Source organism: Bos javanicus, chromosome 23 (assembly GCF_032452875.1).
Source record: "Bos javanicus breed banteng chromosome 23, ARS-OSU_banteng_1.0, whole genome shotgun sequence".
Classification (NCBI taxonomy): domain Eukaryota; kingdom Metazoa; phylum Chordata; class Mammalia; order Artiodactyla; family Bovidae; genus Bos; species Bos javanicus.
The window spans coordinates 23,015,137-23,137,981 of record NC_083890.1 but is presented as its reverse complement, the minus strand read 5'-3'; the positions used below and the strand labels follow the sequence as shown (position 1 = coordinate 23,137,981).

Genomic DNA, 122,845 nt, shown 5'->3' with positions numbered 1-122,845 from the left:
ATGTGCCCTTTCCTCGTTTCCAGTTTAATTTTTATGTTGTCTTTCCCTCCCTTCCTCATCTCTCCTTCCTTTTTCCCTCCATCCAGTCTTCCTTCTACCCTCCCTGACTCCTTCCCCCACTTTCTTTCTCCCTTCTCTTCTCTACTTTAAACATTAACACCTTAAATTATACAAAATCTGTACAAATCTTCGGCTAGGAGCCTGACCGAAGATTTCCTTCTTTGCTCCCGAACCTAGTCTGGACATGGGCAGGCATTCTTCCTGATTTTGTTGTGTGGTGGGACTTGAAACGGGCTTTTACCTTCTCTTTCCAGACTTTCCAGAACTAAAACCAATCTCAGATCAATATTGTCCAAGATAAATATTATAGACTTGGAAATTCAAATTCTCTAGACAAAATTTATTAATGGGAATAGCTGTCTTTTCCCTTTCAAGTCAGTAATTCCTTTATCCTTTTTACTTAAAGATCATTCCAACCCAAATAAAAAGCACTTGGGAAAAAACTTAACTTTTTTTCTCTAAATGCTTTTAACACCTTTTAATCTCTTTTTTGTATATCATTGCTTAGTCTAAAATAAATAAACTCTAAAGCTTGAAACAAACAAAAAAGCCTGAGAAGGATACTTTTATATAAACAACTACTTAAAAATACCTAATACGTTGTTAGGGTAACTATTTTACATAGCCGTATATAGAGAATTTCAATTTTTCCGTGTGTAATTTTATTTTGTGGTACAATTGTGTATTTTAAAAATTAGAAATGTCTTGAAATATTTGTTTGAAATTTAAATTCTTCAGAAAAACGGAAATCTGGTTTATTAGGAATGAAGCATAAATTTTAAAATATGTACACATATACATATATCTAAGGGATACCCAAAGAAATACATAATTTATCATTAAAGTCCGAGTCAATTTTTCAACGTGGGCATTATTCAAAAAATCCTTGAAATTGCAAGGGAAATTTTTTTTAGGAAGCCTTCCGTAAGTCATTGAACGGGCAACAGCGCCCTCTGTCGGGGTTTTGTGTAAGCAAATTCTGCACGAAAGCATGATTTTTTTTTTCCCGAGAGATTTCTTTCGGTTCTTCAAAACCTGTTATTACTAAGGACATTTTAAAAGTTCAAGTCTTATCATATCTACTAATTTTAGAAATGATTTTTCCGCATCTAAAAATTCCAAATGCTTCAAGTATGTACAAATAAAAGCTCATTCTCTTCTAAGAAAAATTTCCTAACTTGAGCCAGCTTCTCTCTAACTTTCCATTGCATTTCGCTTTAACCTCCAATCACGTGATGCAGGAAAAGCTTCCCACGAGGACTCAATAAATGCAAAACAAAGGCAAAGGCAAAACAAACTCTGGTTTCGAAGGGAAGATAAACGACCCAATGTATGTATTTTCATCATCATTTCATTTTCCATTTCATCATGCCTTACACACACACACATATATATATATATTTGTTTTTGTTGCTTTTTCAAGGCTGGTACACCTTGAACCACCCCAGGTTCATATTTTCCGCTCTCACTTAAATGTATTTCCATTTTTAACAGCAGGAAGGACGGTTGATTATACTCCCCTTTCCTCAGTCTCAGAGAGAGGGACTATTTTCCGATAAATGTAGGAGCCATACATGGAAGTGAATGCTCTTAGCATGGAGCCCTCTGCTGGCGGTTTTCTAGTAGATTTCGAACCTTTTTTTTTTTTTTTTAATATCATCGAAAAATATTTTATTAAATCAACTATTCCCACTCTGATGTCTCACTTCTTTCTTCTAAAAATCTAATTAAGAATTGTCCAAATTTCTCCGACTTCCTTCCTTCCCCTATTTTCATAAACTCTCTCTCCCTGTAGCTCCCTGTGACTGCCTTTTCTTTTACACAATACGCTGTCGGCCTGGGTTTCCCTCTTCTGTCATTCCAAGCCACAAAGATAGTAAAATGGGGGAACACCAAGATTTAGGATTACCGTGTCACTTTAGGACCCGGATCCCTTTCATTTGGGTGTCGGAGTAAGCTATTTAATAGCGAGCGTACTGAGCTGTGTAATGGGAATGCATGTGAGAATTCGTTAGGATCACACATGGGAAGGAATCCATTCCATACTGTCACTTTGCAAAACAATTTAATTTCCCATCATCAATTCAAGACCCCGAACTGGGTGTAAAGAAAATGAAGGCTTTCATCAGCTGGGGATGTGCATAATTTCCTGCTTAGAAAGTAAGGGTGAGAACCCCAACCTAGATGTCCCGGCTATGTACATACTCAGCACTTTCTCCACACTGCTATGATGCTGTCTTTCTTCCTCCTACCCTTCTTTCCTTCCTTCCTCCCCAAATGAAGGAGACAATATTTTTGGACTATCACTTTTCTCCAGAGTTATTGTTGTCCTGGATTCATAAACAGGCAAAAGAAAGCAAGAAAAAGGAGCACTGACTGATTTTCACATACCCAAATACTACTTCAACCTCTTACCCATCAAAAAGCATAATCGCTCACCAAATCAGGCATTACAGGTACAAGTTTTATCCTGATAGTCTGACTCTAATTTGTTTTGTTTACCACATTTCTATCTGGAAGCTTTCTTGTAACCATATTTTGGAGGAATCTTGATTATATATTTTTAACATCAATTTGGAAAAATTACTGTTGAATGTGTGAAGCTACAGTTCAAGCTCCTGACCTTAGGTTTATAAGACTTTGCTACCGTGTAAGTGTCAGTGATCTGGATATGAGAGAGCAAAATAGGAGGGACTAATGTTTGCATTAAGGTTTTCTTTTTTTAAAATTAAACGCAGGTGGAATGACCTCTAGAATGATTCTTCATGATTATACAGATGGAGGCAAACAGTGGAAAGGAAACAGCTTTTCTTGCTTTAACCATAACGTTTAATCAGTGTCAATATTGTGAATTTCTAAAGTGATGTTTAAACTGAAATCACTTGTAAGGATGAAAATCACTGTGACGACAGAAACTTCTACCTTCTCTTGGACTTTGAGGAGCAGCAGTAATTTTATTGCCTATTTTGGATGTTCGGCCATCCTCAGGCTTTCAAAACTGTTTAATGTGGGGGGTGTGAAGTTGCAGAAAGGAACATTTTTCAAATTTCTATCTCCTGCAGATAAAGAGGTTAAGGAATGGAAGATAGGGTAGGGCTTGGAGTAAATGGTGCAAACAGCCAGAGAACAATTGTTTCCAACACCAGTGGATATTTCACATACAAAATGTGAGAGGTGCTCATTTTCCCTGGCGTGACCAATGCAGGGGGACAGGTATTTCCATCATTGTGAATATTTTCCATATTATTGCTTAAAGAAGGGGCAATCTCAAAGGGTGAGAACACTAAACATTTTGGTTTCAAAATGCAACCAATAGACCAATACACATCTGTGAGGAAAAATTTGCAAATAAAGACATGGAAAGATGTAGAGCAGAAATCTAACCTTTAAAGCATGAGTAAACACATACGATGTATAACATCAGAGCTGAAATGTCTCTTAAGTCCAAGGAACATTCAGGAGAAATTAACATTACATTGGAACTATTTCCTAAAACTCCCATTCATGAACTTTGAGAAAAATGGAGAATTACATGTATTCTATGACTTTTTATTTCTTTAAGCAGATTCTTTCACTTACCAGCTGTGTCATCTTGGGCAAGCCTTGGATCTTTCCATGCCTCAATTTTCTCATCTACAAAATTAGGTGAATTTAATGAATGATATCAAAGTTCTTTTTCCTTAGAAATGGATTTAATGAGATTTATAAAAGCAACTAATGGTAATTAATGAAAATTTTAAAACAAAAGTATTTCTTTCTGAACATGTTACAGCAAAATCTGAACTCTCTGGGACCATCTAGGGGAGAGTTTAAGATAACTGACCCTGATCTTTTGATAAATACTAGTCTCACACATGGGCTTCCCAGATGGTGCTAGTGGTAAAGAACCCATCTGTTCATCAATGCAGGAGACATAAAAGACATGAGTTTGATTCCTGGGTCGGGAAGATCCCCCAGAAGAGGATATGGCAACTCACTCCAGTATTCTTGCCTGAAGAATCCCATGGACAGAGGAACCTGGCGGTCTACAGTCCATAGGGTCGCAAAGAGTCAGACATGACTGAAGGGACTTAGCTCACATGCACAGAAGTTTTTAGGAAAATCATATTGGAAGAAAATGAAGAAAGGATAAGAATAAAACTTGAAGGAAGAGGGAATCATTTTGATAGTACCTAATAGGTGCTTTGAAAGAGATTAAGTGTCAAGTCTAGAAGAATGACATCCTAATATAGTCAAGAGTTTGCAGTTTCAATCTTGAAATTATGGTCAGTTACCTTTGAAAATCATTGGAGAAGGAAATGGCAACCTACTCCAGTGTTCTTGCCTGAAGAATCCCAGGGACGGGGGAGCCTGGTGGGCTGCCGTCTCTGGGCTCGCACAGAGTCAGACACGACTGAAGTGACTTAGCAGCAGCAGCAACCTTTGAAAATGTATGCAAAATGGGAAGAATGTGTAATAGCAGAGGCTGGAAAAAAACTTATTTTTCATAAAGAGGGGGAAAGAGGGGCTCTAGAAACTACAGGTGGGGAATCATGCTGTTGTTTCCACAGAAAAACGATAGTTTAGGTTGTCAGCATGGCTAGTCGTGTGCTCTGGAAGGACAAGAGGGCACCCCTAGGGGCCAGCATGGATTCTGGAAGAACGGATCCTTCCATGTGTTTGCACATCTTCTGCTATAGATTTACTAGACTGACACAGAGACATTTCAAAACTTTTCTCACTGACTCTCCAATCTGAGTTGAGTGATGCCATGCTGTGTGAAGGCATTTTGCCTTTAGACTAAGGACATGAGCTTTGGAGTGGGACAAACATTTGTGAATTTCAGATCCATCCTTTGCTCTCTTGGATATTAGAAAATTACATAACCTCTCTCAGCCATAATTTTCTTGTATGAAACCCTTGGAACATACCTCTATATATGAGACACATTCATTATATGAAACGTGCATAGCGATAATCTTTGCATGGGCATGGTTATGATGATTAAATAAGGTAATACTTTTGAAATGCTTATCATGGCCTCCAGCATAAGGAAATCAATTGATATGTTGTATATACCATTTTCACCCCAGATTTGCAGCTATTTGAATAATTCTCTCCCAAAGAGGTTGATTGACTAATAGAAACCAATTTGAGACAGTTGTTTCAATGATTTGCTATAGGACTCTTGTCCTTAGCCTTATCCTTTCTAATATTAAAAATTAGTGACTCAGAAGAATTAGAAGATGTGTTCATTAGAGTCAGTACCTTGCATTGCAGAATGAGAATTCAAAAATATTTTGACAGGCTAATACTTTGAAAAAAATCCTCAAGGGTATAATTTAACAAAGATAAAAATAAAAACGTAAGTGTAAAGGGGAGGATGAGAAATTGACAGAGGAAGACACGAAAATATGTACCGTATGGGGATTCTCTGGCAGTCCAGTGGTGAAGACGCCACACTTTCATTGACGCAGGCATGGGTTCAATCCCTGGTTGGGGAACTTAGATCTTGCAAGCCACAAAGCACAGCAACAATCACATAAGCATCTTGCCCAACAACATACTGAGACTGACAAACACAGAGAGTGAGTGAAGTCCCAGATTGCATTAGTAAAGATCACGGGTGATGTGCTTAAGACCTCATTTGTAAACCCAAATGTCCCTAAAAGAGAGCAACCAGATTAAAGAAAATCCTGGACATCATGTTGAGGGAGAAAGAGTTGAGAAGACTGGGATCCTTATCCTAGAAGAGAGAAAACTTAAGAGTTGTAAACCCTATCCTCCAGTATTTGGGGCTGGTTTTGGGGAAGATGTAGACTGAGGATGAAGTTGATATTTGTCTCTTTCATTCTTACATTGCCAGCATACAGCAAAGTGGTTCACCCAGACGTGCTCAAAGCATTTTAGGTGAAATCATGCCCTTTTCCTGTAAAGATACAGGATAAAGGTCAGTCCAGAGATGTTACCAGGAGAACTGATTAAACTCAACGTGAGAAAAATTTTTTCTAAAAATGTAAAGGACTGGAAAAGACAGCTTTGACTGTGGTGAACTGTCTGTGCCTTCAGGATGTAAGCTTAGCCTGGGCGACCTCTGTCAGGGATGGGGTAACACCAACTGTATAGAACTGGGTGGGAGGTGCTTAATGAAGCCAGAGTATTGTGATTCTGCTCCACGTGCTCAGCTTGACGTTCTATTGCAAGTCTAACGGATTACTCATCGTAAAGGACTGGCATTGAGAGGTATATGCGGAAGACCCTGTCTTTTCTGCATCTGTATGACTATCATCTGATTGAGGAATTGCGCACATCCACTCAGCTGGGTTTCCAGGTACTGTGTGTGCTACCCAATGTCTATTAGTAGAAATAATATCCTAATAATTATACTCAATAATATTATTGGTCTGTCAGTATCTGATTCTTTTGCTTCTGTCATTATCTGAATGATAATGATAATGACATTTTCTTTATTTAATTGGATTTCTGGGGGGTAGTTTTATAGAATTATAAAAAGAAATTTATTTAGGATATGGATGAAGGGCACTTAAGCTTTCATTTGTAATCATTTTTAAGGGACATTTATTTGACCCATAAAAGTAATAAATCCTTTGCCAAGGATTTAGCCAATGACCACACTCCAAACTGAATTCTCTTGGAGCCAGTTTCAAAACTCTTTTATTATTAAGAGATTATTTTGTTATTCTAAACAATGAACAGTAACTTTTATTTCTGGGTTCTTTTGGGTAGGCAAATCTTTTTGCTCCCATACTACAGTAATGCTGTATCAACTTAACTCATGAAAAGGTATATTAAATAAATAAATAAATAATTTTAAACAATGACAGCACCACAACAAAATCTTTAGACAGTTTAACAAGCACACGATAATGGAAAGTCTTTTTTTTTTTTTTTTTACTATTTTTATTTTCTATTTTATTCAACTTGTGTTGTTCAGTATTTTTATTTTCCATTTATCCAACTTGTGTTTTTCAGTTGCTAAGCTAAGCTCTTTGCAACCCTATGGACTGTAGCCTGCCAGGCTCCTCTGTCCACGGAATTTCCCAGGCAAAAATACTGGAGTGGGTCGCCATTTCCTTCTCTGGGGAATCTTCCTGACCCAGGGATTGAACCAGTCGTGTCCAACTCTCTGCAACCCCATGGACTATACAGTCCATGAAAATCTCCCGGCCAGAATACTGGAGTGGGAAGCCTATTCCTTCTCCAGGGGATCTTCCCGACCCAGGAATTGAACTGGGGTATCCTGCATTGCAGACGGATTCTTTACCAACTGAACTACCACGGAAGCCCCCTGCATTGGCAGGCAGGTTCTTTACCGCTGAGCCACTAGGGAAGCCCAGAAAAGTCATTCTTCTAAAATATGTCTTTAATTGCTTTCACCATTATTTATCAAGAAATTATGGAGTATATTCTTTTCCTGTTGTATGTAAAATGTTTTTATTAATGCCACCATCACAACCTAAACAAAGAGTGAGAAAATATTTTAAAGCCCAACTAAGTATGGACAGCATGTTTTTAATCATTTCTTTCTTACCAGTTTCCTTCAAAATTTTGGTCAATACATGAAATACAGAGTTTTCAGCTTGAAAACTATCTGGAAGCTTCGAAGGAATCAAAATGAAAACTTCCATTAGGTCATATTTTCAAATTTGAAGCCATGGGAGACGTGGGTTCGATCCCTGAGTTGGGAAGATCCCCTGGAGAAGGAAATGGCAACCCACTCCAGTACTCTTACCTAGAAAATTCCATGGATGGAGGAGCCTGGTGGGCTACAGTCCATGCTGTCAGGAAGAGTCGGACACGACTTAGCGACTTCATGATGCTTTTATGGGGCCCATCCTTTCAGTAAATATTTTTTAAGCATCTATTGTTTGCAGTGCTTTATACAGTTATAAAGATAAATCAGAGAAGGAAGTTAATTGGAAAGATTTTACTGTCTGGTAAAGGAAGTGAAATAAGATGAGAAGAGTTTGTGATTTTTGCGATGAAACTACATTAAGTGTTATTTTATTTTCTAATGTAAAGCCTTAAATAACATCACATTCTATCTAGAGTTTAGAAGCCCTAGTTCTGACAAATTTTGCTTTTCTTTCTAAGAGTTTTGTTTTAATATACAAAAACTGTGATTAGTGTTAGTAAATGAAACGCATTTGTGTGTATATGTGTGTGGGTTCAGTTCAGTTCAGTCGCTCAGTCGTGTCCAACTCTGCGACCTCATGAACTACAGCACACCAGGCTTCCCTGTCCATCACCAACTCCCAGATCTTGCTCAAACTCATGTCCATTGAGTTGGTGATGCCATCCAACCATCTCATCCTCTGTCATCCCCTTCTCCTCCTGCTTTCTATCTTTCCCAGCATTAGGGTCTTTTCCAATAAGTCAGTTCTTCGCATCAGGTGGCCAAAGTATTGGGAGTTTCAGCTTCAGCATCAGTCCTTCCAATGAATATTCAGGACTGATTTCCTTTAGGATTGATTGGTTTGATCTTGCAGTCCAAGGGACTCTCAAGAGTCTTCTTCAACACCACAGTTCAAAAGCATCAATTATTTGGTGCTCAGCTTTATGGTCCAACTCTCACATCCATACATAATTACTGGAAAAACCATAGCTTTGACTAGACAGACCTTTGTTGGCAAAGTAATGTTTCTGCTTTTTAATATTCTGTCTATGTTGGTCATAGTTTTTCTTCCAAGGAGCAAGCGTCTTTTAATTTCGTGGCTGCAGTCACCATCTGCAGTTATTATGGAGCCCAAGAAAATAAAGTCTGTCACTGTTTTCATTGTTTCCCCATCTATTTGCCATGAAGTGTGTGTGTAGGTGGGGTCTATTTGTTCCCTATCAGGCTCTGTGATCCCTGAGCTTTCATTTCTTAATAGGAAGAACTGTTCCATATTTTGCCAGTGGTGACTGTGTCCCATGAAGTCTCAGCCTGAGCACCCCAGGTCTTGTTTACACACTCAGTAGCAGAAGCCTGGGCTTCCCTGGGGACTCAGTAACGAAGCTACTTGCAATGCAGGAAACCCGGGTTTGATCCCTAGGTCTGGAAGGTCCTCTGGAGAAGGAAATGACTACCCACTCCAGTATTCTTGCCTGGAGAATCCCATGGACAGAGGAGCGTGGTGGGCTACTGTCCATGGGGTTGTAAAGAGTCAGGCACGACTGAACTACTAACACTAGCAGAAGTCTATCTTCAAGGTCACATCTCTTATCATCATCATAACTTTTGACACTTGGCCCAAGGAAAGCAAAGAGCTTTGGACTGTGAACTCAAGAGGAGGCTAGTCCTGGCCTGGACACCAGAGTACTCAGTACCTGGTCTTTTGACCTCCCTGGGCCTCAGAATCCAGGATAAGTATTCTGTGACTCAGTGTTGAATGACAGCTTGTGGAGAGAGCTAGGTCAGGCAGCAACTAGGCAGTTACATGGCGATGCTAAAGAGGATATGTTCCAGGATTAACATCTTTACCAGCTTTTCTGATTTTCACAAATCTTGAGTTCAAGTCTGACCTTGGTTTATTCTTAATCTGGTTTCATGGGACAACAGCTCCTTTTTAAAAAAAATTATTTATTTATTTTAATTAGAGGCTAATTACAATATTGTGGTAGTTTTTGCCGTACATGAACATGAATCAGTCATGGGTGTACATGTGTCCCCCAATCTTGAACCCCCCTCCCCACCCCATCCCTCTGGGTTATCCCAGAGCACCAGCTTTGACTGCCCTGCTACATGCATCAAACTTGCTGCTGCTGCTGAGTCACTTCATGTCCGACTCTGTGCAACCCCATAGATGGCAGCCCACCAGGATACCCTGTCCCTGGGATTCTCTAGGCAAGAACACTGGAGTGGGTTGCCATTTCCTTCTCCAAAGCATAAAAGTGAAAAGTGAAAGTGAAGTCGCTCAGTTGTGTCCGACCCTCAGCAACCCCATGGACTGCAGCCTTCCAGGCTCCTCCATCCATGGGATTTTCCAGGCAGGAGTACTAGAGTGAGGTGCCATTGCCTTCTCTGATCAAACTTGCACTGGTCATCTATTTTATATGTGGTAATATACATGTTTCAAAGCTATTCTCTCAAATCATCCCACCCTTTCCTTCTTCCACATAGTACAAAAGTCTGTTCTTTACATCTGTGTCTCTTTTGCTGCGTGGCATATACAGTCATTGTTACCGTCTTTCTAAATTCCATGTATCTATGTTAATACATTGTATTGGTGTTTCTCTTTCTGACTTACTTCATTCTGTATAATAGGCTCCAGTTTCATCCACCTCATTAGAACTGACTCAAATGCATTCTTTTTATAGTTGAGTCATATTCCATTGTGTATATATACCACAACTTCCTTATCCATTCGTCGGCCTGTGGACATTCTAAGTTGCTTCCATGTACTATTTGTGACAACAGCTCTTTTTAATCATTGGCTTTGATGTTATTTTTGAAAATACTTTTCATTTCAGCTCCAGTCATGAGGACAGTCGTAGAAAATGAGGAATACAATTTTAGATGTGACGATGTTGGCTGCAAAGCGACCTATTACCCAAAGGAATCCAAGAACAACAAAAATGAATTTGACTACAAAGAGAGGCCTCCAAGTCATATTTGATATGAAGGGAACCAATTTATCAGCTCTACCTTTTGAAATTAGGGTGTTTCAGAAATATTCTCCAAACATTACTTGGTGAATTTATTGTTTCCAGGCATAATTTTTTTCTTCAATAGTAAAAGGGAGTCATTACTTTTGGAATGACTATTATATTAATGTATTTCTAGCTCCTCCATCCATGGGATTTTCTAGGCAATAGTACTGGAGTGTGTTGCCATTTCCTTCTCCAGGGGATCTTCCCAACCCAGGGAGCGAACCCCAGTCTCCTGCGTTGCAGGAAGATGCTTTACCGTTTGAGCCACCAGGGAATCCTGTATTTCTAGTACCACACACTTACATTTGAGAATAAACTCAGTTGTTCCTGTGAAACGGTCCCATGACAGACACTTGGAAGGAATTAGCAATTTTTTGGTGTAACTTGGCAGAAAGACTCAAAGACTGATTGACCATCAATAAATTTGCCCTTTATTCTGCATTTATTTTCTTTGGGCTAATTAGATTGTACCTGTTTTGACAACTAACAATAGTAATGCCTTAACTGCTATTGTGAGCTCTTCTACTCTTAAAATCTCTTCACGGTAACTGAGGTATGGCTTCCTTTTCCCTAGTAACCTCCTATTAGTAAGTAATAGTTGCCACCTGTTGAGACCTTCTCCCGTCCCATGCCCTAAGCTAAGTACAGTAATTAGTTGAGTTCACTTAAACTTAAGATTCCGCAACTCCAATGCAGAATTTGATTCTTGCTCAGGGAACTGAGATCCCATGTGCCACATGGTGTGGCCATTAAAAACAAATAACAAAAAAACCCTAAATGTCCATGAGATACGTACTACTGGTCATCAGCATTTTAATTCAGTTCAGTTCAGTCGCTCAGTCATGTCCAGACTCATCAGCACTTAGGTGATGATAAGGATGGCTGATGCTTACTAGGTGCTTTTCTGTGCCAGGCAAAGTTCTAAGTGTATGTGTTATAGGTGTTATCCCATGTACTGTAGCAGCCACCAGACGATCTGGAGATGAGTAGAAATCAAAGCAGGAGTCCTTCATCCTTTGGGAATATGTATTTAATTGAGAAGCAGTGCATACGAGCCTGAAACCCACTTGTATATGGAAGTGTCTGACTCAGTCTAAAAGAGAAAAGGATAGAAGGGAAAGCTAGTACTAGTCAGAACATGATTTTAATCAGAAAGGATTTCTAGGAGAAGGTGAATACTCAGCTAAAACTTTGGGGAAGCAGAGGAGAAGGAAAAACATGAAGAGGAGGAATGGGAGTGCAGGAATTTTGAAAATCTAAAGATAGCTCCTCCCAACAGCAACTGAGAAATCCGTGGAAGATACTGGAATATGCCCTTGGTTGATGGATTGTTTTCCATGGTTATATCTGAAGGTGGAGTTCTGAAGCTAACGAAGTGACTCAAGATGAATCTAATTCAACTTGATCCTCATGACCTTGGGACCTGAAGTCTTTGTGTGTAAGCTGGACAGATGGCAGTCTGAGCTGCGAGGGGCTCCAGCAGAGGGACTGTGCCCTTCTCAGATGTAGAAATGGATGTCCATACCTCTACAGTGCATTCAATAGTTTATTTTTTCATCTAGCTAGCAATCTCATTCAGTGAGATGAAAAAAAAGGGAAAAAAATTATCAATTTTCCCAGGTGACCAGAAATGTGCATAGGATGCTGGCTAATAGGCTCACTGATGTAGTCAAATATTTTTGCTCAAAGGTGTATCTCACTCAAACATTATAAATGGGCTGATTTTTTAAAAGGAATAATAATACCACCCTTGTTTTAATAATGCTACTTCATTACATTAAAATAATATTGACTATTTTAGAGACACTGTAACAAAATCCTAAAGCCTAGGTATGAAATTTCATTATGTGGTTTATTAAAAATATGTTGAAAAAGAATCATATTGGTTAAAAAAATATAGTCCACTAATTTACCATAATATTCTGGTGGGGGGGCTACCTCTAGTTGAACTATCACAAGAAAGGCCCAGTTTTCATCTTTGTTACTTAAGGAAATCAGGAGGATTGGCCAGATTCAAGGATGCTCCTGGGTCTATGCAGGGACTTGTGTCATTAGGGAGTAGATTTTTGCAAAGCAAATCTGGCTCTATTTGCAAAGCAAATCTGGCTCTATTTTTACTTACTGGTTTATTTGTTTTCAACTTTTTGATTTTTTTTTCCAGTGGTTCTCATTTGCCTCTTCCCTGGATCATTGCTTTTGTAATCTTCAAAAGCAAGTTGTTATGTCCTTGACATTTCCTATCTACAAGATTTGAAGTTAGGAATAAATTATACTAAAGTCATATTTTAAAAGTTTTTGTATAAAGAGGATTTGTAATTAAAATCAAACATTTCAGATTAATCCCTGATACAAAATGGAGCAAATAAAATGAGTGAAATATGGTGAAGGAAGATAAGTAGCAAAAACTGATAAAGGAAATGTTTCTTTTTGTTAACATTTGGCTTAGGGTTCATATGGCTCTGCAAATTTGAATTTTGGCATAATTTGTTGTTAGACAATGGGAAAAATATAGCTTTCATTTTCTATGCAAATAATAGCAATGTTATACTTTAAGCATTCATGGGAAAAGATAAATTCATTCAAACAAATATTTTAAAATCTTTTTTTTTTTTTTGTATCTTTTAATACAAGTGAAGGGCTTCCCCAATGGCTCAGAGGGTAAAGAATACACCTGCAATGCAGGAGACACAGCAGCTGCGGGTTGGTTCCCTGGATCAGGAAGATCCCCTGGAGGAGGAAATGGCAACCCACTCTTAGTATTCTTGCCTGGAAGATCCCATGGACAGAGGAGCGTGGCAGGCTACAGTCTAAAGGATTGTGAAATGTCAGTCATGACTGAGTGACTCAGCACAAGATATAAGTGAAAATGTCTATACCAACTCGAGGAATTGGACAAAAAAATAACACAATAAGCAATTTTCTTTTTTTTCAAATTCCGAAACATCAGATGGGAACTAAATATTCCCTTCAACTTTCCAGGCTATGGGTCTACATATGTACATACAAAGAAATAGTGAGAACATAATTGGTTAGATACAAAGGATGGAGAGATGGTGGGAGCCTTGAAACCTATATGTGATTACAAGTGGGAAAAAAAAGTTGTCTTTGTAGCACTCACCCGTTTCTTGCAAACTCTCCAGATTGTGAAGTAAATAAGATGGTAGAACTCAGTCCTTGTGATTTAATGTCACCTGATTCATCCTGCAATTGTGACAGATAGGCAAGGGTAGAATGCAAGTGAAGACATTTTGCTTGAATGTTTTGCCTCAGACAGTAAAGAATCTGCCTGCAATGCAGGAGACCCTGGTTTGATCCCTGGGTCGGGAAGATCCAGGAGTAGGAAATGGTAACCTGCTCCAGTATTTTTGTCTGGAAAAATCCCATGGACAGAGGAGCCTGGAGGGCTACAGTCCATGGGGTCGAAAAGAGTCAGATAGGACTGAATGACTAAGCACAGCTCGGCACAGAAATCACGTGTTCTCACTGCATCCTATTAGAAGGTGATTGATGTCAGCCTGTGCCATGATTGGTGCTATCAACGTTGATCAATTGGCTCAAATGGTGTCTGCCACATGTCTCCACTGTAAAGTTATTTTTTCCCTTATCAGGAAGGGACACTGGACACATGCAATTTGAGAGATATATGACAAAATAACTGCTCATGTAATAAAAGAGGGAGAAACTGTTCCATATTAAAGGAGATTAAAGAGATAAGACAGCTGAATGGGGTGCATAATCTGATATTTTCTTTCACTTTAAAAGACGTTATTGGTATAATTGGTGAAATCTAAATAAGATTGTAGATTATAAATAGTATCTTAGCAATATTAAATTCCTGATTTTGCAAATTGTGTTATGGCTTTGTAAGTGAATACTTTTCCCTACTAATATATAAAATGGAAAACTAATAAAATCTTACTGCATAGCACAGGTAACACTACTCAGTACTCTGTAATGGCTGATAAGGGAAGAGAATTTTAAGAAAGAGTGGATATATGTCTGTGTATAACTGATTCATTTTGCTATACAGCAGAAACAAACGCAATGTGGTAAATCTACTATACTCCATTAAAAATTTAAACAATCTTAACAATTAAGAAAACTAAAAATTTTTTGAAAAGAAAAAAAGAAAGAAAACTTAATGAAAAAAGAGAATACCATCACACTTAGGAAACACACTGAAGTTTTCCAGGATAAAGCAGCGTTATGTCTGCTGCTTGTTCTCAGATGGATATACAAAAAGCAAATGAACTAGATGGTTAGTATTTGGAGAATATGGTGAAGTGTATATTAACATACCCATCAGCAATCAATAAGGCAGAAGAAAAAGCCCAGTTTTGGCAGCTGGTCCTTGTTTTGATTTCTTGTCTAACCCTGGGAAAAATCCTGGGGCATCTTAGTTTTTAACTACCGTAACCATCACTCTCACTATTTTCCACCTCGGTCTGTTCTCATTTGTAAAGACTTCATATTCGTGTTCTAATGCATTTCTAGACTTTCTATTCACTTTCTTACTTTACAACCTTAATGAGTTCAGTTTTGCTAGGAGTAAACTTTGCTGAGAGGCTGTCTTTTCCAGCCTCTGAAGGTCATATATGTATATGACCAGTGAACTAAACATGCAGTGAAATTTCAGGATGGATGCTCAAAGAAAGATTAGGCTGGAAGAGTACTTTTAGTCTTTTCTGTCTTCCTCAATTCTCTTGCCTGCTATGGGGGTATGGTGGCGGTCATCTTGGACCATGAATTGAATCTTAAAAATGGAAACCAGCACTTGAATGGTGGATTTGAAGGATAGAAGGAGCTTGGGCCATTGATGACTGGCGTCACCACACCAGCCCTGGGAGGCTTACTTCTGGATTCCTTTTATCAAAGAGAGAAGTAATTTTTATCTTACTTAAGGCATTGATATTTTGGATTTTCTGTTAAACCTTTTCCTGATTAACCATGTTACTGTGAGATTCTCAATAAGACAGTTTCTCCAGGCACTTACTTTGTAAAGATATCAAACTTAAGTTAATCTTAAGTCTTTCAAGCTTGGCAGGCCTGATGGAATGAGTACATGGCCAAAGATCAAGCTGTTCTTTAGGTTTATTTATTGAGGGAGATTGAGTCAAGACATGCTATACCTTTGGTTCTTCCCAAAGAGCTGCAGGTGGAGGACCCAGAAGTATAGTGATTTTAGTTTTCTTCTTGTGCAGAAGGGATGCATATATTTCTCCTCTCCTCCCAAGACTCCAGAAGTTCACTAGGTCTGGAAAGGGGAGGCTTCTGATCCCTGGGAGAGGCTGACAATGTATGCCTATTCTTGAGGGAAACTTACAGTAGACTCAGTATGTAGCTCAGACCTTCCTAAGACAGTGCTATCAACATCTCCCTTTCATGTTTGAGACTTCCACTGTATTGTATCAAACCCTCTGTCTGGACTTTAAGACTTCCAAAATATTTCTCCATGCCCTTTATCTGGTTGTTTCTCTCAGTCCTTATCAACCAGTTTCCATAATTGTACATCAATTACATCATTCCAATTCCCATCATTCCAATTCCCATATCTGACTTTTGTTACTCTCTGCCGAATTTTAACATTATATAAGAATCAATCCAAGTTTCACCTTCTCCTTGAATCGTCCCTCAATAGTTAATGCTCCTTGCTATCTCCAACTGCGGCTACAGTCGGCAGCACACAGGTTAGTAACTGATTATTATATGTCTCATGGCATAGCTTTCTCCTTGCACAAGATTAACACCTGCTTGAGGGTAGACAATACAGCTTATCCCTTAGTGAGTGCCATAATTGCCTCTTCTCTTCTTTTGTGTACATGGCTTTCTGTATCCTTGCTCTTTTTTTTTTTTAATTTTTTAAGTGTCTTTTAAAATTTTTTTTTTAATTTGGCTGCTCCACACAGTTTGTGAGATCTTAGCTCCCCAACCAAGTACTCAACCCATGTGCCCTGAGATGGAAGTGCAGAGTCCTAGCCACTGAACCAAAAGGAATTCCCTCCTTGCTGTTTTCAATTTCAAAACACCCAAATGAGGTATATAAAAGGTATTTTAAAAAATAATTATTTAATAGGAAGAAAAGCCATAAGGCTAAGAAAAGTGAAATGGTTAATGGAAAATAAATTAGACAATAAACATTAGAACCCAAATTTTGTTTTCTAGATCTTCCTCATCCATTAGGTAACACAAGTTAGAATATATGCTCCATGAAGGCAGGGACATAAGTTTGCTTTATTTGCTGATATATCCCCAGTGCCTAGAAGAGTGTCTGGAACACAGTAGGTCCTCAGTAAACATTTACTGATTAACTGATGGGAGCTTTTGAGCCTAGATAATCATTTGCTCTTTATTTAAAGACCACAGACAAATAAGTGTTGGTCAGAATGTGGAGGAAAGGGAACTCTCCTGCACTAATGGTAGGAATAAAAATTGGGGCAGCCGCTATGGAAAACAGTATGGAGTTTCCTTCAAAAATTAAAAATAGAGCTACCATATGATCTGGCAATGCCACTTCTGGGTATTACCTGAAGAAAATAAAAACACTAGTTTGAAAATATATACGCATTCTTGTGTTTATTACAGCATTGTTTATAATTGACAAGATATGAAAGCAATCAATAGGTGCTTATCAATAGATGAATGGATAAAGAAGATGTAATATATATATATACCTATATATATATATACACAATAGAATATTATTCAGCCATAAAAAAAGAATGAAATCTTGCCATTTGTGATAACATGGATGGAGCTGAGGGTGTTATGAAACAAGTCAGACGGACAAAGACAAAAACTGATTTCACTTTAATGTGGAATCTAAAAAACAAAATAAATAAACAAAAAGAAACAGACTTATAGACACAGAGAAGAAAAATGGTAACTGCTGGAGATCAGGGGATGTGGGGGAGAGAAAAAAAGGTGAAGGGGATTAAGAGGCATAAACTTGCATGTATGTAAGTCATGGGGATATAATGTACATGATAGGGAATACAGTCAATAATATTGTAAGAGCTTTAAATGGTGACAGATGGTAACTAGACTTATGGTGGTAAACATCTCTCTCATAACATATATAAATATCAAATCACTATGTTGTACACCTGAAACTAATATAACATTTGTACTTGAATTTTAAAAAAAGACCATAGACATATAAGCTCTTTTCCCATATCTTCAAGACAGTGTCAGAATGTCATGTATTTTATGGCAGGAAGCAAATAAAAATACAAGGTCTATTTCCATCAAGTAAATATAAATATATGAAACACCTATTTTTCTTATGTTCTTAATTAGCTGATAGAATGAGTCTTCAAAATCCAGGTTAGTAAAATTGCTGCTTTTTTGGATTTGTAAAACAAGTACTATTTTTAAGACATTAAAAAAGATCATTTGTTTAAAATAAAAAAGGAGACATAATTTATTTTAAGAAATGAAGAATTCTTAAATGTGACTTTATTGCCATATAAATTTGTACTATATTTTCAGGGGTAGTGATTTAGAGTATTGTTTTCAAAATAGAGATAACCACACGCAGCTGGAGTGTACTGATTAGTACCATGGAAACTAACCTGAAGTTAAGTGGAAATTCCCTCAAATTTTCCAGCTTAGAGTCATAAAAGCCTGTTTCACCAGGGGGTTTATGAATGAACCATATAATTTCGTGGTTCACAAGTAAGGTCTTTTCATGATACCTTCCCATCTGTTACTTACGTATGCAGGTTGGAGTTGCAGACACATGAGGAAAGACTTGAAGGATAACACTTTGATCCCTGGGAGGAAATGCTTCACCTGGTTAAAGCAACCAAGAAGGGCAAACATTCTTACAGGGGAGGACATTATAAAATGGTTAATGGAATAATCTGGGCTGAAGACATGCCTGCTGAAGGGAAATGAAAGGTATCTACCCTGAAACCACTGGACCAGCAGGGGAGGTCACCTCACTGCCCAAGAGGCTCTGAGAATCAAGAATGACAGCCTAATCCATCTCTACTGTGGTCCCGGACCTTATGTTCTTTCTAAATTATGACTTAAGAGAATGAATTGATTTTCTCTTTGCATTTTGGACACATGGATTCTTATAATAGATAACAAGGAGGCTGGTCTGGATCTGTGTAAGTCATGGGATTGCCCTAATAGTTAGAGGTTAGCGCTGGAGGTAAAAAAAAAAAAAAAATCCTCACCTTCATAGCTGCTCTGGTTATAAACATCAATTCAGTTAGGTCCAAGAAGGGGAATCTATCCTATGGCTCTAACTAACCTGGTTATGGATAAAAGAGGGGAAAGGAGCTGGAGAAGCAATGGTACATGTAAAGACAAGGGTATTTCTCTCTCCCCTCAATGCTCTATAGGGGCTCCAGTTTCTCTCAGCTGGTCACCTGTTTATGGGTCTCCACCCTCAAAATGGAGGGTCTAAGAAAGGTGATTTTTCAGTTTTCTTCTTCTTTTTTCTTTTTCTTTTTTGAATATCAAGCTGCTTTATACACTTCAGTTACAACAAGTTTAAAAAAAGTTAAAACAAGAAGCAAGATCTCCATTCTAACACAAATTTGTAGCAGTTCTATTTTTCTGAGCTGAAACTACAGTTCCAACAGTGGTTTTGGATTTTTTTGTTTTTAATTTCTTTATTTTAATTGGAGACTAATTACTTTACATCATTTTTCTTCTAATGCTGCGTTCTGCAGGAAGATCCTGCAGTAAACTCAATGAGTGACCCATTGCTTTTAGAAACTGAAATACTGCCAGGTAGTCCATAAGGACCAAGTCATTAAATGACAAAATACCAGCAACAGTTTTTTTTTTCAGCACTTGCTGGGTGCCAGGACTCATGCTTCACACTCTGTATGCACTGTCCCACGTTCTCCCCTAAATTCAGCAAGTTGAGTTTCTTTACTTTCATTTTATGAATGAGAAAAATTCAATGCAGAGAAGATATTTCATGACTCACTAACTCCATGATTGAAGTCAGTGAAAGTTACTTAATACTTTCTGTGCCTGAGTTTCATCATGGGTAAAATTGGCACCCCTCTCCCGGGTCTCTTAAACATGGTATATACTATGCAAGTATTTGCTCTAACAGATATTCAGTGCTTTGTTAGAACTGAGATAAAATTCCAAGTTTGTCTGAGTCTGAAACCTATGCCTGTTCGCAGCGTGATGATGAGAATACCATCCTTGAGTCAATATTTCTGTCCAAACATGACCCCAGTGAGTCACGGAGGCATCATTCAGAAGTGAGTGTCAGCAATACCTGGCAAGGGAGGATACCAGCATGTTCCTAAACTGCTGCTACTGCTAAGTCGCTTCAGTCGTGTCCGACTCTGTGCGACCCCATAGATGGTGGCCCACCAGGCTCCCCCGTCCCTGGGATTCTCCAGGCAAGAACACTGGAGTGGGTTGCCATTTCCTTCTCCAATGCGTGAAAGTGAAAAGTGAAAGTGAAAATGAAGTCGCTCAGTCGTGTCCGACTCTTAGCGACCCCATGGACTGCAGCCTACCAGGCTCCTCCATCCATAGGATTTTCCAGGCAAGAGTACTGGAGTGGGGTGCCATCGCCTTCTCCGGTTCCTAAACTAGACCTGCTTAAATTTTAAAGCCATTTTGCTTCCAAGTTTCTGGAAACTTTGAGTTAACCCTATGGTTCTAATAAAACTATGACATTAAATACGACATCTGTTCTTAAGAAAATTCAAGCACACACAGTTGGTCACCCTTAGGGTACTTGGAATATTGGAGTAAAACTTAGATGGGTAAGCTAAGGTGCAAAGAGATGCAACTATTTATCAAATGTGTTAGGGCTCTCACGGAATACATACAGAATAGAGAAATGAAATAAAGTATAATGCTATGATAAAACCTTCTTTATCTATCCAGTTATGCTTTTCTTACCTGACAACAATTTTCCAGTTTCTAGCCTAAATCTTTTCCCTCTGCAGAGCATCTTCAGTGTATCGATTATCTGTATATGGGTTAGGACATCTCCTTTCACATTCCCTCCTTGTCCAATGCCTGCCATCTAAAAAGTGTTATCCTAGTTTTATTTTTCAAGTTTGTAGAAGTTTGACTTAGAACGGAAAATAGATCTAATGCAGTTGCAGAATATAATCAATCTTATCTCTGAATAATAATCTATACATCTATCAGTTATCTATCGTCTCTATCATCTATCCATCTATTTATCTATGTATCCACCCATCTATTCATCTATCATCTGTCTATGTCCATATCCATCACCTGTTTTAGATGATACTTTGGCTGACAGATGATAACTAACCTGGATTGGTTAACCGAGAGAGCCTCCATTTCCTTTCAGGTTGATGGGTGATAATTCTATCTTCCAGCAGAGGGCAGTAGAATACGGTCTCTTGCTTATCAACGCCTTCGGAGCTACAGCTAATATTTGGAAAAGGGAGTATTCATTTGGAAAGAGGGTAATGTGAAAGTTTTAGGTGAAAAAATTTAGAGGAAAAGTAGGGGTTACATTAATTCTTGTGATAAGAATGAAAAACTATTTTTATTATAACTTCTTTCTTCTTCAGGGAATTGGTAACTGCTGCATGACTCAAAAGCCTTCATTATCACATAACCCTGTGCTTTTCCTGTATCTTTGTGAATTATCTTCTATATTTGAAGATTTCATCCATTTTGTATTTCCTTGTGAAATGGGTTCAGTATAAATATAACGCCTATGTGTCTGTGTGTGTTCAGTCGCTCAGTTGTGTCCGACTCTTTGTGGCCCCATGGACCGTAGCTGGCCAGTCTCCTCTGTGCATGGAATTTTCAGGCAAAAAGCGTCTCCTGCATTTGCAGGCACCACTATCACCACTTGGGAAGCCCCCATGACACCTATGGTTACTAGTTTAATCAGTAAGGTAAATCTGTGCTTTATAGTTACTAAAATAATTAGTAGTCAGAAAACTGTGCTCTTAATTATTAGTAGTAAACAGTAGTAAAAGTCACTCAGCCATGTCCAACTCTTTTCGACCCCATGCACTGTAGCCCGCCAGGCTCCTCTGTCCATGGAATTCTCCAGGCAAGAATACTGGAGTGGGTAACCTTTCCCTTCTCCAGGGGCTCTTCCCAGCCCAAGGATGGAACTCAGGTCTTTCCCACTGCAGGCAGATTCTTTTCCATCTGAGCCACCAGGGAATCCCATTTTATTCAAGAAACATGTAAAATAACTTTTAAAATGTTTTAGAGCCAGAGATCCTCTGCCAGAGCCCCACCTTTATAGATGATTTTATCCCAAACCTTGTTTATTTGTGCCATTCCTGTAAGTGTGTGAGGATATACAGGAAGTTCCCTCAGTCCTTGGATCTCACTGCCTGTTTGATCATATTTTTGTTCCCTGTTACCCACATGTACACATCTCCACCATTTGCAAAATGTCAGTGCCAATTTTCAATTAAGAAGACAACGTACAGGAAGTAAGAAAATGGAAACGTTCCCCCAGGTCGCAACTCCTTGAGGTCTCCTGGTGCTGGAGGCTCTTCGTTGTTTGCTAGCCATGATGAAGGCGAAACCAGAATTTGGGGAAACAATGTGAAGGAAAGAAGGGTGGGCCATCATAGGAGAGATGGGAAAGTTTGCTGAGCAAAGTCACAAAAAGTTTTTTGTAGCTGTTCTTTCGAAGATTTAAGGTCTGTATCACCTCAAATACTCTATTCATTCCTATTTTTAGGACTAAGAGACTGAATTGTTTACATGTATGTTTTATTCCAACTCCAAATTCTCTGAATAGCTCTTCTTATCTGTTTGTCTGGTTGGTTTGATGCAACATCTTCAATAACTTTTCGTGCTGCCCCAGGTGCTGTAGGAATAAGATAGATAAAATCCCTGCCCACTCATGGACTTAATAGCTCAGCAGAACTCACAGTGAATAGATAAACCCAATCAAGAATTATAGGATTGCCCCTTTGTTTAGCCTTTCTTTATGTAATTGACTGACATGAATATTGGAGTGGGTTGCTTATCCCTTCTCCAGTGGATCTTCCTGACCCAGGAATCAAACCAGGGTCTCCTGCACTGCAGGCAGATTCTTTAATAACTGAGCTATCAAGGACGAAACATTAAATTTTCCCACACATGGAAGCTCATTTGAAGGAATAAATAGGAGAAAATTACTCAGGGAACTGTTGTCAAGAACTATGTAGAGTCTAAGATTTTACTATACTCACAAGCTAACAACTTAGTCTGGCTTGATTTCATATAAGCTGGCAAAAAATATGAGAATCCTGAGTCAGAGATGAAGGACTTTATTAGGAGCCAGAAAATAAGCATTTGTGTCCGTTCCCACAGGACAATGTGAAAGGGTCGGGTAATACCTATACATGCAGTGAGTTGTGTTATAAGGGAGGAAACCTGAGCTTCCTGAACTCAAATCTTTTATAAAAGACAGTGAACAGAAGCGGGACTATCCCTTGCTCCAGAGGGAGACACTATACTATCTCCTGTGATGGAGCACAGTACAAGCAACCTTGAAGAGCTAGTTCAGACCAGAATACTCAGTGCAAAGGACAGGAACACAGGAGATCCATGGAGGACAGTCCTCCAACAGCTTTGTCTCTGTTCCAGTCCACTTCAGCATGGGCCATGATATTATTATATGGCAAAATGAGACCGAAGTGCATCTGCTTCTTTTTTTTAGTAACAGTATATCTGGATCTATCCTTAGTGGGTCTGCACAGGTGAGTTTCTGTGACTTGCTGACTCTATACATTAGATCTGCAGACTTTAGTCCTTCCTGCAGACCTGTTCTGAGAGGCCAGGAGGTTTGGGGTTTTAGATCCTCCCTTTTGTGGCTGGAACAAGCACAAGCTGGAATCAAGATTGCCGGGAGAAATATCAATACCCTCAGATATGCAGATGATACCACCCTTATGGCAGAAAGTGAAGAGGAACTAAAAAGCCTCTTGATGAAAGTGAAAGAGGAGAGTGAAAAAGTTGGCTTAAAACTCAACATTCAGAAAACGAAGATCATGGCATCTGGTCCCATCACTTCATGGCACATAGATGGGGAAACAGTGGAAAGAGTGTCAGACTTTATTTTTGGGGGCTCCAAAATCACTGCAGATGGTGACTGCAGCCATGAAATTAAAAGACGCTTACTCCTTGGAAGAAAAACCTGTGACCAACCTAGACAGCATATTGAAAAGCAGAGACATTACTTTGCCAACAAAGATCCATCTAGTCAAGGCTATGGTTTTTCCAGTGGTCATGTATGGATGTGAGAGTTGGACTGTGAAGAAAGCTGAGTGCCGAAAAATTGATACTTTTGAACTGTGGTGTTGGAGAAGACACTTGAGAGTCCCTTGGACTGCAAGGAGACCCAACCAGTCCATTCTGAAGGAGATCAGCCCTGGGATTTCTTTGGAAAGAATGATGCTAAAGCTGAAACTCCAGTACTTTGGCCACCTCATGCGAAGAGTTGACTCATTGGAAAAGACTCTGATGCTGGGAGGGATTGGGGGCAGGAGGAAAAGGGGACGACAGGAGATGAGATGGCTGGATGGCATCAATGGACGTGAGTCTGAGTGAACTCCGGGAGTTGGTGATGGACAGGGATTTCTGGCGTGCTGCAATTCATGGGGTCACAAAGAGTCGGACACAACTGAGCGACTGAACTAAACTGAACTGAACTTTTGTGACTGTTGGAAGTTTGTTACACCTTTTAGCAAACTTCAAAGCTGCTTTTCCTGTTTACATGGCATTTCCATGCTTATGTATAAAGATAAGAACAAGGTAAAATAAAACATACCGAAAAATAGCTTAATTAGTAAAATTATTGTAGAGAATACATTGGTGGTTGCCAGGGGAAGAGGAGTGGGAGAGGGAGGGATTGGGAATTTGGGATTAGAAGACGCAAACTGGTGTGTCTTGCCTTCCCACGTGGCACTAGTGGTAAAGAATCTCTCTGCCAATGCAGGAGATTCAAGAGACGTGGGTTCCATCCTGGGATGGGGAAGATCTTCTGGAGTAGGAAATGGCAACCCACTCCAGTATTCTTGCATTCTTGCTTGGAAAATTCCATGACAGAGGAGCCTGGCAGGCCATAGTCCATGGGGTCACAAAACAGTTGGATGTGACTGAGGACAGAAACACACACAAACTGGTGTGTGTGTGTGTGTGTGTATAACGGGTAAACCACGAGGTCCTGCTACACAGCATAAGGAACTATATTCAGTATCCTTTGACAAAACATAATGGAAAATAACATGAAAAGATACATATATATATATATACATATATATATATATATATAAAGCTGAGTCACTTTGCTGGACAACAGTACTTAACATAACATTGTAAATCAACTGTACTTCAATTTTAAAAAATCAACACATTGTAAATCAACTATACTCATAAAAATTTCAAAAAATAAATAAATAAAATAAAAAATTTAAAATTGTCAATGCGGTACCTCTTAAAAAACTGTTGTGGAGAATTCTCCAGCCAAATTTTTAGTAGATATTTAAGACTGGGTATCCTTTTTGATGGCTACTTAACTCTGTCAGTGCTTCTAAGTGATTTTCAATCATATAAATAATATTTTAATTGTTACCTTTAACTCTAGAACTCTAGTTACTTTAAAGTTTAATGTTATAGTATTTTCATACAACATATATTTAGTTTCTTATGCAATAATTATTGTTAATTTTAAAAACGAGAAATGCTATTCTTGTCAAACATACAAAACAACCATTTTGGGGAGCTGCATGGATAAAAGTATTTTAAAATACTAAAGGAGACAGGACCAGTGTCTTAGTTAAGCACAGAATTTTTTTTTTTTTGGCAAAAACCTCACACTTGAAAGATCCACTTTGTTTAAAACCATTGATCAATCCAATAGAACATCCAACTTCACAAAGTTGAATGTTGATTTTACCCCAAGTCCCTGTCCTCTTTTTTTGGATAAACTATTGTATGCTAAATCTAGATGGCGCTTATCTATTTAAATAGGAGTAGCTTTTTCTTCGGAGAAGGCAATGGCACCCCACTCCAGTACTCTTGCCTGGAAAATCCCATGGACGGGGAGCCTGGTAGGCTGTAGTCCAAGGGGTCGCTGAGAGTCGGACACGACCAAGTGACTTCCTACTTTCACTTTCCACTTTCATGCATTGGAGAAGGAAATGGCAACCCACTCCAGTGTTCTTGCCTGGAGAATCTCAGGGACCGGCGGAGCCTGGTGGGCTGCCGTCTATGGGGTTGCACAGAGTCGGACACAACTGAAGCAACTTAGCAGCAGCAGCAGCAGCAGCAGCTTTTTCTTATTTTTCCTCTAAAGAAGGTAGGGTGGGCATTTTTAGATGAATGTCATCAATATTTCTATTTCTGGATATCACAGAGTTAATGTAAATTCATATGCCCAACACACAGTGAGGACAAAGAAACTGAAAGCAGAGAAAAGTTCATTGCAAAGCCATGCAAGGAGACATGTGACTCATGCCCTAAAAAGTCTGGAACTCCCCAAGGGTTTTGGCAAAGCATTTTTAAAAGTCAGGTGAGGGAGCAGGTGTTGCAGGGTACTTTGTCAGATTGTGCAAAACTATCTGATTGGCTAATGGTACATCACAGAGGTTATCATTGTCAGTCCCTGGCTCCAGCAGACCTGGGGCTATGTGCTCATGGTGATCAAGTAGTTAACATCTTCCAGTTGGTAGGTGTTTTCTCATCTGCAAAACAACTCAGGAAATTTGCATCAAATACTATAATCTAGGTACTTCAAGGAGTAGTCAAGGAGTATGTCAAGACTGTATATAGTCACCCTGCTTATTTAACTTATATGCAGAGTACATCATGTAAAATGCCAGGCTGGATGAAGCACAAGCTGGAATAAAGATTGCTGGGAGAAATATCAATAACCTCAGATATGCAGATGACCCCACCCTTATGGCAGAAAGTCAAGAATTAAAGAGCCTCTTAATGAAAGTGAAAACAGAGAGTGAAAAAGTTGGCTTAAAACTCAACATTCAGAAAACTAAGATCATGGCATCTGGTCCCATCACTTCATGGCAAATAGATGGGGAAATAATGCAAACAGTGAGATACTTTATTTTTGGGGGCCCCAAAATCACTGCAGATAGTAACTGTAGCCACGAAATTAAAAGGTGCTTGCTCCTTGGAAGAAAAGCTACAACCAACCTATACAGCATATTAAAAAGTAGAGATATTACTTTGCCAACAAAAGTTGGTCTAGTCAAAGCTATTGTTTTTCCAGTAGTCATGTATGGATGTGAGAATTGAACTATAAAGAAAGCTGAGTGCCACAGAATTGATGCTTTTGAACTGTGGTATTGGAGAAGACTCTTGAGAGTCCCTTGGACTGCAAGGAGATGCAACCAGTCCATCCTAAGGGAAATCAGTCCTGAATACTCATTGGAAGGACTGATGTTGAAGCTGAAACTCCAGTACTTTGGCCATCTGATACGAAGAACTGACTCATTAGAAAAGACCCTGATGCTGGGAAAGATTGAAGGCGGGAGGAGAAGGGGATGACAGAGGATGAGATGGTTGGATGGCATCACTGACTCAATGGACATGAGTTTGAGCAAGCTCTGGGAGTTGGTGATGGACAGGGAAGCCTCGGGTGCTGCAGTCTATGGGGTGGCAAAGAGTCAGACATGGCTCAGTGAATGAACTGAACTGAGGTACTTCAGAAATGAGCTAAAGCAGAGGATATGGGGGAAGGCCTGTCCTGGCCCCATAGGGTCCTACCTGGTTACAACAGGAATATTTATAGTTTTAAAAACTAAGAAGATGTGAGCTGGAGTTTCTTAGGCCAGGCCCCATATTTAGAGAGCAATCTCATGCATCTCACTGGGCTTTCCTGGTGGTAAAAAAAAAACCTGCCTGCAATGCAGGAGACCCAGGTTCCATCTCTAGATTGGGAAGATCCCCTGGATAAGGAACTGGCAACCCACTACAGTATTCTTGCCTGGAGAATCCCATGGACAGAGGAGCCTGACGGTCTTCAGTCCATGGGGTCACAAAGAGTCCATGGGGTCACAAAGAGTCCATGGGGTCACAATGAGCAACTCACATTCGTCCAACAGTGTTAAACTTTATGGGAAACCCGTGTTCTTGGGAAACAGCAATGTTTAAGAAATCCTCCCTCTCTTCTGCTTTCGGGAAATGCATTACTGCCAAGAAACACACTTCCCCATGTGACTTTGATAAGACCCAGGTATCCCCTCACTGACCTTTGGCCATGCCAGACACACACCCTCCATATTCTCATTCTTTGTCTCATAAATGATGGGTTGAACAGTTTGTACCCACTGACTAATCTGAACAAAATACCTGACTTGACCAAAGTGAAGTGAAGTTGGTTTCTTCCCACAAACTCTTGAACTTTGGGTTACTCTCAACCTGAGCCAGTGTACAAGCCCTCCTTAACAACCCTTCCGAGAATCAGCTGACCCAAAGAAGAGGCATTCCTGGATGAACTGTCGATCACTCCACGTCCTCCCCCACCCCAGATTCCTTCTAGCCTTATTTACTCTCCATCTCTTATTAAAGTTCTAATGAGGTGGATGAAACTGGAGCCGATTATACAGAGTGAAGTAAGCCAGGAAGAAAAACACCAATACAGTATACTAACGCATATATATGGAATTTAGAAAGATGGTAACGATAACCCTGTATGCGAGACAGCAAAAGAGACACAGATGTATAGAACAGTCTTTTGGACTCTGTGGGAGAGGGAATAGGGGGAAGATTTGGGAGAATGGCATTGAAACATGTATAATATCATATAAGAAACAAATCACCAGTCCAGGTTCAATGCAGGATATAGGATGCTTGGGGCTGGTGCACTGGGATGACCCAGAGGGATGGTACAGAGAGGGAGGTGGGAAGGAGGTTCATAATGGGGAACACGTGTACACCCGTGGTGGATTCATGTTGATGTATGGCAAAACCAATACAATATTGTAAAGTACTTAGCCTCTAATTAAAATAAATTTAATTAAAAAAAAAAAAGTCCTTTTCTGCTGGACCATTGAAATCCTGCAGACCTTCCAGCTGGGGTGTCTCCCTCCTGCAAGAGGTCCCCCTTCCCATCCAGCAATGATCTCTTTGAATGAAGTTTCTCCTTAACTAAGTTCAAACCAGTTTTTATTTAACACAGGTTTAGTCTCTAATACTGTTCTTTTCACCCCTCTTTGAGGAAATTGTCAACCTCGTTTACACAGAAAATTAAGTTCAATTCACAGACATGTTCAAAACATTCAAAACACTTGACTGTGGATGGTCGGGTGTTAACTAGGACTACCATGATGCTCATTTCACAATACATACAAAATCCGGTCAGTATAATGGGCACATGAAACTAATAAAATGTTGTAAATTATATCTCAATTAAAAGCAAAACAAACAAAAACACACTTGACTATGGTTTCCAAAAATGCTTGGAATACATCTAAAATGTCAAGTTCATATGAATTTCTTGGGGGTCCAGTGGTTAGAACTCCATGCTTTCACTGTGGAGGGCCCCGGTTCAATCTCTGTTCAGGGAATTAAGATCCTGCAAGCCACACAGGACGGCCAAAAAATAAAATAAATAAAAATTTGAGATGAACTTTTGCTGCTGAATACTTGCTAGTGAAAAGTCAAGTTCAGTTTCTAAGGAAGCCATATACTAAAGATAAAACATGATGTGGCAAATAGTTGAATATCAATTGGTTGCCAGACCCACTCTCAGCAAGTGCTCCTGGGGAATATGAAACTTCAGACATCAAAGAGAGTGGCTCTGCCATGATCTTTGGTTGGGTATCTTCACTGAGGACTTCAGCAATTCAGGATTTTGAAGATGCAGATTATAACACTTACCCCGAGGTCTAAGGGGTAGGGGGCTGGGCAGCCTCCCTCTAGATTCTCATCGATGCTCCTTGTCCACCTCATCCTACAGACATGCACCTGCTTTTCTAAAGAGATTTTAAAACATTTATTTCCAAGCTCCCAAAATTATTTACCTGTTTTCAACTGGAAGGGAGCCCTAAAAAGAAAGAAAAACATAAGGGTTCTAAAGGACAGATAGGAAGAGGCTTTGAGGACTGAAAACCCCAACTGGTTTCATCATTTTTCTGGATTAAAAACTCTCATTGGCTCTCTACTGCACATACTATGAAATACAAAATCTAGAGTTGGACCACAGGTCTGGAACATTCCTGCCATTTCATCTCCACCCCTACCCATGGCTCATCTGGTCCTAACTCACCCCATGGGAGCCACACTGGCCTCTGACTGTTCCTGCAGATGCCAAGCTCTCTTCCTCCTCGAAGTCTCAGCACATGCTATTCCCCCACCAGGTGATCTTCACTGTCCCCATGGATTAAACACCACCGTCCTTCAAGTTATTTTCCGTTTCATTAGTAAGGTTTACCTTCTCTCTCCTTGCCTAAATTAAATCTTTGTCATCTTGTCTCCATAATAGTACTTTACATTACTTGTTGATTTGTTAATTCATTTCAAATTAGTGAAGTGCTGAGTTTGAGAAACTCTAATCTGCTGAAAGAGTGTTGTTCATTGTTCCCTTCCCAAAGATTTTTTTGAAAGACTTTCCCCCTCTTAATCTAAGTGTCAGAAATAGTTGTATTTCTGCCTAGCAATTGTTTTGGCTTAGTCTTAGGTGCAAACACAGTGAGTTGAATAAATGATCAATTTCCATTTTACTATTAGAATTAAATTTGTTACCTACCTGTAGTAAATGGGACTTCCCAAGTGGCTCGGTGGTAAAGATCTCCTGCCAATGTAGGAGATGCAGGAGATGTGGGTTCAATCCCTGGGTCAGGAAGATCCCCTGGAGAAGGCAATGGCAACCCACTCAAGTATCCTTGCCTGAGAAATCCCATGGACAGAGGAGCCTGGCGGGCTACAGTCCATGGGGTCACAAAGAGTTGAATGTGACAGAGCACACTTATAGTATATACTCATAACTCTATTTTTTATTTTCACTTTATTTCTGGCTCTACTTTTGATGATCAGTTTGTGTTTCCCAGCTGTTTCTAAATTGTATTATGTTATTATCTGTATAAGTTCCTGAAAACTGTATTAAATCTTATTTTTAAAGAATCCAGGGGTATAAATGAATAAATGCATAACACAAAATAAGGTATTTTCACTCTGTGATCAAGGACTTACTAAAAAATAAGTACATAATAAGAAATTCTACATAGCCACTGGAAATGAGCATGAGGATTTGAAATTAATATGAATCTTTAAATATTTAACGTAGTGACTAGCATGTACTAAGTTCTCAATGAGTATTTGTTGAGTGAATAAATAGATGAATGAATTTGATTAGTCTCCGTTCTCATCATGACAGTGAAATGATTTTATAAGAAGAATTTCTGGGTTCAAGAAAGTCTGTTATTTAATATGATCTATTGCTGAAAATTAGAATTTTAGCTTGAACAATTTGTAAAGAAATCTGGAATTCCCAAAGTTACTATTATTTGTTCTAGGAGTTACATGTCCTTATAACAATTAAATACATGCTTTTGTTCAGTGTAGCCAGGCGATAGAGGAAAAACTTATATACAGTGTGCTCTGAGCATAATACTGCTTTTTTTTTTTTACATGTTCTAAGAAAGTCACAGGCAATCTTCGCCAAAACCCTTTCAATAAAATCATTATAAGTCTTCTGTTTCAAATCCAATATAATAGCTTTATATCTTCTAGGATAAAAGACTATAATTATCAGTGAAATTCTGTTATTCATTAAGAAAGCAAAATTTATCCACTATAAAATGGAAGTTAACTAATTAGAGAAAACATTTAGGAAGTCAGAAAGAAAATGCAGCTTTGCCATACCTTCTCCACTACTCCAGAAAAAAAGCATCTCAACTGCTAGTAAATAGGCTTTATAATTAGGATAATTAGGAACAATAAGCATTTATACCCATTTCAGTGCTTTTTGAGGATATGATACTATGTACCAAGAATGCTCTGCTGTGCATGAGACAACAAGTTGTCAGTTTTGTTTTGCATTGCTCTTTCATTTAAAATCTTGGTTTTAGCAACGTGCTTACAGGATTTATGCACTGGATTTATGAACGTGACAGTGACTTTTTCCGTGTTAATGCAGGAGATATTTTGCTCCTATCACTCTTTGTTCTGGCACTGTGAATCTGAAAACACTTCTAGGGCACTCAATAATTTATGATTGTCCATTTTCTTAGAGACCAACCTGCCCTGCTCGCCAGCTACCTGGGTTCCTTGTGGGTGTGCCTGAAATATCCATTTTTTGCTTCATCTCTATGAGTTGCCAGAATAGCTACTGCTTTTGTTTTCTGCTCACATGCACATCGTCCTGGTCTCTCCTGGCCATGCTGAGAGACTCTTCTTGGGGAAAACCCAGTGAGGTTGTCTGAGAACTGTCTGCCTAGACACACTCCACATAGACAGCATCCCAGCTTCTGCTCAGGGCCGGGTCTTCTTTCTCCATCCTGCACCCCCAGGATGTGGTCTCATCTTAGAGGGATGCAATGATCACTAACCTTTCTTCAATGCTTCTTTTATCCTCTCATTCTTTTGTCAGCCTGAGGACTATTTTTTTGGGCTGCCGTATGTGTGTGTGTGTGTGTGTATGAGTGTATGAGGAGAAAGATAAAGGTCCTGACTGACTTTTAAACCTCAAGTCCTAGGACTTCCCTAGGTTAGGACTCCACGCTCCCAATGCAGGGAGCCCAGTTTCCACAGCTGATCGGGGAACTAGACCTCGAATGTTGCAACTAAAGATCCTGCGTGCCACACCTGAAAAAAACAAAACGAAACAGAAACCCTCAAGTCCTCCTCAGGGCCTAGGGTTTTGCAACTGAAAACTTGTAGAGTGGTGCAACGGCTCTGCTGCCTGCATCCACTTGGTCCTTCCCTGAGGCAGTATGGGCAACTTGTTAGGTGCCCTTGCAAATGGAGGGAAAAAATAACCAGAAATACAAGCAACATCAGTTAGTCTTCAAAAATCACATCCTGCCCTAAATGTTTTTAACTTACCCAGAACCGTAAAATCTCTTATTTCTGGTTTCTACCTTTCCCTTCCACCTTTACAACCCCCTCCTTGATTTCCCTCCCTCCCCACAATCTCCTGGACCTGGGTCTGGTTTGTGTCGGAGTAACTTGAGCACATTTACATCAGGATGCTAACCATATTCTAATGGCTGGGATCATCATAGGAGACCGCAAGAAACCCTCAAGAAAAACACTTAATCCCACCATCTTCAGTCTCTCAGACAGAGCCTGACATATATAATAGAAAGGATTCAATAAACTGAGGAGATAAAAAGTATGGTTTGTCCCAACTCTAAGTATGAATGACAACAACTAATACTCAAGTAGCAGTAGCTACGCCCCTGCTCTTGGCAATTTGGATATGTCAACTCTTTGATTCAGACAGTAATTCTGTGAATAGGTATCTATTATTATCCTTATTTTACAGATGGGGAAGTGGAGACACAGAAAGTTTCAGCAACTTGCCCAAGATCACACAGAAGCAAACGAAAGGTTCATGATCTGAACCCAGGTAATTTGGCTTTAGTCACTATGCTGTTAGTCACTATCTCAGGCCACCTCTCATATATTGACTTGGCTTTCATAGGGAGATGGCATATTCATTGTGTAAAAGATGCTGATACATTTAAAAAATTACTGATCAAAAACACCTCCAAAGAAACCCAAAAGAAAGAAAATATAGGGCAATGGAATTACATTGCTTTACTCATCTTAACAAGGATAATTCATTGACACGTTTACTTTAAAAGCGCCAGATGACAGGGTCTGGACGCTCATCTATGCTAAAGGTCATGTTTGGTCTTAGACACTGAAGAGAACACACCCTCACAGATGGGAAAGAAAAAAGGAACCTCAAAACTAGAAAGAATTACCCTTTTTAAAAGCATCTGGAAAGAAGGATGCAGGAGAATAGACTAGATATTTTTCCTGTGCTCTGATCTTTCCAGAGAAGAAAATATAGAATAATTCAGAGTTTACTTTGAGAGAACCCTAAACTTAAGTTAAAAAATAACTCCAGTGAAATAACCATGGAAATGGCATTTAAATTGGTTACTGAAATGGCTTTAAAACAAACATTTCTTTTTGTGGGAGTTTGGCTCAATCTTTCACAAGTTTATTAATTCTAATAACGGCACCCCACTCCAGTACTGTTGCCTGGAAAATCCCATGGATGAAGGAGCCTGGTAGGCTGCACTCCATGGGGTTGCTAAGAGTTGGACACGACTGAGTGACTTCACTTTCACTTTCCACTTTCATGCATTGGAGAAGGAAATGGCAACCCACTCCAGTGTTCTTGCCAGGAGAATCCCAGCAACGGAGAAGCCTGGTGGGCTGCAGTCCATGGGGTCACACAGAGTCAGACACAACTGAAATGACTTAGCAGCAGCAGCAGCAGCAGCAATGACAGGTTTGGACAAAATGCCTGGGCCAGTAATAGTTAATCTAGAAAGCTTTTTCATTGCTTTCTTACTAAAACACTGAAAATCAGATTTTGGTGAACTTTCTTCCTTTGCTATAAATTATGATACTGATAATGATGATAATTTTACTTCTGTGGACATTCTGATACTTACCTTGTTGCTTTTATTGTTTTATATTAAATGCACCTAATTGCAACTAATGTGATAGAGTGGAAATATTTTCTTACTCAAATAAAAAGTGTTATCCATAAACTACCTTGGAAGAATCCAGCCAGATTGAAGCAATGGGTATCAAAAAAAAAAAAAAAATCAAAAGTAAAAGGTCCTTTGGCCCATTTTGGACAAAGAACACACACACATTCATTTACTCATTTATTTAAAAAGTGTTGAGTACCTATTATATACAAGGTAAAAGTTGGCATGTTAACAATGTCTATTAAATATGATAAATAATTACTCTGAACATGACCAGTCCATTGATTCATTTATGTCCTAATGGCTGGTTAAGTTAAATGATGGGTGCTGTCCATTTAAGGCTCTGAAGACACCCAAAATCCTGGTAAATAATATGCACTGTAGTTATAGTTATACTTCTGTTTCCAAAGTTAATAAATATAACACCCCAATGAGGTGTTAAGAACCCCAACTAGTTACATCTATGGGTGAAGTAAGCTGGTACTATAAGCCGGATCTAATTTTTTTGTCTGATTATGGGTGAACATTTGACATGGTATATAACTACATTAAGCACCTAGCAGATATGCATATCAAAATGCCATATTAAGTACATATGTATGTTAATAATAAAAGGAATAAAAGTCAATGTGGAAATTTCATTAAGGAAATAAGTAGCCCGCATTATCTGCATATAGCTTTCCTACTACTTATTAAACTGAAATAGTCATCATTTTTTGTTTCATGTATATATTTTACAATATGGGAATTTTCATGTAAAATGGAATCAATTTATTTTGTGATGAAATTTGGAACTGCAGCAGAATCTCAGCTTTTATTCTATTTTATTAAAAAAATTTAAAGCCATGAATAACGGTAAGATTTTAAAAAATGGAACTAGAGAAACACACGAAGTCACAATGCATTACTTTTACATTTTCTTTAAACTCTTCTACTGCGTTAACTATAAAACCGCTTTATTATAGAATCCCTTATTAGGGTCTTTTGTTAACGGAATTTAATCTAGAAAATTTAAATATCCATTGGTTATGTTCCTCTTTTCTGTACAAGATTGAAGATAAAAGTTAAATGATTTTAAGAATTATCAGGTAAAAAACATTTTCTTGTGATCTCTTGATGAAAACTCTCAAGCAATTTCCTTTCCATTAAAAATAATAATAATATTCCTTATGGGGTTATACTGTGGCCGAGACTTTCTGAAAGTAATTGATGTATGTTAACGAGAGGAGAATATTTTCATGCTAAACAATGTCAGAGGTTCACGTGTTTTTTAAATGATATTTTTCATTGATGATGACCTACATTTTTATTTGCTTACAACTTTGAGAACTGTTAACAGTAGAAAGGTTAGTACTATGTGGTGCCAATTAGGTTTCTCTACACATTCAGGTTTTAATGGACTGAACTTTCATTCAATTAGCCCCTGGACTTTGCAGCCAGGAACCTCCTGTTTTCAGTGTTTTAACTAAAGGACAATAAGGCTTAAGAACAAGCTATGAAAAAAGGAAGCATCTTAAAAGCAAAAGTCTTCTCTGATCACTGTGTTTTCGTTTTCTTTATTGAACACAGACCTGAATGCTTTGAGCCTCTAAAGGTTTAGAACACAGCTACTGGCAGGTAGAAGAACGACAAAGGCAGAAAAAGAAGAGCGGCTGTCATAACCACACAATCATTGGCCGCCAACACTTCGAGGGGCCTCCACGAGTTCCCTGGGCTCCTCTCCTGTCTCTGAGGGGCAGGGCTTCCTGGACAGTGCTGTTCCTATTCTCATGCTTTTCCAGGTGAGACACTACCACAGCTTTTCTTTGGAAGCCTAAGTAGCCGAGCTACCCTTTCCTATATCCATCTTGCCCTGACCTGCTATGTGCCGTCTGCTTCCTTAAACTGTTAGGCTGGGGATGTGAGGAGATTGGATGGAAGAGGACATCTCTTATCTCTTAAACATTCTGCTGAGTCTTTTCTTTTAAAAAATTGGTCTTAGGATGGGGTGGGAATAATCACATGAAGAGGGGATAGAGTTTTCTGGAGTTTTTAATACCACCAAGGCACTGGTAGTTAAGTGGGCTAGCGGTGACCAAGATTTTAAAATTGCTGTCAGTTCACAGGACAAAGATTCATGAATGCCCTTTTCAGTTCCCAAAGCATTTATTGATGGATTGATCGCCAAATTGGTCTATTTAGTGGAAAGAGGCACTCTTTGTTATAGGGGATTAAGTGGAGAAAGACGGGCACTGTGGGCGCTGGTGGTGGGTTCCAGTTTGGTCATGCTTTCTGATCCCTAACTACAGAGTTGGATAAGAAAGTGCATCAGTTAGATGTGAAAAAGCATGTGCTGCCTCTCCAAAGTCCAGAAGTGCTTAAAAATTGTGATGTATATAATTTGGAACAATAAATTACGTGCACAAAAGGAGTTTATCATAACATAAATTAAAAAGTGACAACTTTATCACACAGTTACACTGCTGTTTTCCTTTTTTTTTGTCTTTTTTTTTGATTTTGTCCTTTTTTGTTTCATTTTTCATTTCCATTTTTGTTTTTTTTTTATGGAGGGCTGGGGGAGGGCAGAGATTTTGTCCACTGAAGATTAATCACCCTCAATGATATATAAATTAGAAAAAATATCAGCAGCAAGACTCTCTGGAAATAGATTCTGTTTGATGTAGTTAGTCTGTCTTTTCGGTTTTGCCCTCTTTCACGGCGGCCTCTGAAGTTTTCCGCAGGGGGGCTTTCTCCGAGGTGCCATGTCCTTGGCCAGAATCTGCTGCTCCACCATTTTTGTGAGTCGTGTGTTTTTCCAAGTAGTTCAGCATTTCACTGAGGACTGTTTGGAAAGTGCTTAGGGCTGCACATATTGCTGGGGTCCCAAAGCCATGAGTGATCAAACTGGAAATGAGAAACAGTAGAAAAAGAGATGAGCAATTGGCAGGATATGGGATAACAAATCATCCCTCCCTCCCCATTTAATCTGGAACATTACATTAAAAAGCATTTATTATTCCTAAATGGTGCCAAGCATGGTGGAAGGTAGACACAAGTCAATGCTCTGAATGATAAGAAGTTTAGGTCTATTTGTTATAATATGTCATTAATAGACTTGATTGTTGTTGTTTAGTCACTGAGTTGTGTCCCATGCTTTTTTGACCCCCATGGACTGCAGTCCGCCAGCTTCCTTAGTCCATGGAATTTCCCAGGCAAGAACACTGGAGTGGGTTGCCATTTCCTTCTCCAGGGGGTCTTCCTGACCCAGAATTGAAACTGTACCCCCTGCACTGGTGGGTTCTTTACCACTGAGCCACCAGGGAAACCCTGATAGACTTGGTAGGCACTAATTATTAGCAATTCCAAGTGTTTGACACATGCCTTGACTCTGCGTCTCTATACCCTTAAGAAAGCCAGTAAATACAACTTTCTATTGTGAGAATCATTGCTTTTAAGAATGGCACATACACTTACATAAGCAGAGATCACACAATAAGAGACCAAAAGTGGCTGAGTGTGCCTGACGGTTAGCTGTTCCTCTAACTTCATTTTTCTTTTCTTCAAAGTTATGAAGTTTTATCTGAGCATAAGGCATCCTGCTGGAGGCCACATTCCCAAGCTTCCCTTGCAGGTAAGTTGGACCCAGGACTAACCTTTCCACAACAGACCAAAAGAAGTGATGTTTGCAATTCCCATCTGCTTAAAATGAAAGGTACTGCCCTCTACTTTCTCTCAAAATAGCCATGCAGCTGTGCAGATATGAACAGAAGAAGATGGCAGGAATCTACTCATCTCCTGTCTCCTATCTCTTTTCTGGGGTTTCAGCAGGTAATTAATTCACTAATAACCATAACTAATGAGTCATGTAGGGAGGGCTGTGGCAACCTCAGCATTGGTAGCCCATCCAACCGTAACAAACATCCTCTCTAGTTGAACAAACACCTAAGCGTAGATTCATTCTTTCTGCAAACAGAACCCACCCAGATTATTCACTTGTGTCTGTTGTTCCTGAAGTGACATTGTCAGGTTGCTCCCCATTACTCATATCTTATAAAATATAGAAAAACATGTTTGATGTACATCTTGCACATGTTATTATATCCGTTTATCTATAAATAACATGGCTGATAAATGGTACATTTGATAAATGAAGTCATTAACTACTTACAAGCCCTAGTTGTTATAGTTATTGTGACGTTGTACTTAGTCGCTCAGTTGTGTCCACCTCTTTGTGACCCCATGGACTGTAGCCCTCCACGCTCCTCTGTCTGTGGGGATTCTCCAGGCAAAAATACTGGAGTGGGTTGCCATGCCCTCCTCCAGAGGAACTTCCCAACCGAGGGATTGAACCCAGGTCTCCTGCATTGCAGGCGGATTCTTTACCAGCTGAGCTACCAGGGAAGCCCACTGTGACATTAGCAATTTTAAAATCAGATAGTACTATCCTTCACAATATGTTAGTTTGCTAGTTATCCTTCTTTAGGTATGTAATCTTAAGGGACAAAAATGACAAGCTCTTAAAATATTGCAAATGATGAATTTAGGATCAAGGCAGCTACTGATATGCCTCAATGGTGATAATAGTAAGATCGAGCACATGGAGTTATTGCTTATATTAATACACACAAAGGAGTCTGGAGGATGCCAGACTATTAGGAAGTGTTTCAGCAAATGGTAGAAATTGTTGGCTGTGGGATGTTCATGGTGAGGGTGAATTTTTCTGCATGTCCATTATATTTTACAGGTTGCTACTATCTTTCATGCTGGCATTTTACAAAGCCTACCCTATGCCTAAGTCACAACTAACATACATTAAAAAGAAAAAAAACCAGACCTCAGTCACCAATTATTTAGAAAACAAGACTGGTTAATGCTTGGGTAACTATATATACCAAAGTTTGCCTTTTATGAGTAAGGCATCACCATTGTTGAAGCATATACATATACATATCTCACATTGCTGAACAGGAAAACTGACTTCGGCTCCATTTCTACAATGATAACAGTTAGAGGGGAATCCAAATGTTTTAGAACTTACCAGGAAGACAGAACATAAATGGAGTTGATTAAAGTGGTAGAAGAATTAATCATGGCGGCAACCGCATAAAGAACAAATGAGGCCATCTATTAATGTCTAGATGCTTGGCCCTGAGCTCAAACTATTTGGTTGACCAAAAAGTTCGTTCAGTTTTTTCCATAGGATGTTATACATGCTAACGGGATACCTCTTTTCTCATGCTTTATTCCTGTTCAGGGCTCCTTGTACCATTGAAAGTGAAAGTGAAAGTCACTTAGTCCTGTGCGGTGTCTGACCCATTGTGACCCCATGAACTGTAGCCCACCAGGCTGCTCTGTCCATGGAATTCTCCAGGCAAGAATACTGGAGTGGGTTGCCATTTCCTACTGCAGGGGATCTTCCTGACCCAGGGATCAAACCAGGGTCTTCTGCACTGCAGGCAGATTCTTTACCATTTGAGCTACCAGGGAAGCCCATTAGACGAATTTATTTTCCTCTCTATTGCCATGTCCTCTCAGTTTTGACTCCTCTTTCAGAAATTACAGAATTTAGTTCCACTTGGGTAAATATTAAGGTTAGTAGCCAATATCTGAGTTCTGACCATATGCCAGGCTGTGTTCTGAGTGCTTTCTTCTGCACCTCTGATATAATCTGGGCAACAACTCTAAGAAGTATTATTATGTCCATTTTACAGATGAAGAAACAGATACTCAGACATATTAAATAATTTGCCTGAGAAATTCTGTATTGACTCTGTGCTTATTTACATTCCTCTCAGGCTGTGGGTGTGTTTATGACTTCATTTTGAGAAATCAGTCTATTGGCTGTTTTTGCTCAACTTCTCTAACTGAGCTTTGTTCTATGGGCCGGCTCGTAGCATGAAAGATCATTCTTACTCATTTTCCTGTTTAAAGCTAGGAAGAATGGCATTGAAACATGTGAAATGTCATGTATGAAACGAGATGCCAGTCCAGGTTCAGTGCACGATGCTGGATGCTTGGGGCTGGTGCGCTGGGACGGCCCAGGGGGATGGTATGGGGAGGGGGAGGGAGGAGGGTTCAGGATGGGGAGCACGTGTATACCTGAAATTTTTTTTAATTTTAAAAATAAAAAATAAATAAATATTAAAAAAAAAATAAAGCTAGGATTCTAAAAGGCCAACTACAGGAACTTTCCTGGTAGTCCAGTGGCTAAAACTCTGCTCCCAATGCAGAGGGCCTGGGTTTGATCCCTGGTCAGGGAACTAGGTCACACATGCTACAACTAAGCGTTCACATGCCTCAACTAAAGATCCCACGTACAGCAGTGAAGCTCGAAGACCCTGCACACCGCAACTAAGACCTGGTGCAGCCAAATACATAGATAAAAATAAATATTAAAAAAAACTTTTTTAAGGCCAAGTACAAAGTAGATGGGTTTATATAAATGCTCTACTTCTCCATATTGACAAGAGTGGTTGCCATAATGAAAGATTCTCAGGTTGGCATCCCTCCTTGGCTGATGGTCTTTCTTGCTTCTAAAATCTGTACCTGGTCTTTTGTAAGCTGCATTGTCCCATGTGCCCTGGGTTGAGAACTCTTTGCACAGAGTCTTCACATTGCCTTTGACCTTAGGCACTGTGTAATTTGTGGGAAGTTACAAAGAGCCTTGTAAGATGGTCTGATGAAAACATCTGCAAGTTTCTTTCCAGCTCTAAGCTGCAGTTCACTGGAATAATGCTTATGGTGCACTTCTTAAAACCAAGGACATGACAGAAGGTTATGGACATTGAAAAACCACTTAGCTCAACAGAGAAGTCTAAAACTCGGAAATATTCGATGTAAGAAAAGGAAGGATCTGAGGTGTTATCTTCAAAACAAAAAATATAATGTAAATGTTAATTTCCTTGATTTCACACTACCTGCACATCAAAAAATATGCATGGAACATTGCATAGGATAATGCTAAATGCAAAGTATAGCTCTGTTCTAGCAGTGTTCAGTGAGGTTTATGAACCTAAATAATTAAAGTAATCTGATACTGTATGAGAATCACAGAACAAAGTGTAAAATCAGAGGATGATTAAAACAATTTCTGGGGACATCCATGTTTTTCTTTTGGCCCCAACCATTTTAGAAAAATAGGTATATCTCTCATTTACAGTGACACGCAAAAAGGAGAAAAGGAATAATGTAGAGTCTACAGAAAAACATGAGAAAAATGGAAAGATGAGGCTGATTTTCAGTCCTAGACAGAAAATAAAGTCATGTGTAAGGTAACACACCATAGTCAAATCTTCAAAATCTTTGATAAGGCCATTTTTTTGCCCTTAGAAAATATTTTTTAGCCATAGATTTAATGCTTAAGTTATATTTGGCATTTGCATCTATTTTATCAAATTAATACCAGAGAGCATTTCACAAGTAAATATTACCTGGGCTAAGTAGCAGCCATGATGGCTTGAAGTAGGTTATCAAAATATAAAAGTCTTTATAAATTCATATTCATCTAAAAGTTTGCCTTCAAGTAGACAAGTGAGAAAGACAACCAACATTGTGCTAGATGTTTCTAGCACATGCCACATTTAACACATTTTGCTCAACCCTGGCAGACAATACAAAGGTTATATCAGCTTTCTTAATGTGTTTGCATTTTACTGCTCTCCTTTCTTCACTCTTTATAATCATATGTCCTATTATTTTATTTTTTAAAGGCTTATCTCTTCTCTATCCTTAAACCTATAGTGGTCATTCCCACTTGTGTTTGCTTATCCTCCCTTTTTTTTTTTTTTCCAGCCAATCTAAAAACCACACACCCTTCAAAGCTCCTTGGATAATATTGAAAAAAGGAGTCAGTTTGCTGGTCCCCTGATTAAGACATTGAAAAGGATGTGCTTCTACCAAAGGACAGAAACTTGCCAAAGTGATGAGAAAACTTGAATTCTGAAGAGAAAGGAGTAACATTCCCCACCCCACCCCCACCCCAAAATATAAAACTAGAGCCCAGAGAACACAATGAAAAGAAAATAAGTGAGGGCAAGATCTCATCATCAAAGAGGAAGCTATATGGAGCCATATCAGTTACAGCATAAGTGATCATCCAAGTTTCAACTTTGACCATGCCTGAAAAGGCAGTCATGGAGGTCCTCCAGTGCCGGCAGGAGGGCCTGGGCTCCTGAGGCTCCGAGGGGAACAGCAGCCTCCAGGTTCTGCCCTTGCCCTCAGGCTTCTAGAGACTTCTCAAAGCTATTCCTCAACTCTGGAACCCCCTCTTTCTGCTCTGTGTACGTAAGCTGTGAACAGATACCAGCTCTCATGCGTACACGTGTGTCTACCCAATGCAGGGGAAGATGGTGCTCGTGGCTTCCTCCAGGCAGCCGTCAACCCATCACTCCCTGCAGGGCCTTGGCGTTTGCATGGCCCCTGCTTGAGGCCTGAGCCTTCCTGCTCTCAGCACCCTGGGCCGCGGGCTGCTCCCAGGCCGGGCCCTGGTCTCCCTTCTGCCTCTGGCTGGGTTGCCTGCCCTGGCCAAGTGAGTTCTGACAGTGCCTCCCCTTCCTGGGGCCTTCAGGAAAAGTATTTTTACACCTCTCTCTCTCTTCCTTTTTTATTCAACTTGTTACTAAAGAGCTTGTAGTGAGAAAAAAAATTAATATAAGATTTAGTATATGAATATAAAATCTATATTAACATAGATTTTAATGTAAGTGGCAAATAAGATGTTAAATGTATCTCCAACAATCTGTGGCTTGAATTCTTACTGTAAACTGGTAATCAAATGTTAGAGTCTAGCCTTCAAAAAAAACCAAAATAGAACCAAACCACCAGCCAACAACAACCAAAACAAACAGGACTGAGCGGGGCACTAATATTGTCAACCTGCGCTCTACTTGGCTCAGAGGTTAAAGCGTCTGCCTGGAATATGGGGACCCAGGTTCGATCCCTGGGTCAGGAAGATCCCCTGGAGAAAGAAATGGCAACCCACTCCAGTACTCTTGCCTGGAGAATCCCATGGAGGGAGGAGCCTGGTAGGCTACAGTCCATGGGGTCGCAAAGAGTGGGACACGACTGAGCGACTTCACTTTCACTTACACACTCTACTTGACATTGTCTGATTGCCACCATTTGGGTATTTGTCACTTCCAGGAGGCAGAGTCTTGAGGGAGAGGAGGCAGGACCCCCATGTATGGAATAATTGAGTTAACAAAGACTAAAGTTTCTTGGTTTCGTCCAGGAGTCTCTGTTACCCCAGCCTGTAGAATTTAATTTTTTGGGGATGTGCTGGGCCTCCATTGCAGGCACACAGGCTTAGTTGCCCTGAGGTATGTGGTATTTAAGTTCCCCGACCAGGGGACCTGTGTCCCCTGCATGGAAGGTGAATTCATAATCACTGGACCACCAAGGAAGTCTAAGACCTGTAGTTTGAATTTCTGTTTCAAGAATGAGGAAGAAGAACAATACAGAGACAGGCTTAGGTGAGGGAGTACTATGTTAGCAAGTGAAGGATTAAGAGGTAATTAAGATACTTTGCTTTCTTTTCAAAGAGGTTAAGCTTTAAAACTGGCAAGGGTATTAGTGGAACTGCAACTTTTTTTTTTTTAAGTATAGGAAACTCCTATTTAAAGATAAAACATAAGTGTTTGTTTCTGAGACATTCGAGTGGCTGAGTAATCTTTGAAAAATTATAGAAGATGGAACAGAAGTAGTGAAATAGAATACTCCAATACACTGGCCACCTGATATGAAGAGCCAACTCATTAGAAAAGACCCTGATCCTGGGAAGGATTGAGGACAGGAGGAGAAGGGGACGACAGAGGATGAGATGGTTGGATGGCATCACATGAGTGTGAGCAAACTTCAGAAGACAGTGAAGGACAGGGAGGCCTGGCGTGCTGCAGTCCATGGGGTTGCAGAGTCAGACACCACTGAGCGACTGAACAACAAATACCTTAATAATCAAAGCAGGGGGGGAAAGAGACAGATTTTAGAAATTCTAGGTTATTAAATTACATTTAATTAGTCCCATAGTAAATTTCTTATAATGAGATATTTTAAAAAATCATGTATACCTAGTTTGAATTTACATACAGTAATACTAATCCTTTTTAGGGATGTAGTTTGTTGAATTTCGACAGACTTACAAAGTTGTGTCATGACTACCATTACCCAAAACATTTTCTTGTAATTCGTTTTGGTCAATGACACTTTCTTCATCCCAAGATCCTGGGAATCAGTGTTCTAATTTCTATCTATATAGTTTTTACTTTCCCCCTGAATGTCATATAAATTGGATCATGACGTCTACAGGCTTTTATCACTGGCTCTTTTCCCTTTGCCTAATAATTTTGGGATTCACCCAGATTGTGGTGTTTATCAATAGACGATTTCTTTTTACTGCTGGTAGGTTTTCCATTAAATGGAATTATTGCAATTTGTTCATGTAATGAATACATCTAAGGGGCTAATATTTTTTTTTAAATATAAGTGATCACTACAGTGCTGCATGGGTTCAGTAATAATAATTGAGTTAGCAAAAGCTAAACGTTCCTCAGTTTCCAGTGGAATGCCGCAAGACTCTCATTAATCCTACTCTGCTCCACATCTTAATTGACAACGTGATTGACAGCATCATGGATTTGTAACTTAATGGCTGGCATTAGAATAGAGAGGAAAATTGCTGCATTGGATAACAGAACCAAAGTTCTGAAATACCTTTATGTGGTAAAAAGCTTAGTTGGTGGGCTAAATCAATGATGTGAAATTTAGGAGAGATTAAGGAAAACATCCCCTTGCAGTATATTGAGAAAAGGAGATAGCTGACTCGAGCAATTTTCAGGGAAAAGGCTCACCAAACAGTAAGTCAAACCAAAAAACGAGGGTCAAAATGTGAAGTTTGGATGCTAGCTAGTCAGGCTTATAACTACATTCACCTTGAACTGTTTTCTTAGTAGATTCCAGCTCATTGATTTAATTTTCCCACGACTAATTTCACACTGAGGAGCAGACAGGTTTTGACAACTACCTGCTGAGAAAACCCAGACTGTTGTAGTTTACAGCACCCAATGTTCCAGAAAATGTAACTCATATTTAACAGTCATCTTCTTAATTTTACTCATGGTTTTAAAAACCCCTATTTTACTAGACCTCTTAATCGACATCCTCTACAGCATCTTTCTCGGAGAAGGCGATGGCACCCCACTCCAGTACTCTTGCCTCGGAAATCCCATGGACGGAGGAGCCTAGTAGGCTACAGTCCATGGGGCCGCTAAGAGTCAGACACGACTGAGTGACTTCACTTTCACTTTCCATTTTCATTCATTGGAGAAGGAAATGGCAACCCACTCCAGTGTTCTTGCCTGGAGAATCCCAGGGAGTGGGGAGCCTGGTGGGCTGCCATCTATGGGGTCGCACAGAGTCAGACACAACTGACGCGACTTAGCAGCAGCAGCAGCAGAGCATCTTTCTGCCACATAAACCATCTTCTAATTGGCTCAGTTTAGGAAGTTAAGTAACAGTTTGCTGGATCCAGAGGTGAAACCCTACTTTTGACATTGCCCCTAGTGTTAAAGTATGTCCGTTCACATCTCAGCAATGGGACAGACACCAAATGGTAAAACCACCTTTTCTAGGGAGACTCTGTGTTAGTGTATGCACACATGTACACACAATTGACTTATACTATTTTTATTGACCTGAACACATACTACAGAGATAGATTTTAACTTTTTAAAGGGAAATATATTGCAACAGTTAAAACTGTACTCTCTGTTAGTGAGATTAAAAATGAAAAAATTGAGGAACTCCCTGGTGGTCCAGTGGCTAAGACTTCGAGTTCCCAATGCAGGGGGTCTGGATTCGATCCCTGGTCAAGGAACTAGATTCCACATGTCTCAACTAAGACTTTGCATGCTGCAACTAAGACCCAGCACAGCCAAATAAAGAAATAAATATTTTTTAAAAAAAGAAGAAATTGAGGAAAAATGAAAGCGGTCATAGAGGATAGTAGAGAAGAGATTGTTGCTTGAAAAAGAATAAATTGTTATTCTTTATTCATTCTCCCTGTGCAATTTTCTAAGAAGACGTTATTAACAACCCATTTTTAACTCCAGCAGTATTTATGTTTATAAACTACTTGACATTAATCATGAGGAATTATCAGGAAACTTCTATATAATAGAAATTTCACAAACTCCCTGTGATCTCTGGCTAAATGAATATTTTTTGCTTGTGGCTACATCCTTACGTATTTATCTTTAAAATCTCCAAAGCTTCAGTGCTTACTTGGAATATAGGTTAATATAGGATCTGAATAACATCTACCAGAGGAACAAGTAAATATAGTTTACATTTCAACAGCCTTGCTGTCCGCTAGACACATGTTACAAAGCTTTTTCCATATTGCCCTAATTGTCCTTCAGAAATGCTTTATCATTACTTTAATTGATTTGTCTAAACTAATTTAAATTAAGCTACTAAGGTAATTTTCTAAAGCATGGCCTAAAGCAAATTTCTATGGAATCTTCCCCTGAATTCTTCCTATCTTGGCAAGAGTTGGGCCTGGCACACGAAAAGACGGATCAACACCACTAATATTAGAGAAATGCAAATCAAAACAACAATGAGACATTACCTCACACTTTTCAGAATTGCTATCAACAAAAGTATCAACAAATTGCTATCATTTGCAAGTAACAAATGTTGGTAACGATGTGGAGAAAAGGAAAACCTTATACACTGTTGATAGGAACATAGCTTGGTAGAAAACAGTATGGAGGTTTCTCAAAAAACTAAAAATAGAGCTATGATATGATATCCAGCAATTCCACTCTTGGGTATATATCCAGAAAAAAATGAAAGCACTAATACAAAAAGATACATGTATGCCAAAGTTCACAGCATCATTATTTACAATTGCCAACATATGGAAGCAACCCAACTGTCCATCAACAGATGAATTTGCAAAGATGTGGTATAGCCACTGCAGGAAAAACTAAGGTCTGCCATTTTAAGCAATGTGAATGAACCCAGTGAATATCATGCTTAGTGAAATAAGTCAGAAAAAGACAAAGACAAATACTGTATGAAATGACTTATATGTGGAGTCTAAAAAATAACACAGATAAATGACTATAACAATACAAAAACAGACTCACAGATACAGAAAACAAACTAGTACTTACCAGAGGGCAGAAGGAAGGGGAGAGGGGCAAGTTAGGGTTAGAGGATTAAGAGATCCAGTTATTATGTATAATAGATAAGCAATAAGGATACACTGTATAGCACAGGGAATTATATAGTCATTATCTTATAATAACATTTTAAGAAGTCTAAACATACTGAATCACTGTGCTATATACTATATACTGATATATACTGAAACTAACATAGTACTGTAAGTCAACTGTACTTGAATTTTAAAAAAAGTTGGGCCTGAGGTCCAACATATCCTTTCTACCTACTAAGTAAACATTCTCTAATGGCAGAAAGTGAAGAGGAACTAAAGAGCTTCTTGATGAAAGTAAAAGAGGAGAGTGAAAAAGCTGGCTTAAAACTCAACATTAAAAAACTAAATCATGGCATTTGGTCCCATCACTTCATAGCAAATAGAAGGGGGAAAAGTGGAAGCAGTGAGAGATTTTATTTTCTTGGGCTCCAAGATCACTATGCACAGTGACTGCAGCTATGAAATTAAAAGACGCTTGGAAGGAAAGGACATTTGTTACTTACTTTCCTTGGAAGGAAAGTTATGACAAACCTAGATAGCATATTAAAAAGCAGAGACATCATTTTGCTGACAAAGGTCCATATAGTCAAAGCTATAGTTCTTCCAGTAATCGTGTACAATGTGATAGCTGGACCATAAAGAAGGCTGAGCGCTGAAGAATTGATGCTTTCAAACTGTGGTGCTGGGGAAAACTCTTGAGAGTCCCTTGGAAGGCAAGGAGATCAAAGCTGTCAGTCCTAAAGGAACTCAACCCTGAATATTCATTGGAAGGACTGATGCTGTAGCTGTAGCTCTAGTACTGTGGCCACCTGATGTGGAGAGCCGACCCACTGGAAAGGACCCTGACACTGGGAAAGATTGAAGGCAAAAGGAGAAGGGAGTGGCAGAGGATGAGATGGTTAAATAGCATCATCGACTCAATGGACATGAATTTAAGCAAACTCTGCAAGATAGTGCAGGATAGAGGAGCCTGGGGTGCTGCAGTCCATTGGGTCACAAAGAGTCAGACAAGACTCAACAACTGAACAATAACAACAACGAGCAAACACTAATTTAACAGGATTAGAAGGAAAATGAAAGTCTCATTACTATGTGCCACTGAAGACTGCCTCACTCAGTTGTGTCCAACAACCAAGGACAGATTTTTTTGGCTTTCTTTTGGGAAACAAAAAGCTGGGCGTAGTAGATACTATTATGCTGCAAACTAGAAGACTGAAATTCAAGGGAAATATCCTGGGACTTCCCTGGTGGCCCAGGGGTTAGGGCTCTGTGCTTCTCCTGCAGGGGGCATAGGTTTGATCCCTGGTCGGGGAACTAAGATCCCATAAACCACACGGCCAAACAAAAAACAAAAAGACAAAAAGAAAGAAAGAAAATTATCATTTAGATAATTACAGCAAAACCTGATTTTATTTTATCAAATTTTAACTTCCTATCTGGAAAAGTTTTGGTGTCTGTAAAGGTTGAACTAGTTTGGGCTGCTCCTATTATTTTGTTATGTTGCATCACGCCAGTGTGTGCTTGCTCTCATGCATCTTTGATGTCCTGCATAGCATAGGGATGCCACTGTCACCAACCTCAGTTGTGCTTTCTGGCCTCCGGGAGGCATGCAGGTAGCAAGATTTAAAGGGAAGATAAGTCTTCTTTTCCTTCTCTCCTGGATTATTCAGTGACTGCAGGTTTGGGTCCAACTGTAGCCTGAGGCTCAGTCTGTACTCCTCACTACAGTTTTAGGTGGCAGCTGGAAAAATGCCTCCTTCCACTCGTGAGAAAAGCCATGAGGGCAGGAGGCTGGGAAATAGCCACTGGAGAACACCAGCAAAGGATTGTGGGGCTTCTCTGCAAAACCTTAGTTCTTTTCAGAACCATGAGGGGAAGATGCTTCATGTCTCCTGAATATAGGTCATGGAGAGAGACCTCAGCCTGAGAAAAACAGCTGGGGCCTTTGCACCCAGAGCTGATTGATGACATCTATCCTTTGTAGCCTAACCAGCAGAGGAAGCAGAGAAAAAGGAAACTGGCTGATTGTGCTTATTGTCTACATAAAGTATATTATCCCATAGGCCCAAGGGCTTTTAAAATGGAGGTTGATTGAGGTGCATAATTAAGGTGTATGATTCTCTGGTAGTGAGGAATCCTTATAGTCCACTCATTAGCAAGGCCTGTCAGCATTCAGAAAAGGTTCTGTGGTTCCTTTGGGTGCTGGTTCTCAACCCTGGATACATGCAAAAATCACCCAGGGACATTATTTAAAAAATGCCAGTGGTCTGGATGGGAGGGGAATTTAGGGGGAAAATGGATACATGTATAGTATGTTCATTGCTGTTCACCTGAAACTATCACAACACTAGTCTCCTATATGCTGAACCTAAAACTCCCCAAAAACATTATCAAATGACCTGCAATAGATGTTTGAATGTTCGAATCTCTTGCAGCATTTGGTTTGGGGCCATGCATGTTGGGAAGTGGTGCTTCCCTGGTGGCTTAGTCAGTAAAGAGTCTGCCTGCAGTGAAGGAGACCTGGTTCGATCCTTGGGTCAGGAAGGTCCCTTGGAGGAGGAAATGGCAACCCACTCTAGTGTGATTGCTTGGGAATTCTCATGGACAGAGGAGCCCGGCAGGGGTCGCAGGAGTTGGACATGACTGAGTGACTAAATCACTGCCACCTTATGAAGTATAATAAATGTTGGCAACTGATTTACACTTTAATTTCCTGCTTAACATTAAATGAAGGTAAGTAATTTAATGTAGATTCACACAAGAAAGGCATCGTGGTTTCACTTGTCTGCTAAGGAAAACAGTTGTCTGTTTTATTTTTTAGTCTATATTTCTTTCTATTGAAAGTTTTCCTTCAAGGGAAATGGGTTTTTTTCTCTTATGTAAATACAGACTATACTTTTTAACTTAAATAGTGAATAAGACTTGACCACTTACACGTTATGTTTTTCTTTGCAGTTGTGAATGTAAGTACATTTTTTGAGTTTAAGTTTTAAAGTTTAATTTCAACCTTATAAAAAGGAGTTTAAGTTGGCAAAGCATACGATTTTTTTTCCTTCACAATTCAGGCCTATTATTTCCGATATTCTTAAATAAAATGGTCTTTGAAGTCGCCTTGAACTGGCAAAACATCCTCAAGGAGGCCTAAGGATTCTATTTCTTAAATACAAGCCTAGTCATGTAATTTATTTTATGATGTTTTTCTTTGGGGATTGGAGGTTGGAGATTTAATTGAAATTTAAATTGAAATTACTTCTCTTCTGCCAATAACAATGCTTTCACAAGATTAATAAAATAGCCCCTCCTGATTACCTTCCTCACCATTTTTCCATCCCGAGAAAATTTAAAAAATAAAAGCAAACAACAAAAACAGTATACATCTTAGGCTCCTTGGAGAGGAAGACTAAACATGCTCACATTTAGTAGAGACACATATCCTATCTTCCACGTGTCGCCAAGCCAGAGCACTCAGAAAACACTAGTCAAGTTGACTGGAGTGCATGTTATGTGTGGAACACAAAGAAAAGGAAGATGAATAGCCCAGAAAGAGAAAACTCAGAAAGACATGAGAGCTGCCTTTAGAAACTGGAAGGGAAACAGGATTAAACTGACTCTGTAGGGCCCCCAAGGAGTGGAATGTTAGGAAGACAGATGTTGCCTCAGTGGAAGGAAGGCATTTCTAATAGAGCTGTCAGAGCTAGAAGGGATGCCGAGGCAAGAAAAGAGCCGCCTATCATGGGAAGGTGTTCAGCCTGGAATGGGTGACAACTTGACAGGGATGTTGGAGGGACGATCCAAATGTTGAAGGAGAGTGGGCAACTTGAGGGGCCTTCCAACACTGAGAATCAATGATGAAAATTTAATCACCAGCAAACACAGATATCTAGGAAGCCTAGGCATTTCTTATTTCCAAGTGTTACGGAATTTGTAGGAGAGTCTATTTCTAAGAAGATGTGATGTCAGTACACTTTATGACTCAAACAGAAGAATTTAAGTACATTGATCATTTCACTTCCCCAGCCCATGGTTCAATTAAAATACTATGGCCCTGGGAAGGAAACAAGGGAGAATACATACAAGACCTAACAGAGTTAGTATCATAATCTACATTTAGTAAAATATTTATTGGGCACATACTAGTGCTAGGAGCTTCCCCAGTGGCTCAAGCAGTAAAGAATTTGCCTGCAATGCAGGAGACACGGGTTCAATCCCTGAGTCGGGAAGATCCCCTAGAGAAAGAAATGGCAACCCACTCCAGTATTCTTGCCTGGAGAATCCCATGGACAGAGGAGCCTGGCGGGCTACAGTCCATAGGGTCATAAAAGATTTGGACACAACAGAGCATGCACACACAGTCATTCATTTACCAGTGCTAAGTACTGTGGATCTAAAGAGGAAATCCTTCAAGTACCTGCTGTATAGCACAGCGAACTATTCTCAATATTTTGTAATAACTTATAAGGGAAAAGAATCTGAAAAAGGACATATATGTATGTATAACTGAATCACTGTGCTGTACTCCTGAAACTAACATGATTGTAACTCAACTGCACTTCAACTATAAAAGTATTTACAGTAAAAAAAAAAAAAAAGAAGACATCCTTTCCGAATTATCCCCGGTAACTACCTGCACTCTGCTTAACCCTCTATTATAAGCTCCCTCTCTCTTGTATTTTAAATCTTTGTATGTAATTGTCTTCCATATTAGAAGTTCTTAAAGATGGGACAATTCTTTAGCCGTCTTTGTACCGCCTGCCATTAGCATGGAAAAATACAAGAAAAAATAAAATAGACTCCCAAGGTGGGTGTTGAGAAAGAAAACGTCCTTATTTTTCTGATAGGCTGTTTTCTCTAAACTAAGTATTAGAAAGGGCTTTCCTGGTGGCTCAGTCAGTAAAGAGTCTGCCAGCAATGTGGGAGACCCAGGTTCGATCCCTGGGTCGGGAAGATCCCCTGGAGAAGGAAATGGCAAACCCACTCCAGTATTCTTCCCTGGAGAATCCCATTAGAAACAGTCTAACTTCCTCCCTTTATGTTTGCTGCGCTTTCACTTGACCTCAGATTCAAGGATATTATGAGAACATAAGAACAAAGAAGGGCAAAGTTATTAATTTCTTGAGCTCTCCAAGAAGGGAATCCCTATCATTTCAGAAAATCAGAGTTTTGATTTCTGTCTGAATGGTGTCTGTAGGGGTGTCTGTAGATTTTTATCAACTGTCTTCCCCTTTCCCGTAGGTGTTGTGGTGTCTGCTATGTTCTCTAAAGCAATATACACTTTGGATGGCACTCAGTAAACTACAAATAACGAATAAACCTGCCTCCTGTCATTTTGATAGAAACAAGCAGCATCCCAGGCTGTGAGTCAATCAGCAGAAGGGTCACTGCTCTGCCCACAGTTTCCCAGAGCACCCTGATATGTCAGCTACCACAGAAAACTGGAAGTAGTTATTTGGGCTTCACAAGGCCAGTTCATTTCCTAGCTCTACCTGGACATATTCAATCTGTTGAAAGTAAGCCAGAGTTCTCCAGATATCAAAGCAGCCACCCTGGAAGGTGTAATTCAAGAAGTTCACATTGGGAAGGAGATTTTGATCAAATAAAACAGTGTAGCACAACTTGATGCTACCAGAGTTGTCTCTATGCCTGTCTAATTACACTGTCTCCTTACTTCTTTCCCAGCTGGCACTCAGCAAAAACAGTGGAAATCAGTCTCTCCCAATGGACTGCTTTCAATGTCAGATGTAATATACTTTCTTTCTAAGTCATTTTTCTCTTGAGCTGATGCTTCTGTCAAAATTAAAGTTACCACTACCAGGAAATTATGAAATAGATACCCTCCACACTAACACATTGCTACCCAGATTATCAGTAAGATAATAGATGTAGAATTCATTTAATTCACTAGTGTACAAGATAGAACTTTACATAATTCTCAGTCACTTTAAAAATGAATTAGAATTATTTTTTCTTTTAAGGGAAAAAAAGCTAATAGCCTAGGAATATCCTAGGACTGTGGCTCTTTCAAGCTGTCTAACTATGAAAATCAACTTCAGATTTTGCAAATTATACAGATGCCTGACTCCAATCTGAGACCTGACCTATTAAATCAGATCTTTAAGAATGTACATCAGGTTTCAAGATTTTTAAAAAGCTTCAAGAGAAATTCCACTATGAAGCCACATTTAAGAGCTACATTTTTAAAGTGTAGAGTCTTTTTCCAAGGTCAGGCAACAAGCTGGACTTTACAGTCCTATTAAGATATTTTATTGAGGCTACTTTTAATAAATGCATAGTAAAAACCAAAAAATACACATTTAAATTCAGTTTACAGCAGGAAACTTAAGTTTGGATTTTAATTGGAAATGTCAATCATGTTTAAACCCTTTGTTTAAAAGAAAATTCTTTAACACATGCAAAAAAGTGAAGTTGGACACATACTGTATACAAAAATTAATTCAAAATGGATCAAAGACCTAAACATAAGGCCTAAAACTATAAAACTCTTAGAAGAAAACCTACTAGGGGGAAAGCTTCATGACACTGCAAATGGCAAGGATTCCCTGGAAATGACACCAAAATCACAGGCAATGAAAGTAAAAATAGGCAAATTGAACTACATCAAAAACTTCTGTACATCAAAGAATACCACAGAATAAAGAGGCAACCTATAAAGTGGGAGAAAATACAAATCATATGTCTAATACGGGGTTTATATACAGATTCATAAAGAACGACAACTGAACAACACAAAGCAATCATGTTTACAAATGGCAAAGGATGTAAATAAATATCTTTCCAAAGATATCACAGAAATAGCCAACAAGCATATTAAAAGATGATTAACATCATAATCATTAAGGAAATACAAATCGAAACTTCAATGAAATATCACTTCACACTCACTAGGGTAACTACCACCCACCCCCCAAATCAAACCACGATGGTGAATAACAAGTGGGGGCCCTGTGCACTCTGGGTGGGAATGTAAAACGGTACACCCACATTAGAAAACAATATGACATTTTCTCAAAAATTAAAAATAGAAAACCACATGACATAGTGACTTTACTACTGGACATATATATAAAAAAAATTGAAAGCAGGCTCTCCAGGACATATTTGCACATGTATGTTCAGAGTAGCACTATTCACAATAGCCAATAAGTGGAAGAAACCCAAGTATCCACTAATGGATGAATGGATAAACAAAATGTGGTTTATGCATACAGAAGAATACCACTTAGTCTTAAAGGGAAGGAAATTTAACATGTGCTACAACATACATGAACCTTGAGGATATTATGCAAAGTGGAATAAGCCAGTCACAAAAAGACAAATACTTATCAATTTACTTATACAAAGTATTTAGTCAAATTCATAGAGACAGAAAGTAGAATGGTGGTTGTCAGGGGTTGGGAGGAAGGGGAAATTTGTTGTTTAATGATTATAGGGTTTCAGATTTGCAAAATGAAAAAGTCTTGGAGATTGTTTGCCTAAAAATGTGACTATACTGAATACTACTGTATTAGAAATCATTAAGATGGTAAATTTTGTGTTGCGTGTTTTTTTTTTTTTAACCACATTTTTTAAAATGATATAATTTAGGAAATTTGCTATAGGGTAAATTTTGGTTAAGTGATATCTAGTGTCATACTATCTGCCATTATGAAATCCAGAAGATTTCATCTAAATAAATAATCTGGGATGTAGTTAAAGCAAAATAAATGAAAAAATCTGACAAACATTAAAAACGTATAGTAAATGAGAGTTAAAACTTTCTGATGGCAAACTCCTCAGCATATAAATAACAACACCAAAATTTTATACGTGATACTTTTATAAGTAGATATACCAGGTAATGTTGAATGTTTTAAGACATGGTTATACATTTCAAATTGCTGTGATTGAGAATCTGCAGCCATACATCCTCTCGAGAGTTTTACACCCAAAATGTAATCTCTCCCTTTTTTCTTTAAACTGAGAATAAGGAGGGGGTAATTTACCATACATTTAGCTCTTCTTCGGGAAACATCAGATTAGTTTCTCTGGGTAATTCTAGACTAGATTGTTATCATATTCTGCATGGGTAGGAACCAAATAGCATATAAAACACACTAGAAAACATTCAGCCCAAGTGTAGCAATGAACATTTTCTCTAAAGAGTCCTGAGACATTAAGCTGCCAGTGACTAAAAATTATTAACAAATCAGCGGATTGTGCCTATGCTAAACAAACAAATGGTTGCTGATAGTCAATTTACACATTGATATGTAGTCTTTTTTGAGCCTGGTAAAGGACAGACCACTGTCCAAAAAAGCTGCAACATCTGTGGTTGGAAATGACCTAGTACACATGACAGAGAGCCCCAGTTCTCTGTATTTGAACAGTGAATTCCTTCTTAGAGTAAATTCGTAACTCAACAAACTTCCTTAAATCCAGAATTAAACTTGTATAAAAATTATTAAGTTTTTAATTGAACTTCTGTTGAAATTATCTTTTTAGTATGTACATAAATAAAAATATGGAAAATATTTGTACAGATATGATAGTAGAAACCTTTAAACTTGGATCAGTGGTGCAGTAAACAGTGTATTATTTATCAAATGCTTACTCTATGCTCATTTTCTCACTTTAGCCCACTGCCACTATATAATGGCAGGGTTCTTATTCCATCTAAAGCTAGAGAAAGATAAGCTTGAGAAGAATACATACATTGCCCTAGATAACCCAGATCAAATGTACTAGGGGTCTGGATTTGAAGACAAGTTCTCTTGACTCCCAAACCTTTTGCTCTTACCTCTGGGTACTATACTTTCTCCAATTTTAGCACATTCACCTTCACTAATACAATTGAATGGTAGGAGAAAAGTCCTGGGAACATATACTATATTTGATTCATTTTTAGAAGATAAATTCTAAGTTTAATTTTCAGAGATGTGTCTGTTACATCTTGAGGAGCATTGTGATGCATGAAAAATATATTCTTTTTTGACAATCTCTAAATTGCTATGGTTTTTCCAGTGGTCATGTATGGATGTGAAAGTTGGACTGTGAAGAAAGCTGAGTGCCAAAGAATTGATGCTTTTGAACTGTGGTGTTGGAGAAGACTCTTGAGAGTCCCTTGGACTGCAAGGAGATCCAACCAGTCCATTCTAAAGGAGATCAGTCCCGGGTGTTCTTTGGAAGGACTGATGCTAAAGCTGAAACTCTAATACTTTGGTCACCTCATGCGAAGAGTTGACTCATTGGAAAAGACTCTGATGCTGGGATGGACTGGGGGCAGGAGGAGAAGGGGATGACAGAGTATGAGATGGCTGGATGGCATCACCGACTCAATCGACATGAGTTTGGGTGAACTCTGGGAGTTGGTGATGGACAGGGAGGCCTGGTGTGCTGCAATTCATGAGGTCGCAAAGAGTTGGACACGACTGAGCGACTGAACTGAACTGAACTGAAATTGCATATAAAATTCCAATTTATTAAATACCCACTACTTTATATAATGTAATATCCTCTTCAAAGGCATTATAGTCATCGAGAGGTATCAAAAACTTTTTAAAGTTTAATTTATGTTAGTCTTTCCTTAGCGTTGCTTTTTTAAAAAACTAAATGATAGTAATAAAAAAAGAGGATAAATATTTTAATTGGTGAGAAATACCATGTTGGCATTAGAATTCTAGAGTTTTACAATTGGAAGTCACCTGAAAAATTATCACAATCTTTTTCACATTGCATTCAGGGTATAAATTAATCAGGAAAAACAGTCTATTCTCTTCCAAAGTATCTCAGAAAATTAAAGATATGCTTTCAATAATCCTGGGTTCTTTACAAGTATCCAGGTTCTTTAAAATATGTTTTTGTGGTCTAACTTAAGAACCATTAACTGAGGTGTACAATTTCTAACTGCAGAGAAATAATTAACATAGTCCTGGAAAAATCAGTCTATGATAGCCTACTAATTTCATCTGTCCATTCAACAATTTATTTAATCAAGATAAAGAACTGCTTAAAGGATTTCAGTATCCTAATCTGAAAGTGTTATTGTCTGAAATAACAGCGCTCACTCTCAAAGTCACAAACTCTTGGAAATCACACAAAAATATAAATTTTCTGATCCAAAGTGCTTTATGCTTTATTTATCTTTACAATTTGATCTCAGATGCTTGGAATTTCAAAAAATTCAGGCAACATCATACAAATATATATGTTATCTCTAAATGGAACTGTGGCAGGACTACAAACATGCCTAAGTTAGTAAAGACTGTTTTAACAATGGAAAAGAGAGTCAACAGAGGGGAGAATGGGGGAAAGGGATAGTTAGGGAATTGGGGATGGACATGTACACACTGCTATATTTAAAATGGATAACTAACAAGGACCTGCTGTATATAGCACATGGAACTCTGCTCAGTGTTATGTGGCAGCTTGGATGAGAGGGGATTTAGGGGAGAATAGATACGTGTATACGCATGGCTGAGTCCCTTCACTGTGCACCTGAAACTATCCCAACATTATTAATCAGCTATCCCCCAATACAAAGAAAAAGTTTTTTTTAAAAGGGGAATCCAACCAAATTGGAAAACCAGTCTTACCTGAAATGTGTTAAGTGTCTCTGAATGTCAAGGTCTAGAATTGGAGTGGGTCTGGAGGATCCCAGCGGTGATCTATCTTGGCTCAAGAGGTCTTGAAATTCTTTACAAATTTGTCTAAAATGAAAGACTCAAAATTAAGGTTGAACTCTTTAAACAGGGTTTTAATTTCATTGCATGATATCTTTTCAAAAGTTTGTTTTCTCTTTTAAAAGAAGGCTTGATAAAATTTCACAAAACAACCTCTGAAGTTCCATCTACAACACACAGGTGAGGAAGGACGAATTGACAGAATAACACTGAAACATATCCATTAACATATATTAAAAAAACAGCCAGTTGGAATTTGCTATAATGATGCAGGGAGTTCAAACCCAGCACTCTGTAACAACCTAGAGGGGTGGGATGGGGTGGGAGGTGAGGGGAGGTTCAACAGGGAGGGGACATATGCATGCATATGGCTGATTCATCTTAATGTTTGGCAGAAAATAACATAATATTGTAAAGCAATTATTCTCTTATTAAAAAGAAACATAAAAAAACATACAGATGAGGTTCACAATGGCAACTATGTCTCAAATACTATAAGATGATTATTTAAATATATTAAAAAATTTAAATGGAGGTTAAAACATTGCTTTAGTTCTTGTATTAGGATATTTGAATATTTTTGATAATTGAATAAACTAATTTATAAGTTGGCAAATCAACTGCCATACTGTTTAAACAATAGAATCAGTTACAATAAAGTTAAAGCTGAGGAAGAAATGAGGAAAAAGCAAGTATGGAAAAATTTAGCTTATGCTAAGCAATTCAAGTACATCACACATGAAGCTGTATCCGGAGAAGTTTCAGAATTTCAACCTTGATGTTTGATTCTTCTTCTTAACTCACTGACTTAGGAGAGCCTCCAGACTTAAAAACAGATGACAACTTTGTAGATTTCCTTTAGGCAATTATTATATCTTATTATGACAGTTACTGAGTTATTATTTTTATGCTTGATTTCATTCTTATTTAGATTGTTATTTATGAAGCTACAGTAAGAAATGTTCTTATTTTTTAAGCAAAATGTCACATTATGAATTATGTAATGCACAAGATGATCTTTGGTGAATCATAAATTCTAACTTTATCACTTACGTCATTGTCCTTAAGGACATAACTTTTTAGCTGATGTCTGAATTTAAAGTTCTGTTTTTCCTTTGACCATCAATGTTACGCTATCAATTAAAACTCCCTAGCTTTACCCTAACACAGATTAGTGTTAATCATACTGAATTCTAAATTCAATGAAGAGGTTTACTCATGTTTTTCAAAAATCAAATAAATATTTTGTCGGGTACATTTTTCGATTCCCAAAACTGTCTAACTCATTTCTATTCCTCTCTTTAAATAATTGTCTAATTAATCAAAATATTTCGTTAATCAACAAAGCCCTGGGAACTATGAGGAGTTAGGAGGCTAATGGCATTTAACAAGCCCTTCGTACAATTGTATATTTGGCAATATAATTAAATAGAACAGAATCTGTTATTCATAGAGGTTAAAAAAAATATGCAGCCCAATGTGCCAAGGCAGATCAGTAATTAGGTCTCTCATCTAAAGAATTTTGAATTTTGTATATATTTTGGATACAGTTGTCACAGTCTTGTGAACAAAGGTGAACTAATCAGAATGTAATGAATATCCATATAGACTACTTCATTTCAACTTTGAACATTTTATTTGAAAACAGCCAGTGCTTTACTGCTGGAAAAATTAGAAACTACTCAGAACACATGTTGGATGCACTAATATGTTACAGAAAGGCATTAATTCCAAAACTCTCCTTACTTCATCTACTTATATTAATGACTACTTGTATTTAGTACATTAGCTATGACTGCATAGTCTCTGGTTCTTCAATCCTTCATATGGTCTAAAAAAAGATGGAATGGATATATAAAACCACAAAGACAAATTATTTTGTCTGTCTCTTAATTTTTAGATATTTATAGCCTATCTACTCTTGTATAAAATAAGGTAATTTTAATTAGTGAATTCAATTCTTGCTTGGGCAGAGGGATCAAAAAGAATTACATGTTCTTGAAATATTTTTTGAAATCAAAGTTCAAAATATCACCTAAAATAATATATACTACTTAGATCCCAGGTAACAGGGAAATACTACTCCTTATTGAATCCACTACTCTAAGACAGATGTTTCTGTATAACTTTGACAAATATGAAAATACTGATGCTTCCCTTACTTCTCCTAACTTCTTCTAATGTTTACTTCTATGAAAACAAAATCTCAGCATCCATTTGAATGCACTGGCTTCCAAACACTCAGAGTGATGGGAATTCTTAAGAAAATGGAACTTGTGTTTGGAATGGTAGCGCTGCTGTGGATGGTAGGAGTGGACACTTATAAAGACATTTCTGGAGGAAGGAGGACAAGAAGGATTTCTCTGGATCAGGGAGTGAAATTCTTGGAATATGCATGGTAAAACCACAATCAAGTGATTTTGAGGTATAAAATATGAAGGTGTTTTACTTTGGGTAATTAGTATTGGGCGATAATAGTATCATTCAGAGGTTATCACATGGCTGTACATATTGGGAAATCTGTAAAATCCTGCCAGTTACAATGCTTTGGGAACACCTAGAAGATGGGACCTAACTTGTAGCACTATATGTTTCTCTTAATCTGTAACAAATTGTTAGAGTCTCCTGAGATTATATTAAGAATAGAAATGAACAAATGACATGTGCTGGGTTGGCCACAAAGTTCATTCAGGGTTTTTGTAGCAACATTCAGTTCCTTCTGGAAAACCTGAAATATGGTGGATAAAGTCCCCTCTGAGTCCAAAACTGTTAGAAGAGGGAAAGAGTAGAAACAAGGCAGAAGTGAAGACGCCCAGGGAGATAACAGCACAAAAAAATCGAGGTTTAGGTCTTTTCACTAACAAGTATTCAGGAACTTCCCCGCCACAAAGCTCATCTCAAAATTTTAAGTCCAAATGCTACCTCCCTCACAACGTTCTTTCTCTAACTCTTGGTCTTCATTCTCTTTCTGCTATTCCTTTCCCCTTTATCTCCTTGTTTTGTCTTTTCTTTTGCCCTACCTTATGTTTCCCTTCTCTCTGGGGGCAAGATGAGAGAGCTACCTAGTACTCTCAGAAAAGCAATGAGTAAATACATCTGAAACCCAAGCAGTGACAGCCATGAGCAGCACAAACACCAAATGAGGGGTTTGCATTTCTTGGGCAAGCCTGTTGGGTATCCCATATAAAACCTTAAATTTTAAAAAAGACCTATCTTTCATTGGATGGGGTAGAAGGAGGAATATTTAGTTTTTGTTTTATGCATTTTGAGACCATTTACATTTTAGCCAACACATCATAAGGTCATTTTTTGAAACAATGTTTCCAACGCTATCTACCATATACTTTCTCTTTAGAAGTTTCCCCCAAATAAGAAACTAATTTATACCATCTTTCTAAATTCCATATATATGTGTTAGTATACTGTATTGGTGTTTTTCTTTCTGGCTTACACTGGGACGACCCAGAGGGATGTTACGGGGAAGGAGGAGGGAGGAGGGTTCAGGATGGGGAAAACGTGTGTACCTGTGGCGGATTCATATTGATATATGGCAAAACCAATACAATACTGTAAAGTTATAAAATAAAATAATTAAAAAAAAGAAACTAATTTATAAATGATAAGTTAATCAGCTGGAACTATTAGTTCTAAAATCTGAACATAGAGTTAGGAAATTAAACAAGACTATTAAGGGTCTATATTTAGCAATAACTTATTTTAGTAAAGAGAAGAGAGCAAGAATTAGCTACCACTTGAAAGATTTTGGTCTAAAAATCTGAATGTGACTTGAGCAGTACTTAAGTACTTAAGCAGTACTTCTACTGGGTTTTCACACAATAAATGGTAGTTCTTCCTTTAATTATCAAAAAGTTTTCAAGTTTGAGGGAATATGGAATCATCTTATGCAAGCTTCTTCCTTTCTGCATCATTTCTCTCATTATCTTAATTCATATTTTAATTGAGCTTTTTACAATTTGCAGAAGTTCACATAGATTCTATCCTTTTCTTTTTGACAATATCACATGAAAGCTGGGACAGTACACGGATCATTTGCTTAATCACATACAGGAAAAAAATGAGGGCACTGACGCCAATCCTGGATCCTAGAGGTCTCCCTGTTACCTCTCATGTATCTGGGTCCTCAATTTTTGTCACACTCCCTGAACACTTCTAGTGTCTCAGATCTTTATCCCCATTTACTATGGCACAGTGAGTGGCTTAGACCAAATTACATGTTTAATACCAACTAACTGGCATATCTGCCTAGAACTTACATCTTCTAAACACATTTTTCTCCTAAGAGTTCCTGTTATTCTGAAGAGGTTTTCTAAGAACTTTCATCAGGGTCAATGGTAGCTCCATCACTAATACAATTGGCAAATCTTGCTACGGGTACCATGTTGAGGAGGTCCTTGTTTAATACATCTAGTTGCTGGTGTGGGAGATCCTCTTGTTTTGGAGAATGGGTGTTTTCTAGACTGTTTTCCCTCATTCAAAGAAAATGAAAAAACAGGATGAAGGCACACAGAGGCTTCCCCATTCTGCTTACTTGGTGGCTAGGATCATCTTTTTTCTTGCTGTCTGTTCTTTCTGTTCCATATGTTGTCTGGCAAGATGTTCTCCTACTGCTTTGGCTGGAAACTCTGTTTCACAAGTGTAGCCAAAATCTCGAGCCAAGTGTAACGCCTCCCCTGTTGGCAGACAGTAAAAGTCAGTTTCTCACTGATGTCCACACTCAACAAGAGGAACACCTTCTCTTTCCTCAAGTCTCATTTCTGGCTGTGGGTCAAATGGATCATTTTTCCCATTCATTGTAAACAATCCAAGAGGAAAGGAGCTTTGAGGGGGGTGGGGACAGTGAAGAAACAGAAGTTACTTACCTGGCAGGGGTATGTTGAAAATTGTAGGAAGAAAACCGGAACCACCGTCAAGCAGTTCTGACTCCCCACAAGGCTCTGACCATTAGACCAAACGGACATCAGAGATCCTACATCTTAATGCCCTGGGCAAAAAGCTCTATGGGCATGTCATTTTGTTGCTGCTCGACCTATAACTTATTCTCAATGTAACTGAAATATTCACATATTTTTTCCATGATATCTTCCCTTGTGGCTTCCATAATAGCTTCCTTGTGGCTCAGCTGGTAAAGAATCCGCCTGCAATGTGGAGGACCTGGGTTTGCTCCCTGGGTTGGGAAGATCCCCTGGAGAAGGGAAAGGCTACCCACTCCAGTATTCTGGCCTGGAGAATTCCATGGAATTCCATGGGGTCGCAAAGAGACACGATTGAACAACTTTCACTTTCACTTCACTGCCTTTTCCATGAGACCTATCAAAACATTGACAAATGGTCCACATAATTTTTCAAAGAAGTTGGAACACTTTGGAAAGGCAAATAATCGAATTATGTCAATTTCATAACATTATGTTGCTAAAGAAAGCATACTGCATAATTATAGTACTAGCAGCGTCAGGCTGTATGGTGAGCCTCAGTACCTTTTAGCACTATGTACAGTGCTTCTTCAGTACATTATTAAAAATAATAATATTTTAAAGTATAGAATAATGATTAATAATGTTTGTTCTTTCATATAATCTAAACCCTGAGCAAACTTTTAAGACAAAGGGTAAAATGACTTATCGGCAAAGTCAGATTTGGCCACGGATGTCAGTTTGGAAAACAACAGTATTTTAAAAACTCAATCAAACCAATTCTTACTTGACCATTAAAACTTAAAAAAAGCAAGGTCTTGCTACATATGTACTAAGCACCTATTTTGCTCAAGGTGCAATGCTAGGTAGGAGTAAAGGGGGATAAAAGGACACCAAAGATTGTCCCTGTTTCTGGGAAGATGACAATCATATCAATGATAGTAGTCACAGCAACAATAAACCCAGAAAACACCTTAGTAGCACTTCATAAATTATACTGCATCTATGTAAGCATTATCTATAATCTGTACATGTTCATTATTAACATTATACTAATATTGTATATAATGAATGTTATCATATTGTATTACAAGTATCAAGTGACTATTAGAAAAGATTTTCAGAGGAGGAGAAGGTGGTACTCATGGAAAGGTGACCAAACAGTCAATCAAAGTTTGCCATGAAGAAATTAAAAAATAGTCAGGTTTGATGTGTCAAACCTCATGTCACTTGTTTGGTGATTGGCCAAAGCAATGTATTTGATTCTGTTTTATATTCATAGAATAAAGAATAGTCAATAAATCAATACCAGAGAGAAATAAAAATGATTAATATTACTACAGAGGAGGAAAAGTTTATAGATAAATACACATAATAGGCTAACTAATTTCAATGAAACATCCCTTAGTAAAGATACTATTTTTTTTTCCTCTAGGAAAAAAGAGAAATACTAATCTTTCAGATTGGGAAGCTCATATTTATAAAAATGACCCTAAAATTATCAACAACAGGAAACAGGAAAACATTTTAGGATAGTATAGAGTTGAAAAAATATAATCCTGAGAGTACTTTTCCCTTAAATTTTTCTTAGATACATTTTTTTTCCCTTAGGATCTTTAGTTGTAAAAAATGTAAATAATTATGTTCAATATTTGTTTGTGGGATTTTTTTTCCCTAAAAGCTTCTATCTCAAAGGTTTTTCCTATCTGCCTTAAGAAGAAAAAGGAACAAGATGAAGGGTTCTTTAATGATGGTTTAGTTATGTGATTTACGCCCACAGAGCTAATGGAAATTGGTAGGGTTCCTGCTCTTGTTTATTTCACAGAAAGGCACACTTAGCCTATGGAAAGCTCCACTGTCACTGTGCAGATAATAGTTAATACCCTGATTTGAAGTTTCAATGTGTACAAATATTAACCATACATCAAAATCAGACTTCCATTTATACAAGTGTGTTTAAATTTTATTTATGCTACTATGAGACATGAATGTTGCAATTCATCCTTTTCATTCATTCCCTGAGTCTTTAACAACTTTTTTCATTCCCCAAACCTGAAAAGCCCTGTTCTAGGCCTTGGAAGAGTCTAATTTAATATAAAAATATGATAATGTGGTAAAATGCTAGATCAGATAATGCTTTGTGAATGATCCAGTCATAATTCTCCCCTTAGTCTGTTTCAAAGCAGCAGCAGGTCTTAAGACTTCTATATTTATGTGATAGAAAACATCATTTTTCCTCCATTCAAAATAGATGACAAAATGGATAAAAAAGGTTTCTATATTGACTAGTCTGAGTAGTGCTAATTATTGGAAGGTCACACTTTTGGATAAAGCTGCAAGGTATGAGTAATATTTTAAAAGTGCTTATCACAGGAGTTGATCACCCTAACCAATTAGGAAAGAAAATGTGTGCTTATTTGACAGGAGGCACAAAGGTTTTTTTTGTTTTTTTTTTAAGGGACATTGTAGGGACGTCCCTGGAGGTCCAGTGGTTAAGACCTTGTTTTCCAATGCAAGGGGTGCAAGTTCGATCCCTGGTAGGGGAGCTAGGATCCCACACGCCTTGTGACCAAAAAACCAAATGCAAAACGAGCAATATTGTAACAAATTCAATAAAGACTTTAAAAATAGCCCACATTAAAAAAAAATCTTTTAAAAAAAGGACATTGTAATGCCATGTAGGATGATGACTTTTGCTAAGAAAATGACAGAAGGGAGATAATTCAAGAAATTTCAAATGTGAGGTAAAAAATCTCAAAGCTTGACGCAACAAAGAATGGCTATAGCACCTGACCAGAGAACAAACTCATGTGACCTTAGGACTCAGAAGTATTTTGCAACTAACACAAACACCTTTTATAACTTCATCCTTGTAGAGCAAGTTGAGTTATTTACATTGATATGTCTTCATATTGCAATATTCACACAGAAATTGATATTTAAATAAAAATTCAAGAGACTATTATAGATATACCCACACACATATATATGGATATATGTACATTTTTCCCCTCTACTGTTTGTGCAATAGGAGGAGGAGTGAAACAGTGCATACAGGGGAATGGCAGCATGCCTCTTAAATTTTATGCTAAAACCTGATTCTTGGGGATCTGGGTCATTTTATGCAAAGCTCTCACCGTGCGGAAGTTTTAAAAACAGTTTGGATGGAACAGCTGCTATTTACATTTGCACTGACAGCCAGATCCTTTCTTCCCTTAGCTCTGTTTACTGCTTTCTCCTGCTTGCGAGGTAACATTGTTACTGGATGTACAGCAGTCCTACATCAAAAGAAGTGGCAAGTGAAGACACTCTGATGTGTAGTTAAAAGGTGTAGACTGTGCCACAAAGCTTTGGGTGTGAAAACCCAAGAATGAATAACTAAATGGGTCCGTGAATTAAAAGCCACACGATATTCAGGAACAATGACAAATCTATAGTTCAATCCTGTACCACAGGCATCATAGAGTCAACAGGTTTAAGAAAAATGAAATAGGGGGAGCAGAAAAGCATGTGAATAAGACGTTGCGGGATTCAACTGATTGGTAACAATAAAACTCTACAAGCGTCTCTGTCTCTGTGGGGGGCGACAAAGTACCCATGTGAACAAGTAGGTGCAGTAACCTGGGATGACAGAGAGATCCCTGAAGGGCTATATCCCATACAGCAAACATGGCTGCTGTTGCCTCATTTCTGGGCATGACGAGGTGGGCTGCCCCCTGGTGGCTGTTGCCCAAAGTGGATTTAATCTCTCTATTTCAATGCACTGTGCTACCTGACAAACCAGTGCTAGCCCACCCCCACTTTTTTACACCACCGAAGCAACACAGTAACTTTGGCAAACACCTCCATTGTTATTTCATGCCATTGCAAGAATTACTATTTTAGAGGTAGGTTACATGGGGATAGTAAGAGAGCTTAGAGTATTCTCAGTGCAAGGCTTTAGGCTCTCTAGGCCAAGGAGTGCCATCCTCCCCTTCCAAAAAAGGGGAAACCACTCAGGGTTTTCGATTTTTCAGCAGGAACAGCAGCAGTTGATGACCCATGTTGAGGATCTCTCTCCAAAAGTTGGTACACACAAAGTTACAGAATACGGGAAGAACATAAAGAGAGAATTTGCTCCCTGGTTTCAGGGCATTCATTTTTCACACTGTAAGGCAAAAAGGAAAAAAAAAAAACTAAAGGGTAAATATTAGGAAAAATGTAAATGGCAATTATTGATGCAGCCCAGAAATGGACAGTTAATGGAAAAATGTTTTCTGAAGAAAGTGAATTGCTCATTTTCCTGACATTCTGGGTTTCCCCATTATTTTACCTGAAGTAGATCTAAATGCATCGTTTTCAAAGATTTTTAAAAATTGGAGTATAGCTGCTTTAGAGTGTTGTGTCAGTTTCTCCTGTACAACAAACATGAAATCAGCCACATGTGTACATATATTCTTTCCTTCGCATCTAAATACAGTTTTAAAATAGAAATGAACACATCTGATTTCAACCTTTTATCCAGTCATTAAGGATTTTTTTCTTCCTTTAAAATTACTGTATTTTAGAGGTAAATATATTTTAGACAACTATCAATAAATATATAAAACTAGTTTGTACAAAAGATACTTCTACATTATTATTCACTGGATAATTCTCACCAAATGTTGCTAACTGCATTGCCTTAGAAACTAGGTTTAACTTCTTACTGTAATACTCAATAGTATTCAATGGACGCAATAATTCATATGTGTTAAATTCTACTCACTTATCTGTGATTTCAATTTTAGTTACATGTGTGGAAAATAATACATTCAAACCTATCTCTGGGATTATTCCAAGAAGTACCTATTGGAAAGCAAATTTGAGAATATTTTCAAATCTGGATAAGATATTATATTAAATAAGTTATCTTATAACATCAAGCTGCAGTAAATTCTAAAGCTGAAGAACAGGTTTAATGTATCTGTTAAGGCATCCAGAAAGATTCTAATAGGAGTGCATTCTGTAACACTATATATCATACAACCTGGGTTATAGATAAGGGTCTTATAAGATGGTAGTTTCTCTATTTAATGATGATTTTGTTTCAATACCAATACCTTGTTTTCAAAGTGATAGTTTTATTCCCCATTCCATGCCCTGTACTTAGTACAGTATTTGATTCATAATAGGTACTTAGTAAACATTTCTTAAATGGAAAAGCTTTCAAATATTTTATTGGCAAATTATAAAAGTCTTGAGAGGTACCCCTTACAAAGAATATAAATGAAAAACTAGAGCAAAAGAGAATTGCTAGAAAGAATGAAATAAAAAAAACACTGAGTATATCACTGTATCAGTGAAGCCAATTAATAAAATAGGTAAATTTAAAGGTAGTGTTTTTCAACCCTTGCTATTCCCACAACCGGGGAGTCTGTTTAATATGTGTATATACAAGTGTGCACACACACACACTCACACACACTCACACATACACACATCAGGGTTTCATCCTTCATCATTTAATCTCTGGAGCCAGGGCATCTGCATTTTTTGAAAGCTCCCGACCTCCTCTCTAGCCAGGTTTGAGAATTACCGTCCTAAGGTGAAAGGAAAGCGTTATGTGGGAAGGAACTCTACAGCTTCCCCCAAACTAGGATTCTGTGGCTGATGCAAAAGAAAGCAGTTGCTACAGAGTTAATATTAAACTGTAAAGACCCGTGTCTGTCTGGGTTCTCTGTGTTCTGCCTTATTGGCTTTAACACAGTACACACTATAGAAACAAAAATGGCTATGTGGTGGTAACGGAGACATAGCATTCTCGGGGGAAAAAAGTCATCAGTCTATTAAAAACTACGTATGTATAAGGAGATTTAATGTGAGATAAAACTTGCTTATCATAACAGTAGGGGGAACTGAATTATCAATAAAAGGTGTTGGGACAACTGGCTGGCCATCTGGGCCAAAAAACGAATAAAAGTATATCTATATCATATATCCAACAACAAAAAACCTCCAGATGGATCAAAGATTTAAAGTACAGATCCACAAAGTAATTAGAAGATAATGTAGAAGAAATATTTTATAATCTTAGAATAAAAAAAAGGACTTCAAAATATTATAATAAAAACTAAAAGCTATGGAATAAAATATATGAGAAATATGATTATATCAATATAAAAAAGTTCTGCATGATATAGACCTGAACAAATAAGCAACCAAACAAAAAAGTCATAATAGCAAACAGACAAACCAGAAACGGGGTGGAGAGGCTTCACAACTCATATCAGAAACATACAACCTGTTTTCCTTATATATAATGAGCACTTACAAATGAATGAGAGATATGTCAGAAATTACCCCACCAGGACAAAGGAATAGACAAAAAAGCTCATAAAATTCTCCTAAGAATATACTTAATCTCTTTCATAAAAGATGGAGTTTATTTTTTCCAATCAAATTAGCAAAGTAATTAGCCTCTAATTAAAATAAATAAATTTAATTAAAAAAATGAAAAAAAATAAATTGATAGTACCTGGTTTGGACTAGTGTATAGAGGGAACTACTCACATATCGATACTTCTTATCTCCATCACTGATAAAACTTTAAATTTAAAACTACTGTAAAGAGCAATCTTCCAATAATCTCCCAAAATTACAAATGCAAATATCTTTTGATCCTATAATGCATTCTTAGGAATTCACTGAATAGATGTACTTGCATATCTGTAGAATTATTTATATAAATGTAAGCTTGCTCATTGTAGCACTATTTGTAAGAGCCAAAGATTAAAAACTCCTATATGATATCTAGTGGAGTACTGGTTAAATACTTTATGATGCATTTAAACAATGGAATACTGTGAGTGTTTAAAAGAATGAACAACTTGCAAAAACTGAAATAAAAAGAACACTAAGACAAGGTGTGAAAAAATGTGTAGGACAGTATGTATAGGTTGCTATAAATTTTTTTATTTATTAAAAATAATTTATTTTTAATTAAAGGATAATTGCTTTACAGAATTTTGTTGTTTTCTGTCAAACATCAACATGAATCAGCCATAGGTATACATATGTCCCCTCCCTCTCGAACCTCCCTCCTATCTCCCTCCCCATCCCACCCCTCTAGGTTGACACAGAGCCCCTGTTTGAGTTCCCTGAGACATAGAGCAAATTCCCATTGGCTTAGATTGCTATAATTTTTAAAACAAAAACCAAAACTATGCACACACACACACACACACACACACACACACACCTCCTTGGAAGAAAACAGACAAACCAATAACATTTCTTTCTTCCAGGAGGGGAACTAAATGAAGGATAAAGTGAAAAGAAGCTATTTCACTCTTTTGTAACTTTTGGGTTTTTACCATCTATATAAATTATCTATTTAAAATTATATTAATTAAAAACAAAACTACTCTCTGACCTAGATCTTAGAAAGTTCTTATTCAAAACTCAAATATTTGTTGCAAATTAAAACCTAAGCAATTTCAAAACTTCTACTACTATTCAATGGGCATTAGACAGCACTAGGAATTATACAGTTTACAGTTTTATTAGAATACTTACAAATTTTGATAAATCTAAACAATGGAAATAAGCAGAAACAGGAGTGTTTGAAAAGCACATTAGTTGGCATAAACTTTGAAAGAAAGTATAATAGAAAACAGAAAAAAAAAAAAAACCTAGGAAAGTAATGCAGAGACATGCTTTCTAGGGAGCATCACGATTCATGAGAGTGAGTACTAAGCTGGATCTAAGGGGTAGGGAAGGACTGAGCCAAACAGTCCTTGGATAAACTTGACTTTTTGTGCCAGAATAGGAGTAGGACTCTAAGGACCCCACAAGCACACAGTCAGACACAAAGGCATGCGTGTAATAATAGCCTATTTCCTCTACCCCTACATGTAAACACCTTTCTCTCTGAAAATGAAAGAACCGTAGGATGCAGGTCAGAGAAGTACTGTTAGGAAGTAAGCAAACCATTTAAGAAAATCCCTCTGAGATTGTGTCTATTTATGCATAATATTATAAGACACTGAGACCGATCATTGACAATTCTGACAAATATTAGTTCTCAAATATTAGACAAGGATATTGGATTGTAATCTATCAATAGTCAAAGCAGAGCCTCTCAGATAGAAACTATTCCATGAGTTAGAATAAGAAATTTACAGATAAGACAATACCTATTAGTCAGAAAAAGAGCCATTTTCCAAGAAAGACCTTAAAATGACTGACTAACATAGCATGCACTGGCATTTACTTATTGAGTCCAACTCCACTGGCATCTCTGAAATGCAAAACTGTGCCCGAGAAGACACTGTCAATGCCAGAGTGTGTGCAAAAGGGGACAGCAGGGTCCCCTAGTGATTGGGCTTTTGGAGAAGGAAACACCCACTCCAGTGTTCTTGCCTGGAGAATCCCAGGGATGGGAGAGCCTGATGGGCTGCGGTCTATGGGGTCGCACAGAGTCGGACACAACTGAAGTGACTTAGCAGCAGCAGATCATATGACCAAAAGGAGCACCGACAAGAACAGTTGCAATATAACAAGGAGTCAATTTATGGTCTTTCTTTAATATCGTATACAGTTTTAGAAGAAAGCTAGACCTTGTTATCCCAGAGGAGGGACTAAAGCGGAAATATATCTGGAGTGGGTGGTGGAGATGTTATATCAGGATAATGGTCCTTTCAGATCTACAAACATGCCGTGAGTCCTTGGAGGTCACCCTTAAACTCCACATATCCAGAGAAATCCACTGTGGTACTTGTGTGAATATCACAGTAATATCAGCTTTGTCCTAAAATCCCTGAGGAGAGCAAACAATCCTGAGAATACCCTGTGAATGTATTATTACTGATACTAAAGGATTTTGGTGTTTTGAAGCCTCAAATACTGAACAATACCTCTTTCTAAATTAAACAGCCATAAACTAATTATAGAAAAAAAAATCTGCTTCCTATTAACTCTTTTAAAGGAAAAGAGTTCATTGTCAAGTTGATGGTTCTTTTCCCTCTTTTCTTGGAAATGCAACTGTACAGACTCAAGATTAGAGGCAAAAGGGAAATAGCGCCAAGTGATAGCACTCCTTTCTCCTATCTTTGGTTGGTTTGGCTGAAGTGGAAAGAAAATATTTTGTAAGATAGTCTAACCAACTAGATTGGCATCCTCTTGAAAGGACAAGAGATACTTTTTATAATTATTCCAGAAAAATGGAAAGAACCAAGATTTAATGTCATCCTAACTTTGAGGGATTAAGTGGCAGCAGATGGTATATCAGGATGTTTTAAAACAAAAAAGGACAAGAAAGCTCAACAAACGTGCTCAGGATTCCTACCAGCATGGGATGTCCAATCCATAGTGAAAAACAGGCCAACTTCTTTCTATTCCTTGGTTATACTGTTACACTGTTATAACTATAAATACATAGCTGAATTCAGAAGTAGTTCAGCAATGCAACTGTTCACTAACATAAATCTGAGTGGAAAACACATGATAATGTTGCAAATCAGACCTGGATTCTCGTCCTTGCTGTTCTCATAATCCTGTGCAAAATGGTGAATCTCACTGTACCTTCCTTAGTTTTCTCATTTGAAAATAATGATCACTAAATTTAATTGACACTAACTTTGTGCTGGGAACCCTGTGAACCACTCTACAAATATTCTGATTTCACTCCCATGACAATCTTATGAGGAGAGTACTGTTATTGGTGATGGACAGGGAAGCCTGGCATGCTGCAGTCCATGGGGTTGCAAAGAGTTGGACACAACTGAGTGACTGAACTGAACTGTTATTAACACTCCTTAACACTGATGCTCAGAGAAGCTGTGTGTCTTTGCTTATACGACACAGCTAGCAAGTGGTAAGTGGTGGAAGTGGGTTCATACAAGGTTATTTGACTCCAGAAGCACACTGTTAACCAGAGGTACTATGACTTAACGCCTTGGACTACTCAGTCTTCCATTTCCCTCCAGGGCTAAAGTTTTATGATTCGGAGTAAATTCTGCTATGAAGTAATACTGTTAAGGAGAGTAATACTGTTTAAGGAGAAAAAAACGAGAGGACAGGTACTAATTTTTAACAACTGCCTCTGTGCCCCATGGTGTCAAGTGTTTAATCTAGCAAATGGATTTAATGCCACAAAAGACACATAAGGCAGATGTTACAGAAGAAAGGGGTGCTGGACCGTCCAAGGTCTGTCCTTTCTCTAACACTACAGAGTTGTTGCTAAGAAGGTTCGGGACACGACATTTTCTAGCATGTCTCACACCCGCCTCTGGAATTAGGTGTGCTCGTGGGACTGGTTGTCATGGAACGTAGACAGCAGCAATGTAGGCTACTTCCTGGCCAAGTGGGTAGGAAGCTATGTGCTTTTACCATCTGATATTTCTTTATTGTGACCTGAGTGCACAGGGCTCCGAGAACCTAGAGGAGGGCATAGCTAGAGGCAGAAGGATTCTGGCCCCTGAATGAGACTATGAGAGGAAGGAAGGGTCCCAAGGAGGAACACTCATGTCATCTGTGAAGACTGAGAAATCAGCTTCTATTATGTTAAGCCCCTGAAAATTTGGAAATTAACTGTTATAACAGATAGCACTACCCTAACCATTACAGATAGTATGACCTTTATCTGTATATTAGGAAAATGAAGCTTAGTCAGGTTAAGCAACTGACCCAAAGTCAGACAAAATGTCAAAAGTGATATTATGGGGGGTGAACAGGATAGGGTCTGGAAGCCTACTGATTTCTTTTTAACTAAAGAAGGGAGCAACAGCAGCAAAGGTTTTAGATTTGAAAGAGTGAATAGAAATCATACACATATTTGTAAATGGTCCCCTTTCTTTTGCTGATGGATATTTATACCCTTCCCTCCCCCTATACTGTTTTTTAAAATATATATGTTGTTCTGTCGCTCAGTTGTGTCCAATTCTTTGTGACCCCACGGACTGCAGCAGGCCAGGCTTCCCTGTCCTTCACTATCTCCTGGAGCTTGCTCAAACTCATGTCCATTGAGTCGGTGACACCATCCAACCATCTCATCCTCAGTTGTCCCCTTCTCCTCCTGCCTTTAATCTTTCCCAGCATCAGGGTCTTTTCTAATGAGTAGAATTTGACCTCTAGCCATGACAAACTGAAAGGGCTTCCCAAGTGGCGCTAGTGGTAAAGAACCTGCCTGCTGATGCAGGAGATATAAGAAACACCGGGTTCGACCCTTGGGTCAGGAAGACCCCCAGAGGAGGGCATGGCAATCCACTCCAGTATTCTTGCCTGGGGAATCCCATGGACAGAGGAGCCTGGCAGGCTACAGTCCATGGGGTCGCACAGAGTTGGACTGAAGCAACTTAGCACGCACTACATGCGTGACATGCACTACATACATGACAAACCGAAAGCCAAGGCATTTATGTTTAAGGACTTAAAGTGTGCTTCAAACTCCTGGTGTTGCCTGAGAATGCCATGTGAGTTTCGCAAGTTCAGCAAAACTGTCCCAGGAAAGCGCCCCACTCAAGTAAACAAAACTTCCCTTCAGCAACACTCTGCAACTTTGACCATCTTGGAAAACCTCAAGTGAGGTGGGAGTGATGGGCAAGAATGACTACATACCTGACTCCTCATATTTGTTTTAACGCCACCAACACTGCAAAGATTGTTCTGGAGCAAAATGTAGGGGAGGCAGTTAATTGGTGATTCATAAATAATAAATATATAGCAAGGATATTAGAACTAGGACAATAATATTGGCCAAATTCTTGGAATGCTTTCCAGAGATAGAATTTTCCCCACTCTAAGAGAGTCTGGGATTATCCCAAGATCTCAGGAAGATCAGTAAATTGGGTTAAGTAAGTCTAATCTGAATTTTCCAGAGAATGACAACTCTTTGGTATTATAGATACTACAGTGGACCAAGGAGAAGTCATAGTAATGTGATTAACAAGGGGAAATAAAAAGAACTTCAGGCTTGCAATAAAGTGGATAAAAGAAGCTGTACCAACCATTAGTTATATATTTAAACCCCGTTAAATGAAGGTATATAGGTAACAAGGAAACAATTACATTCAGGGGATTCTGAATTCAAATACTTATATTTTATTATAGATCAAATATATCTGTACATGTGGACCAAAAAATAAATCCCCATTCTAAAGACATACCTTACTAAAATGTCCCCTTTCAAACAGCTTTAAAGGTAAAAAAGTCAGCTACTTTTGAGTTTATCCCATTGGTTACTAGGTGCAATGATATTTGTAACAAATGTTGTGAATATTTAAATATTATAAATTTGCATGAAACAGCCCTCTCATACATTCTTAAAACAGTCCCTAAAATAATGACTCTAATACGTTTATTTGACAACGAAGCTAGGATGGCACTATTAATAGAGAGATTCCATTTAAAAGAAATATAGAAGGGAATGATTATAAAAATAATTAAAAACTAAATGATTGAAAACCCAAAGCAAACATGGAAATCTAGGAATATCATGATGAAACCACTACTAGATTAGGGACAAGTTAGTTGTTGGTTCCTTTTTTTTGATAAATAAACTTTCATTTGCTAATTTCAATCCCCATCATAAGGTACCTTACTGTTCATTGTTTGTATCTTGACAATGGTTAAGTCATGTCTGCATGGAGAGTCTAGTTGGGTCCCCATATACCACTCTTTCTTTGGGATTTTTATCAAAATAGCAACAATGGAAAGGCTGAATTCACATCATTCCCAGAAAGCAGCAGACAAGTACTGAAATGTCACAGAAGATGGACCTTCAGTAGATGTATTTCTAAGTGTGGTCAAGGAGGAATAAAGCCCATCAGATATTACTTATCTTGTTCTCAAGTGCTATACCAAAATGGGAAAGGGCTGAACCATTGCTGAATGCATTGGGCCATCAGGAAGTTAAAAAATTTCCATTATCATATGTGAAAAGGATCACCAGTCCAGGTTCGATGCATGAGACAGTGTGCTCAGGGCTGGTGCACTGGGATGACCCAGAGGGATGGCATGGGGAGGGAGGGGGGTTCAGGATGGGGAACACATGTACACCTGTGGCGGATCCATGTCAGTGTATGGCAAAACCACTACAATACTGTAATTAGCCTCCAATTAAAATAAATAAATTTATATTTTTTAAAAAAGCATTCACAATCACAGTGTATTTGTAAAATGCAAATAAACTTAATTGAAAGTTAAAAAAAAATTCCAAATGATTGAAAAAAAACTAGTATTCTTTCCTACAAAACGAGAGGTTTACAAGAAAGCTGATGAACTATTTTTGACAATTAGAAATCTCATTTTAGAATTTCTGGAGAAATGCTTCTAAAATGTTGCTGACTCCTGTAAAAATGTTTGCTTGAGGGGCAAAAATATTACCCAAAGACATGGTCAAAGAAAGGTCCATGAATACCAGCTAGTAAATATGGTAAAGTTTTAATATTTACTAGCTAAAATTATGTAAGCAAAACACACTAAATAACTAAATCAAATTCACATTAGCACCAAAAGGACCAAGGTCACAAAATATTAGGTTCTCCTCTTACTTTAAAACAACTTGCAGTTTTTAAAACTGTCAGTCATGACACATGACTCAACAGTGAGTCTTGAAATAAATATAGTGGGCTTACGTTCAACATTTAAAAGTAGTGGGTCTACAATTAGCATTCTAAAATAATATAAAAATATGGAATAGAATAAAAATACTATAATACATATTAATGTATATAATATAGTATATAAATGAAACTTAAGATGTGTGTGTGTGTGTGCATATGTGTGAGAGAGAGAGAACACACACTTGAAGGTCATAACATAATATGTGAGGAGTTAAGAGATACAAACAGTCCTTTTGCCCTTAAATCTCATTTTTTCAGTTCCATCAAAATGCCTGGCCTGGAATTCAACAATGAAATATTTCTTTCTCTACATCGTGAATATCTGGGGGATTTCAAAAGCATCCAGTGAAAAGTAAGACGTATCTGTAGAACTCTGCTCAGTGTTACATGGCAGCCTGGATGGGAGGGGAGTTTGGGGAAGAATGGACACATGTATATGAACGGCTGAGTTCCTTCGCTGTTCACCTGAAACTGTCAGAACATTGTTAATTGACCATACCCCAAAACAAAATAAAAAAGTTTAAAAGAGAAAAACATAAAGTAAAATGTATCTGGGAAGAATAAAATTTTAAGTTTCATCAGCCAAGGCTGACATAACTCCTCTGTGACCAGAGGTCAAATGAATAGAACCCAAGTTAGGCATTTTTGTGATGAGAGGTTTGCTGGAAGAGTAAATGCCAAAAGCATGAGATTGGTCCTAGGATTTCACACATTTAACCTGTATCCTTTCTGGTAGCATTGCTCAAGGATTTCCTCACCGGGTACTTGGTGTTTCAGGATACCATAAAAATCAACAAGAAGAAATGTGAATATGTGCTGTTAGGGTTCTCAAGGTTTTATTGGGAAGCCTGGCGTGCACAGTCCATGGAGTCACAGAGAGTCAGATGTGACTTAGCGACCGAACAAAAAACAACTGTTATTATATTGTACATTTGGTACCATTTGCGTGTGTGTGCTGGCATTCCAGCACGCGAATATCCACATTCACAGACACTGTGGATAAAGGTCTTTCTTGAAAGTGAAAGGAAAGTGAAGTCGCTCAGTTGTGTCTGACCCTTTGGGACCCCGTGGACCCCGTAGGCTACCAGGCTTCTCCGTCCATGGGATTCTCCAGGCAAGAATACTGGAGTGGGTTACCATTTTCTTCTCCAGGAGATCTTCCCGACCCAGGGATCAAACCCAGGTCTCCCGCATTGGAGGCAGACGCTTTAACCTCTGAGCCACCAGAGGTCTTTGCTTTTCATACTAGCTACATGAAAAGTATCTCAAGGAACATTTAAATCAAGGATCCTTAAACCTCATTATATATCAGGGGCTGTTTTTAAAAATAAAGATATGTGCACCATACCCCCAGAGACTACATTTCAAGTGGTTTGGGAATGGGGTCCAAGGATGTTTAATAAACATCCTCAGCTGATTTTACTGTGGAATTGGGTTTGAGAACCAATCAAGTTCTTCTATTCATGTAATTCTTGAATTCACCATTATATTTTGAACATACTTTTGTTCTTTTGTTAGGTAGCTATAATTTTAATGATGTTTTTACTTAAGCAGGAATCTGCTTCTCTTTTGAATGAACCCATGAGTCATTTTTTTCTACTTTGACCCCTGTGAGTGGATTATGAGTCAACTTCCTTACCATATGCCAGCTCTCAGTATCAGCACACATGGGCAAGTATTACAAGACGTACAATATAATGACAGTTGTTTTCATTCAGTCGCTAAGTCACATCTGACTCTCTGTGACCCCACGGATTGCGCACGCCAGGCTTCCCTGCCCTTTACTGTCTCCCGGAGTTTGTTCAAACCTATGCCCATGTGATGCTTATTAAACTTTCATGGCCAATAATAATATTGTGGTTGTTATCATTACTACAACTAGGAAGTAAAACAAAGATACCTGTTAAAAGCAAAATCACCAAAGTGATTTTGTCAAGACCAATGTCAAGAACACACTACTTCACAGAGTTGTTCAATAAATAGTGTGTGTTGATAATCTGGAAAAGGACAAGATATTTGTTTTTGTGTTTCACTTACTTTTTACCTCCTCCTTATAGACATTGGGAAATCAATGCAAGTAAAGTGTCACAGGTGTGTACAGGTGAGTCTTGGCAAAAAAGGTTCTTTCATTCATTTTTAAAACAATAGCATTCTAGGTTTGTTCAAACAACTCTCCCTGACATTCAATGGCTCCTCTACAAAGTGTGAAAGATGTCCAGTGATATCTTTTCTTAGAAGATTGAACGAGAATATGTAAAGTTTAGTTCTTACAGAAGAAACACAAGAGAAAAAATAAATTGAAAAAAAACTTATGAAATATGTTATAGAAAATATGTTATAGAACATATTCTATAGCACAGAATATGTTCTGTGTTAACCCCATTGGTTAGCCTTTGTGGGTCAGCTCATTCGCTCATAAAGCCATGGAACTTCACTGTACCTTAAGAGACGTCTACAGGATTAATACAACGTGCTCTCAGACTCGTGACCATGCATTGAGTCCTGTGAACTCCTTATAAAGGATTATTGGTTATCCTGTAGATCATGCTGCACTGAATAACAATTAGTTAAGCCAGATTGATCTGAACTTTAAAATAAACAATAATAAAAAAAGCTCAGTTTTTTGTTGCTGTTATGTGGGGAATACTTGTCTAAATATCAAAATCTTCCATTGCCATCGTCTTTTCTATTACTGCTAAGATTAGTAAATGCAATGATAGTCTATGAATCTACATCTAAGCCTTCTATTAAGTCTAATTGAATCATCACTATCACAATTAGTTGGGAAATTCACCTGTAAATCAACTGTCTTTAACATATAGACAAAAATGAAATGGCATCATCAACAAACCTGAATTTCAAAGAACTGCTAACCTTCCATCATTACTTTGCTGTGCTGAAAAGTCCTACCTTCAACTAAGGAAGTGAGCAGGGTAACGTTGGCTGCTTTCCGTCTTCCCGCTGGCAAGTTCAGACCCAGCCTATCCAGCTTCTCCCTCAGGCAGCGACCCCCGTTCTTGGATTTTGCTCTGTCCAAGAACAAACAAAAGCTAGGTTTTGCAGGTTGACATTTAGAGGAAAACAATGAGAAGACTTGACCATCTGAGGTGTTCAACATGGGACAGAAGACATAAGGGCTGAGGGTTGAGGAGTGTGGTACCATACAGTTAGAAGATCACAGTGCCAGTGACTTCCCTGGCTGCCCAGTGATTAAGACTTCGAGCTGCCAATGCAGAGAGTGCAGGTTCAATCCCTGGTCAGGGAACTAAGATCTTACATGCCACACAGTGCGGCCAAAGGATAAAACACCAACCCCCCTACCCTCCCCCAAAAAAACTACAGTATCAGAAAACTCCTTTGTCTTACCTTCTCAAAATGCCTCCCAAGAGTGAAGCGTTGAGGCATTCAGGGGGTGAGAGGCGTCTCTTCACCTCGGCAATGGTCACCTTGTATTTGGAAGTAGAACTGAGAAGGGACAGACGACCAGGGACAGAGCAAAACAAGTCTGTGGGGTTGACCACACAGGTGCCACCTTTGGAGGGAAAAGTATATTATATATTAATGACCATGAGCACAGATACTAATAACTATATAAAACATAGTTACTATCATGGTGCTACTTAGGATTTGGAAATACCCAGTACGATTTTTCTTATACATTCACCACCTGGGTCATCTCAGAAAGCTGCTCTGAAGATGTCTCTTCCAATAACACTCAAGCTTTGGTTTTCAAATATCACACGGAAAATGTTTGTGAGGGTATGATTTTCATTTTAGCCAAAGTTAGCATCCTATGAAGTGCTGGCTGGCCCACCAATGTTCATTTTGCCATCATCCACACCAAGAAACAACTTCAATTAGTTAAAAATCTCAAACTATACCAACTAGCCCACAAAGGGTAGGTATGATATAGCCATAGCTCTGTGTATGGTTGTGTACACACATATACACAATGAATAGATATAACTGTATCCATGACTTACTATATACACAAAAGTTTTGAAAGCTCTGTTCTAAAATGACTGAGAACTGCCATCTCTCTTCCCTTGTCTATCTGCCAAGTACAGGCACCAAAGTCAGTTAGTCCCTAGGTACCGTTAAAAATCACGTGCCCATTGCCAGACACCTCCAACCCATATGTGCATGCCTGCGTGCTAAGTCGCTTCAGTCCTGTCCGACTCTTTACGATACTATGGACTGTAGCTTGCGAGGCTCCTATGTCCATGGGATTTTCCAGCCAAGAATACTGGAGTGGGTTGCCATTTTCTCCTCCAGGAGATCCTCCTGACCCAGGGATCGAACCTGTGTCTCCTGTGGCTCCTGTATCACAGGCTTTACCGCTGAACCACTGGGGAAGCCCTGCACTGTGCATGAGACACACGAACTTGAGTTAACATTAGAACATAGTAATAGTAACATATAAAATGCTAGTGGCCACTAGCCACAACTAATACTGCTGTGCTTGTTATTATTACTACTACTAGGGAACAAAGCAAAGATAACTGCTGTTGGCAAAAATCACCAAAGCAATATCCCACTGCTGGTGCTCCTGGAGCAGAAGCCTTCTGTCTCCAGGATCCAGAAAGCCCCTGGAGCTTTTCTGTTCTCCAGGAATAACAGAGAACATCCCCAAACTTCAGGCAGCTGAAGTAGACTGAAGACCCAGAGCAATCCGTCAATCATCAGTGGGCAAAGTTTCCTATTGTCTGACCTTCCTTTATTGCAAAAATCCTGAGCCAGTGTCCACACCACTGCATAGCCCCAGGATGCAAGGCTGCCTCCCTGGGCACCAAGGGCAGAGCTTTGGAGGTTCAGTAGCAAGTTCAAATTCAAAGGTTACTTTTCTGAGCATACACTGGATTTCTTGAGTTATGGGCAATTTTAAGACCCATTTCCAGAAAAGGGTCAAGTTCAACGAGGTTAATGAGAAAAAAAAAAGAGAGAGAGACGACAATTAAAGAAAAATGGGCAGGAGAGTGTCAGCTAATATTTTTACTCAAAGGGTGGCTCTCAACTGGCAGCAGAGGCATCTCCTGAGAGCTTGTCAGAAATGCTGAATCGCAAGCCCAGCCCCAGATCTTGAGTAGAGCCTGCATTTGAACGAGCCCCTCAGGTGGTTCAATGTGCACCTTAAGTTTTGAGAAGCGCTGGTCTAGGACTCACCACCCGCCTTCCTTTCTTTGACAAAGCAGCTCAGATGGAATGTTATGTCCATCAGGTCTGTGGCATTCAGATTCAGGTATATTTTCTAGGCACAGGGGTTAAGGAACCTGGGAGGATCTTTAAAAAGCTAAAAGAGGCCCTGGACCTGGGTGCAGAGAACAGACTAACTTTGCCCCACTCTTAGGGGATTTCTACCCCTGTGCTGCCTGGAATTCTTCCTGCTTTCCTAGGGTTATCCAAGATTCCCCTGAAAGTGCTGGCACCCATCAAGGTCTTTCTCCTGAAGCATTCCAAGGCTGGAAATCACCCTGAATGCCTCCTACCCCAAAACACAAGAGAAGATAACGAGAATATCCAAGCAGCCAGCTCGCTACAGGTTGGAAGATGGGCCATGTACCGTTGGCTAAATTCCCAATGCTAGAGTTTGGAAACTTGCCCTCAGTTTGAAATCTGAAAGGTAATAGCTTCAATGATCAGATTTGAATCTTTTTCTTGGTAATTAAACTTGTAGCCAATATAATGAAAAAACATACAAATGCCTGCCTCAGGAGCAGGGAATACAAATTCAACTGTGCTTCTTCACCTCATATTCTCAGAGAAGATTTTAAAACCAATAATAATAATAGCAATAATAATTTCCCCAGATGTCTAGAAGTAGATCCCTGGTGGCTCAGATGATAAAGAATCTGTCGGCAATGCAGGAGACCCTACCTCGACCCCTGGGTCAGGAAGACTCCCTGGAAAAGGAAATGGCTACCCACTCTAGTATTCTTGCCTGGAGAATTTCACGGATAAAGAAGCCTGGAGGGCTCCAGTCTATGGGGTCACAGAGACTCAGACAGGACAGAGTGACTTTGCACACAATGCTCTAGAAACTACCATCATACTTTCACTGATGTTCTCACTTTGTACTTGTAGATGCAAAATGTATTTTAAGGACTTCCACGATGGCACATTGGGTAAGAATCCACCTGTTAGTGCAGGGGACACAGGTTCAATCCCTGGTCCCTGGTCCCTGGTCCAGGAAGATGCTGTGAAGCAACCAAACCCACGTGCCACAGCTACTGAAATCTGCGTGCCTAGAGCCTGAGTTCTGCAACAAGAGCAGCTGTCACAATGAGAAGGCATGTCGCCACAACGAAGAGTAGTTCCTCGCTCAACACAAGTAGAAAAAGCCCACATGCAGCAACAAAGACCAATGCCCTTATCCAGGGGATCTTCCCAACCCAGGGATTGAACCCAAGCTTCCCACATTGCAGGCAGAGTCTTTACCATCTGAGCCACCAGGGAAGCCTAAGAATACTAGAGTGGGTAGCCTATCCCTTCTCCAGGGAAACTTCCCGATCGAGGAATTGAACAGGGGTTTCCTGCATTGCAGGTGGATTCTTTACCAGCAGAGCTACCAGGGAAGCCCAACAAAGACCCAATGCAACCAAAATTAAATAAATAAACTCAAGCAACCACTCAAAAGTTGAGATGAATAAGAAAGTAAGTTAGGTATCAGTAAATCTGGATTTTATTGTCATGTAAGAATCACGACACAGTGAGCTTCAGAACTTAGGTCACACTGAGTTTATCTGAAGCAGAAATATTAAGAAGATAATACCCTGAAGGTTCAGTGGGTTAGGACTCTGTATTTGCACTGCTGGGGGCCCCATGAGCCAGAAACAAACAAAAAAGAAATGATAATGTTTTTACTAAAAATTCACACGTTTTCACCTGAAAATGAGCCTTTCCCTGTGGTCACTATGAATCATTAGCTAATTTATATTCTTGCATAAATCTTCTCTTGCACACTAGCCAGTACACAGTGGAAGACACAGGAATCTCACTCAACTGGTCTCAAGTTTATTATAAGTGTATGTGCTGTTTTCCAAGAAAGGAAAGGGCATAGTTTTAGAACTTTCCTATCTTGGCTAATCTATGGTAGGTGAGACATGAAATTTAGGGAGATGCAGAAGATTGTAATTTTTGTAAAAATTAAAAAAAAAAAAAGTTAAATTGGGCTTTCTCCAACTGGAAAATCGCTCCCTTTGGACAAAGTGAACCCGCATGCTAAAAGCCAGCTACTTTCATGGAAGTCACTGAGTTTGCTACCTAACCAAAGGTGAAATCCCTGAACCCTAGGCCTTCTCCCCTGCATCCAGGTTAGTCTTCTGGCTTATGCTCAAATAAGCATTTATTAGGTAAGTCACACAGACTGCATATTAAGAATATGTTTTATGCACACACAAATTGCCTGGAGGATTTATTTTGTATTCAGGATTAGCCATCAACTCCAGAGTCTTTTATTTTTTATGTCACAGCATCTTTAAAGGGAATTTCTGTTACTTTGATACTTGGCATTGCTGCAGCCTTGGGGAACTCTCTTGTCCTGGCTGAAGATTTGGCAACTTGTAGAGTTTACAGCAGCGCAAGGAACCTGATGTCTTTCTTCCCAGTGCTTTATTTTTTAAGGAGGAAGAAAAGAGTCACAGGTCAACATAACCAGAGTTTTGCATTTGGAATGAAGGTGGGACATCTCTAAGGGGATCCAGATGACAATGATGAGATTTCAAAAAGGAAAGGATGCCAGGGTCAAGGATGCCAAGCCATTGACAGTGTTCCTCCCCAGTGTCGCTAGCTGAAGTTCCTCATGGTACCTGCATTGCATGTCAGCTCTGATTGAAATCATGCAATATTCATTCTAGATCCAGCACTCCAGTTAGGGGCATCTCTGCTGCCATGGCCAAAGTCCTCATGCCCAGCTCTCTTTTCCAAAGAGTACATCTCTTTTCCATTCATAGTGTGCAGAGGCAATAATACTTCCACCGGACTTACTATTTTAAAAATCAAAATTTGGAAATAGAGATTCCTATTTCCAGTGAGGCTTCAAACTCAGATGGGTAGCTATAGTAACAGCATAAGAAATCACCTACTCAAGGTCACTTGTCTAGGACATGGCTATCATAAAAGGGATAACTTTGCCACAGCTGTATTGAAAAGTCAGCCAAAGACGGTATGTGGGGCAAAACCAGCACAAAATACAGAGAGGCAGATCCTCCAGCTGCCAGATTTTGTCAGATCCTATGAAGCTAAAAACAGCGCGGGGAGGGAGCTGCGCCTCTCCTGGTGTGGCCGGGGACGGTGTCGGGGCGGCAAAGAAGTAAAACGTTGGCCATCTAGTGAACCATGCCACTTTAGGGGAGTAGTTCTGGGCCTCAGTCTGCCCATCTGAAAAGTGGGATGCTCTCACCTGCTCTATTTAACTTAAGGAGGTAAATAGGCAAAACGGAGGCACACGCCCTCAGTATCCTGGGTTTAGGCCACTCAACCCCACCATTGTGCTGAGCAGCCGTCGCGGCGCTGGGTGCAAGCGCTGGAGCGCGACAAGACTCCGCCCACTTTGTGCGCGGCTACGGAATCGGAAAGCCAGGCGCCGCTGCCTGGGCGCGCTTTTTCTTCTCCTCCCAGGCAATTAAGGCCGAGGAAACAGCCCGAGCCCTCTCCCAGGAACTGCGGCTCCCCTGGAGCCCCTAAAGCTGCCTCTAGGCTACTCACCCCCACAGGGTGCCTTCCCGTCTCGGAACAGAGCGGGTGATGGCTAGAGGCCCCACGCGCTCTGCAGGTGCGATCAATACTTCCCGGCGGGCTTCCGGGCGCGGGCCCGTGCGCGCAGCCTCTCCAAAGCCGCAGCGCCGCCCCAATCGCCGCCGCCTCGGTGTTGACATAATTAGACCAAATCTTGAGAGCAAAATAAATGTTCTGTTCGCCTTACAGCCAAACAGATGTTTACAATTCAAATGAAAGAAATACAAACGGCAGGGATTTTTTTTTTTCTCTCTCTCTCTCTCTCTCCTTCTTCATCTCCAGTGATCGCTCGCTTTTTCTGACACATTAAAAAATGTGTAAGCGATTACAGGAGTTTCCTGTCCCTGTTTGTTCTTCGGCTGCATTTCTGCGAGGTGCGCGTGTAAATGGGGTGAGGTGGGATCGTTCTCGGCTGCTTCCTCTCTAGCTTCTCGACCTTCTCCATCCCAAACCCCCCAAGAATCCCCTTCCTCCACGCAAAGCGGATGTTAATTGTAATCAAACACCAAAGGGATAGGGGCTTAACTGCAATTAAATAGGCCTCGAGATGCTGTATCTGCAGCGAGTTGCAGTGTTTAGGAGAAGGTTATGTAGTAACAGGTATTACTGGATTACCAGGTCTGAGTGCGCTTCTCCGGGTGCGGATTCCACGCAGAACAAAAGAAAGGGAAGTCTGCATAGAGAGACTACTGTCTTAAGGTGGCGATGGATGTTTAATGGTGTGTGTTAGCGGAGCGGGGGGGAGCAGGGGGTGAAATTAATCCCCATTCCCTAGCGCAGAGAGTGCTTGGGCTTTTGGTGATGTTTAAAGCAATAACGAAATTCAGAGAGGCGGCGGTAGGCTATGGAAAGTAGTCCCCCTTCCCCGTAAAATAGATTTCCCACAAACCAGGCCTCTAGATCCTCTCCTACATGAATTTTAAACTTCTTAAAGGAGACTGAATTCTGGATCTGCAGCATCTGAATTTGGGTAATGCAAGACGGGTAAGGCTCCTGGTGTGTTTCTGACAATATTTTCACAATGGATGAGCCACAGAAATGAGTTTTGGCGGTTTAAGAGCGATTCCCTGGGCTCTGAGGAAAGAAGAGGAATAAGGCTTCTCACCCCGCTTCAATCTTACTCCTTTCAAGACCTGCTGAAAGAGCCAAAAGGCTCTCTCTAAATCCAGCTCCAAAACTCAGGACCCTCACGAAAACCGAAAAAGCAGAAGAAAGTTCATCTTCCTGCCCAAGCCGCCTGTGGGCAGCCATGAAGGCAGCAGACAGGAAGAGCGATCAGGCCCATCCACTGTTATTGGCAGACTGGGCGACTGATGCTAAGCTCCATTTCACGGAAGCTTTTTTTTTTTTTAAATTAAATCAGATCTGACAATGTTTGTACCGCAGCGTAAATGCCTCCGCTGGCGTGCCAGTCACCTCTAAGCGATCTGACAAACTCCAACTCTCTTAAAACGTGCAGAGTTCAGATCATATTAATTCCCCAAAAATGTTTTGATTCAAAGTAGTTTGTATTTTGTGTAGCCACGGGCAATCCGGTAAGCGCTCCTGCCTGCCCGTGGCCGGGTCCGCTCCCTCTCCGCGTGGCCCAGAGGCTATGGCGGTATTTAAGCTTCTGAAATTAGCCTGGGGCTGCAAGGCAGAGTGATCACAAAGCGAAACAAGGGCGCTTCCCCTCTACACTTTTTTCATTTTTTTCTTTCTTCCTTTTTTTTTTTTTTGAGTTTGCCATCCCGATTTCACACACAAAAAAGACCAGGGCCAAAATGTCACTTTTTCACCCAAATATGGAACAGCTATGTCTTCTCTTCTAATCTCCATTCTCTTCTGAAAGCCAGGAGCCCCTACCCAATTGAACCCCTACCCCTGCGATTTCAATCTGGATACACTCATTATTAGCTTCATCATCATCATCGTCGTCATCAACATTGTTCTCCCTCTATTAAATTCTCAGAGCCAGAAATGAAAGGGACCAGCATCTGACAAAAGGGAGGGGGCCATGAGGGAGCCTCAGAAGATTCATGGGGAAAAGAAGAGTGGGTTTTCCTTTCTTTCTTTCTTTTTTTTAATGATTAAAAACACAGACGACTCCTGTAAATAGAAGCCTCATTTCTTCAAGAGATGCCTTTTGAAACCCACTATCTGAATATTCAACGAAGGCAAAGCTCCACTCTGTACGTACAACATTAATATGATCTCTGCAGAATTTGCTACTCAGAAATATTAACATATCAAAGCCGATGCCGGAGGCGAGAGAAGCTATCGATACGCGAGCACAGGGTAAAGTAAAGATTATTGGTTCTGATGGTTGGAGTGGCGGAGCTGCGGGCAAAATCGTGCACACCATTAACCGAGAGTGAGCGCGCGGGGAGCTGCACCTCCGAGGCGGTGGCAAATATTTTATCTAGGTGGTAATTACCTCGCCGCTGCCCCTCTTCCGCTTTCTTTGGCTATAGGGCTTCATTATAGGCAAAAACAATGTAACTGGTACTTACCAAAGTGAGTCAAGGAAATGGTATTTTGTTCTTTGCAAACAGAAGTGGCTAAATTTAAAGAACTGAGATACCCCTACCCCCAACAAGCGCACACACACAACACTGTAAACAGGACAGCTTCTCCCTGGTGAATTTGTGTAGGGCATTAAGGGATCTTTTTTTCTAGAAGAGCATCCGGGGGTCTTGAGAAGTTAAAGAGAATCTCTATTTTTTTTTTCTCCCATTGCATATTTTAGAAATCATTAGAAATTTAAGTTTATCCAAGAGCTCAGCAGGAGAGAAACAATGGCAAAAAGTGGTGCTTTTCAAATCATGTTTCATATGGTGAGTCACCTGCAAAGCATGAATTAGACGAGAAACAGACTTCTCCATCTGAGCTACATTGCACAGTGTGGTCATATAGCAAAGCACTTGAGTTAAAGTCCTCCCAATTCTTGATGAACAAAGGTGGCTTGAGCTATGGATATTAGAATGCTGTGTGCTGCCATGACAATAGAGACAACAAACTTCCTTAACTGTTCTTGAAAAACGAGTCCTAAGATGAAGGACCTGGGCCAGCGGCAGGAGAAACACCACCTTTTAATGCAAGACTTCCTTGCTATCCATTTGTAAATTGTCATGAACATTGATCGTTTCAGAGTAAACAGACACACAGAGACACACTCCCTGGTCTCTGAGGCACAACTAAGTTAATTGGTCTTTTTTTAAGACACGTGGAAATAGAATAGACTCAGCAGCTAAATTCTGAATTCCTTCGCATGGAGGGGGATGGATCAGGTTTAGCCAAACAATAGAGATGTAAACCCCAAGTTACCTCCCATTTTTGCTTGGAGCCCTGCTGTTATTCTAAAAGATCAATATTTGGTTTAAAATACATTCAGCTGTGATTTTTAGGTGAATGACACCGAATTCTACAAGAGCAATCAAACATCACCTAAGGAAAACCATTTCTGTGGCTCTGAGAGGATAGGAACGCAGTTCCCTTCTTGTGGTGACTGGAGAGCGTTGGCCTTTCTTGAATAGCTGGTGAAGTCTATTCCGTAGATCTCTTCAAAAATTCAACTCATTGCACAGCAGCCTGTGCAGACTTTCCAGCTCCCCGCCTGGGTCTCAAATAATTCTAACCCCCTGTCAGCTATTGTATGATCTGATGCAATTTCCAAGCATTTGAAAAGGTGATCTTGGAGCAAGCGCGGAACTGAACGCAAAAACGCAGTAGCGCGAGTCGGGCTCTGCGAGGAGCCGGCTCCGGGCGCTAATTAGTGGCGCTGTCCTTCAGCACCACCGACATCTTCGTGCGCCCTGACTGCTTGGCGTCACCTTTAGTGTGGCCGCCTCAACACACTTGTCACCTGGTCCCTCTTTCACTGTGTGTTTTAACCCCCTCGCTCCAACAATATGTATATTTTATTTCAATTTTCACTAGTCTAGGCCTATTTCATGTCTTTTCAATATGGATGAGTATTGGCCTAGCTGACAAGCTTAAATCTGGCTCATTTTTAAAAAATCTTCGTGGAACAACGCTAGCAGTGCGGGGGGGGGGGGGGGTGGACTTTCAAATCTCCATAGGGTGAAACAACAGATTTAAATAGCCATTTTCCATGTAATGGAAATCCCAAATATCCACTCTGACAATAGTTTCTCAAAGGAAAACATTCTGTTTTCTTCCCACCTCAATTTAAATGGATGTTTCACACTGGACACTGGGTTGTAAAACCTGCAGTTTAAACATGAAAGAAACCAATGCTTCTTATCCATGCAATCCTTTCTTTGGAAAAGCACTGTAGTCTTTCAATAAGCTTTGAAAGGGATGGAGAGGGACTGAAGAACATTTATTTGGTGCCACCAGGAGTGACTCAGTTTTTAGTCGTTCAGTTACTAGAGACAACTGTGGCCCTGGAGCTGGAATTAGTCCTGGTGAATAGGCCATGTCTTATTAATTCGTATGAAGTTGGGATAACAGCTGGTCCCCCTTGCCTTGTGTGCTCCTCGGGTTACTCAGCTTGCTAGGAAAATAAGCCTCAGAAGCTCTGAGTACAGTGAAGTGAGGAAGCCAGTGAAATTGGCATTGCCTTGAGGCTCATAAAATGTCATAGTTCAAAACCTTTTGTCAAAATGGAACATTTGAGATGCAGCCCTCTTCAGTGTCTGGGCCGAAATCAACAGCTCTCCATTCTTGCCTTGCCCCCACCTTCCCATTCCATGGGTAACTCTGGGTTCAGATGTTTTCCTCAACAGATGGGAACAAGAAAGCTTTATCCAGTACAGTTAACACCACCTCCTCTTCTCACCCTCCCTTAAAGAAAGAAATGTTCTGGACACTTAGAAAAATAAGGGCAGCTACAATATTGGTGTTTCATTAGTTTTCCCTGAAGCCCAATGAATTTAGCCTTTCATAGAATCCTTCAAAGCCTCAAGCTAACACCAACACCTCAAACACCCAGGCTGTGGCTGGCACATTTAGGGCTAAAAGAGACCAGAAATTCTGCTCGAGGATGTGATGATGGGGGAAGGGTTTGTGAGAAAGATTTTTTTTTCTTCTTTTTTCTTTTCTCTTTTGCCTCTAACTTTGATTCTGTCACTGTTTCATTGAGGAAGAGCAAATCTCTTCTATCACTCTCTTTTGGGAACAGGCTAGTTCAAGCCTCAGTGGAGTAAGGGAAGCTTTTTAATGTGGGTATGCCTGTGTGGGACAGGCGTAATTGACCAAGAGTCATTGTTTTCTTTATCATCAGGTGGGGATCTGATGTTTAAAAGCACTGCTGGACTTTGAAAACAAAGTAACAGATGAGAGAAGAATGTTTAGTTTCATTATGTTGTTACTTACCCCTTCTTATCACACCACCTTGGCCATTGAGAACAAGCCCACATTGGGCTTCCACAGAGCCCTTAATGAAAGAAAAAGAAATACAATCACTCATATGGATACTAACAGATACATGAGTTAAGTCTTTCAATCTGCCCCAACTCTGAACCCCATATCCTCATTACCCCATAGTAGACATTTAAAAGCAACCATTGAGCTGAAGCAACTTTGGCAGCACACACTATTGTAAGGGGGAAAAAATTGCCAGAAAAACCACAATCTAAAAGTTGTATAAATCTTAAGGTATGCATTTTACAGCACCATACAATATTACACTTCAAAGCACCTGAGTGCCTTTTATCTTGGCATAAGAGAATGAGAAGCCCTTTAAGTCTCCATCAAGGCACATAGCATACATATAGACAGTTTCCACAGCACTTTCTGCATGGAGCAAATTACACTGGAAGTGTCAAGTCTGGCACTGCAGGTTTCTTGGGAGCTCAGAGGAGCTATTTCAAGTGCAGGATTCAAGGTATCTTATGAAGGTACTGTTTTACCCCAGATGTAGAAATATCCTATCATGCTACCCAAAATGTGTCTTATGGAGGGAACACCTTCAGAGTCACTCACTGTATATCTTCAAGCTCCTAGTGGATTGAGGGATCATTTTAGCTGGGAAGAAGGAAAAGGCCTGCTGATTTTTGATTAAGAAAAATAAAAATTTCTGTCTCTCTCTCTCTTTTTTTTCCTGAGTCGAAATGTGTTAAAGGCTCATTTTCCTTTACAAACAAACGAGGTATTGGACTTGAAAGAGGCCTTGAAGGGTGTTAACCTACCCAACAGCCCGTGAAGAGTTAAGTAAATGCGGAGAGAGTCGGTGCATAATAAAAACCCACTGTACAAAACAACCTTTACAGCCCTGGCTCCCTTTTGCTTCCCCATTTTCACCATATTGAGGCAGGCCTGTAAGACCCCCCTTTTCAACTTACTCATGAGCTCTTTCTTATTTTAACTGTTCTGCCTTAAAGTGATTATCAAATCAATATGAAAAAAAAAAAACTTAGAGACTGAGCATAAATTAAAGCGGTGATGGGAAAAGGTGTGACAGTTTCCTTTGTTGGCCATAGCAAATCTTTTTAGGGGACTCAAAGATGGAACTGAAGCCACAAGACTGTTTGCATCTGTTAGGCAGACTTAGACCGCCCTCCAAACCATTGGACTTTCACTTAAAATTCTGTGCAGGGAAAAGTATATTTACATTTGTTGCATTGGAAATGAGGCATATGCTGATGAATGTTTTAAAAAGGAAGAAATAAAAGGAGAGAGACGGGTTTCTCCCACACATCCCCTCCCCATTTCTCTTTTAAAAGTAGCTATGACTGTTTTTCTTTTTCATTTTGACAACTAAGTCCAGGAGGAGTGGAAGAAAATAACTTGCCAGAATTACAACTTTCTCTATATATCCCTATCTTTGTCAAAAATGTATATACACACTTCTATAGACATAGATACATAAATATATCATATACCTCTGTTCTCCATTTCTGCTATTATCTTGGAGTATGTCTCTCTGTATGAATTTCCCCTCAGTGTGAGCAATAAATGGGAAAAGGTAGGTTAAGAATGTTAAAAAAAAAAAAAAAAAAAACATAACAAACAGGATGAAAATAAAGGTTTACAAAATATCTGAAATGGAGATGGTAGAGGCCCAGAAGCTCTCCAAGGGAGGAAACCGCTTTTCCTCCTGGGCTCTGGCGCACCGTTAAGATGTTTATTTTCTTAGAAGAAACGAATCTTGGTCTCTTCACTTAACAAACTTTCCCCCCTCATAAGTAAAACATGTTGTTTGGTCGGATGACATTGCATAAATGACCAGTTGAATGGCACTAAGTCGAAAATTGGATAAACTACGGTGTTCTTTTGCACGGGATTCGCTCTTTGTCTGGTGCTTGCAAATGTTCTAATCCCCTCTTTTGAAAAATACCCGGCTTTGTGCCTAGCACAGAAAAAAAATTTGTACAGATACAAAAAAATCAGCAGCAGACGCGGCTATTAAAAGAAGTAAATAGGTTTTAGTTGAGCTAAGCATTGAATGGCAGATTTTTTTCCTCTTGAGACGTAAGAAGATCCTTGTGAAAAATGTAAAAATGCCCTGAGCGTATAAAATTATTTCATGAATGTAAATGTAGAAAGTCAAGGTTTATGGAGCCAAATCTTTTTTCTTGTGCACCGATCTTGTGGCTTGGGCTCTTTGTTGGGACTGTAAGGGCTTTCACTTTAATTTTAAAATAATCCCTTGCTCAGAGGTAAGTGAGGGGGAAAGATTTTCTGTGCGCAACGAGGGATCTCTTCTGTCTCCAAATCCTGCTCCTCCAGAATCTCCTTTTTCGCTTTGGGGACCTTAGAGAAAGTAGCCAGCTTTGTGCAGACTCACAGGCAAAGCTGTAATTTCAGCCAAAAGAAGTTACAAATTTGTGTCTTCTGGGTCTGTTTGGGACATGTGTAGACTTGGAAATATGGCTGTGACAGTGTATCTACATAATTATAAATTCTATTGTTGGCAAACAATGTGCAAAAATACATAAAGAGAGAAAGTACATCATCTGATTGAGTCATGGCCTTCACTGTAATGTGAATTCCTTCCTTCCTTCCTCTTTCTTTTTTCCCTCTTTTCCTCTCTACCTATCTTTTCTTCTTTCTTCCTCCCTTCTTATTCATCTTCTCTCCCCCCACCCCCTTCCTTATTTCATTTCCTTCTCTTTAAGGAGTTGCATCTTATGTAAAAGTTAATGGCTTGAAGAGACGGGAGAAAAAAAATAATAAAGTTGTGAATCGTCCAGCGGGTGACGAGAGTGGGCACTCCTCAGGCAGCGAGAATTGGGTTCAAGCTTGCACCCGGGTCAAACGCACCGTGCAGAGGCTTTTATTGGGGTTCATTTTTGAGGATTTCATTTGGGATCTTTCACTTTTCACAGCAATCTAGAATATTGGTGAAACTTTCACTGGAGCTCAGGGCTTCCCCCCCATCCCGCCCCGCAAAGTTTTGGAGCAAACCAGCTCCCCTACTTCACAGTAAGCTCCCCACAAGCTCAGTCTGGGACAAATGCCTGAAATACTCGGGTAGACCCAGCAAAGCGCCGAGACTGAGGGTGCGATTGGTCATCAACTTATCGGGTCTTACTCTGAGTCCAGTTGGCTCAACCCCAGCCTCCTTGATCTCCCCCACCCCATCCCCTCAGGGACAGAAATGCGGATTCACAAAAGACCTTGGTGCAGACCGACGGGAAGTAGGGGCCCCGCAGCTAGCCGGACTCCCGAGCGTCCAGGTGAAATGCCTGCTCCAATGAGACGGAGAGAATGGCACACGCCTCCTCTAATTGTTTTGATAACTTTCCATAAGTGGTGTGTGTATGTGTGTGTGAGAGAGAGAGAGAGAGAGAGAGGAAGAGAGAGAGGAGACGGCTTACAGCCGGAGTATTAATGGTGCGGGAGGGGGAGGGAGAGGAGGGGAGGGCGCAGACAAATTCGCCGCATGCTTATTTACCTGCAAGTCGTCGGCTCCCGCGGCGGCCAGCCCCAGGCTGGGCCCTGGCAGGAGTCTTTGATCTGGGTGCATTCCATACTGAGAGCCATGGCTCATGAGGGACAGGTCGTGACGGCGGTAGGCATCGAGGCAGCCCAGCTCCCGCCTCTGCTCGTCCAGGCAGGACGACTTGAGCGCCCGCGCATTGTGCAGGTTAATAAAGTCGGTGGGCTCCCCGTGGTGGATCTGCTGGTAGTACTGCTGCGAGTGGTGGAGCGAGTTCAGAGAGTAGGCGTCGGGAGTGACGGCCGGGTGGCTGTGCTGAAACTCGTAATGGAAGGACTGGTGGTGGAGCGGGGTGTACTGGTGGTTAGTGGAGAAGTAGGGGGACGCAAACTCGGTGCCGGTGGTGGAGTAAGTTAGAGGGGAGGAGGAGGAATAGGCGACAGTGGAATTGGCTACGGACTCCAGACAGCCAAGCTGCATCAAACGGTAGCTGTTTGATCCGTCGTGACGTATCTGGAAGGAAGAGGGGGAAAGGGGAGAGCAGAAAAACTTGAGGTTTGTCATTTTGCAACCGAGGCGCAGCTCTCCCGGAGCCCGGGAGCTTTCTCTGGCTCTCCGAGCGGCGTGAGCGCGCAGGGCTCGGGCCGAGCCGCAGCCCGGCTCCGCGCCTTTGCCAGGGAGCGGCTGCGAGCAGGCGGACTCGGGGTGGGCGGCCTCGTCCTCACAGTCGAGAGCGCGGAAGAAAAAAAAAAAAAATCCCCCACCCTATATAGGTGCGGGTGACACACACACACACACATACACACGCGCGCGCACACACGCGCACACACACACACACACTCAGCCCCTGCCCGACTTGCACAGGGAGCTGGGCTCCGGGAGCCAGGTTTGCCATTGACTCCGGGGCTGCCCGGAGCAGAACCAGCGAGTCCACAGGAGCCTCGGAGCCACACCAAGCCGCTCCCAACGGCGAGATGGCTCGGCGGTCCCTGCCGGGATGGTCTGCCAGAGCTTCTCAAAATCATTATCTATGTATTTTTTTTTTTTAATCCAGTCTGTGCAAATCGTCCAACTTGCTCATTTCTTAACCATTTGGGGCAAGGAATCCGACGCCCCCCACCCCCTGTTCTGCTTTACTTTCTAGAATAAGCCCATTCCAAACGAGGTGCGTGTTCCCCACCCCCCTTGGCCACCTACCCGCCCCCCCTCATCAATCTCTTTACTTTGCGTTTCTGAGTATCTTTTCTCCATCTCTATCTCTTTCTCCTCACCCCTCCTCCCTTTCTTTATTATTAGGATTATGTTTTTCCCCCTCATTATGGCAAATGTTTCTTAACGTGGCAGAGAGTTGCCCTTCCTGGCGACAGATGTCATAACGAACTTTCCTCCCTTTCCTTCCTTAACTTCCCCCCGAAAGCCAGATTATAATTAAACGTAACGGTCCAATATAGATTAGAGACAGGGAAAGCTGCCACCGCCGCCGCCACCACCGCCGCCACACACACGCGCGCTCAAAAAAAAAAAAAAGTAATAATACCTCGGCATCGTGGACTAGTCCCGGAAAGGTAGTTGACATGTTGGGTTTCTCCGAAAGCTTACGATGCAATTTCCCCCTCCAAAAAAAGAATCAGGAAAAAAATCCAAACTTCTTGTATTTTCCAATTTTTTTAAGGAAAAAAAAATGTTCTATAGATAGAGATCTAAATTGTAATGGCTTTGCCCGGATCAGATAGCTCCTTGCCTCGTACTCACTTAAAAACCTGTAGGAACAAAATTTTCCCTCTGCACAAAAGCAGCTCCCTGGAACAGATTTTGTACTTGCTGAGTATTTCTTTGGCTGATGTCGTAGGTCCCTTGGTAATATAGAAGTTTTGAAAATTAAGCATCAGCACTGAGAACTGGGAGGACAATAGGCAGAAGAGATTTATCCCAGGAGACAAGGAATAAATATTGTATCTTCGCCTAATAAGGAACTGGAGGTTCTTTCAACATTTTTATCCATTTTTTCCAACCTTTATCATGCTTTTCTATACCGGCTGAGGTGGGGACTCATCTCTGCAGAGAGCATTTGCACACATTTTATTGTGAAGATAAAGATCTAGCCCTGCTGTGTGTATATTAGAGATAGAAATATATATTAATTAAAGCTTCCTTTTCCAAGTAAGTGTTCATTCCTATTGGTTCCACTTCCTGGTTGCTGAAAGCTGCTTTTTTTCCAACAAGCACCCAAATCAATTTCACCCAGATTGGGGTATCTGCCTTTGCCCAAGTGGGAACAATACTCCTCTGTCCACATTTACATGAATTTGGGTTCTTTTCCCTTTTTTTGAAAGGCAACACCTGGCAGTAGCTTACACTTTCAGCAGCTTTAAAACAAATAACTATGATGGGCAGTCCCCAGTTTCCCTCATAAAGAAATAGTGTAACTGGCAATATATTTAAGAAAAATATAAGAGAATAAAGACTTGTGACAAGATTCTACATTTAGGTGAAACGTTGTCTTCCACTTCTCAACCCAACCCGTTTCCCCCTCTTTTTGTATTTTCCTTCTTCTTTTTCAGAATGACTGCCAAATAGGGGGTGGGGTGTGGACCATTTAGCACTGGTACAAGGTATTTAAACACCATTACCCCCTAAATAACCCTTATATGTTTGAGTGTAATATTTTACAAAGAGAGGGCAGAAAGGAGGCAGTGCACACCTAGCTTGGTCTCTTTGGTGGCTTTCTCAACTTCCAAACAGTGTTTGAGCTTTACTTCGTTCAAAATTCAGCTTCCCACACTAAGTGCTCTAGCGCCTGGAGTGGGTAGCTGTGGCTACAGGCCCTCAATACTGAGGCTCTGCTGATCCGCTAGCCAACTCTGCCTATCTCCTAAGAACTGGCTGGCCCCACAGACTCATCTCAGAGATAGAAGGGGTAATTTGGTCTTAATTGCCATTTCATTTGGTTAGCTTTTAAGTGTTTAAGCTAAGAAGGTGTCTTAATAATAAGCCGCAGGCAAACAGGCATGTGGCTTTTTTTTTTTTTAGGTCGGGGTTTGGGAGGGTTTATTAGGATCTGCTCATGCAGGCTAACTGGGGCTGTCACTCAGCGCTCTTCGCTTTATATAAATGGACAAAGGCACACGACAAGAATTGAAATGCACTTTCTGAAATGGAGATCCATGATGCTTCAGTCCTGAGCAAGGGTCAGCTGCCAACACTTGCTGCCCTTTTCAAGGTGTGCACGTGCCCCCCTCCCAACTTCTTGAAATTCCATATTTTGGTTTAATGAAACCAGCCCAATGAAGATGAAAAGCAAGAATGACCGACCAACTTGATCTTTAAGTAGGAGGGGTAAGATAAGGGCCATTGCCACTGAGAAGATGACTTCCAAAAATGCTTGCAGTGAAACCTTTTGTTTGGCAGGACCAAGAAAGGCCTCTATATTCAGCCCACAGACAAAACAACTGTCCGTGGGAGCCTGCTCCCACGACCTTCCAGCAGGAACTTCCACCCCTACAATACTTCCCCCGCAGAAGAAGAATGTGTAGGGCCTGAAGCTTACCTGGGGAATGGCCAGACACCCTTTCTTTCCCTGGGTGACTGTTGTCGGTTTCCCAGTAAGTCCCAGCTGAGAAGGATGGCCCCTTCTCAGACAAGCTGCAAATCCCTCCCCCAGCTCCCCTACTGTCAGATACATCTCCACTGAAGTTGAAGGGACCTTCTTTCCCCGGCTTAGGTCCAGGCAGCAGACGCAAAACCCTGTCCCTCAGGAGTGACCAGGATGCCCAAGATATCTTGGCCGCCTGCTCTGCCTGCTTGTCCCAGCCTGTTTGGCCCTGCGTTTGTCCCGGTCGAGGCAAAGATCCACAGCCAGCCCCTGCACTTCTGATCCTCCCGGTGATGAGCTTTTGCCTCGAGATGAGTACATCCACAGAATGACCTCTGATTGCCTCGGCCATCTGAATCCTTCTGGACATCACCAAAGTCCTGGTGAATGTACCTCTCCCTTCCACTCCCTAACCCCTCGCTGTTCTCCGGAGTGACTTCTAGGTGCCAAGACAAAAGACGCCCAGGGCTTCATTTACTATGCTTCTAGACCTCCCACCGCTGCCCTTACCGTGATATTAGAGGAAACTAAAGATCGTGAAGGGTGAGGATAAAAATAATAATAATAATAATAACTTGTATTTAAAGGTGATGAAGTGTGGAGGATAAAGTGCTTCTCTTTTTGCTTAGGAGTCTACTTTGCCAGGACCCACGTGTTCTTTGGAAAGTGCTCCTCTCACCCGACTGCCCCAGCTTCCTGCACCAGCGTCTCAAAACTGTAGGGAAACCCCATTTGACCAACTGCTTCCTCTCGCCTCATCCCAACTTAAAAAAAAAAAAAAAAGCTGTTTGTCCCTGAAAGAGAAGTTGGGGGAATCATGTGTGCCATATGCACATACTGGTCAGCAACTCCCTTCCATCTGCTCTGGGGTTGCTCAACGCGCCCCTTTTCTAAAGAAACTCATCGAGGCAGGTGTGTGCTGTGCTTGGTGTCTGTGTGTCTGTGTGTGTGTGTGCTGTGTGTGTGTGTGTGCTGTGTGTGTGTATGTGTTCTGTGTGTGATATGAGAACACAGGATTTGTTTCTGTCAGACAGACCCCTCCCCCATCTTCCCTTCCCATCCAATTAATAGTCTTAAGCAATTAATAAATGCCATCTTGCTTGATCCAAAAGGCTGGGCTTTTCAGCAAAGCTCATTCCTCTTTCTCTGCTTGGGCCCTTTCCGGGAGAGCGACTGGCCACACATTCTCCAGCGGGCGGCGTAATTGAATTAACTGGCCAAGGCGAGTTGGAGACACAGTGACAATCGCCTGGGGCTCCCTCCCTCAGGAAACCGATAGTGAGCATCCCAGCCTGAGCCCCGAGGCTCGGCTGGCTCCCGCCCACTCGAGATGGCTCATAAAAGCACAGAGCACCAGCCTGGAACCCTAGAAGCTGGAGAGGGTTTCTCTTAGCACCCAGCGCTTCTGTTCTGCCTTCTGATTCTATGCTCCTCACTCCAGGAGGGATTGTTCCAATGCAGTCGCTTTACAGATCTGCAGGGAAATCTTTATATCTATACTAACTGTTTTGGTTGGGATCCAGAGCTGGAGAAGAGGGTTTCTGAATGGTTTCCTATAGTTCAGACTTTGATACGGGAAGCTCAGGACCTGTCCTGGGCTTCTGAGAGCATGCATGCTAAGTCGCTTCAGTCGAGTTTGACTCTTTGTGACCCCATGGACTGTAGTCCACCAGGCTCCTCTGTCCATGCAATTCTCCAGGCAAGAGTACTGGAATGGTTGCCATGTTCTTCTCCAGGGGATCTTCTAGGCTGGTAGCATATCGGTCACCTCAGTTTTCATCCAGTCCCAAGCATCTCCATGGAAAAGGTCTGCCACCTACTGTGCGTTTGAGTTTTGTAGACAATTAGCAACAAGCAAGGGCCTATCCCTAGTTTTATTAAAATATATTTCTCCTCCTCCTCCTGCTTCTTCCTGCTTGGAATTCCTTTTGCTCCTCCAAATGGACATTTTTTTTCCTGTTGCTTGAATGGACTTTCCCTACAAAATTGCTTGCATAATGCTAAGTGAAGTAGAGTAGTTAAGGACTTGTAATTACATGGGCATTTTTCAACAACAAACAAAAACCCTTCCTTGTATATTCACATACACCAACCAAGATTTCTCATTTCCTCTCTCCGTTTTTCCTCATTTCTTTTCTTTCTTCCTTCCTCCTTAGAGGAAGGTAGAGATTGAATTCATCAAGCTTTAAGACAGCCTTGTGTACATTCTCTAATAATGAAATTTAGTGTGGTCTGTTCCCAGTGGGGGAATATGATTCCATAACCCAGACATGAGATGGCAGAATAGGAGACAATTTTTACGATCACAAAGACCCTGTCTTCAGAACCATACTTGTACAGGAAAACAGCAAAACACTGACGATCCAATATTTTCTCTCCAGAGTGGCCAGGAGGTGTTAAACCTGTTCATCAGTACCTCTCCTGGCCCTTTCAAGCTTTCAAGCCCATCTCCTTTTACTTTTTATTTCAGATGCACATAAGGAGAAGAGGTGCCTTTAGAGATTTTTAAAACCAACAAAAAACAGTGTCCTATCTTAGTGGTGTCTTATGTGGGTGGTGTTTTGGTCCTATCTGCCCTCACCCTGTGAATCTCTCATCTTCTGAACACTCTGAGCTGGATAGTCTTCTAAGACATCAGCCTAGGGTCTCCAAGAGCCAACCACACAGGGGTCCCTGTTTCACAGTCCCTCAGGATTGTATTGACCTTGAAGCATCTTCTTATCCAAGGACCTACTCTGGTGTGATTCTCCTGGCATCTCCCCATAGTGGGTAGGTGGTGGGTGGGGGAATAATCCTTCAGGTGGTGGAAAGGGAGACAAGCTGGGTCCACTAGACAGTTTCATAATCCCTGGTTCATTCAGTTTTCCTGACTAGACAAGCTAGGGAGAGAAGAGTGCTCCAAATATCAGGAAAATTCGGGTGGGAGCCAGGAATCTAAAACTTGATCCAGTTACATGGACCGGGATATTACAGGAGAAAAGTCATGGCAACGTGAGTAGGTAAAGCGCTCGCTCCAGGTCAGATTCCCCTACCCCTACCCCTACCCCTAGAGAAAAATAAATAACTTGCCTTTCTTCTGTTTGCCTAAGCTGGTGCTGAGTCTGGAAGTCTTTCTAAGGGTCCCTCCCCTTGCCTTTCCAGTGAGGATTCGCTAACTCTTCTTCCTCTTGGGGGTATTCCCTACCCCCAATCCCATTCATCCATCCATCCACAAGAAAAGGTCCACTTTTAGAAAAAAGGTTACCTTAATTGCAAATGAGAAACGGCAGCCTATTTTTAGAAAGAACTGTGGGGTATTTAGGAGAAATTAACATTTCTGATAGACTCGCCAGTCATTTCAGTTTAAGGGTTGTCATTGATTTAAAAATCAAACAAACAAATTCTGTTTTCTTTTTCTTTCTTTCCTTTTTGTAAACTTTTTTTTTTTTCCCCCCCCTATAAAACCTTCAGGCAGGACCCTACCGCCCCGCCCTCTCGGCTGTTTGTCAAAAGCCTAACGCGGATCTGTATTCCGCCGTAGCCTTGCAGCCCACAGGCAACGCGGATTCCGTAATCGTACAGAGAAAATGCATTTGCAAGCAATTAAAAAGCCCCGCGAACGTATTAGTCGAAAATTAAGCGGCAGAACTCTCTCGTCTGAAGTCTTCCCTTTGATAACAGTGCAACTTGGAGCGGAGGCCCTCATCCGAGAGGGCGGACTCCTCGCCCTGCTGCAGCAGCTGCTAAGTTGGGCCGGGGCGGGGCGCCCACCCTCTCCCCGCGGCGCAGCCGCAGCCCCGCGGGTCTGGGGGCGCCAGCCCCGCGCGGTCTGGGGGCGCTCACCCTAGGCAGCCGGGCGAGCCCTGGAGGGCGCGGCGCCCGGAGGTCTCCCGGCTGGCTGCGCTCTCCCTGGGCAGGAAGCTGAGGCCTTGCTCTCCCAAGGGAAACTTGCCTCTTTTAGCTAAGAAACGCGTGAGTTCGCAAACGACCGCGCTGCGTCGCTCGCTCCTCCCTCCGTAGGTCTAACCTTGGAGAGTGTTAGGGGTTTTGGAAAGTCAGCCGGCCGGAGTTCCAGTATCCTGAGCCCTCGTTTACTAAAGCACATTTACAAGTGTTGACTGCTCTGATCCCGAAAGCACACTCTCTCCCCGTTACTTTCTTTTGATAAAGCAAAGAGTAGCAATTAAGTAACAGCAACACTAACACCGGGCACTTCTACGTGTGAGCTCGGTTCCGAGCTCTTCAGGAGCGTTGTCACCCTACACATCCTTCCAGCATCCGTATGAGTCAAGCATCATGAGGTAGGTACAGTGTGTTACTATCTGTGTGAGACAGGTGTGAGCGCCAACGAGAACCCTGAAGCGCTCGGCTGCTCAAGACTCTCCCTCGCCCAGCAGGTGGGCAAGCGGTGAAAGTGAGGTTCAAAGAGATTTGAGTGATCGCCTGGGTCACAGGAGCTTTGAACTCAGTGACTTTCGGATTCAAATCCAGATCTCTCTCCCCCGTCCCCCTCCTCACTACATCTTCTGGCTTCTCCTGCATCTAAACTTTTACCAGGTTTTAATTTCCTCCTTTTATGCCCAGTCTCCATTCCTTTCTAGATGTCTAACAGAACGCACCCACACGAGGCACCCACATCGAGGCATCGAGGCCCCCGGTCCAAGTTTTTTCTGTAGTAGTAAAAGAGGATCGTCTTGACACTCTTGGCTGCAAATCCAGGTTCCCAGATCTGGCCCCTCCCTTTACTGGTGTGGGGGGCTTCCTGAGTCTGCCCCCCATCTCCCCACCCCCAGGACGGTCTGTCTCTGGCTCTATCCCCGGGAGACAGTGGTTCTGGCCGGCCGGCCCCAGCATTGACGCTCTGAGGCTGCGGCGCGAACCCGGGAGCCAGGCCGCAGGGGCGGCCAGAGGTACCCACCAAGCTCCTCTTCTACGTCCTTCCCAGTTCTGCGGCGGCTGTGGTTTTGGCTCCACCGCGGGCCTCCCGGGCCCCTTTGTAACTGAGATGGCTAATAGTGCTGCTGTAGAACCGCCGGATTTGGAACCACACAATCTGAGCTTCAATCCCCGATTCTACTTGAGCAACTTACTTCATTTTCTCACTTGTACAACGAAAGATAAATTACTAACGCTTAGCTCCTCTGCCTGTTGTGAGGCTGAAGTGGAAAAATAATCTTATTATCTATCTGTCCTTTTAATCAGTCTGGATCGAGGGGAGCTTTTAATAAGTGTTGGGTATTATTATTCGAAAGGAGGGCAATTGTTAAGAGAGGTTTTGTTAGTAGGACATCCCCGCTTCCTTAGGGTCCATTTTTGCAGCCCTTGAACAGATGGCACCAAAGAAAATCTAGCTGAGAGGGACTCCAGAGGCCACAAGATCCTATCCTTTGCTAAAGTGTAAAGTCACACAACTAAATAAGCCACAGGGCCAGGGCCAGAGCTGCACCTCAGACGCCTGTGGTTGCATCCACATAGTCCAGGGCCTCTCTTCAGGATCCAGGGAATGGACAGCTCACTCCCTCCACCCCACTTTCTTTTATGGCTAATAAGTATTTTCCCTTGATTTAATTAACATGTTGGTCTGTAAAAAATTTTGAATTTCATTTCTTCTCATTCACTCCTTCACTCTCTCTCCCCTCTTCATTTCCTCCCCTTCCTTCTCCTCTCCCCCTACTTTTGCCCCAGAGTCCCCATATGCTTCCTGGGATCCTACTCATTTATCTCCCTCCTTTCTAATCTCTGGCTTCCCTGTGGCTCAGTGGTAAAGAATCTGCCTGCCAATGCAGGAGACACGAGTTCAATCCCTGGTCGGGGAAGATCCCCTGGAGAAGGATCCAGTATTCTTGAATATATTCTTGCCTGGGAAAACTTCATGGACAGAGGAACCTGGCAGGCCATAGGGGTTGCAAAAGAGTCGGACATGACTGAGCAACTAAAGAACAAGAACAAACAACTTCTAATTTCCAAAGGCTTTTGTCTCACCTTGGGCTCAATATCCTGGGCATCTTCTTAGTGATGTGGTCGGGAGAGGAGGGTCGTGTGCTTCTCCATCTTCAGTGTTTCAAGTTCCGGTCACCCTAGTACCTGTCTCACCTCCTACCTTCTAACCACCCACTGTGGGTCTGCCTAGTTGCTGACCCCAAGCCCCTGCCTCTGCTTCTTCTCCCTCCTAGTAACCTTGGGGAGCTTTGAGGCATCCAGGCAACCAAGGCCTCCTTTTTTTTTTTTTTTTTTTTACTAAAAGAGCTTTGTCTGCTTCTTCTGTCAATTACCCCAGCAGCCTCTCAGAGGTCCCGTTTATTTTTCCATTGACCTTTTCTTCCTTATGTACTGGAACAATGGCTTATTATTTTATTTATCTTAATCTCTGGTGCAATCTCCCTTTTATTCTTCAACTTGGCTGTGCTAGTGTTTGCCTTTACACTTTCTTGACTTCATTATGTAATCTTGCCGAATCTCCACGCTCTGTGCATGCTGTTTAGACCTCACGTCTGTCTTTTACTTACCCTTGAATAGTTTTGTTTTGAAACTCCTAGTCCATCCATATTTACCTTATTCCTTTGTTTCCTACTATCTGTCTGCTGCCTGGAATGCCCACGGATATTGTCCAGAAATTTGCACCAATCCTGCTTTATTGCACATCTTACCTAACAGGATGCTTTGTTTAAAAAAAAATTTTTTTTTTTTTTCCTACTTTCGTCCTGCCATTTTTGGCAGCCTGTGATAATGCTCCTTCTTTCCAAGTCATTTCTGGTTATAGGGTTCATGTGGTCCTTAGACAATTGCTAAGTTTCTCTCTTTTGATTTCCCTTTGAACAAGTGGAAGATGATAAAGAATGCATAAATCCTGCCACAAATTAGCTCTGTGACTTTAGACAAGTTACTTCACCATTCTGTTCTCTCTCACAACCAGGTAATGTTAAATGGGGGCTAAATATGTATGAACCAGCATTGTAACTGATAATGTGCTTTAAAATGATTGGGTATGATTTATTTCTGAAAATCACCTTCTTGCTGATAAGCCAAGTTGCCTCATTAGTTTTGTATCAGCTCTGATTGTGATGAGGGCTTCCTTTGTGGCTCAACTGGTAAAGAATCTGCCTGCAATGCAGGAGACTTAGGTTCAATCCCTGGTTTGGGAAGATCCCCTGGAGGAGGGAAAGGCTACCGACTCCGGTATTCTGGCCTGGATAATTCCATGGACTGTATAGTCCATGGGGTCGAAAAGAGTTGGACACGACTGAGTGACTTTCAGTCTACTAATTGTGATGAAGAGTGTTGTTTCTCTTCCATGACTCATCCTTTCCAACAGTAAATTCTGCTTTGTCTGTCTTTGTAGAAATGTTTACATTTCTACTAATTTCCATATGAGAAGACTGTGTTCCAGAAGTCTAGAATCAGGAGACACTTTTTGCTCAAGTCTATTCTCCATTCTGGAATCACAGAAAGCCTCGAGGGAACCTATATGCACCTTCTAAATTGCCAGTCTCTTTTTATTATTTATTTGGCTGCAATGAATCTTAGTTGCAGTTTGCAGGATCTTTGTTGAGTCATGTGGGGTCTTTCATTGTAGCACATGACTCTCTATTTGTGGCATATGGGCTTCATAATTCGCTGGCTCAGTAGTTGTGACTCATGGGCTTAGTTGCGACACATGCTCCGTAGCACGTGGGATCTTAGTTCCCCAACCAGGGATGGAACCTGTGTCCCCTACATTGCAAGGCAGATTCGTAACCACTGGACCACCAGAGAAGTACCAATTCCCTGGATCTTAGTGTGCTTTTTGAAAGATGGAGCTTGCAGTCCCAGAAACAACTCATCAGTACTCCTGCCCTCTGGTAATCCCCTCCCTATCAATTTCCTTTTCCGCTCTCAACTACTCACTCCCTTTCTCTCTCCCTGTCTTCAGATGGAGAGTCTTAACTGAAGGAAGAAATTACCTCAGGAAAGAAGCAATCCACTTGGGGCTTTGCCCCCTGAGGGGTACCTCGATAATCTTCCTGGGAGTAGATCATGTTATGGAAGGTCCATTTTAAGAAGTTTAGTAAAGTGGGACAGTATGGGTTAATGTTTTGTGATCTTCAGATGTGAAAATGACACCTCTCAAGCCTTCCCTTTTGGAGGAATTAGAGATTAAATCTAGCACTGAGATTTCTCTCTGGTACAAGACCTGGAAACATGTATAGACTGTGATGTATTAAATATGTGCCATATATTAGAAATATCTGTAATGAATGCAGACATTCTGATAAATAATACAGTGTAAGGTTCTTTGTATGACTGAACACTATCTACTTCTCATATATTTATCTGGCAGCAGTTAAAGAGAACAGGTTTCTTTCCCTAGTTAAATACGTTGAAAGGAGTGTGTTCCAATCTGAATGCTAAGATTTAGATGGTGACAGAACTAAGCACATGTAGCTGCTCTGCTTTGGCACATTCAGTTTTGACTTAGAGGAGAAACTCTCCCATCAGTTATTTGGATTCTGGTGGTGGAGGAGCTGCAGTAATGCAAAATGTTAGAGCGACATCCTTTTAATGTTTCTTTTCATTGATGAGATCAAGTGCATTTCAGATACAGTTGGTAGCAAAATTCAAAATCCTTGAAATGTAGAAATTGTATATCTTGACAATGTCTTTATCATCATTGTAGAAAATAACTGTAGGAAGGTCATCCTACCTCTTCCCAAGATGATGTGTCTAACATGAGATGAGGTTATGTTAGGACTCTTACTTGGTTGAGAGGAATGTCAATAGGGTGACTTGAAATGGCAGAGTTAGTGTTTTATGACATCATAGAACCTATTTTTAAGAAGTGATTCATTGACTGGACACTCAGAAATGCTAAAAAGTAGAAAGATGTTTCACCCATTTATTGAACTGCTTATGCAATTCCACACCAACACAGAAAATTAGGCCATATTCACACACCTAATTACAGAACTCTTCATCATGTAGTCAATACATTACATGATAGGGAAAAAAAACTGATGAGAAAGAGAGACCAAAGAAAATCCAGAGCTTCTTCACTAGCAGTGAAATTTGAAAAATCTTTTTGATTCTACTGGAAAATATCTCCAGTCAAAGTGACTCTCTAACAAGTAGACACAATCAATTTCAGATTGTCTGAAATAACTGCTGTCTTATGCAGTAATAACTAGCCACATGTGGCTGTTGAACACTGTTATGGACTGAATTGTGTCCCCACCCCCCAAATTCATATATTGATGCCCTAACCCCCATGTGACTATAATTGAAGATGGGGCCTTTAAAAAGATAATTAAGGTTAAATGGGCCATAAGAATGACTCATGTCCTTATAAGAAGAGGGAGAGGCACCAGAAATGTGTACCTGCAAAGAAAAGGCCATGTAAGGACAGAATAAGAATAAGAACTCAGCCATCTGCATGCTAAGGAGAGCCTCCTGGAGAAACCAAACCTGCCAACACCTTAATCTTGGACTTCCAGCCTCCAGAACTGTAAAAAAATAAATTTCTGTCCTTTACTCAGTCACTGATATTTTATTGTGGTGAACTTAACCAGACTAACACAGGCACTTTGAGGAAGACAAAAAAAAAAAACAAACCAAAAAGCAAAACGATTCTCCATTGTTCACGCATTGGACTAGTATCATCAGTTAGGCGCTGGTGTTGCTGTGGGCCGGCCTGACTGACACTCACAGTCAGATCTTGGTGTCCCGTTGAACACAAGCCTTCACAGAATGTCAACATCAGACAGTGCCACGCTGTGACCATGATGGATTAAGATGGAACTAAAGCTACCCTGGAAGCCTCTCTGAACACAGAACACAGAAGCACCCAGCATATACATCTCTTGGTTAATGCGGATGACTGTTGCTTCCTCACCAATACAACTTTAGCTGTAGTTTTTCCTCTCTATAAAAAGTTCATTGGGGGACTTCCCTGGTGGTCTAGTGGTTAGGACTCGGTGCTTTCACTGCCGTGGCCCAAACTGGTTGGGAAACTAAGATCCCACAAGCTGTGGCATGGCAAAATAAAAGGTTTGTTGATATACCCAATCATAAAATTCTCTCTTTCTGAGAGCACTTTATCTAGTGTGAACCTCTGCTTCCTTGCCCGTCCCTGAAATCACCCGACCAAGACATATATCCCATAATACGTTCTTCCTAATACCTTTTGTTGGATGTTCCATGATCCTTGTGATGTATGTCCTCTCTTGCTACAAGTTATAAACCCAGTTTCTTCAGCTGCAGAGGTGTGTTCTGTGGTTTTTGACTAGAAGGCATTGGCAATTTGAAATGAAGCTAGTCCAAACTGAATGTGTTACAAAGTGTGAAACATATACCTGATTTTCAGATACTTAGTATAAAAAAGATAATGTGAAATATCTCAATTTTTGTACTAATTATAATGATAATATTTTGGACACACTTGTAAATACATTATTAAATGTTTATTTATTTGTTTCTTTGCTTTAAAATGTGGCTACTAAATATTTAAAATTACTTATGTGACTTACATTTTATTTCTTTTGAGCAGTGTTGATTTATAATGTCCCCCCAAAGGTCAATTATTAAGAATTCCAACCATGGACAACTTACTGCAGGGTTTTTTTTTTTTTCTTCTAAAGGAGTTTATTAGTTAAATTACAAAATGCTTCAATGTAGTAACAACTCCAAAATCTCTGTGGTTGAACACAACAAAAGTTTATTTCTCTCAAATACACAATTGATCCTGGGTTTGGAGTCCTCCTGCTGCTAGCCTCTATCTCCATAGCCTGAGGGACCTACTGAGATCCTTATCTCTACAGTATCTCAAGGTGGAGGTTTGGGAGTGCTCTGCAGGGTCTAGCACTAGTAAATTAAGTAAATTATCCTTTGTTCCTTTGTTGGAAAAGACCTTGATGATAGGAAAGATTGAAGGCAGGAAGAGAAGGGGAAGACAGAGGATGAGATGGTTGGATGGCATCACCGACTTGATGGACATGAGTTTGAGCAAGCTCTGGGAGTTGGTGATGGACAGGGAAGCCTGGCATGCTGCAGTCCATGGGGTTGCAAAGAGTTTGACACTACTGAGTGACTGAACTGAACTGAAAGTGATATTTTTTTCTAGAAATAAGTGGCCAGATCTAGTCACGTGGCACTGGTTAAGTATAACGCTGAGAGAGAGTGTAACCTTCCCATATGCCCAGAAAGAGGGGAGAATTGAAAATGAGAAACAATAGTAATTAATACCCTCCATAAGGGGAGAAATGTAAATAGAGATACAAGTTCTAGGTCTCAATTTAACACAAACTTGTAAAGGTATTTTATTTAAGAGACCTAGACTCAGAGAACATCTACAATGTTTGACACATGGTCAAAAAATGCTTAAATTTTCCAACTCACATTTCTTTGATAACATTTTAAAGTTTCAAGTTCCCTTTAAATGAACACAACGTATGATTACCAATAGCTCACAATTACTTACATCTTTTTTCTTATATCTAGGTGAACCTTAAAAGAAAGTTGAAACTTTGCTTGAAAGTGGTATATAATTGAATTAAATAGAAAAGAAGAAGCTTTTCAAGATCATTAATATTCTTCAATTGGGGATCAGGCTCTATGTCTATATCTATATTTATATCAACTCTATTTCCATGTCTCATTATACATATACATACAGATATATATATACACACACATATATGTATTCACACACACACACAGAGACACATTTCACCTGCATGTATTACTTTATTCAACAAGGATTCAAAACATTAAAAACAAATGTGATCCTGGAGATTTCATTAGTAAGAATCCTCCCATCTGCAGGAGGGATTCCTAAAATGCAGGCGAACTTACCTTTTCTTATCTTCAAAGGTCTCCTCCTAGCATCAGAAAAGTTGTTTGTAGTAAGCCCAGGGGAGAGAGGAGGGTCTGACAAGCTTTCTCCTCCCCTTTTGTGGCTGAACTGAGCAGGCTTCTAGTATGACTAATTTTACCAATATAGATCAGTAGGTTAATTTCTGGGGGAGGCAAGCCTATGGCTGTGTGGGGCATAAAAAGGGGATGAGGGGAGAGTCAGCACTTGTTCTCATTCTCCCGCTCCCTCTTTCTCTTCTCTCTCCTGGGTCTGCCACTGCCCTCCTACACTGCTAGCCCCCAGCACACAGTCTAAGAGAAAGGAGCTGTCCGTTCAGTACCAGGGCCACGTGCAACCTGCCCGCCAAAACACAAAGAACTGAAATATTAATTAAAAAAAGCCAATCTGCTCAATCCTCCGCCCGCAGGCAGGCTCTAACGGAAAACCGCATATGCTTTCCCTTTCTCTTCAATAAATCTTCATCTGGGCATTAAAATACCTAAAAGGATTAGTCATTAAATGCTTGTACATTTGGCTTAATTCGCAGGAAACTGTATGTCACAGGGTTACATCAGAACTGCAGTTTAATCTAATTTGCAGTATTTGCGTAAGTGCTTTATTTCTTCTGCTCACTTTTGCAGGGAATAATATTAATATCGCACGTGTCCAGAGGGAGAAGGTTAACACACCAGCACGGAAATGAGCTGGATGCTGACTGATGTATAAAAATATCAAAGCTTCTTTTAAGGTAAAACACAAAAAAGAATAAATGGGAGTGTGGCTTTTCCTCCTCAAGCTGCATTTATTATTATTATTTATTATTTGATCCTAAGGTAATAAGGAAAAGGCGTTTTTTTTGAAAAGGGGTTTTGCACTTCAGTTGGGTATGCTGTCCGACACAGAGCATTCAAAAGCTTTCTATATGGAAACAGTGAAACAACTCTTCAAAGTCTTTAATTGTACAGTCGTTCTTATTTTTTTTCTGAAGAGTTCCTGTAGCAACAACATCCAGTCCAGTTATGTGACTTATTTCTTCCTCCCACCCCCTGCCAAGCGTTTCTCCTTCCACTGAACTACTAGAGCACATATTGTTTGTATTATGCATCTACATCTGGCCCTGATAATGTACTTTTTGGCACACCTACTTAATTCTGTGTGAGGTTTTTATAATTTTGTGTATGTGTGCTCAGTTATGTCCAACTCTTTGTGACCCCATGGGCTATAGCCTGTCAGGCTCCTCTGTTCATGGAATTTTCCATTTCTAGGCAAGAATACTGGAGTGGGTTGCCATTTCCTTCTCCAGCCACTCTTCCTGAGCCAGGAATTGAACCCAGGTCTACCACATTGCGGGCAGATGCTTTACCTACTGAGCTATGAGGGAAGACACTTTAGCAGACAGTAAATCCCCAGGCAAAAAGAGATCAAAGCTCTAACACTATCTTTAAAAAAGTCTAACTTATAAAATACATATTTATTGATCACATGCTCTGTGTGAGCCTTCACTGTGCTGATTTTATGCATGATGTATTTTCCAAACTTATTTTTTGATTACATGTTTTGGACAATCCTAAATTAATGAAAGAAGCTCTTAAATTGGGTTAATTCTTGCTTTATCTTGCCAGAATGCACACAGAATGAAGCTAATGTATTTTTAAAATATGCATTTAAAATTTAAAGTTTGTATTAATTTTAGTGAAACTAGTTTTTAAGGGTATGAGAGATTTGAATGTGAATTGCCCAAACTTTATCTATTGGTAATAAGTAGCATCAGACTGGGTCTTCCAGGTGGCACTAGTGGTAAAGAACCCCCCTGCCAATGCAGGAGACTTGAGAGACCCAGGGTCAATCCCTGAGTCAGGAAGATCCTGTAGAGGAGCTCATAGCAACCCACTCCAGTATTCTTGCCTTGAGAATCCCATGGACAGAAAAAACATAGTAGACTACAGTTCAGTTCAGTTCAGTTCAGTTCTCAGTTCAGTCACTCAGTTGTGTCTGACTCTTTGCGACCCCATGAATCACAGCATGCCAGGCCTCCCTGTCCATCACCAACTCCTGGAGTTCACTCAAACTCAGGTGCATCGAGTCGGTGATGCCATCCAGCCATCTCATTCTCTGTCCTCCCCTTCTCCTACTGCCTCCAATCCCTCCCAGCATCAGGATCTTTTCCGATGAGTCAACTCTTCGCATGAGGTGGCCAAAGTATTGGAGTTTCAGCTTTGGGATCAGTCCTTCCAATGAACACCCAGGACTGATATCCTTTAGGATGGACTGGTTGGATCTCCTCGCAGTCCAAGGGTCTTCTCCAATACCACAGTTCAAAAGCATCAATTCTTCAGCACTCAGCTTTCTTCACAGTCCAACTTTCACATCCATACATGACCACTGGAAAAACCATAGCCTTGACTAAACAGACCTTTGTTGGCAAAGTAATGTCTCTGCTTTTGAATATGCTATCTAGGTTGGTCATAACTTTCCTTCCAAGGAGTAAGCGTCTTTTAATTTCATGGCTGCAATCACCATCTGCAGTGATTTTGGAGCCCCCCAAAATAAATTCTGACACTGTTTCCACTGTTTCCCCATCTATTTCCCATGAAGTGATGGGACCAGACGCCATGATCTTCGTTTTCTGAATGTTGAGCTTTAAGCCAACTTTTTCACTCTCCTCTTTCACTTTCATCAAGAGGCTTTTTAGTTCCTCTTCATTTTCTGCCATAAGGGTGGTGTCATCTGCATATCTGAGGTTATTGATATTTCTCCCAGCAATCTTGATTCCAGCTTGTGCTTCTTCCAGCCCAGTGTTTCTCATGATGTACTCTGCGTGTAAGTTAAATAAGCAAGGTGACAATATACTCCTTTTCCTATTTGGAACCAGTCTGTTGTTCAATGTCCAGTTCTAACTGTTGCTTCCTGACCTGCATATAGGTTTCTCAAGAGGCAGGTTAGGTGGTCTGGTATTCCCATCTCTTTCAGAATTGTCCACAGTTCACGGGGTTGCAAACAATTGGACATGACTGAAAACAACTTAGTATGCATGCATATAGCCTTAGACTCATAAAGAGTCCATTTCAATCCCATTTTTTCCTTTGTCCATGATGTGCTGGATGACATAAACAAATGTTTCCTCTAACAACTTGGAAGATTAGCAGTAATACTCTATTGACATATTGTGCAGGTGGAGAATAAAGATGATAAATGGACAATCAGACATTCCTTGGAAAAGTAGATGGTTTTAGTTGAGTCAAAACAGCAGCATTACAATTGAGCCCATGTGCATTACTATTCATGATAGATGAGTGAATATCTGTATATTGTGCTAAAATAGCCTGTAAACGTATAGAGAGTTTTTTGCATTCTTGGTTTAGTCTCTAATTTTTCCATCTATAACAAATCTTTTGGTCTCTGATGACTTACCTCTAATGTCAGGCCAGTATATTAGGCATTTTTCAGATTTCTTCATGCTCTGATCTTCTTTGAATTCAGCTCCTGAAATTTTCATTCCATGGCCCATCATGATATTCTTATCAAAGTTAAAAGTTTTCTTGAGTCACTCTTTTTAGTTTATCTTTAATAAAGATGTAATTAAATGGAGATTTTAGTTAACAGAGATGAAATCAACAGGATTATTTCAGTTTTTACTTATTGTCTCTGACATTTACTTTATTTCTTTACTCCTATCTCCTTTAGGTGATATTGTTGCTGAATAACTAATTGTTTGTCAAAACATAAAATGATTATTATTGATTTCTTAATAGTCGATCAAGGTTATGACTTGATGTTTTTATCATCAAAGTTTTGTTTTACTTTGAAAAAATTTGTTACACAAAATTAAACTGATTTTGATGCTCAATGCTATTTTTGACTCTATTTAAATGTAGGTTTAACATGTTGCTTCTCAATAATTTAATTAAATTCCAATAAAAACAATTACATAATTAGTAGGAACCTATTATATTTATATCTAATATGTTATTAAATAGTGAGGAAGGCACTAGGAAGTAATAAAAATAATTTTCAGTGGGGAATTTACAATCTAGTTGGGAAAACAGTATTCACATAAAAAAGTAAATTAAGAATACAAAACCAATTATAATGAAAGGCAAAATGTGATAATAAAGTGTGACTCATGAGGTGAGTCAGAGAATGGCATAGGTTAGTTTTCTGGGATTTGATGAAGAGGGACATTCTAAAACAGCATGGTTATAGCCTAGGCATTGATTATTGGCATTAAAATCAAGTTACAAAATCATAATAATTTATTCACATTTTCAACCTCTAGTTCTTTGACAGATAAAATTTTCTCCACTTTTATATTAGAACATGGCCATTATTTTGTCCTTTATATAAAGCCTTTTTTTCTCCCAAGAAACTCTCATGTTCTCTTTGCTCTAAGGAAGGAAGTGATACTCACATTCAAAGCATAAACCTGAACTTCCCATGGGATAGCTTAGATGATAACTGGATAAGAGAATTACATTAGGGCAGAAGTGCAGGTCATATCATATCAAACCAAAAGCATGAGGCGAGAGTCAGTTTTAGTGAATTTTGTTTGTATCTGATCATTTTCAGGTCAGCTCTGCAATTTAAGTCTTCCTAAATAAGGATAATATTCCTGCCACTGAACGTTCAATTAAGTTTCTTTTAAAGTGATAAACTAGCACACAGAGTACCACAGACTCAGAAATTAGACTTGATCTGAAACAAATTGAAATGAGTAACTCCTAATTAAAATAATGGCAACTAAAATATGGGAACCATAGCATTGATTAGATGAGATTTTAAACTAAGCATATTGTTTTTTAACAAGTCCATCATTTCCAATGCACTGGCAATTCTAGGGAGAGAAGTTTGGGGAAACTTGTAATCTACAAGACTATTTAATATCATCTGTTGTCTACAAAAATACATAGCACTTACATCTAATTTGTATTTTTAACAATTATTTTGAGAAAGTTCTTACTATGACAAATGCTTTTTTGCTAATATATTCTATTACATTTGGTACATATTTACAAACTCTGAAATAGAGAATTTAGGGTAAAAGATGCCTTAATTAAGTATATATATATATACATATATACTACTTGCTATATAATAGTTTCATTTAAATAATGTTTGAGCTATAGTCTTGAGGCAGGAGGTAGATGGGTCCCTTCTCAGGATAGATACTCCAAGATGAAAATATCAGGACAGTTGAAGGAGAAGGCTGCTGCTGCTGCTGCTAAGTCGCTTCAGTCATGTTGGACTCTGTATGACCCCATAGACGGCAGCCCATCAGGCTCCCCCATCCCTGGGATTCTCCAGGCAAGAACACTGGAGTGGGTTGCCATTTCCTTCTCCAATGCATGAAAGTGAAAAGTGAAAGTGAAGTTGCTCAGTCGTGTCTGATTCTTCGAGACCCCATGGACTGCAGCCTACCAGGCTCCTCCGTCCATGGGATTTTCCAGGCAAGAGTACTGGAGTGGGGTGCCATTGCCTTCTCCAGGAGAAAGCTGAGCCCTGCCCAAATAGAAGTGGGAGGATCCTGAGATATACAGAATAGGGACTCTGAACCAAGCAAATCAAAAGACCGAACAAAAAAACCCAGAAGAAAAGCCCCATGTAAGTGATTTAACCTGCCACAAGGGTGATACTTCGTGACTGTCTCTCTGAGTTTGCCCACATATTTGTACTCTTCCCTCCCAATAAACACATTCCTTGTTTCTCTACTTTCTGTCTTTGTGGGAATTCTTTGTCTACAAAGTTGAAGAGCCAGGGCCTTGTCATTGACCATTGGTTTAGTGGCTAGTATTGGTGCTATTACCACCATGACTCGACCTCAATCTGTGGCAGGGAACCAAAGCCCTACTTTAAGCTACTGCAGGCTGAGGCCAATGGAGGTCAAAACCAGGATTTGGACTCCATTTCAATGCTCATTTTCATTTTGGTTTGCTTGAATGGAAATTCCTAGCACTATTTTTTGTGTGTGTATGTCTAAAGAAAGTGAAACTTGGTTTATGTCCCCCACCTCCTTGCAAACTTGGCTATCATCACACGATAATAAGAAAATATATCTGGTTTCTTATGAATAGCATAGATAACGATGAGATTTTTAAATTTAATTTTGAGCCAACACTGAAATGTAGAGAGAGCAGCTTAGATGTGGACACGATGTGTCAGAAAAATTTCATGTTTAATTTTTATGTGGAGTAACAAGAATCTCTGCTTTTGAATAACGATTCAGGAGTGATTTGCTGGTTGGAGAGACAATATGCTTCAAACATATGTTATTCAAGATTGGAACAATTTTCAGAGTCCAGTCTTAAATTATTTCTGAGAATGTCCTGTGAAGGAAAATGAATTAGAAAGGATCTGATAAGGAAAATTCATTTGCATCCCCATGTACAGCAGAGAACCTGTTGAATGACATTTAAAAGAGGATTAAAGCTGATTTCTTACAAGCTCTGGGATAATCAGATTTCTAAACTACGGCAGAATTAGGACTTCCAATTCACTTACAAAGTAACTGATGTCCTTGACCAGAACCCTCGCAGTACATTTGCTTCTGGACAAATGATCCCTGCATCTTTTTATCTCCTTCAGGACTTTGCTTCTTTCCAATATATTTTGATGATGGTGGTTTAGTTTGCTAAGTCATGTCTGACTCTTTCAACCTCACGGACTGTAGCCCACCAGGCTCCTCTGTCCGTGGGATTTCCCAGGCAAGGGTACTGGAGTGGGTTGCTATTTCCTTTTCCAGGGAATCTTTCCGACACAGGGATCGAACTTGCGTCTCCTGTGTCTTTTGCTTGGCAGGCAGATTCTTTACCACCTGGGAAGCCCATTTTTTCACAGTGGGGCTAAAGATGTATTGTTGTTTTGTGTTGCTGCTGTTACTGATGTGCAAACTCTAGCTAGGTATTTTATAGTAAGGATTAGTGAAGCCATGCTATGGTTCCACAGGCTCCATGTTATTTCTTGAACAGCATAAATCCTTCCATTAATAAATACTAGCTGACAGACATAAGCACACTATTGAATGGAACATATTCCTTGAGTGAATAATGATGTTACCATTTTCATCTTGTCAATGGAATGTGTACTTTTGAGATCATGCCACTTTCCCTCTGGAAAGCTCTGGATGCTGGGGTCTATTGGATTTCCTTGGGAATAGCTTAATGCTCCCATTATATTTTTTGTCTATATTTGTTAAATTTGACTCTGTTCATTTTAAAGTGAAAAATGCATCTTGAGTGTGATTTCTGGCTATTTTCTTTACAATTAGAATATTTCTCCAGATTCCTTTTATTTTTTTCCCCTATTTTTGATTGAGATATAATTGAAATATAACATTGTTTAAGTTTAAGCCATATGATTGATATCAAACAGAACCCTGTGGGGCTCCTGGGCACAAAAGCCTTTCTGTGTTTCCCATTTCTTGATTACAGGATGGGCTTCATTCAGCTTCCATGATCTTCCCTAAGTTCAAATGTGGTAGGTTCAAATAGTTGCTTATTAGAGAAGGGAAGGGAAGCTGAGACAAGGAACAGTCAAAAGAAACAATAGAGCAGCCTTGGCATTAAGGTCCTGGTTCCCCCTCAAGGAATATACATAGCATTATCTTTAAGCTGTTGGGCAGATACCTAAACCTCCACTAGGTGGGAGAAATCAATGGTAAGTGCCCACAAGCAAGTAGATCCCAGAGCTTGTTAGAACCAGAAGGTTGATAATGTTGACTCCCATTCATCTCCCCACCAACTAAACAGAAGAATGTCCATGTGCTGATCATGCCCTCTTTGAATCATCACAATAAAACTCTCTCATTACCCCCTCCAGGTTAGTACACATAGGTCTGAGGCCTTTAGCTCACTGTAGCCCCCTTTGCCTGCAAAGCAATACAACAATTCTTTTAGACTTCCCCCAAAACTCTGTCTCTGAGATTTAAATAGATGTCGGGGTATAGAGGTTGGATTTGGCTTCACAATCTGTTGGTGTGATACTTTGATACATTGTAATACAGTTGCCATCCTCGCATTAGCTAACACTGCTATCACATCACGTAATTACTCTATTTTGCAATGAGGACCCAAAGCCTAGTCTCTCAGCACCTCTGAAGTTTATAATGCCGTATTGTCGATTATCGTGACAGTGCTGTGCGTTCGATCTTCAGAACTCATGCATCAGCTAGTTGTCAGTTTGTACCCGAATTCTCCAACCCCCAGCCTCTAGTGACCACCACCAGCCCCCTCTGTTTTACAGCTTTGGCTCCTTTAGATTCCATATTTACGTACTTGTCTTCGTCTGACATAGCATACTGCCTTCCTTTGCATAATGCCCTCAAGGTTCATCCATGTTGTCACAAATGGCAGGCTTGCCTCTCCACGCTGTTCTTTATTTTAAAATTCTCACCTTCGCGATCAGTTGTCATGATAGTCAGGAGTATTGTTCAACATGCATTCATTCCCTCCTCTCACTGAGGGTGGAGGATGCTTTACTGCCCTGTTTAATATTGACTTTGGCCATGTGACTTGCTTTGGCCGGCAGAGTGTTCTGGAAGTGTAATATATGCTTTCACAATTTTGCTTTGTTCCTGTACTTCTGCCATGACCATGATGTCCTGGTGGCTGCTGACCCTCAGCCTGACCCCAAAATCTGACCCATGGAACAGGTCTGTCCTAGCCCTTGCCCTAAAGCCAAGCCCAGCTGAGTCTGGCTGAGATCAGCAAAAAATTTCAACTCCCAGGAACAAGAAAGGTAAGTATTTGTTGATAAAAGACACTAAGAGTATGCGATTAGTCGTTATTCAACATTATTGTGGCAATAGCTGACTATATGGATGGGTAAAATCATTGATCTAACATTTTGTGACAGATACATCAAGGCAAGGAAAAAGGATTCTCAGAGCATACATGAGTTGTGACACTGGGACTATCACTTTATTACTTTGAGAGTAAATTGCTTATTTTATTTATTATGGATGATGCTCAAAACTAATCGAGTACTTACTATAATACATATTCTGCACTGTACTAGATCCTTTATATGGGGTACCTTATTTATCAAAAAATTGTTTTTTAAAACATTGAGTTTATTTATTTGGCCATGCCAGGTCTTAGTTGGGTACATGGTATCTTCAATACTGGAGTGGGTGCCATGCCCTCCTATAGGGGATCCTCCCGCTCCAGGGATTGAACCCATATCTCTTAAGTCTCCTTCATTGGCAGACAAGTTCTTTACCACTAGGGACATCTGGGAAACACTTCTATCTTTTAGTTGCAACATTAGAACTCTTAGTTGCAATATGTGGGATCTAGCTGTCTGACCAGATATCAGACTTGGGCCCCATGTGTTAAGAAGGTGGAGTTCTAGCCACTAGACTGTCAGGGAAGTCTCTTGGAGTATCTTATTTAATTTTCACAATAACTCTGAGAGGTAGACCAAGTCATTACTGTTTTAGAGCTAAGAAAATGAAGGCACAGAGAGGTTTAGTGACTTTACCACAATCATTGGCTGGTTAAATGGTGGCAGTGAAGTGAAGTGAAAGTTGCTCTGTCATGTCCAGTGCTTTGCGACCCCATGAACTGTGCAGCCCATGGGATTATCCAGGCCAGAATACTGGAGTGGGTAGCCTTTTCCTTCTCCAGGGGATCTTTCCAACCCAGGGATCGAACCTAGGTCTCCCTCATTGCAGGTGGATTCCCTACCAATCGAGCCACAGCGGAAGCCCTACATGGTGGATCTAGGATTCAAACAGGCAAGTGGGATTAAGACCATACTCTTGACATTGATCTAATAAGGGAACATCTCTTTAGGTTAGTAAAACATCTCTTTATGCATGTCCAGTGATACCACACTGATAAGAACATAAAATAGTGTTTTGTGTGAAAGCATCATGGTCTTCATTTATTTTCAGTAGGAAAAAAAAGAAACCTCAATGATATATAACCTGATTTCTTTTCTCTAGCTGTAGGTTTATCATTTTTATCTCTTTCCAACATATAGATCTTCTCGTTTATGCCACTACTTGATGAAATCTGTATCATAGATTTACTGCTCACAGTGGTGAGTGGTTTATCCTAAAAACAACTCCTTCAAATTTCATGACTTAGGTCCTAGTTTTGAAATTTTTTAATTTGGTGACAAAGTCTGATTAATCTTACTCATAACTTTCTATAAATTGCAAACCTTCACACCTTAAGTTTTGTTTTCCTGATTCTCCCATGTCCTGCTTACTTCAGTTACTTGGGTTGTATTTCCTCCAAACCCTTTCTCAGGGAGTAGTCCTTATTTTGCACTAGAGTTAATTACTACTTTCGCTTTTGTTTCCTACTGTCTTCTGGAAGATCTCCAGAATTATTCTGAACCTTTAGCTTTTGCCCTTATCATCTTTAGGAATGTGTACATTTTAGATTTTCCAAAATACTCAGCAGCACTTAGGCCATATTTCACCAATGTTACTATACTTTTCCTAAAATAAGTTCTCTATAGTTCAGTTCAGTTCAGTTCAGTCGCTCAGTTGTGTCCGACTCTTTGTGACCCCATGAATTGCAGCACGCCAGGCCTCCCTGTCTATCACCAACTCCCGGAGTTTACCCAAACTCACGTCCATCGAGTCGGTGATGCCATCCAGCCATCTCATCCTCTGTCGTCCCCTTCTCCTCTGGCCCCCAATCCCTCCCAGCATCAGAGTCTTTTCCAGTGAGTCAACTCTTTGCATCAGGTGGCCAAAGTACTGGAGTTTCAGCTTTAGCATCAGTCCTTCCAATGAACACCCAGGACTGATCTCCTTTAGGATGGACTGGTTGGATCTCCTTGCAGTCCAAGGGACTCTCAAGAGTCTTCTATAGTTACAGCGAGTCAATTTTGAGTCACTTTCTCTCTCTAGTAGTAAGGATGCCCAGATTGCATGGTTTTGTTGCCTTGATAATGCAAATATTGAGGGAGTATTCATATATATTATAGGTACTTTTGAAACACTCTTGACAAATGCCTTGTAATAAGAGGACTGTAAGCATGTCCTTGCCAAAGTGTATGTTTGTTAGGGGGCTTCTCTGGTGGCTCAGTTGTAGAGAATACAACTGTAGCGCAGGAGATTCTGGTTCAATCACTGTGTTGGGAAGATGCCCTGGAGAAGGAAATGACAAGTCACCCCAGTATTCTTGCCTGGGAAATCCCATAAAAAGAGGGGTCTGGCAGGCTACAGTCTACGGGTCGCAAGAGTTGGATGGACACGACTTAGCAACTAAACCTGCCACCACCATGTTAGGTGGGGATGGCAAGTTGTAGAGTGAAAATGAGAAGAGTGTTGTGTTTCTGCTTGGTTACGATCTTAAAAGCCACAACAGAAACAATGGAGGACACACAAATACCATGTCAGTAGTCAGGTGGGAGTCCTGTTTACTCTGGCCCATGAAAGCAGTTATGCACATTTGACAGCAGAGTAAAATCCAGTATACAGATTGGGTGGGGATGGGATCTGGTTCAAGATGGAATGTGTTAATTATGACTTATTTAGTTTCCCATTGCTTCATGTGGAAATGTGTTTGTAATTTACACAGGGATGAAGTAGACGCTGAAGAATTGATACTTTTGAAATGTGGTGCTAGAGAAGACTCTTGAGGGTCCCTTGGACAGCAAGATCAAACCAGTCAGTCCTATAGGAAATCAATCCTTCCAAATATTTGGAATCAGTCCTTCCAAATATTCATTTGGAAGGACTGATGCTGAGGCTGAAGCTGCAACACTTTGATCACCTAATGCAAAGAACTGACTCATTGGAAAAGACCCTGATACTGGAAAAGATTGAAGGCAGGAGGAGAAGGGGACGGCAGAGGATAAGATGGTTGGATAGCATCACTGACTCAATGGACATGAGTTTGAGCAAGCTCTGGGAGTTGGTGAAGGACAGGGAAGCCTGGCGTGCTGCAGTCCATGAGTTCTCAAAGAGTCGGACATGACTGAGTGACTGAACAGAACCGAGACCTTCCAAAGTATATCAGCAGAAAGTAGCAAGATATACACAGACACACTCACACATGCACACATCCATACTTGGCCTGTGTTCCCTGTCAATTAGACTACTAATATAGATGATTATGGGCTTCTCCGGTGACTCAGTGTTAAAGAATCTCCTTACAAAGAAGGAGACAGAGGAGACATGAGTTTACTCTCTGGGTTAGGAAGATCCCCTGGAGGCGGGCATGGCAACCCACTCCAATATTCTTGCTGGGAAAATCCCATGGACAGAGGAGCCTGGTGGGCTACAGTCCATGGGGTCACAAAGAGTAGGATTTGACTGAAGCTACTGAGCATGCATAGATGATTATTCCCTTGCTCAGCTTGTCACAAGCTTGTGATTTGGAGTCTGAGAGGGTAAAACTAGTCATGTGACAATATTACCACTCTAGATAGGTTTTTTTTTTTTTTTCCATCTCCTTTCTTGGCATATCACAGCACAAATAGAACAGACTAATAAGTTTGAAAAATCAATTTTCACCCATCTTTAAAAAAAATTTATTTATTTGGCTGCACTGGGTCTTAGTTGCAGCATATGGGATCTTTCAGTCGCAGCATGCAAGCTCTTAGTTACTGGCATGCAGGATCTAGTTCCCTGACTAGGCATCAAACCACAGTCCCCTGCACTGGAGGCTCAGAGTCTTAGCCACTGGACCACCAGGGAAGTGTCTTCACCCATCTTAATGGCTAATATAATGTTTACATTTTATATTTCTTATAATCTTAAGAAAGACGTACGGCCTTGTATGAAAATATAGGGGATGTGACCATCATTATACGGCAATTTGCCCTGGAGTGGAGGCTCTAAAAGTACAGAAGTTCAAGGTTTTTACCTCATCCACCAGTGGAAATGTACAGGGATAGAACCAAAAAAAAAGAAAGGAGACCTTATATTCCTTCTATCCAAAAAAAGGAGGGCTGCAGAGGTTGGAGAAATGATTCTCAGCATGATTTTTAGTACTGTTGTCACTTAATTGGGATTGGTTTTGGGTGGAGCTAGAGGTGGTACACATAATGATGGTTTCTGTGTAAGGTTATGTAAAAGCATTCTTGTATGAATTTTTTTTCCTGGGAGCAGCAGGGGCCTTGCAGTATCTTTTGTCTGTCACTCAGGTTTATGACTAACTAGAGAGGAAAACTGTAGGAACTGAAGGGATGTTCTTCTCCCTGCCCCATCTCTCCTGGGAGACATTCA

At 40.1% G+C, this 122,845-nt stretch overlaps 1 protein-coding gene across 1 annotated transcript; it reads right to left on the bottom strand.

Moving 5' to 3' along the window:
* Positions 1–36,009: 36,009 nt before the first annotated feature.
* TFAP2D (transcription factor AP-2 delta) lies at positions 36,010–95,934 on the bottom strand. The gene is made up of 8 exons (XM_061398397.1): positions 95,802–95,934; positions 94,280–94,777; positions 90,757–90,817; positions 80,071–80,236; positions 79,615–79,733; positions 62,740–62,881; positions 58,104–58,217; positions 36,010–37,199 (listed from the first exon to the last, which is right to left on the bottom strand). The coding sequence occupies exons 1-8, from the start codon at positions 95,838–95,840 to the stop codon at positions 36,980–36,982; spliced, it is 1,359 nt and encodes a 452-aa protein (XP_061254381.1). The 5' UTR covers positions 95,841–95,934; the 3' UTR covers positions 36,010–36,979.
* Positions 95,935–122,845: the final 26,911 nt, after the last annotated feature.

What these genes read in the sequence shown, in the direction of transcription:
- TFAP2D (XM_061398397.1), bottom strand. Translation starts at nt 95,840, where the DNA reads ATGTCAACTACCTTTCCGGGACTAGTCCACGATGCCGAG. An exon ending in AGGTGGTGTGATAAGAAGGG is followed by an intron (nt 80,237 to 90,756) that starts GTAAGTAACAAC and finishes TTCCCTCCAAAG; the next exon opens with GTGGCACCTGTGTGGTCAAC. An exon ending in AGACACTTAACACATTTCAG is followed by an intron (nt 37,200 to 58,103) that starts GTAAGACTGGTT and finishes TCTCATTTCCAG; the next exon opens with TTTGATCACTCATGGCTTTG.